General features: G+C 55.2%; 13 protein-coding genes across 13 annotated transcripts; 7 read left to right on the forward strand and 6 right to left on the reverse strand.

Moving 5' to 3' along the window:
- Positions 1-476: 476 nt before the first annotated feature.
- On the reverse strand, positions 477-8,122 carry NCLIV_056130 (conserved hypothetical protein; the record flags this gene model as incomplete). Its single annotated transcript, XM_003885168.1, has 13 exons — positions 477-581; positions 963-1,057; positions 1,544-1,859; positions 2,402-2,653; positions 3,182-3,236; positions 3,743-3,863; positions 4,518-4,611; positions 4,874-4,957; positions 5,494-5,573; positions 5,670-5,773; positions 6,328-6,776; positions 7,025-7,134; positions 7,711-8,122. 13 exons carry the CDS (start codon positions 8,120-8,122, stop codon positions 477-479), a joined length of 2,277 nt encoding a protein of 758 aa, XP_003885217.1.
- Positions 8,123-11,298: 3,176 nt separating this feature from the next.
- NCLIV_056140 (conserved hypothetical protein) lies at positions 11,299-27,927 on the reverse strand (the record flags this gene model as incomplete). Its single annotated transcript, XM_003885169.1, has 20 exons — positions 11,299-11,453; positions 11,767-11,897; positions 12,070-12,274; positions 12,765-12,849; positions 13,225-13,556; positions 13,884-14,168; positions 14,572-14,677; positions 14,858-15,403; positions 15,942-16,431; positions 17,044-18,091; positions 18,284-18,491; positions 18,688-18,845; positions 19,248-20,031; positions 20,621-22,000; positions 22,475-22,804; positions 22,938-23,306; positions 23,822-25,085; positions 25,603-25,749; positions 26,374-26,506; positions 27,912-27,927. The coding sequence occupies 20 exons, from the start codon at positions 27,925-27,927 to the stop codon at positions 11,299-11,301; spliced, it is 8,172 nt and encodes a 2,723-aa protein (XP_003885218.1).
- Positions 27,928-36,754: 8,827 nt separating this feature from the next.
- NCLIV_056150 (conserved hypothetical protein) lies at positions 36,755-38,742 on the forward strand (the record flags this gene model as incomplete). Its single annotated transcript, XM_003885170.1, has 3 exons — positions 36,755-36,846; positions 37,593-37,958; positions 38,322-38,742. The coding sequence occupies 3 exons, from the start codon at positions 36,755-36,757 to the stop codon at positions 38,740-38,742; spliced, it is 879 nt and encodes a 292-aa protein (XP_003885219.1).
- A 2,279-nt stretch (positions 38,743-41,021) lies between these two features.
- On the reverse strand, positions 41,022-54,555 carry NCLIV_056160 (conserved hypothetical protein; the record flags this gene model as incomplete). Its single annotated transcript, XM_003885171.1, has 14 exons — positions 41,022-41,090; positions 41,467-41,588; positions 42,071-42,197; positions 42,807-42,873; positions 43,653-44,068; positions 44,191-45,119; positions 45,773-46,100; positions 46,571-47,186; positions 47,621-49,273; positions 49,870-50,509; positions 51,072-51,135; positions 52,611-52,994; positions 53,534-53,928; positions 54,459-54,555. The coding sequence occupies 14 exons, from the start codon at positions 54,553-54,555 to the stop codon at positions 41,022-41,024; spliced, it is 5,907 nt and encodes a 1,968-aa protein (XP_003885220.1).
- A 2,801-nt stretch (positions 54,556-57,356) lies between these two features.
- On the forward strand, positions 57,357-60,823 carry NCLIV_056170 (conserved hypothetical protein; the record flags this gene model as incomplete). Its single annotated transcript, XM_003885172.1, has 5 exons — positions 57,357-57,532; positions 57,862-58,021; positions 58,505-59,187; positions 59,717-59,833; positions 60,145-60,823. 5 exons carry the CDS (start codon positions 57,357-57,359, stop codon positions 60,821-60,823), a joined length of 1,815 nt encoding a protein of 604 aa, XP_003885221.1.
- Positions 60,824-62,677: 1,854 nt separating this feature from the next.
- Positions 62,678-65,161, reverse strand: NCLIV_056180 (conserved hypothetical protein; the record flags this gene model as incomplete). The annotated part of the gene is made up of 4 exons (XM_003885173.1): positions 62,678-62,979; positions 63,527-63,749; positions 63,869-64,183; positions 64,886-65,161. The coding sequence occupies 4 exons, from the start codon at positions 65,159-65,161 to the stop codon at positions 62,678-62,680; spliced, it is 1,116 nt and encodes a 371-aa protein (XP_003885222.1).
- A 3,746-nt stretch (positions 65,162-68,907) lies between these two features.
- On the forward strand, positions 68,908-70,586 carry NCLIV_056190 (conserved hypothetical protein; the record flags this gene model as incomplete). The annotated part of the gene is made up of 4 exons (XM_003885174.1): positions 68,908-68,946; positions 69,647-69,749; positions 70,093-70,157; positions 70,500-70,586. The coding sequence occupies 4 exons, from the start codon at positions 68,908-68,910 to the stop codon at positions 70,584-70,586; spliced, it is 294 nt and encodes a 97-aa protein (XP_003885223.1).
- Positions 70,587-73,922: 3,336 nt separating this feature from the next.
- On the reverse strand, positions 73,923-74,492 carry NCLIV_056200 (hypothetical protein; the record flags this gene model as incomplete). The annotated part of the gene is made up of 1 exon (XM_003885175.1): positions 73,923-74,492. The coding sequence occupies one exon, from the start codon at positions 74,490-74,492 to the stop codon at positions 73,923-73,925; it is 570 nt and encodes a 189-aa protein (XP_003885224.1).
- A 3,503-nt stretch (positions 74,493-77,995) lies between these two features.
- NCLIV_056210 (conserved hypothetical protein) lies at positions 77,996-90,342 on the forward strand (the record flags this gene model as incomplete). Its single annotated transcript, XM_003885176.1, has 7 exons — positions 77,996-82,759; positions 83,264-83,599; positions 84,121-84,516; positions 85,149-87,715; positions 88,187-88,705; positions 89,519-89,878; positions 90,171-90,342. The coding sequence occupies 7 exons, from the start codon at positions 77,996-77,998 to the stop codon at positions 90,340-90,342; spliced, it is 9,114 nt and encodes a 3,037-aa protein (XP_003885225.1).
- Positions 90,343-92,030: 1,688 nt separating this feature from the next.
- On the reverse strand, positions 92,031-97,209 carry NCLIV_056220 (conserved hypothetical protein; the record flags this gene model as incomplete). Its single annotated transcript, XM_003885177.1, has 7 exons — positions 92,031-92,052; positions 92,773-93,020; positions 93,383-94,602; positions 94,937-95,091; positions 95,318-95,373; positions 95,976-96,053; positions 97,135-97,209. The coding sequence occupies 7 exons, from the start codon at positions 97,207-97,209 to the stop codon at positions 92,031-92,033; spliced, it is 1,854 nt and encodes a 617-aa protein (XP_003885226.1).
- A 2,158-nt stretch (positions 97,210-99,367) lies between these two features.
- Positions 99,368-102,619, forward strand: NCLIV_056230 (conserved hypothetical protein; the record flags this gene model as incomplete). Its single annotated transcript, XM_003885178.1, has 1 exon — positions 99,368-102,619. One exon carries the CDS (start codon positions 99,368-99,370, stop codon positions 102,617-102,619), a length of 3,252 nt encoding a protein of 1,083 aa, XP_003885227.1.
- Positions 102,620-106,881: 4,262 nt separating this feature from the next.
- NCLIV_056240 (conserved hypothetical protein) lies at positions 106,882-114,400 on the forward strand (the record flags this gene model as incomplete). Its single annotated transcript, XM_003885179.1, has 8 exons — positions 106,882-109,020; positions 109,567-109,768; positions 110,481-110,586; positions 111,257-111,349; positions 111,921-112,290; positions 112,991-113,153; positions 113,720-113,775; positions 114,323-114,400. 8 exons carry the CDS (start codon positions 106,882-106,884, stop codon positions 114,398-114,400), a joined length of 3,207 nt encoding a protein of 1,068 aa, XP_003885228.1.
- Positions 114,401-118,241: 3,841 nt separating this feature from the next.
- On the forward strand, positions 118,242-123,215 carry NCLIV_056250 (hypothetical protein; the record flags this gene model as incomplete). Its single annotated transcript, XM_003885180.1, has 8 exons — positions 118,242-118,372; positions 118,855-118,993; positions 119,416-119,749; positions 119,927-120,118; positions 120,769-120,926; positions 121,317-121,492; positions 122,041-122,148; positions 122,954-123,215. Coding segments are annotated over 8 exons (1,500 nt in total), but the record flags the coding sequence as incomplete, so codon positions are not given.
- Between the last annotated feature and the right edge of the window lie 1,654 nt (positions 123,216-124,869).

Below are 124,869 nucleotides of genomic sequence, written 5' to 3' on the forward strand. Positions count from 1 at the left end.
GCGAACTTCAAACTTCCTTTTCTCCTCTTTTGAGCATTCGACAGGCTCAGCGCTTAGAGAAAGGTGTACTTTTTCAAAGGTCGAAGCATGGAGGCTCATTCTCCCGTGGACGCACGCACCGCGACGCTTTCACGCAGGGCTGATGTGGGGAACGCATCCGCCTACATACTGGCATGCATTTCTATTCAAAAGTAGACGTGTGGAAATGTCTGTGGACATACAACTCGATAAAAATTTATATTCATGATAGGCTTTGTATCTGTTTTTGTGGATCTCTCTGTACAGGACGGCAGGGAGATGTTTCTGAAGAAGGCTTTCCTGAGTCCAAAAGGCCGGTCCCTGTGTCCTACGGGTGCACTAGGAGAAACTCTTTCTCCGATCTTCCGTTTTGTGCACATGCGAGACTATCACGCGGCCCGCGGGGACATATAGAAGGCTAGCTACACCTTTCTGTCCCCTTTAAAAAAGTCTTCCTCTCAAACACCGTTCGACGCCTGCCGAGAGGGCGGGGCGTACTGAGGCACTGCGGAGTAGAGCACAGCCGCCGGAGCGGCAGTCGGCGAAGCCAACGAACCCTGCATCTGCGAAAAGCACAACAGTCGCAAAGAAAACTCAAAAGACGTGTTTCAGATGGCCGTGCCGCGATCCCCCAAACAAGATGTATGGCGAGGGAAAGGCCCATTCTCATCGAGTCACGCAAAAAATCTCCAAACCGATCCTGCGCCTTCCAGAGATGTCTCCACACAAGGAACCCGGAGCACACAATATCTTGTAAAAAGTGCATGAACGACAAAATTCAGACAGCCACGCCATGCATACACGCGGATAGAATCGCACATCCATAACCCATCAAAATAGGCGCATATATATATATATATATATATAGGTGTTGAGAGAACCGCATGTGACGGAGGAAGATCACGTCTTTTCGAGGAACGTCCGATTTTTGGATTTGGCCCTACCCCTCCAGCGTTGCGAGCGAGGGGGGTCATGCGGAACTCGACGGTCGGTTGCGGCTTCACCTCCCAGGCAACGCGCCCCGTCACGCGACTTGCATCTGCACGAGGAAACAAAATCTCACGAGGCACAGAACAAGTCTCAGCGGAGACACCGGAAGGAAACACTGGAAGTACACCGCAAGATAAAAGTCTCCTTCGCCTGGCCCCTACCGCTTTCATATATATATATATATATATATATATATGCATATCAAGGTATCCACCCTGTAGGTGAAAATACGAGTGCCTATTTCCCAAGTCCACACCTGTACGAAAAAGGATTTGCAGCTACCCACATACATACACATGTGTATATTATGTATATACGTATACGCATGCATATCTACGGCGTTGTGGAATGTGTTCCTGAGTATTCACTACGAAAGAGGAGAGCCCTTGAGCCGCGGCGTTTGACGCGCGATCTGCTCTGTCTGGGGCTTGGAAAACATCATAAAGGTTGTGTACGCCGAGCCGGAAATCCCTCCACACCCGCTCCCCGACTTTGCGGCGGATTTGGCTGAGCTTTCGGCCCGCCGTCAGCGCACCTGAGGGAGTCCGAGAAACCCCGGCCGGACTCGCCACGACGCCGGCAGATCCTGGAAAGGGCGACCTGGAGCTGGACGCTGTCGGTCTGTGAGAGTCCGTCAGGGACACGCGGTGCACGCGTCTCTCTTCTTCTTTTTCGCCGCGTCTCTCAGTCGCGACAGACTTCCCCAGAGTGGTAGCGGCCAGCGTCGAATTCTCGCTGTTCTGACGCCCCGCAGCTGCCAAGTGGCGAGAAAAAGGCGACGGTCCCAGGCTCTCCGCGCGCGCACGCTCGAAAGTATGCTCACGGCGCGTCCTAGAATCCCACGTCAGACTCTAAAAAGAGAGAGAAGGAGAAGTGAGATGAAAAGAGAAAGATGCGAAAGAGGAAGGAGGAGAGCACGCCAGAGAGAAACTAGAGAGAGGGAGACAGGTCTGTGTTCTCGATCCGAAAGCGAAGTGCGAGGAACACGCGAGCAGTCGCAATGCGCGTCGCGTCACCGAAACGAGCTAATTCATATAGAGATGTCAACATATATATATATACATATATACACAGAGATGCTTTGATGAAATTCACCCACTGAGAGATCACTATATTTACAACCTCTTCTTCCATGCGAGCAAAAAGCAAACACAAAACAGACATGGTATATATATATATATATATATATATATATGAGTATAGATATATATTACGAGTAGATCTATATAGGTAGAAGTAGAAGTAGATGTGTGTAAAAGAAGGCGTGGACGCCTGTTTTCTGTTCACATGTAAGCATACATGTATGCACGTATGTCTCCAGATAGAAATGTGCAGTTGACTGTTCTATTTTCTCGAGGGGGGTGGACGCGCAGTGGAAGAGCCATTTTTTTACCTCCGAATTGCGGTTGAAGTGGAGGTTGTGCGGTAGAGTGTAGGCGCCCACGCCTGCGGAGCTGAGAGTGAGTTCGCCGTAAGAGTCGTTAAGCGCCGTGTCGGACGCGGTAGATCGGGTACGGCGAAAGCGTTGATAGAGAGGTCGGAACCTCTTGCGGCCGACTGTTCGTCCAAGCATCGAGAAGGGGAAAAGCCCCATCGCCAGTGTCACCTGCTTCGCCAGCTGTTGCTCCTGCAGCTCTTGCGTCGGCTGCCGAACGCGCAAAAAGTCGACACAACAGGGAAATCGAGTCCGCCTCGCCCCACAGAGACAAACTCAAAAACAGAGCTACATCAAACTACAGACATATATATATATATATAGAGAGAGAGAGAGAGAGAGAGTTGAATGAAGCACAACATGTGTAGACGACAGTTATCGCTATTTGTACGGGTCTACATCTATAATCATATATATATATATATACGCATATATATATATATATATATGTATATATGTTTGCGTGTGCGTGTTTGGATGTGTGTTTCTATGTTGCCGTATGTATATGCCGGCTGTCCAGCAGAGAGTCGTAGAGACGACTGGGAGGGCGAGCTGGGCATGATTCAGTTGGGAGAGATGGAGAGGTTGCTTGGGAGAGATGGAGAGGTTGCTTGGGAGAGGCCCGCCTCCTCAGTCAAACGAGAGGCAGACACGAGATATACCGCAAACCTTTAAAATAAGGTTTCCTACGGAAACGTTTTCAAATTGTCAAATAAAAAATTTCGAGAATGTCCTCACCAGGTCAAGTTCTGCCTCCGGTAAGTCGGGGACGCGTTCATCGACGTAGCGTCGCCTGAAAAGAAAACGACACGGAGCAGAGACGAAAGGTGGGAAGCATGTGAGATGATCAACGCCGATCTCTGTCTATTTTTAAACATTAAGAAAATGTATAAAGTGAAAAGTTTCGATGATTGAAGAACGAATTAAAGAAAGTATTGTCGTCCGCACGGGGTTGGTCCCCATGGTTAAAGATGAGAAGCCGCGCCTCTGTGGAGAGGGAAAGAACCGATTGCTCGCAATCGCGAGAGAGAAGACTGCGAGAAAACAGAAACTCGAGAGAAAAACAGAGGTGCGATGCTCGTGTTCTCGCCTTTCCCGTGCTCGACCAGAGCTCACTGCGGCACCAAAAAGAGTTCCAGTCGCGATGCTCCGTTGAGCGAACGCCAAAGTGTGCATCCACCTGAACCCCTTCGAGCTTCCGCGAGAAGTCAGAGGGACGCGGACGAAATCGGAATCTTGACGGGCGTCTCTGTCGTCCTCTCTCGCTCCCGTTCTTCCCCTTCCCTCAGGTGTACGTACAGAACGGTCATTTCCTGCACAGCGAGGATCGCGATGCAGAGAATCGTCAGACCGAAACCGAGGCCAAAGAGGGTGATGGCGCCCACGCTAAAACCTTGGATCTCGTGGAATTTGGCGAAACCTGAAAAGACAAAACGGAATTTCTCACCGAAACTGAAAGGGTCAAAATCCCCTGCGGCTTTCCGTGCGCCTCACAGGCCGCGCGTCTCAACGAGAAGAAACAAACACCGAAGACACCGCAACGCTCCCACAGTCGTTTCTCCATTTCCACGCAGGGAAGCAAAACCACAAGAAATGCATACATATATACAGTGTCTATATCTACACATGTGTACATTTTCACACAGATGCATATGGGAACACAGTCACAGAACTACGTGTTCACCTCGTACAAGATTGAAATGTATAGACACCAGCGAGAGGAGATGCTGTAAACAGGACTCTAATGATGTATGTGAGGTTCGGCAAGTCTCCCGTGTCTGAAACGGAGAAGGAAAAGAAAAGACGATGCTGCACTTGGCAGAGTTCCTGCCTTATTTTGGAGCCGCCGTGGACAGAGGGATAGGGACGTGCATCAAACATCCGGGTCTATCTACACCTACATGCATGAGCACCTAGACAAGTGTATAGTTTAGATGTAACACATATGCGTACCACAAGAGACGCAGGTGTATGTGCATGTGGATCAGAGGATCCGCGTCCCATGGGGATAGGAAAAAGCACGGCAGGCCACAGTTTTTTGAAATTTCTCTCGCAGAAAGAGAAGATGCCTCACCGCCCAGGGTACCGAAGAACGTCCAGCTGACGTAGTACGTCGGAACAACGAGTGTCGCTTCGCCGCGGGCCAGGCCGAGATTGAGGAAGTGGATCTGAGGACAGAAAAGGAATGGAAAAGCTTCGAGTTTTCATGCATCTTCGTGATTCGCTAATCCCACTTTTTTTGCGACAGAAGCTGCCACGTAGCAACCTCACAGATGTATTTATATATATATATATATATTTATGCATATACCTGTATATATTCGGATGTGTATGTACGTGTGTATGTGCATGTATGTGCATGTTGAAAATTATTTTTACAATGATATCCTTAGATGCTAGCAGATGCGCGCACCCCAGGCATGGACCTACTTGAGTCCACACGGAGGCCACGAGGAAGACGATGACGAGGTACGGCTGCGGATGGTGCCATATCGCAGGATCGTCCATGCCGCTCTGCACGCAAAAAAATGTCGAGATTCTGAAGCCATGAGACCGTGTTTCGCCGCAAAGGATATCAATCCCTCCACAGTCACTCGGAAAATCTCCATCTATAAGGCGGCACACGAAGAACTACAAATCTTGTGATGTACAGGGATCGGTGACAAACTTATATGCCTACCTATGCGGGCATATATACATATGTATATATACCTATATATATATATATATATATTTGTATACATGTGTAGGTATACGTGGAGGTCGGGGTGTAGAAGGATTTCTGCGTGGCCGAAGAGTCACTCTCCCTTAGAGCCGCAGCTGAACAGTGTAAGCAGGCCTCGTAGAGAAGGGCTGGCCTCTCTCCGGTGTTCGGCTGCAGCCGAGCAAAAGAAGTTCTTGCCTAGTCCCATCTTTGCACAAGCACACTTGCATATCATGCAGAAAAGCTCACGTTCAGCTGTCCACATACAGCGGTTGTGCACGAGAGAGAACGAGAAAGGATCATAATGGATCAAGTTCGTCGCGATTCTTCTCCCACATGAGCTTACGTGGACGCATGCAGCGAGTTCCTTCAGCTCCAGGACGCATTGGGCGCCAGTCAGCCCCGCGAGAAAGCCGTAGCACAGGCCTGTCAGAGAAGGGAAAACACGACAGCGACGTCCTTCACAGAGGGAAGGGGAGTGCCTTCGAAAGTGACGGACTCTTTGAAAAAGGTTTCACTCACCGATACACCGCGAATAGGGGACGGTTTTCTTTCCCGGGGATTGCTGCTGGGTGCCCTCGTCAAGCAGAGCGCAGTGCGAGTCGTCTCCGCCTCCCTGAATGTCTCTGTGAAGACACGCCGCAGGACAGTAGCGAAATTCAATGCAAACCCTTGGCCCAGTGCGCATACACCTCAGTCGACCTTGCTCACATACGCATATATCATTATAAACAGGAAGCAGTCGTTTTCTGACACAGAGAGAGAGCACGGGCGCCCCGCCGGTGCTTTTCCTGAGCTTCTCGAAATGCATGGTGTTCACAAAGATGGAGATTTCAAGTGGGCGAAAAAACGTGCAACCCAACACCCAGACCCCGCTGCCTTCGCTTCACAGCGGCGTCCACACGAGCTAGAAGACGCCGCTGTGTTTTTAGTTCCCCGCACGCACTCCTTTTTGTCTGGGCGACTTCCCTCCTCCGTCGGAGAAGACAAAGAGACGCTTTCCCTCTCACGGAAAGTACGCAAAAGTATCCACGAGAGGCTGATTCCGAGCAGGTCCACGAAAATCGCGAACGAAGAGGCGGCGCCAAAAAAGACACAAATTACGGCCCCTTCCTGTTCCGCCTTGTGCTGCCCCTAGCCTCGCGCCCCATCTGCACATACACCCGGCCGCCCGACGCACCTGAGAATTTTGGATTTCAGCGTTGCCTGAGTGGCGCCGCCTGGGTTTTCTGAGTTGCTCAAAGCGGCGAGATTTACGACGTTTCCGTCCACACCAGCCCCGGAGCTTGCCTGCGAGGCACTCAGGCGGGCGAGTTCGATGCGCTTCATGTTGGCCCGAGGCGAAGCCATCATGTAGCGTTCTTGCTCCTCGAGCGCCGCACTCTCTTCTGAATTCACGTAGATGAGTGTGCCGAAGCCTGGCACGACGCAGCAGGCGAGGTAGGCCAGATACCACGGGTCTCGCCAGCTGTACAGAGCCAAGTCTTTCTCCGACATCACTGTGTCGCTGCCCATGTTCACGAACTGGTCGTGGGGAAGCAGTGTCGCGCAGGCGCACAGAGTCACTCCCAAAGCCGTCCCCCCGGTGAAAAGGAACTCCTGGAAACCAAACGGTTCCTTCAGAACAGTCTGGGGTGAGAAGACAGCGCACCACACAAAAACGCGCTCTGCAGATGCAACAGGATGCAAACGCAAGCCTCGGGCCGGACATACACCCGCAGATGGAGTCCACTATTTCCTCCAGGTGAGCCTTTCCAGGCACAAATCGACGTCTGCAGCGGTAAGCAAACACGTGAATACATACATGCATATATATATATCTATATATATATATAGAGAGGTATTTGAATGTGTACATGGCATGAGAAAGGACTTACAGCTGCGGTGATGGCATTGGCAATGAGTCCGATGGAGTTCATGGGCGCCAGGACACTCGCGGGTGCGAAGGCGAGGGCCACGACGTGCATCAGAGCACCAAAGGTGTACGCTGTGAAAACAGTCCAGGTGCGCAGAGAGAGGCAGTGTCCGAAAAGCACACATGGGAATGCAGACTGCACAGCGGTTTGGCGAAGAAAAGTGTTTTGCAGTGGAAACAATGGAGCAGGACGATAATGTTCTGTTACAGCCAGGGTGAACGCAACGGTCCTCGACTCCTTTTCTTCGCTCTGGCCGAACAAACGCCAGACGTCGCGCAGTCTCAAAAGAGCCGCCCGCCTGTCGCCTCTTTTGGTGATTAAGCCGGTGCGGAGGTACCTCCGAGGACGCAAAGACCGATCCGTGTTCCCACGCCCACTCAAACGCACGAGGCGCTTGGGAACTGCCCCAGCGGCGCCTCAGACGCATTCAAGTGAGAAGCGAAATGTCGAGCCCCACCTAACCCCCCCCCCCTCCCGTCGAACAGGACACCACTGAACACCTGAACCCCTAGATCGGGCGAGAGTAATCGTCCTATTAGCGCGGCCGGGCGGTGCGTGTGTGTCTGTGTGTGTTCTAACCGAGACAGCAGTCAGTGCATATCCCAAACTGTTACAACCCCAGAGCGCCCCAAAGACTGGAGCCTCACCCGCAAAGCCCGAGAGCCACATGGGTTCACACATGAGCGACGTGGCGTTTTTGGTTCCCTCCGAGTCCAAGTGCAGGCCGACTTTCATCATGGTACTGCCTCCCGCCATCATGACGCTGCCGGTGAGAGTAAGCAAGATGCCGATGAAGAGGCTCATCCCGCCGCTGACTTGGAGGAATTCCTCCAGCGCCTGCGGCAGCTCGCCGCCCGGCGACAAGCGCCGAGGCGGCGAAGGCGCACCGACAGTAATCCCAGCAGGGGCCACCGCCGAGGTGCGTTCTGGCGTGGCGAGAAAAAGAGCGGCGCAGGCGAGCAACGTCGAGACACCCAGGTGTACAGACACCCGAGCCCAGACGCGAGACGTCCGGCCGGCGCCTGGCGCTTCCGGCGACCCGGAAGCCTTCCGAGTCATCTGCAGACGCGAGATGGCGCAGCGAGAGGAGTCGGTGATTGAAGAAGCTGCGGGCCTTCCTACCGAGAGGGAAAGGGGTGCTGGAGACGAATCTCGAGACTGGCGAGCAGCGACATGCGACGGCGCAGCCGAGGCGGGTTCCTGCGAGCGTTGCGGCCCACCGCTTGCCCGACGCGCGGGCGGAAGTCTGGGAGGATTCATGTCGCTGGTACGCTGGATTTCGTTTTGTGAGCGCGAGATGGGACGATGAAAAGAGAGTCTGCCGCGCTGCGGGTTTGTCCGTACACTCGGTGGAAAGGCGCGCAGAGCGCCAGGGCGAGGTCTTTGGAACTTAAAAGAGGGCTGTCCTTGTGATCGCTTCATGAAAAATGTTGAGCAACGAAAAAGGCGATCTGCGCTGAAGGAAATAGCCAACTCAAGGCCCCGTCGGGCTGCCGGACGGACGCGCCGGCGCAGTCCAGGGGGCTGCAAGACAAGGAGGCCTGTGCCGGCGAGTTGTCCGGTCGTGAAAGAAGAATTACCGGAAGGCACACAATTTTGAGAAGCAAACGCGAGTTCCTTCGAGACAGCTAGTTGAACGCGTAGACAAAAGGTTTGAGCCAGGTGTGACAGAATCGACCGGAGGGCTCCCGGGATTTCTCAGCAAAGCGAACGATGCCCGGGCACGAACCAAATGCGGGCGAGGAGGAGAACGCGCTCAGAGCCAGTCACAAGCACTTCGCGCGAACGCCTTGCAATAAAAACCAACAGACCTGAATCTCCTTTTTCCTCTGATTGAAGCTCCACCGTTTCTTTCGCAGCAGGCCGCGGCTCCTCCGAGCATGCGCGCGACGCCCGGCCTACACAGCCGACAAAGCGAACGCCCCTGCAAACAGTGTGCGAAAGTGCGGGTACGCTCGCCCACCACCAAGGCGTTGCAGAGACACGGAAATGCTGTCAAAGGGCGAGTATTTTTTAGCCGGAGAACAAAGACAACCTTCCACCGCCGCATCCCTGCTGTTTGTGCACTGTGACAGCTTGGCGAGCGACGAGCGAAGAAACACACGCCCGCGAGCGTCGACAGCGATCTGGATCACCTGCGCTTTTTGTTGGACGGCAAACCTGCCTACGGCAGCCGGAGTTTGCTTCTTATCCAGAGCCGCTTTGGACAGCAAGAGACGGGTGAGTGTCTGACTGGTGGAAAGGACTGCGCTTGGAGTGTTTCACGGAACGGATTCACGCCGACACACCGTAGAACGCGGAAAGCTCGTTTCCTCGCGTGGCAGTACTCCTGGTTTGTTTCTCTCAATGCACCATTGAAGACTTCCTGCAAATGTCTTCCGGGGCTGCTGGAGAGAGGGTTCAGGCTGCAGCGACTGGCTTAGGACGCACGCCCGTGGCACGTGGCCTCGGTCTGTTCGGGAACGCGCCAAACCCGACTTCACATGCACCGTCTATGCCAGTCTGACAGACGGCGTGTCTTGACCCAAGGAAACGGCTTGACGCGACCCTCCGCCCGCCTCACCCCAAAGATACTCTTTTTACAGACTTAGGAAACACGCGCGGCTTGGTTGTAAGCGAGTTGTGCCGATGTACGCATGGCCAGAGCACGGTACGGGGAACCATCGGCGGGCGAAGATCTTCAGCGTGGCGGGTCGATCGGACTGCTCACTCTGACGCACGAAGGAACCGAACGCCAGGGAGACGGAAAAGTTTCCAAGGGCGCCTCTCTGTCTGTCACGATTTCCTGAGCCTCGTCAGGATCCGCTTTTTCAGCACGCGGCGCCGGGAACGTGTGCGTCATTTCCGAGCCTTTTCCGCTACTTCTCAGAGTTTGGATGGAGACTGAGATGACATGCTATTAGGGTGCCGAGACACCTCAGGACCAACTCAGTCACTCACGAATGGTAAAGAAAAGCGTCGAAAGTTACGCAAAAGCGTAAATCTGACGGCGCCGTCGGAAAAGTGTGTACCACACTCCTGCGTATCTGTAGGTGGCGAGACGCGACGCTCATCTGCAAAGTTCCCGATCAGTGCTCAACCACACTGCGCCATGCGGTGACGTGCAAGTGACGCTCTGATGCCTGGTGTCGCCCAAAGCCGTGAACGCTTGGTTAAAAGAGTTTTAACGAGGCTTGTCTCTCGCAAACGTCTCGGAATGGTAAGAAATGTAACATGCGTGTACAGGCAATTGACATCTTCGGAGACCTATACGCATCCTGGTTCGATGGAACTGAGCAGTGGCATCCTAGAAAAGTGAAGTCGACATATGCTGGCCATTCACCGGCAAGCGGCGCTCCTTGGGGCGTGGAAAGTTCGGATGGATCAACCACCGCCAAAAAACGGATAGGCGTTAACACATGTGTAGACACCCTATCCATGTACAAATGTGTAGAGTCAGAGACATAAATGCCTGTTTCCACTGTCTAAATCGGTTCCCTTTTTCTTAAATCCATATCGGCCTTCACGGATATATACATATATATATATATATATAGGCAGCTGTAGAATCTAGTGTTTATGCACGCCATGCATCAAAATGCTGGCGGAAGAGACAGGGCCTTGGAACAACAGAAGTCTATCGTTTCCAGTTCCTTTTCACAAAAGAAAGCACTTTCCTTTTCCACAGCATGGACAACTTTTCCTCATCTGAGGAGGTTGTACCTTCTCAGGGAAGAAGTCCAAAAATACGCAAGAATCGCCAACCCACGCACACAGGTATGTCTCTAACCGTACGATTTCCTTTTCCTCCCTCCAGCGACTGACACCACCACTTGGGCACTCGATGCAGACTGGCGCCTGTCCTGGAGGAGAAAAAAATAGCGAGACTCCTTTTCAACGGGGCATCAACTTTCCACCCCGTCACATGTCAGCCACGAAAGACGGCAGACGTGCTCCGTGGTCGAGCCGCATGCACATCCCCCTCCACCTCGATCCTCGCATATACGCCGCATCCAGATACCCGCATTTACAGAGTGACAAAGCAGTCTACACAAACGCACATCTCTCTTTCTCCCTATGCACGCACCTACACTTGGAGGCATTTTCTTCGTTCCTTAGTCTTAAAGACACAGGCACACACGACTGCACTCGAGACACTTGAGGGCTGCACTCCGCATTCCTACACACACTTCTCATGGGAGCAACCGCGAGAAAGACACCTTTCTCGTGGATTTGGAGCGAAAAAAGTTCCGACCTCAAAAGTTGTACGTTGCAGCGTCGCGCCACTGCACCATCATCTCCACGAAGGAGTCGCGCTCCTTCTGCGTCTTGGCCTTCATCGGCAACTCAACACCATTGGGGAAGTCATCATTCGGCGGCCCAAACAAGCACAACGTGAACTTGGGGGTAACTGCAAAACAAAAACAAACATAACCGCATCTCCTCTCCATTCTCTGGATCTACACGCAATCCTATATATATATATATATATATCTATATATATATATATATATGCGTCCATGTGCTTGAGGACAAGAGGCGTAGAAGCTGGTCAGCAAGGAGACGAAGCCTGCATATACGTCCTGTCCCACGGGTTTGTCGTTGTGTTTCGATTCTCCCTGCAACTCTCAACCTGGCTGCGCGCGCCTGTTTCCATGTACTACGTGCACGTGTCCCTTGATTTCCCTGTCTGGATCTCTCCCTGCTCATGGAGAAAACCTCACTTTTTCTGGGCTCTTTCTTCGCGGCAGCCTGGAGGGCCGGATGGACGAGGCCCTTTGCGACGTTGCGAATGCGCACGATAGGGATGCGGTTGTTGAAGTCTGTATCGTTCCCCATGCACCATTCGAAGACGCTGAGAAGACAGCACAGAGCGGAAAATCGCCTAAGTGTGGCAGCTACCGATAGCTCAAAACCAAAAACGGAAACGTAGGACGGGCACGTTTTCGGCGCACGAGAGCGTCTCTGTCTCTCCCCTTTTCGTGAGTCGCGTCGCTCTCCTCTTCCCTCTCTTCCTCAGTGCTCACTTGAGGTCCTGAGAACTGCGCCACTTGATTTCTTCGCTCTCTTTTCCGGGCAAGAACACCTTCATTTTGCCTCCCTTTCGAAGAGCCTCCTTCACATTCGAAGGCAAGTCGTGGACGCCGTTCGGGTAAGGATCCACGTTCCACTCGGTGAACTTGAAGTCAAGCTCGGTCACTGTCTTGCTGAAGGCGTCGAAGGGATCTGCGCCTGAAGACGCACGCAGCGAAAGGCGCGAAGGGCGCGAAAAAGAGGGATGAAAAACGGGGGATGAAAACCAACGAATCGAAAAGCAGGCGCGGAAACAGCGCCACAGACACCTCCCAGGCAAGCGAAAAAGACAAAACGGAGCAACTTCAAAACCACACAAAAAGAAGAAGACCGATTCGTCTGTCTCTCGATCAAGGGCACCGGAGACACAGGAAACAGAGAAGGTCCCTGAGAGGACACGACGCTTTTTCACTTGCCTTTAAAAAATCCGAATCTTTCCCCTCCAAACAAGCAGGGTCGGAGACGGCGATGACATAGGCACATACAACACTACCAAGTCACGTCGATTTCGGATACACACTCTACCATGAAAACCGACGCATGCACTGTTTGATCAAAATATATTTACCTACATGTCTAATACATACATAGGAACGAATGTGCGTTTGTGTATGTGGACCTACGTGCATGCGCATGCACTCGGACGTACCGGAAGTGGCGGCTTCAAGGGTCATGGCGCACGATTCTTTGAGGGCCTTCTCCTCGGCCTTCTTTGTGGCCATTTTGCCTACGCTCTGCAGAGAGAACAAAAACGTATCTTCAAATTTGTCTCTGTGCTCACAGGTTCAGCTTCCAGATGGAAGCGGCATACGCACGGCACTTCGCCGCCTTATACCGTTTTTCCATCACCGCCGACAAAATACTCTCGTCTCCGTTTCTCCCCGATCCCTCTTCTGGGGACCGACCGACGCGAAGACTGAGACACCCCATCCACAAATGCCTACACCTAGATACATACACGTGCACATCCATACAGATTTCCAAAAATACTAACACGTAGATACATATATATATATATATATATATATATATATTTCTTTGTATATGCATCTATATATATATGTATGCACAAATATTTGAATTTCCGCATGACTGTGTGATGTCCCTACGGATTTGAGAGCAGCGAGGAGTTCAGGAGTTTTGATTTCGTCGAACATGTCTCCGCTAGTCATGGCAATGGAGTTGATGATGACGCAGCTGAGCTGCATCGTCGTCGCTTCTCCCGCGAAGTTGGTCATGATTTGCGTGAGGACTTGTTCAATGCCGCTACCAACGAGACTGCTGGTGCCCATTTGCTCAGAGGCAAAGTAAGCCGCCAAGCCGAGGCACACGCGCTGAAGCCGCAGCTGCTTTGCATGCGTCTCCACAGTTGCGCACGCGCAAACGGCCTGGAGAATGGCGTCAATCATCACTTCGTCCATGCCCATCTGGTACCATCCACCTGAAAATCGAAGCGCACACCACAGAGGAGATTCCCATGCATATACATTTATATCCCTGTCTTTTGAGTTTCTGGTTTATAGTATGCAGGCACTTCTCCAGAGAATGTACCGGAGAGACAAAAACCACAAATGCATGAATATATATATCTATATATATATATATATGCATATACATATATACATATACATACATATACATACATATGGATACATTTATATACATAAATATATATATATATATATACATGTATATATTTGTGTCATGGTGTTCGCTGTCCGCATGCGAAGGAGCGTGTCTTTTGCACGCATTTCAAGAGCTTGCGTACCGTAGGCGGCGTTAGCAAGCTCATCAGGGTCGGGTTCGGGGACTTCCATTTCCTCGGGCGGCGGCTCGGCGACCGCTCCTGCCTCGTAGTCGGCCTGGGCCTGTGCATGCATCTCCTGAGCGCGCTGCTGGCACTCCGCATGCAGCGCCTCGACAGCTGCTTGGCGCTCGGCCTGGCTGCGAGTCGTGTAGAACAGAAGGCCGAGGAGGACGCGGCAGGCCTCCAACATCACCATCGGCTGGTTAATCGACTTGCAAATCACATTCGCAATCGTTGCAATGCCTCCTGAAACACAAAACATGCAGGTCCACATCCACACACAACCTCACATATATACATACCTTTTGAACACATACGTATAGATCATGGACGTACCTATATCTCTGTGTGAATATATATATATATATATATCGATATAGATATCGACAGGTAGGTAACTCTATATGCTGCATCTGCATCGTGTTTCTTTCAAGTCCAAGTATATATATATATATCCTTTGCGGCACAAAATGTAGGTTTTCTCTGGCTGGGCGAGCGCCGTCGACACAAAGAGACATTTGCGTCTGTTGTGTAAAAGTAAAGGAACTTCGCACTTGCATGCGCAAGACCGGAGAGGCGCCGAAGCGTGTTCGCCGGAAATCGAGGTCGATGGACCTTGGTAGGTTTCCTGTTTCAGGCGATCCCTTACCGGCGTTGCAGTATTCGAATGCGAGCTCTTCGCTGCGCACAATACGTCTCGTGCATCGAAGGCCGCCAACGACGAGATCGGTCACTTCATTTCCTTCCGCGTCGACCTGAGGAAACATCGAGAGGCGAGAGACCGTTCGTTTTTGCATCAACTTCGAAGAACGAAAGGGTACCTTGTCCCTTTTCCCCCACGTTTAGATTGGGTGAAACCCTCTCCGTCTCACTGTTTCACTCACTGGAGATCGGAATGCAAAGTATGCAAGGTCGTCACCCTCTCTTTCGCCTACCTCGACGCATCCGACCAGGATGGAGAAGACGTCGGCGTCCAGCATCTTTTGGATCGAGTTTTTCACGCTGCTCTGGATGCCGAGAAGGTGAATACCGAGGGTGAGGAGACCGACGTCGTAGTCGAACTGGTGAATCAGGCGAATGGTGGTTTCAATGCCTCCGTTATCCGCGAACGTCGCGGCGTTTTCCGGTAGACGGCACAGGCTCGCCTCGATGTCGAGGAGAAGAATCAGTGCCTTGGTGTCGGTACGGCCTTGCTTGGCAACAGCCATGCACGGCAACAAACAGACACCAAATTTCCTCATGTTGTTCTCTTCGTTCTCCATGACCAAGTTCGCGAGCGTGCGGCAACCCGTCTCCAGCTGGGCGTCCGGGAAAGTCTCGCTTAAGTTGCTCAGCCACGTGCTGTACGCGTTCTCGATTCCTGCGTCGAGGAAAGGCCGAATGTTTGGCGTGTACAGAGACAAGTTGCTGATGGCCTTGAAAACAGACTCCAAGCAACGGATGGCCGTCTTGTCCTCCGAACCGTCGTAGTTCGACAAACCCTGGAAACATGTGGCCCACACAGGCACATTTTCTCGCATGCTCTTGTCTCTCTCCACAGAGCCAGAAAGACACACGCCGACGCGAAGTGTGGAGGTTCATGCGGAAGCCAAGCCAATCACGTCGCCTCTCCCCTTGGATGCACCGGCAGTCGAAAAGGAAAACATGGATCGAGAGAGAAGAAACCTTTCCCCCGGAAAGGTCTTCTGCGCGTGTGTCGCTCTCTCCTTCTGCAGACGCCGACTCCTAACCCGCAGCTGCCTGTCTTTCCCTTGTTGTTCACGCGAAGCCAGAACCGAAAAATCCGGTTTTTTTAACCGCGCAGGCATCTCCATACGCACGCATGCATCTTTGTTTGTCCAAGTATATTCCCACGACATGCGTGGGAGCGCTCGTTCTTCCGGGGGTTTCCGCTTGGTGCCTTCCCTCGTTTTTGAGTCGCGCTTCTTCTTGTGGCGATCGACGAGCCTCTCTTCCTCCGCATGCAAGTGAGAGCGGGAAAATCCCCGGGAAAAGGTCGACAGCCGGCATCTTTCTTACCTTGACCAGAGCGGCAGGCGCGCCGTTCGTGCCGAGCAGCTTCTTCATGCTCTCGTTCTTGTAAAGCAAGTTGCAAAGCAAGACACTGGCGGCGTTGCAAACGTCGTACTCGTGGCCGCGGTCGTTGAGGACCTTCACGTTGAGGGCGGGGCCGCCGAGTTTCGAGAAGATCTCGGTGTTCTTCTTGTGTCCAATGCAAATGTTCGCAAACGCCAGGCAGACGTTGGTGACCACGGGTGCCGTGTTCGGCTTCGGCAACGACCGGTTCAGCAAGTCCGTGCACGCGGCAATGCCGTTCAACTCGCCAATCTTGGTCTTGATCTCGGGGACAACCGCCAAACTTCCGAGCAAGAAAAGCACATCGGGCAGCAGCGCAACGTCTGCATTCACGTCCGAGACGATGCCAATCAAACGCTGCAGCACGTTCGCCTTCAACAGCTCCTCGACGTGCGCGTCCGACACCACGCGACGCATGGCGCGGAAAATGTGTCTGCGAAAAAAAGAGAGACAAACGGGGACGCGCTGGGAAAACGCGAAGAACCTGCAAAAGGCCACGACGGGAAGCCACGAAACGGAAAAAACGAGACCGAGACACCAGGAAGAACGGAGACGACGAACCGTCGCAGACGCACCGGTGAAAAACGTAGGCAGAGAAGAGAAAGAGAGACGGAAACAGAGAAGGGGTTCCAAATCTGGAGTGCGCGAGACGCCACGGAAAGCCTCAATAAACGCGAGAGGGGGTGCGATTGCTGCGTGGAAAGAAGAGGCGAGACGGCCCAAACGACAGTCCCAATCCCCGTGGACAGCGTCGCTGAGTTTGCGTTCAACACACGATCGCTGCGACACCCTTTTTTTCAAACTATACGCGACGCTCCCCGCCTTTCTCTCTTTTCCTCAGCATTTCCAGAGCGGAACCTCGACAGCTGTTTTCCCCCTTCCACAAGGGACCGCGCGCGCAATCCCTCATCCGCGTCTCGCGGCAATCTATGCCCGATCGATCCCCCGTCGGCCTCTTTCCACGCACGCAGTTTGCGCAAAACGTCCGAGACAAATGTGTGGGAACGGCCACACAGTTTTCGCGGGTGGAACGTGGGCGGAGTACCTGAGGACAGTGGTGGTGTACATGCCTTTGTCGTAGTCGTTCCAGGACGAGATCAGTTCGGTCATGATGGGCGTTTTGTTGTACAAGTTTCGGTTGATGGCCGTGCGTTCGACGAGGAAGTATCGCGCGCAGAGGTGTTCCTCTTTGCGGTCGTTTGCGAGAGATCCGTTCTTGTTGATCTTCGCGCAGGCTTCAGTGACGAGGGCGGGACAGCCTTGGATGCGCGCAGTGTCCTGGGCCGCGGGCGGGAACTTGCAGAACGCGGCGAGGGCCTTCACCGCATACAGGACGATTTCTTCGTCCTTCTGGCCCTTGATGAGCGCAAACTCCATCTTGGAGAATTCGTTCGCTTGGAGGAGTTTGACGTTTGCGGGAGTCGAGGCGAGGAGCTCGAAGGCCATGTTGCCGTACTGGTGATCTGCGCCCATCGCCGTCTGGTGGTTGAGCTGCTCCTGGTTGTACATGCCCATCTGCGAGAAGAGGTATTCAACTTCTCCCTGCAGAATCGCTACTTCGCTGATCGCCACCGACAGTCCCTGCGCCACGCGCGCGTTGAGCAACTCGTAGACGTCCTTACACGTCTTCTCGCGCGGCTGATCGTCCTCCATCGCCTGGCGAATCATCGCAACCTTCTCGGACAACTGCGTGCCGAAGTCTTCGCCGTAGTACGCCGCCAAGTTCTCCAAACCCTGCAGCGTCTCCTCCATGCCGTAGACTTCCAGCAGCTGCCTGCCATTCCCCTCCTGCGAGACGAGCTGGAGCATCAAGTCGCAGAAAGTGTCTGCGCACTCCGGGTCCGTCTGAATCGCCGTCGTCGCCTCCGTGCAGAGCTTCGGGATCGCCTCCTTCACCGTGCGCGCCGTCATGTTCGCGTCAGCCACCGACAGACCTTGGAGCGCGCGGTTCACTTCCTTAATCACCGACGGGTTCTCGCCAAACTCCTCAATCGCTTGCAACACTACTTCGAAACAGTTGAATTTCTCCAGCTCGCCCGTCAAACCCGCCCCTCCAGCAGCCAACAGGACGCACGCCATCGCGGAATATAGGCCTGGAAAAAGGAAGCGAACAGACAGGTGAAACGCGTGTGGGGAGGGGAAGCAGGAAGGGACCGCACGCCACAGCCAAAAAGACAGAGGCGTCGCGCTAACGCAAACAAGAGAGTGCAAGCACGAGGGTGTCGGGAAGTGCGCCGGGAGAGCGGCGGAAACCTCGCGCGGCTCCTGGCGCGCTCTGAGTTTACCTGCTCTCTCGTCGTCAGAAAGACGTTTCTTGTCGTCTTCAGCCTTGAGGTTCATTACAAGTTTCTTCAGCTCTTGCTCCTTCACCAATGCGTCGTTGTACGACTTGCTGAGGAGCATCTTCTCAATCATGTGCATGTGTGCGAGCTGCCGCGCAGACGAAGAATTCGAGCCCACGAGGGCGTCGCAGTCGCGCAAGACCGATCCGTCCTACAAACAAGAACAAAAAAGGGTTGTGCTGCAGTCCCCGTGGTGCAGCCCCAAGCAACGGAGAGAAGAGCGATGCGGAAAGAAAAGGACGGGAAACGACGGCGACGCAGCCCGCGAGACGACGTCCACAGAGAGAGACAAGATGGCGGTGAGGCGACAGGCACTTTTACGCATCAAGGTGACATGCACGACCTACCGCAAGTTTGGGAAGAGGCTCATAGCCCGCCTGAGAGAGAGTGTACGCGAGGGCGCCGAGAAGTTCCATGCCAGCGCAAACCACCTGATCGTTGTTTTGGTGCTGTTGCATGAGCAAGACGGTGAGGGCAACCATGTCTCCGCTGGAGCCGCTCATGTCTGAACATCAACGAAAAAACACAACGGCTCGGTTGTCGCGGTTCTGTGCAGAAGCGTCACTTTCCCGAAGAAGGCGATCGCTAGACCTTCTCTCTTTCACGCTTCCTTTGGTGGGTGCGACTCCCGAAACCCCTCCCTTTTCCCGCTGCCTCTCCACTCTCCTTTCCACTTCCACGCACAACCGAGGAACACACACGAACAACTACAAAAACACGTACATACATGCACATGCACATGCCCATATACATATATATATATATATATATATATATATGTGTATAGGTATATGCATTTTTAACACTGTCCAATTCTCCCTCAATCTCTGTCTACCTCTGTGTGGGGGTGCATCTCCGTTCTGTGTTTCGCCTGGGTGTTTACCGCGTTTTTAAAAAGGTGTCTTACTTTGCATGATGAGGCCGCATGCGGTGGCGTCCTCGGCGAAGTACCGGAGGAATTCGAGGATGCGGCTGACAGTCTCGGCGTCGTTCTTGTGCATTTCCAAGAGGGCGTAGGTTTGCGGCAGGAAGGTCGGGGCGACTTCCACCATGGTGGGCATGCAGTACGGGTTCACGCAGCACGCAGTGAGAGTGCGGTAGGCGGAGCCGAGGAACTTTTTGTTGTTGGCGACTGTCTCGCCCGCAATCATGTTTGCAAACTGCGAGAGCATTCCCGAGGAAGCCACGGCCCAGGCGCCATACGGATCGTTTGCGTCGTCGAAGCAGCGGTCGCAGAGGCGACGCGTGACGAGGGCGATGTTACTCTCCAGGCGCTCGTTCCCAGGGTACGCCTGGAGGGTGGCGACCAGGCTCCCTAGGCATTTCTCGGTGTGCTGCAGCGCGTCCTTCGGGTCCTCGAGCGGCGCGGCCAGGAACATGGCCAGGCGCGCACACAAGATGTCGACCCGCTGCGCCGTGTCTTCTGCGCCGCTTTCCACGGCCTCGATGATCTGGAGCATGAGCGACTTGATCTGCTCGTCGGCGCCCATCTTGGCGAACAGCTCGCCTCCCAGACGCGTCACAGCCTCGCTCTCGCTGTTCACGCGCATTGCATCCGCCACTTGTTCCATCACACCCAACTCCCGCAACACCGCGCGATCCTCGACAGTCACCAGCTTGTTCAGCACATCCAAAATGTGGACCACCGCAGGCTCGTTGTTCTTCTGCTTCGCCAGAGCCGCCGTCAACACCTAGCAAGAACACAAGGAACAGAAGAGGCAGATGGAGCGCAAGAGAAAAAGAACAGACGGAGACACACCACACGAAGGGACGCGACACATAGAGACACTCGGCGAGAGGAGAGCAACACCTCCGGCCGAAACGAGAGGAACCTGAGCAACTGTGGGCAAAAAGCCAAGAAAACCAACCCCAAACAGTCACACACGAACGCTACCAAACTCCATGTTGCAATCAAACTATATATAGTATGAATACACACATGCATATATATATATATAAATATATATATAGCTCTATCTAGTCTACATATGGATCGATGTAGAAAGTGTCAACACGAGATCTACAGCCTCTCCCACACAGATAAAGTCTCCTAGACCACACACGAGAAGGCCCCCTGATCGCCCGTTCAAGGCCACAGACGCACCATCACCCCCTCGGCCATATGCCAATATATATATATATATATGTATACATATGTATAACTAGATAGAGAAGATTTCTTAAATGGATATAAATCCACTCGCTTCGCTCCACACACACATCCACAGGTAGACAGCTGCATTCATCTCTCCCTGTGTTGAGTGGGAAGGTGGTTTGTACCTGAGCGGGGAAACGAACGTCGTTGTCGTAGAAGCGTCGCAGGTCTTCGAAGGCTCCGAGGAGGGCGAGGACCGCCGCAGCTTGGACGGAGAGTTGGTCATCGTCGCCGTATTCGTCGATCATGCGGAAGAGCGCAGTGACGGCACCGGCCTCGGCGATTTTGTTCGCCATGGTGGCGTCGTTGGTGATTTCCAGGAGTTCCTGGAGGGCGCGCATGGCGACCATCTTGTTTTCTCGGCTCGGGTCGTTTTGGATGACGAAAACGAGTTTCTGGAGCAGCAACTCGAAGGCCGGCTGCGATGTGAGCATCTGGACGCGCTCGGGCGTTGTCGCCATCGCTGCGAGGCAGCCGCAAGTCGCTCCCAAGACCGGCGCGCTGTGAGGGAAGTTGTCGATTCCCACGCACAACGTGCTGACAAAGTTGCGTTCGAAGGCGAGCTCCGCAGATCGCTTGTCGCTCTTGAGAAGCAGGCGCAGCGCCTCCAGGCAGTGTATGGCCGCCTCCTCGGAGTACTGGCTCTGAGGACCTTTCAGCGACTCGTACAGGTTGATCAACGTCGCGACATTTCCGGCCTTGATCAGGGCTGTGCGTCCCGAGCGCACCGTCGCGACTTGCTCCATGGCGTGCGCGCACTCGCTGACCGTCGCGTCGAACAGGTCCTTGCCTAAAATGTCGTAGTCCGTCACCGCCAAGGCATCCGCCTCGTGACTCACAATGTACTCCTGGAACTTGCACATGTGCTGACCAATGTTGGCGCGCGCGGCGATCTTGGCGCCCTCAGACGAGATCAGCAACTCGTTCAAGGCTGCGAGGTTTTCGTGGAGCTGGCTGAAGTTGTTCTTGTCGCACGCTGCCGAGCACTCGGCGAGGAGTTCCGTGATCTCCGCCTCGAGTGCGTCCGTGGGCATCAGAAGCGCCACGAGCGGCGCAATCGTTCGCTTCAACTCCTTCGACTTGGCGTGCGTGCGCATCGCCACCTTGAGGGCCTGCAGGCAGTTGCACTTGCGCAGCGTCTCGCCGATGCTCGGATCGATCTTGGCGCACGTCGCCAGGACCGTGAAGCCTGCAATCTGAGAGTCGAGATACATTGGCGCTCGAGTCAAGTACTGGACGACCGCGTTTAGGCCACCCGTGCGCGAGAGGATGGCGACGCCGGCGCCGCCATCGCACTGCGCAAGGTAGTTCAGAGTCTCCAAGCAGTGGAGCTGTGCGCGACGACTGTCCGGGTACTTGCGCATCACCTTCAACACTCCCTCGATGCACCGCTCCACGTTCTCGGCTCCAACGATGCGCATCGTCGCCGCAAGCTCGCGAATCGCCTCCGTGTTCGACACCAAAATGTTGTTGTCCGGTTCTTCCAACTCCACCACACGCTTCACCTGAACAGGATGTGCAAAAGAAACAAGAGAAACAAGGGAGCGCCAGGAATCGGGAAACGAACAGAGAGTAACAGACAAATCGCGCCAAAGGCCCGCCACAAAAAGGGAGGTGCACAGGGGAGTGTACGTGCAGTCGGATAGGTCTGCTCTGCTGATCTGGGAAACGCTTGGCCTCTGAGAGATCGCCAGGTCCAGTGGGGATGTCCCTGAGTGGCGACGTCAGAGCAGAAAGCTATGCAGAGAAAAAGAACGATACACGTATGTACACATTCAAAGAAATATGTATAGCGATCAAAGTTTTTCCTGTCTTTGATAGATAAGTAGCTGCGGATTTCCACAAGCATCTGCAGATACATATATACGTGTGTGTGTGTGTGTGGGTGTGAACCTGAAAAGGAAAGCAGGTAGGGTTTCGCCGGCAACTGTTTCGTCCGACGTCCATGTGCGGGATTCTCGAGAAACCTTGTTGCTTACTTGAGGTAGGCACGCGACCTCGCACATGGCAACGAAGCAAGACGTCAAATCGCCATCTCCGCTGATTTTCATGTTCTTCACCGTCTTCAACGCAGCCTTGATGATGCGGCTCTGGCCCTCGAATCGAGTGCACTCGATCCAGCTGGAAATACCGGCCAAAATGGTGTCGGCTGTGAAAAAGGGAACCGCGCATGCCTCTTTGTGCGACAGATGAAGGTCAGTGGATGCAAGAGGACAGGGGACAAGGACGCGAGCGAACGCCCCCCGAAACAGAATAAAAATACGCGTGCGTTTCAAAAACCGCCTTTCCACGGCACCCGGAACATGCAGCTGTCGAAACCCGGAAACCGAAACCACCCGCATTCGAGACCCACCGAGCTTCTGAACACGCACACGATCTGTGCATGCGTCCAAAACATAAAGATACACGCGTCTCTCCCCTGTTTTCTGTGTCACTTTCTACCTCTATAATTCTATGTATCGGTGCATGTCTGGCCATGCTGCATCCCTGGCAGATTTGGAGAAGCAACCCTTTTCTGATCTGTTTCTTGCCTGCTTGTTTCTGTTCGAAGATTTGCCGGAGACTCGGGACGCGGGACAGGCCGGAAATGGCGGCAAGAACTCTGTACACGCCATCGGGGTTTCCCCTCGCTGTTTGAATTGCCGAGTCGAGGACGTTCAGGTGACGGGAGCAGTCCTCTTCCGTCGCAATGCGCCCGAGGCAGTGGATGCCCGCGCTGATCAACAAGTCGTTGCCTTCGTGCTCCAGCATCGCCGCCAAAACAGCGTCCACGCATGACCCGTCGTTCATGTACGACTTGGCGTCAGCAACCTGAGCAAAGGATCCGAAATGCACGCATGCGCCGGAAGCAACGCTCGAATCGGGAAAGGGAAGGCCTCGAGAGACACTTGTGACACGAAGTTTACAGAGACGTGACGCCTCCTCAGGCACATATCTCGATGCTCCGCGATGGGAAGACATGCTGGAGCGAGATGCGCCCCACAAGAGAGAGGCCGCACCTGCCACGACGGTCAGTTATTGCGTGCACGTGCAAAACTTCAAAGCAGCAGCAAATGTGCAAGGACGCCTTTCCGATCTGCACGAACATGTATAGCTTCGTATCAGTGGACAAGCCTGTATCTGCGTACGTTGGCATGTGCATATGTCTGTAAAAACATAAAAGGACTCCAAGTGGGGTGGTACATTCGGATCTCTGCGGTGTCTGTGTCTTTGTCTTCACTCGCCCCGTGGAGATTCCCGTGTGTGACTGTCCCCGTGGCCAAAACTGGATCTGCCTGTTGTGAATCGAGGTCTTTTTCTCGTTCTCCGCTCATATCGCGGCGCACCTCGGAGAAGTTGTCCAGGAGCTGGACGGCGAGGAGGGCGACTTGCTCGTTGTTCACGTTGGCGGTGAGGGAGGCGACGACGCCTTGGATGCCACCGTATTCGCTGACGCCGTGCAAGGTGGTAAGCCGGGGGACCAGGCGGTTGAGTGCGGAGATCGCGTGTTGCTGGTAGGTGACGTCGGCAGTGTGGTACTGGCAGCAGAGTGAGCAGATCTCTGCGGCTTGGTTCTGGAGCATGTGTTCCTGGATTTCTTCGTGTTGCGACCCGGTGGCGACGAGTTCCATGGCGAGGGAGGCGACCTCCGGGTTCTCGACGTTCTGGTACAGAATCGGCAACACGGTCGCGAAGGTCTGGTACTGGACAATTTCGTGGGCGAGACTTTCGCGCGAGGCCAGCGGGACGAGGGCCATGCACAGCGCGCCGAGTGCCTCCATGCTCTCCGTGCAGTAGGACACGGCCGTGCAGAGCGTCGCGACGCCTCCAGCCTGCACGATGGCGTCCACGTTCAAGGGGTTCGAGGCGATGCGCGCCAACATTTTTGCTGCGCCGCTGATCATCGAGGCAATCTTGTCGGGGTTCGACTCCATCTGCGGCAGCCCCGAGTTGATCAGTTCAATGAGGAGTGGGACACCGCCCGCGCGCACGATCTCGTCCGTGAAGGAGCTAATGTACGACATACTGCCGAGCGTCACGAGAGCCTCGTCGTACTCGGGCGTTCCCGCCTCCGCAGACTTTAGTGTGTTCAGACACTTTTGCAGTTGTTCTGGTCCCACCATCGCGGCAAGCGCCGAGCTACCTTTCGCCGACGCGCTCTTCCTGCCGCGATACTTGTCCATCAGCGTGATGCACTGCGGCAGCGTCGTGGCGTCCGTACACTGGTTCACGGCCATGTGGCGCACCGTGTCGAAAGCGCCCTCCACCATTTCGACGCCGGCATCCGACAGATCGCCCTGATCCAGGCAGTAAGTCAGCAGCACACTCGTCCCTCCAGCGTTGTAGAGCGCCGTCGAACCCTCCGCAGTCTCCGCGGCAATCGCCAGCGCCGCTGTCACGCGCTTCGCCGTCTTCATCCCGAGAGCCGCCTTGGAGAAAATCGACAACATTCCGCCCGCAATCGAGGCCCCGTCAATGGGTGCGCCTGCGCGGTTCATGTTGTCAACGAAATTCATCGTGTCTTCGATCGTCTGCGGGTCCGTCGGCGAACTGTTCACGATCGCCACAATCACGGGACTCCCCTCCGAGTGCAGACGCGAGATGTGGGCGCTGCACAGAACAGAGAGTGGCGACGCGAAAGCACGAAAAACATCCAAAAGAGAAAGGTCGAGACAACCCTCTGGAAAAGGAGAAAAACGTCGCAAAGACAGCGGCACAGGCCGTGGCAAAAAACCGTGCTCGCCTCGCTCTCAAAAAAAAAGCGAAATCCCAAAAACCGAATAAACGAGGCACTATACGTATACATACATATATATGTGTGCATATATATATGTAGAGAAAGATGGGGGGACAGACACACATGCATCAATGGAATTATAGATATACGTATAAACAGATATGCATATATAAATATGTATACAGATAAAGATATACTTTTTAAAATACAGCAAATATATATATATATATATATATGGGTTTGTGTGAATACAACGACGACCGGCGCACGACAGTTATATAGCCAGCGAGGGAAGGTTGAGTGACTTGCGTGTTTGCGCGTCGCTCGAAGTGGCGCAGTCATTCTGGGTGAGAAAAAAAACGTGGAGAGGCCCCCAGAAGAGAAACTCACGAGTCCATTTCTTCCTTAACGGCAACACTCATCGCCCAAAGGACGCGGGCGGCGCAGAGCATCAAATCGTCGTCGTCGCTGAAAGTGGTGACGGCAGTTTGAATGGCCACCAGCACTCCGCGTTCCATCGCATCCAAGGCATTTTCCCTGAAAAAAGCAAAGGTTTTGCGCAGGGTTTCCCCATACTGTTCTGCATTCCCCCGGATCCGACACCGAAAAGGTAGACGGGAAACCTCACACAGACGCCGAGAAACGGAATTAGATGCACGCCGTCACCCGCATCAGTGGATGTATTCACAAGCGCCAATCTCAGGCGTCTATACACTCGACAGGCACAAGCGGCACGCGCGATTCTCTGCATGCATTGTGGATTGACCTCGCCAGAATAAAAAAAAAGATCACACTGGCGTTCGCTCAGGTTATCGGCGTTTCCAAAGAAAGACCATCCGAAAGAACCGCACCTACTCTCGGCACGCCTGGCTAGGTGCGAATGAGTTTTCTTCGCATCTCGGGACTTCGTACCAAGGTAGAGAGATTTCCATGCACGGCTGATTCGGATGTAGGTAGACGTAGATATACTGTTACATAGATTCTAACAGACACTAGTGTATATCTGCACGGAGACAGCTGTGCGGCGAAAGATATGCAGACATGCTTGCGGCTCTAGAAGCACGTGCATGCAGAACAAGAGTGAAGTACCAGAGGTGTGTAGAGGTCTGTATATCCGGAACAGACGTAGGGTGAGCATTTTTGACCGGCAGAGGATCTTACTGGTAAAGTTGGTTGGAAGGGCTGCAAAAGTCCGAGAGCGAGCGCAGTCCGAAAAGCAACATGCGCTTGAAAGTCTGGTGCTGGATGACAGACTGCACCGCAGTGGCGACCCCGGCGTCGGGGTTACGCTTAACTGAATAGAAAAAACAGAAATCGTGGAAGGCAGAAAACGTTTGACGCGACGGTCTCAAAAAACGGACCTCCTGTGCACAGAAAGAATCAACAGCGCAGCGCATTCCAAAACACTCAAAGGCAACGGACACCTCGCACGCTCAATTGTCCCCCAGCCGTGCGTAGGAGAGCCGGGTCTGCGACCGCATTTTGGACGTGAGTGTCAGCATGCAGTGTACAAAGAGTTGAAGAAATCGGGGGGAAGCGCGGCAGGTACACCCAACCGGAAGGCCATCACAAATCACGTGTAAGGAACAACGAAGTTCAACGGCGCCAGAGATCACTCTGAGAAGAGCTGTCCATTTTGCGTAGAGAGACGGGGGAAGGCAGGAAGCCAAGCCACGACTTCAGGCTCGGCAACGCGGTGCGATAAAAAAGCAGACGCTACTTCTAGAGAAAGGAGCAAAGGGACCAAGAAAGGAGCACACAGGTGAGAGGTGAGCAGCGAAAATCGGAAGGAGCGGGCAGGAGACAGGAAACGCGAGAGAACGAAAAAATACAGAAAGGCAGAGGGTGCCCCAAATCCGATTTTTGCGGACCTAAAAGGTCAACAGAGCGTGGAAAAAAGACGCACGAAGAGAACAGGGTAAGCAGAGCGACAAAGAGATATGGAAGGCGAGAGCAGGAGATCGGACGAAAGAGATTGACGAGAGTTGCTCCTTCTTCACGAAACACGGGATGTGGAATTTCTAAAGGCTACAGAGTACTTCGCTTTTGCGACTGTTGATACACGCAGAGAAGACCAGACGCCACAGAAAACAGAGAGTGCTGCCTCCTGATAACGGAAGCGAACGCGTTCCGCGACACCAGAGACTGATGGCATTTTCGTCCCGTCTAGGTTGAACTGAGAGAAGTCAAGAGGCACGCCTTGACGACTCCTTCACGTCACTCCAGACAACGGTTTTCGCGTTAACAGAGAGACAACTAGGCGTGACCCGCTCGATGTGATTACATCTATCCATGTACCTCTACCACGGTGACACGCATGTGCCGGAGCAGAGGAAACAGAAAGAACCAGGAAGTGGGACGCCGTGTAAAAAAGAAATTCAGAGTGAGGACACACTTTTAAACGTGCCCGAGTCGATGGATCACCTGCTCGACGGCAAGGCGCCTCTCTACATATACAGGTAGCTGTGTGTCACTGCATTGAGGATAAGAGATACACTATCTACACGCTACGCGGTTGGATACAGAGACAGAAAGAAGAATAAGAGGGCAGAGGAAGTCCGGCATGCGTTCTGTCGGGAGAAGGCGTAAGAGAAATGAGAAATCTTTTCACTTTTACACGCATAGCGCAGATTTGGATAGGGCGTAGTAAGACCCGAGTTGGAAGCGGGAAGTCGCGCACACTGTGGAGAGGAAAGTACCTTTTCCAATCGCCATGATGCCGAACACGCCGTGCCAGAGAGAGAAGACGAACGAACGAAACGGATGAACGAAGATGCACTTCCGCGGACGGGAAAAAAACGTCCAGCTGTTGTAGATTAAAGTTTAATCTTGGCTGGATCAAAGGTAGCGCGGCATTTGTGACGAGCCCTTGGTACGACGCGAACGAAAAATGGCGGAGTCTTGTCCGGTGGAAAGTCCGAGAGGAACGCGAGATAAACTGTGGAATAACAGATGTTTGCCTCAAGAATCGCTAAATTTTTGCGACTAGACCAACAAGAGCTACGAGAAAATCACGGCGAAGACAGTACCCCGCCTGGCGAGGTACGGAAAAACAGACGAGGACAGCGTTTTCTTCTGACGAGGGAGGGAAATTCGAGACGTCCAGCGTTCGTTTTCGCCAGAGAGCACCCCCCCAAAAAGGTCCCAATAGGGTTTGGTTACTTGGTTTTCGATTGCGTACGAATCACGGGGTACGGTTACACGGGATGTAGTATCTGCCGTCGGGCAGGACGCTGAGGGATTCCGGGAGCTCGCAGTGCACGGCGAACAACTCTGCTGGAAGGGTATCAGGAAAACAAAGCCCTGTACCTTGATAAAGATCATCGGTTTTTTCACGCGCAGTGCATAGGAGTGCGATACCACACGTTTACACGGAGAAAAAGGGTCAGAGCGGGTGGCTTTAAAACAGGGGGCGAACGGCGCGTGTGCCCTCAATTCGGAAGCGAAAATCGGAAGCTGGCCCAGGCTGTCCAGCCCTGCGCAGATATCTCGCATTGAGTAAATAGCTCGACAGCCCCTTCCCCCCTTTCCTCACTAGCATGTGAGCCGCGGGCATTCGCCGTCGGTCCTTTGGGATGAACGCGCGCGCGCGCGCGCCTCGCCGCAGGGGAACCACCACACCCGGGAATGTGCGCTTTCGGTCGACAGCTGACAGCGAAACCCGGCCGTCTCTCTCGACAGTCAGAAGCAAGCGGCAACGATCTGTTCCACGCCGTTGTAATCTGGCTTTGACGGGGCACTTGTAATCTGGAAAGGAACCGAGCGCCACCTCTCCGAATAATGTCGCGCCAAGAACGCGTCTCTTCACGCCAAGGGGTGTACGTGTAATGAGGCGATTCGTGTCGATTCGACCGCTGGAACCGGAAGACACGCGTGTGTATGTCGTCGGAGGAAACAGGGACACAGGACGGCGGTTTGGTATGAGCTGCCTGCCCTGACAGGTTGCTGGTCAGGTCCCCGCTATTTCCAATCATACATCTGAGGTTTGTGCGGACTCAAGTTCACCGGAGAGTCTGGGATGCTCGAGTGGCGGGGGGGAGGGCAGATATTTCCACTCTTTGAGACCAAGCAAGGGCTCAGGGGAACCGCATCTCCCGCCGGTATCCAGCAATGATATACCGCCCGGATTCGTAGGAACGAATCCGGGGGTTCTAGCATAGATTCGCAGTGTGTGGTCTGTTGCACGATCCGATATTCAACGTACCTGTTTCTGCGGGAACACAGCGATCAGCGTGTACGTAGCTGGGGCACTCAAAGGGCAGGTTAGCGTGCAACTAAGATTCTACAGCGCATCCGTCGGGAGTCAAGACAGTGATTCGTGATTGTGTGTTAGCCTACGAGACTACACACAGCGTTTTGCACGAAAATAGGGATTCCCTGATGCATTCGGTCGAAGAGGCGTCAGCCAGTTTTCCGGGCGCCTGACACCGAGCAGTCAGGACCAGCACATACTGTGCTTAATGCTACCATAGCACCAGACGTCAATTTGTCAGGGCATCGGATTTCGTCCGGTGGGGAGTCGACTAGGTTTACGGGGATTCCTGCGGAACCGTTGTCCGCATTTCTCTTCCCAGCGAATGACGTCGCCAGTGCAATCGGGTTCTCCGAGAGGAACGGTGTCAGTCCGAAGTGAAACATTTTGTCATGTGCCATCGGGCGCTAATGACTTCAGTTCAGGAAGCACGTTTCCGGTCCCAACGAAGAGACATTGATGTAGTCTCGAGGCTAGTTAGGTAAGCAGCCGCGGTGGATCTCGTACAGGAATGCACACATGATTGGCGAAATAAATGATGTGCTGGGCCCTCGTCGGAACTGAGCTCTGGCAGGACACAGGAAGAAGCTGCCCAAACGTGTCGACGCTCGTCAGGCCAAAATAAGGAATCATCGGTGACAGGTCAGCTTTTAGGGGCTTTTCAAGGATGAAGGCACAGACCCCGTGCATGGGTTGCCTGGTTATTTTACAATGACACCGCAGCAGGGCAGTGCCAGTCAACAGCAGATCATTACTCGGCAGCACCTCAAGAAGAAGTTTTGTGAGCACCTGATAGGTCAATCACTAGTCTGCTACAGGTTATCCCACATTCTAAGGCGTCACCTATTGAGTCAGTCTGCTGAAATGCCTTTTTCGGCAGTTCAGCCAAAATTCTGCTTCATCTGGCATGTCCGCTGCCCTTTCTTACCAACTCTGCAAATTGACGTGCTTTAGCCCAATGCTGCTGCAATAGTGATGCATGGCTGTCAGCAAAAGAGACCCTCCTGTCTTGCCATCTCGCCTCACGAGTGTTTCCATAAGCGATCTTAACCCCGTGTGATGGCGCAGGAAATCTTCTTGTTTCGGTCGGTACAGATACGAACTAGAACCTTTCGACTTTTTTACACCGAGGACACCAGACCAAAAGGTCTGGGATGAACAGCGAGGGTACACTTTACAATAACAATGGAAGTCCCCAAAGCTTGACGGCAGTGTGCTGTCATAATTCTTGACTCGAAGCCAGCGCCTGGCACAACAGAGCCGCGCATGCAGCTGCTCTTGTGTATGCCCCTCAAAGGTCCCACAGTTGCGTGTCAGCAGTCTGCTAATTCTGTAAAAGGCCTAACGGGAAAGTTGAGGTGTTGTCTTAGCTGGTTTTCGTCTCCAGGACTGCCACGATCCTGGCTAGCCTGACAAAATGCTTTGAATCTCGATTCCTGAGATCGGCTGCAATACAGTTTCTGTCGCTTGTCCTGTTCAGGGGCACGCTTACTTCACGAGATCCTTGTTCTATTCGGCGAGGTAATATATATCTCGTCAACCGATGTATCGGTGGACAAATCTAACAGTCTCTGAAACCGGATATGCTTGAGTCTCTGTTAACTCAGCTTGCTCTGCATGAGGATTACTTCACTAACACACACACATACACAAACGGCATGTGCCATGGCAGGCACTTTTCTCCTGGAAAAACTGTCGCGAACGAAAGCCAAACATCGTGTTGTAGTAAAGTCCTCAATGGGAAGGACCCCCCACCGGTCAGCTATGTTGTGAACCGGTATGGTCTATGCCGTCTTGTGGCTGAAAGCTGCCGAGACGATAGAAGCCAACAACATTATGGATGGACACGTGTTTCAGGGGATGACGAGTTTGTGAAGTTTCCCTGAGCAATGGTGATCTATTTCTTCCCAGTCAAATGCGTAGCAACAAACGCAACACCACAAAAGACAGAGAGAGCCGTCGCTTGGGGGTTGATGTTTGTCAGTTCCGCTTGACATCGTCACTGCTTCCTGTTTCTTCAGTTGTGCCCACTAGAGTACCTTTCCAGCACCAAGGTACACGTTAAATTAGCTTCTTTGTTGGCTGCCTTGGGCTGCAACCAGGGCACCCAAAAGGATGAACCTGACTCTCGTTTGGCAGTCGAAAGAGCTCTGTGACGGCTGGTACGACCGGTGAAGCGTCCGTGTAACTGAGAATGAAGAATGGGAACCGCGAACTCTAAAAAGCAAAACGGCTTTTCCCAACGGATGCCAGAAGTTCCAGAGTTCCGTCTCAAAGCGATTCTCCTCGGAAGCCCCTTCAGCGGCCGTTCATGCGTGTTCGAACGGTAGGCCACACAATACAACAGGAGCACGTTCTTCACTGACGCGTTCGTCCAACAGGTCGAGTGACGTGAACACAGGAAACTGTGGAGGAAAATAGACGGAATGCCAAACTACCTCGCTCTGTCGCTCTCATCTCCCGCTTTGCCATCCGCTTGCGGTTTTAATGAACCTTACTGCACAAGTAAATGCTCCAGCCTTACAACCTAGAGTCACGTGTCAAGATACGTTAAATGTTGATACGAGACACACTGGACCGGCCCTCAAAGGAAGGCAGTGTTGGAGAATCTTCTCTTCGAGAGGCCGATGTGCGTTATCCGTCCGGTGACATGTGGGGTCCGACGCTCCGTTTGTGATTATCACCTCGGGGGTCTTTTGGTCAAGAAATCTCCCACGCTAAAGACCATAGTCAGTTTCATATGTTCTTAGCGCGTTCTACATTCCTTTTCAGGTACATCAATAATAGGTTCGACTACCAGAGCGCAACCAGTCCGTACAGCCTTCGGCTCGGTACCAAGGTCTGGCTTCTATCGGACCCTACAGCAGGCATCGCTTTCCTCAATCTGTGGGACACCCCGCGCGAGGTCAGGCAACGATAGACTTTCGTGACGGCTGCCTGCAGATGAATGCACTTTCTTCGAAGACCACTAATCGATCTGCACTGAGAGCGAGATTCGCACGGGGATCATCGCCCCGATCTTCTCCCCTGCCCCCCCAAACCTCTCAAATCTCACATATGTACATGCACGAATTCATTCGCCTCCTCAGAAGGGTGGACTTTTCGTTAGAGGGCTTTTAGACGCCCTCGCTTTGAATGCTCAGCCGAGTAACTGTGCAAGTGCGCCGGTCATAATTTTCCCGTATCACAGGACTGCAGGATTCTTTAGATGGGGAATTGCCATTCCAGCTCTCTCGGGACTTGGTATCTTCACGTTAACTTTGTTTCCGCCTCATGGATCCTGCATACAGTTTACCGTAACAGGCGCTGACCACATTGGACATTGTTTTTGTGTCTTCTACGGACACGAACGAATGCCAAACTGCACTGTGATTCACGGTGTGAGCCAACTGCATATACCGAAGCGAGACGCTTCATTTCTGATGCCATTTCACCACTCGCACGAACCGAAGAGGACCGTGAAAGAAACTTGGCCATCTCATCTATTTCTTGGTACGCACATGTTCTTGAGCCTGTTCTGCTTTGAATTTTCCTCCCCGACACGCAAAACTCATGCGATACGACGTCCGTGCGCAATTCGCATAGAGCCCTTATCAGAAAAAGGTACCTTCGCTACTTGGAGGATACTACGTATCTGATGCAACATTAAAACGATTCTTTGTATTGCATTTTATATTTACTTTCAGAGGTTGTATTATAATAGTTTTACATATCTTCTACTTACATTTAAATGGTTCTAGTAACCCTGCAGGTATTGTGGCCATGCGCTCCTTACGCGTGTAATTCTTATCAGATCACTCCAGAGACAGGCGGACCGGGATTCTGGGCTGGCACCAAGGTGGTCTTCATATGTGTGAGCGGCAAAGAGGTGATGAATGTGGAGAATGAAGTGGTCAAGTGGACGACTTCGTCTTTTGTACGCCGCGCTTACGAAACTGATAAAGCCATTGTGTGCATCCTTATCACAAAGGCGGACGCGTTACAAGATACGCAGCAACTGACAATCAAGGAGACCATGAACCGGCTCGTCCACACGCCCGGCCTCGCTGTGGACACATGGACGTTCTGTTCTGCAAAAGACACTAAAGGTACGTCTTTCGAGAAGAGCCGCAGAGGTGGCCGCTCAGTGGCGTTAGAGACTTTGCATGTGGTGCTCAGTAACAACGCGTCCAGGGCGCATTGTGGGAGCATTACTTGTTCAGCACGGCTAGTAGGAATGACAGATAGAGAGAGAGGAGCAACACTGATCCCTTCCGTATGGTGCAGGAGTACGCCCCGGAGTTACACGTGGGCATGCTTTGGTTGCTTACCGACATATTAACTACAAGAACCGGCACAAGAACACTTGATAGCCGTTGGACATTACCTTTTCCCCTGCTGCTCTATGAGCTACCTCAGCAATGGACATGCGAGCCTACTCTGTGCGCGTGTCCCGCTTTCCCCGGCGTCTGTAGGGCTTCAGGGGGCGAAAGATGTGATTAAACTGCTTTTCTACCAACATGTGAAGGACGAAGCGAGAAGGAAGAGACGAGAACGCAGAAACTCGCGAACTCCCAGGTCATTTCTTGGCACATCTGAGACGATCCGCCAGTCGATTGTGAGCCTGGCAACACGGACCTACGAAGCGTCTCTCAGGGAGATGGAGAGGGCTGAAAATAAGGATCGGGAGAGGAGCCACCAGGTCTTCATGCAATGATCGAAACTCGGTGGCTTGTATAAGCTCTGACTCGCGTCGAAACGGCGCTAAAGACCCCCGTGTTGCCGGCCTACTCGAAGAACGAGGGAAGCTCGGGGGGCATACCAGATACCAGCCAGACGCACACTTTGCTCCGGATATCTAACTGTTTCATAACACAACACATTGGGGAATCGTCAGACACCACAGAGCGTTGGCCAATTAGTAACCAGGTGATAAGGAACTTCACCGTGCTGGTACGATCGACAACTACAAACAGAAATGGAAGAGAACGCAGGAGAACACATGTGGATGATCTCAGGGTGTTCCTGTATCAAGTAACACAAAACTCGTCAAACGACATTTCAGATATGCTCCGGACCGGGAGACTGTGGCGCTTAAGGGTATCCCCCCTTGCCTCACAGATTGTCTCAGGAAGTCGAGTCGTTTTGAGAAACGAGACGCCATTTAGCAGCTGTAGACGCCACCGTGACACCGGTCCCCCGTTTCCTTCGAATCACTTTTTCGAGGTCGCCAGAATGGATCGAAAGCCATGCTTTCCGGCCACACTGTCGGTAGCGCTACTCCAGTACACAGTTCGAGGCCCCGTCAAAAGCCCTCAGAACAACGTTCCTCTGTAGTCGACACTCACTCCAGACGGTTCCCATAGGAGAGGTACATCGAACACGAAATTTACCAAGCTCAGGAGTTCGTGCACGTTAGCACAGTCGAAAGCGTGTAAGAACCCTCGGCTACCTGGGCTAACAGCTGGGCTCTGCCACGAACTCGACTGTACATATTTCCTTTTTTTCGGATTCGTGCGCGTGCAGAAAACTGTCTACCTGTGAATAGGGTTCCCCTCTTTTGTTTCGCTGAGTTGTGCTGCATTAGTAAAGAGCCAGGTGGGGAAAAAAGTCGCCAGGAGAGGTCGCTTCTCCGGCATTCGGTGCTCTAAAAGGAAAAAAAAATAACAATTATTCCCTTAGTAGTGGCGAACGAGACCGAATATTTCTTAAAGACAGTGTTCAAGTCGTTACACCTTTCGTGCGGGTCGGAACATTTAAAAACAAAATTTGGAGTTTTAGGATTTAAATTTTGGGTCTACCACGAGTGAAGTACACAAACAACTAGATACCATTGAAAGGGCTCACACCGATTTCGCTGGCAGTCTCACGCTTCGAGGAACCAGAGGAAAGTGAGACAGATAGGGTCTTTCTCTTCTTGAAAGACTCTGCTCTTTTTGTGGCACGAAGCATCGCAAACATGGAGGGCACTTACTCTTCAGAGGAGCCAGACCAGCTGTTGGCTTTGTGAGACGGGTACCTCAGCGATATTTGCTAGTCTCAAAGAGGCAAGGATAGATGACAACAATGCCCTTTGTTTCTGAAAATCTTTGCTTTCTTCCTTCAATCGACGGAACGTCGCAGATGACAGCTGATTCGCCTCGCAAAAAACAAAGCAGAATCGGCTGGCGCGGCGTGTGTGTACACTGCGTGCGTCGAGCAGCCGCGAAGTTTCTGCTGTTATTGCCGAGTGCGTTCTTTCGATTTGGATATCATCTGCGACTTTCCTTTCGTTTTCGCCTTCTGGTTCATCTAGAAGATCTCCAGAATTCTGGAGGCACACACAATCAACGAAAAAAGGAAGCTAGAAAACACTTGGATCAAGAGCGGGCGCGAGCAGCGCGAGTTTCTGTGCTTGCTCGCTAGTGCCCTAGCAATTTTCTTCCTCAACCGAGCGGAAGTGAAGTCAGTGCTTTTGCAAACGTGCGCATGCATCTATGTTTTTCGGCGCTGGTCCTGGGAGATCTACACCTTTTCCCTCTCATGCTTCCCCTTTTTCAAAAGTCTTCTTCGTCGCAAAAATCTTTTACAGACCTGTCTCTCTTGTCGGGGGGCCGCCTTTTCTGCTGGAGCACACAAGGCTTCTGCATCGGTAATGGCGGCGCTGGGTGACCCACACATACTTACTTTTTTGTATGTAGGGATGTAAATGTAAATATCTTCCGGCACACTCTGTACAGTGGAAGAGGATCACTGCGTTTCGTCGTCCTGTTTCGCGTGTGTGTCCCCGTGGTTTCTCTGACCCTTTTCAAAGAGACGACAGCGACAAACAACACAAGTCGACCTGTGGAATTCAGGAATGTTCTCCAGGTCCAAACAGACATCCGAAGACAAGACATTAATCGCCCACATATCCAATTACCTACACACATAAGTACATTTATGCATGTCTCTATTTACGTCGAAGGACTGGAAGTGGATGCCAGCCAAGGGGCGGAACAAGGTCGCGGAGGCTCGGCGACAGCAGGTTCCCACCGAGGCGCAGTAGGAAGAGGTCGGTTACGGTCTGCGCAAAAGTGAACGGATTTACTTTGAGTGGCAGAAACAGCGAAGGAACGAAATAAGATTTCTCGACGCTCAAGACGAGGAACTGGGACGGAGTTCGAGTGGGAAGTTTCCACACAAGCAACATGGTCCCCTAATCAGGTGTACAGACACCTGTTTGTCGTCTACGAAGGTGCTGTTCCATCCCTATATATTCACGCACGCAACAATGCATGTGTACACAGCAAATTAATGCAAATAAAGTCAACATTTTGTGCCAGCCTTGAAATGGAAGAGGCACTTCAGGAGGTAGCCCAGTCGCGGCTGCCCAAGGCAGACCAGATCCAGGCACTCAACCTTCTCATCAAAATTGTGACCAAGTAAGAGAAAGTTCCGTTGTTTTTCTTGTTCGAAGACGCGAAACATGTTTTTTCCTGTCAGATGAACTACCGTCAGTGACCACTGAAAACGAAGACCAATGCAGCAGAGCCACATGTTATTTTCGTCTTGAATTTGTCTTCCTTTCACCTTCCTTCGTGGCCGATTTGTCTCTCTTCCTCATCCCCAGTCTTTGTGTTTCTTTGGAGTGTACGTACCCCCCCCAATCTTTGCAGCGAAACACGCCCCAGCTGTGCTTAGCTAGCTCCCAGTTTGCAGTGCCCCCACGAAGCTTTGCTTTGCTTGAGGACACCCTTTCAGTCTGTCCTCTCCGCTTTTCTTCTTGCATCCCGAAATGGTGGTTGCAGCCACGCTTTTTCCCCCTTCCGAAGTCCATTTTCTCCTCCCTATTAGCTCTTCTACAGTCAGTCTATCTGCTGCGCGTCGCGACAGCCTACACCACCCCTCGTTTTTTCCTTTCTTCTTGCCAAAACACATCAAAGAAAAGAAGTTGTTTCTTTTCCAATGCATGCTTTCCGTCTTCCCTACCGCACGTTTTTGTTTTGTTTCTGTTCTCTGTCTTGGTTTCTCGCGTGCCGGGCCTATTTTGATTTTCCGCTCTTGCCCGCTGCCCGTGCAAATTTTTTCTTTTATCTCCTCGGAGAGAAAGACGTGCTCTGTCTCTGTCCACCCTTTGCTTGATCTTGGGCTCTATCCTGCCTTTTGTTTTTCGTTTCTGGAACTGCAGCATCCTTTCGCCGCCGCCCGCGGCGACTCCCGAAGAAGTGGAGCGTTTCCGCTGTATCAACAGCGGCAGCACGGCACTCCAGCAACGGCTGCTGCGCCACGGTCCGGTTTACGAGAACTTGCTTCTTGCTTTAGGTTTCTATCGGACGGCTGATCCGCCGCTCTCTTGCCCTTTGACGCAGGCTAACCAGGAGTACTTTTTCCTCCCCGACCATGCAGACGGGGGGCGGCTGCTTGCCGACCTCGAGCTCCTCAGAGCTACCGTGGCGAGTTTGGAGGCCGAAGGCGGAAACGCCATCGAAAGCTCGCCGACGGCGGAAAGGCTAAATAGCGCGGGGAGCCAGGGGGCTCAGCGAAAAGTTACCACGTAAGCATGCAGAAAACAGCAAGAGAGACAAGACCCGACGGCGGACAGGAACTGGCAAGAGGGGAACTAGCAAGAGGGAGAGTGGCGGGAGCAGTCATAAGAAAGACACGCAGAAAAACGCGGAGATGGGAGTGGACGAGCGCTGCAGGAGCTTTAAGGAAACGGACTCTGGGACATACAGGGTACGTATACGCGAGAGAGGAGGCAGACGTATCACACGTATACGGAGATTGGATGCAAAAGCAGAGAAACAGACAAGCAGAACCAGAAGCGAAAGGAAATATAGAGGGGAGAGGCGTTTTCGTGTCTGTTTTCCATCCCAATTCCGTGCTTCCCCGGTTCTTCACTTGTTGTCTTTGTCAGGACCTCCCGTGCGATCCGCGACTCGTCGGCCTCGATGCATGCACGCAACCAGGAGGAACTGCGGCGGCTCCGCGAGGAACAGAGACTCCGCTTTGAGCAGAGGAGTGAAAGCGAACCAGCTGGAGGCATAGCCGGCTGGTTTTCTTCCTCTCTGGCGCCTACCGCTTCGCTTCCTTCTGCGCAGCCTGCTGGGCCAAGTGGATCTTCAGGCGGACATACATCCGGTGCGAGCCGGCGAGACGGGCCGAGCGGCGGAAATGCAGCTTCTCGATTTTTTAAGAGCCTATTTGGCAGCAGAAGCGGCAGCAGAAGTGAGGAGGGACGCGAACGCGACGGCACGAGCCAGAGAGGAGGGGACTCTCGCGGGCCTCGAATGAAAACAATCAAAGATTTGCCGCCTGCGCCTAGACGGCGAGGCTGAGGTTAGCTTGCCTGCTTCTGCCACGAACCACACCCACGACTGAGGGTGAAAGAGCACGCCAAGAGTTGAAGGAATGAACTCTCATCTCTCTCGACTTGCTTCTGTCACTGAGCTGGCTGTCTCCCGACGACAGCAGAACAAGACAGGAACATGAGGAAAGAAGAGATGCTGATGGTAGAGACCGGAGAAGATCAAGGGGAAATGAGCCAGCATAAGACAGCTGCGAGAAAGAGGAAGAAGCCAGCGAACAGGAAAGCGCACTTCACACATCTCGAGAGGGAGAACAGACACAAGCTGCAGAGATCCGTCTATCACTTCATGCCACTTTGGGGTGTATATACACTTCGGCAGCCGGCGGCGCAGCGGAATTTCGACTGTCCGGGTTTCATGTTCTCAGGTGTTCATACACCTGAGAACATCGGACGCCTCTCGCTCTCTTGTGAAGTCCTGGTTCTGCTGCTTTTTCCATCTTGTGGTGTGCGTAAACCTCATGCCGTTGCTTCTTCTGTTGTTTCCGTTTCCGCTGTTTTTGCCCGTGGATCGACACTTCCTCTTTCTGTTGGCTCTTCTCTCGCGCGGCGACTTGTCGAGCGAGCTCAGTGCAGAAGCAGCGCGTCCTGTATTTTTCATAGGGACAGCTTTCAGTTTTTTTGCTCTGCTGCACAGCGCGGGACGAGACTGCGCCAAAGCCTGCCTACAGGAGGCGCCTTCTCTGATATGCTGAGCAATTGAGTGAGATATCGCATTTTTTTTGAAACGAAACCCCGTGTATGACTCAAATTAGAGAGTGAGGCGGCAAGACCGCAGACGAAAGAGAAAAGCTGTACGTTTCGCTCGATTGTGCCTCTCTTCCCGGCAAGTTTATGCTCGAAAGGATCTAAACCCCATTTTGCAATCGACTTCCCGCCGTTGTTTTTCTTCTCCGGCGCGCGAAACTCAGTACTTTCCTCAGTCTCTCATTCAAGTGACGGGAAAACACTCCGTCCGGCTGTTTCCTCAAGCGTACAATATCGATCTCCTCTCCCGTTCTGCTTCTTTTCCTTTGATGCGCCCCTTACTGGGCGAATCCGTGGAGGAGAGCCTATCTGCATGTGCAGAAATTTAATTTCTGATCCATTCGCCGAAGAACTTCGACAGTGATGCTGCGGGAGTGTACGTACACCTTAGTCTCGACATCGTCCCCTCTCCCTCTCTCATGTTCCTTCGTTCCGTTCGTTTTCGCGCGCCTGCCGTCCTCAGCAAACATGCCTCACCGTGTCTTCTGTTTCCCCTCTCAGTGTAGGATCCATCTGAGGTTTTTTTTTTGCGGTGTATCCTCTATCCCGCGAAGTCTGCCGTTTTGCTTCCTGGAGATTGGACTCTCTCTGCCTCCAGATGCAAAGACGCTCTCCAGCTCTCTTCCAGAAGCAGTTTGCACTCTTCGCGCGTGCAGGCACCCGACAGAGCACAAAGGGATGTACTTACGCCGATGCGTATATCTATATATTTATCTGATATGCAAGAAATCTTTCGAGAGCACTACTCCATGTTCTGCGCACTTTCAACTGCTCACGTCTTTATGGGAATGTGTACCTATCTCCCTCTATTAATGCATCACATATATATATATATATATATATATGCAAATATGTCGTTCATTCACTCTAGCCTCCAGAAATATATATATATATATATATATATATATGTACAGCATAAATATATATGCATAGATACTCCTCTATCCGCACATGAACGTACATATACATGCATGTATATACGAGGATATCTATAAAATTAATGTAGATGCAGGTGCATGGATACTTCCGTGTTCTTTCCCCGTCGAGAGCGACTGCTACTTTCCTTTTTCAGCGGGAAATTTTCAACGAAAGCATGCCTGAGGTGGGCAAACGCATCGACCGGTGAATCTGTCTTTCTAGCGAATTTTTGGTGAATAATCACGACTTCTGCGAGCCTGCCGCAGCACGCGATGTGTGCCGAGTTTTTTGTTTCTGTGCGCGACTTCCGGAAAGAAACTTGACAAAAAGGTTTTTCTGCATTTAGGTTCTCTTGTCTTTCAAAAGAAACATCAGTCCCCTGACTGCCCCGTGGAAAGGAACACACCTCTCTCTTTGTTCTCTTCTGTGAGTTTTTCGCAGCCTCCCTGAGTCTGTTCCACATTTCCTCTCTCTCTCTCTCTTTTCCCTTCTTCCTCTCTGCGGCTCTCGCGCTTTTCTGCGCTCTTTTTTCACGCCTCGTGTGTCTCGGTGCTTTCTTCCTCGCCACTCGCTCTTCTGAGTTCTTCACTCCTGGGGGGATAAAGCATCCACGCTCTGCAGTTTGCGAGCAAGCAACTGGCAAAGATGGACCACCTGCAAAAAAAAGCAAAAGAAAGATTTCTTCAGCGCCAATCAGCCCGGCAAAACACCTCCAATGTGCAGAATCATGCTTGTTGCAGTCTGTCTGTCAATATCTAGTGACTCCCGTTCCCATAGCAGAAACAGAAATGCTTAATCTCTCACATGCACACCCTATACTGGACACTATACTGTACACACACGAACAACCCAAGGACGGACCATCGAGACACAACTCGATGTGCGTGACCGCTGTGCGTGCTCGTATACGTCTATTTCAACAAATCTTCCCCACTATTGCATGTTACTAGCTACATGTGGTCCGACGGGACGAAAAGACTGTGAATGAAAGTGGCAAGACCGAAAAAAGGGGTGTTCCTAGAAAGCGCACCTCCGGTGGTGGTTCCCTCGGCGCGTCGCAGAACGAAGAAGATTCTTCGATGAAACGCTCGATGAGCATGCGCAGCCGTCGGCTGTCGGGTTCCTTCGTAGCTCTCTGTAGCCACTGACCCTCTGAACAAAACGGACATTCACCTTTTTCTTTCCACTGAAAACTCGTCACTGTCGTCAAAGAACATATGAGTAAAATTCGACGCTCAGAAGAGCAGCAGACCCTCTTTTTACCGAGTCTTACAAACGGCAAAATAACACGGAGAAAAAAAGATACCGGTAACACCCGCACGTGCACGTCATAAAGAAAACAATACACTGATATGTGTAGAGACACCGTGGAGAGGCTGTGCACACAAAAATGTCGATAAACACTTGGGCTTAGCGATTTTGCTTTCCGTGTACAGTCGCCAAAATAAAGGTTTCTGTGTAGTTAGCTTCTAGAGAGTTCTTGCGTGGACCGGCGAGAGGCGTGTTTTGGCCTGGCGCTCTTCTCTCTTTCGTGTTTCTTTTTCCGGCGCTTCTAAACAGCAGACAGGGACGAGACTGCAGTTCCGACACACGTGCGAAGCGTCTCTTGCCGCAGCCTTTACGAAAAAACTCACGGGTGTGAATTGTTTGAACAAGGAGTTGCAGGACAGGGAGACAGAAGGAGGACGAGAACGGCGGCCCGCAGTGCCTGAGGAGTTCCGAGAGGAAAAACCGCCAGAGAGAACGGTCGAGCCGCTCGTGCTGCAAAGAAACGCGCCACCGAAAAGGAGCGTTCAAGAGGCATCGTAGCAGCTGAGACAAGGAGCGAAAAACACTGCGCATTTGCATAACGGTTCAATTTGTGCCTACGTGTGGGGTCTCTGGCAAGTCCCGCGACTCACAGCTCCTTCAATCGATCCAGGGAGATCTCAAATAACGGACCGATTCTTTTCAGGAACTTCACCCTGTCTATTCACATGCATATATACACATATATACAGATATAGATGTATATTTATACAACTATACCCCGATAGATATAACCGTATACCTATATATATATATATATATATATATATAAATACGTAGATAAGTACATCGGTACACAAACGTGTATCTGTTGGAGGGGCGAATGCATTTTCTTGCTGATTCTTGGCGTTCTTTTTTCGGCAAAGAACCTACGAGGCGCCGGAAGAGGGAAAGGACAGCAATGACTTCGTTTTCGAATTTGCAGGTGTAGAGCAGGAAACGGACGACAGCGGTGCGTCTCTGAAGAGTAAACAGGAAGAGACAGAAAGGGTGTGTTTTGCGTCTCTTCGCTCTCCCCTCAGAACCTCTTTTCTCGTTCCATACAAGGCCGCTGTGCCTCACCTCCATGTGCTGCTCAGCGAGCGCGAGAGACTTCTGTTCCTGCCGTGCACCAGCGATCAACGCGCGGCTGCAAGGAAAAGAGGGAAAGACAGAAAGGGAGATAAAGAAAGCGAGACAAAGAGGCAAAGAAAGAGGGAGAAAGAGAGGGAGAGAAAAGAGAGAAAGGAAGGAAAAGTAGAAAGCAGGGAGGAGAAAGAGAGACAATGAGCAAGAGAGTGAGAAAAAGAAAAAGATTTAGAGAGAACGAGAGAACACGAGCGAAATACTACATCCCAAGACGCGGGAGAACGTGTCGCGCATGCGCGCCGGAAGCGTTTTTCCTCGACGGAGATGAATTTCCATCTTCGGGAAACCGACCTCTCTGAAACCGAAACGGAACAGCATCTTGTCTCTCTTCCACCCTTGCTACCCTATGCTTTTACATGCAAATGCATACAATATCCCGCTACTCCCATTTCTACATCCAAGCACAAATAAGTATATACTGAAATAGATATATACACAACTACATACACAAACATATATATATATATATATATATATATATGTTTGTGTATACATATGTAGGTTAGAGGTTCCAGCGGGAGAGCGCTGGGCGTGCCGAAAAGTCGCGAGAGGAAAAAGGTCGTCTCTGAGTTAAATTTTCCACGGGGATGTCATGCATCGGCCCTCAAGATTTCGCTTCGCACATGCACCTGTACTGTATACCTCTCCCGCCGAAACCCTCGTCCACCGTTTACACCAGCCTGCGTGTACGTATACATACGTGTCTCCATATCTGCTGCGGAGAGTGTACGGGGAGCTCTTTCAGTTTTTTTCCCTAAAATGCTGTGTAGTCGTTTTTACCCTAGGAGGTCGATGGTGGGGATGCGTTTCACGGCATGCCTGTCGACGACGACTTTGAGGAGAAGGAGGAGTCCGTCAGAGACGAGGAGCAGAGGATCAGCTACGTTTTGCCGCGTCTCTTCCGCGTGTTCTGCCTCCTCGAAGACGAACGCGTCGCGCCGTTCGAGGTCGCCCGCCCGCGGCGTGCGTCGATCTGCGAGGGCGAGGCCGTCGGAAGCAAAGGGCGAGAGGCGCGAGACGGAGAAGGGAGACAGGAGACAGGGGTTCCCCAGCGCGCTCGCGGCCTGGCCCGGAAAAAGCGAGAGGTTGAGGAACTTGAGAACTGCCGACGCGGCGAGGTTCGTGCTGACCAACGACAAAAAACGGAAAACCTTGAAGTCGAAGGAAACCTTCGGATCCCTACAAATGCGGTAGATCTGCAGAGAGAAATCGGAGAGGAAAAGGATGAAAAGAAAGAGTTGAAATCTCCACAAAAACGCCTGCCGTGTGTCAGTTTTTTGCCTCTGGACTTCAACGGTTCCCTCGCGTCTCCTCTGACCTGGACGAGTTCGTTGCGGGCGATGGATTTGTAGCGTTCGACACTCGATCGAAATTCTTCGAATTTCGCCTGAATCAACTCGGCAGAGAGAAGACTCAAGTGCCTGCCTCTTCCCAGCTTGCTGCGGGTGTGAACGTTTCTGTAAATTTTGCTTGTCACCGTGCTCTTGATTTCACTGCCCGAGTCGACGGTCTCCGCCCACGTGCATCCGTCGCCTTTGCCGGCTCCGACGCCCAGACCGCCCTGTCCAGCTGTCTCTTCGCGGCGCCTCTTTCGTACCGAGACGCGCGAGCTCGCGTCGGCCGTCAGCGCCTTCTTCACCGCGGAGGACGCGCGAGAGACTCTGCTGCATGCGCTGCCTTTCTTGGGCCTCACCCCTTTTGGAGACGCAGCAGACGCAGTCGGCGGACTAGCCTCTGGGCCCGACTCGCCAGATCCCCTCTCGGCTGGTCCGTCTCCGCCTCTCGCTTCACCTCGCGCAGGAACGGAAGAAGGAGAGGAAGGCTCAGAAGACGAAGCAGAGGAAGAGGAAGAAGACGAAGAAGAGGAAAGAGGGAAAGGAGATGTGTGTCGAGGATCGTGAGAAAACTGTTTCGCTGAGAGATGTCCGGGGGCGGGAGGCGCCACAGAGACAGCAGTCGGGTGCGAAAGCGCATCTAAAGTTCCTGCCGGCGACTCTGTGGGGAGAGACACGTTCGTGTCACTCCGTTCTCGCCCTACCCCGCCGCGTGCGGTCTGGCCAGCTGCCCGTTCTTCTCGGTCTCTCTCTCGCTCCCTCGCAGGAGAGAGAGACACTGTCGAAGAAGAAAGAGAAGAAGGACGCGAAGAAAGAGACGAAGAAGAGGGGTGCGGAGGCGAGAGGGAAGAGCCGCCAACGCTGCTGGCAAGGCTGCTGCCGGTCGAGTCGCTGCTCTCACTCTCATTGTCATCTGAAAAGAAACAGACGGTAATTTTTGCCCAGAAGCAGAGATTCATCGACGGAGACGCAGAAAGAGAGAGAAAGAGGAAGAGAGAGAAAGAGCAAAAAGACAAACGGGAGACAAAACACTTGGGCGTGTTTGTGCGCTGTTCACCGAAGCACGTACCACTGGATTCCTCTGAGGGTGTGTTTCTTTGGGAAGAGACACTTGCGAGGAAGTCTTTTCCGGCGCCTTTCCCTCGCCCTCGAGCAAAGTGCTGCACATCTTTTCCTCTGCCCCGGTCGGGAGCGTGTGGAAATCCCTGGAAAGGCTGTGTTTGCGTCGCCTGGAAAAAAGGCGAGAGCAGAGGCGGCGACGAGTGAGGCTCCGGCGTCCTGTGCGCCAGGGTTGGCGCACAAAGCTCCTCGACATTCCGGTGTCGATACAGCGCAGCCGGGGTGCGGAACGACGTCCCTGCGCGAATAACAGAAAAGCAAACCCGTTCTTCCCTCGACGGCTCGGCAGTCTCCGCGAGTGTCTCGTTGCACAAGCAACCTTCGAAGGAGACAGGCGAAAACAAGAGGCGCCTGCGCTGTCAGTCCCACGTAAGGAACCCGCTTGAGCATTTCCCCCCACAGTGAGAGGGAACAGAAAAACGGCAGAGACCCCGCCCCAACGCTTACCTGGTGGATGGTGCTCTGGTTCTTCAAAGAGATCTTCCATGCCCCACCGCGCTGAGGCTTCCTGTCGTTCTTCCCTTTCTGGTTTCTGCACGCTCTCGATCGGCCCACGCTCTGCAGGCAAGGAATGCTCTCCCTGCGCCTCCGCCTGCCGCTTCTTTCTGAGTTTTTCTCGCGGAGACGCCCATCCTGCCTCGCCGAGCTGCCGACCAGGCGCCGACACGCCAGCTGTACGTACACCCCAGAGCAGCTCGTCACTGGGGGCTGCGGGCCCCGCCTGATGGGACGGAGAAAACGACTCGACTTCGGATTGGCTTTCCACGCGAAGATGCTGAAGCGCCGCAACACAGAGAAGAAAGGCAAAGACAAAATTAACGTGAGAGAAGAAAGGCAAGAGACAAAATTTGACGTGAGAGAAGGGAGGCAAAAGAGGAAAGATTTTCGCGGGAGAAAAGGGCAAAAAAGCGAGACAGCGTCCCACGCCTCACGGCGCTCCCACGACGGGCACGTTGAAGTCGCCGTTGATACCTACACGAGAACTGGACTGGCATGAGAATTTTAGGTTTTCCATGCGGCTTTCTTCTGCAGTCTTGAGAAGAGCTCTTCTTGCAAACCTCTTTCTTGCGGCAGATGGCGAGTTTCCTGCCCTAGGTTTTCAGCCTCGGCGGGCGCACCTTCTTCCTGCCGTCTCAGTCGCTGACATGAACTGAACAAATCTTTACGTACGCCTAGTCTCTCCTCCTCCCCACGCCGTCCCGCCTGGCCTCTGTCTCCTGAGAGAGAAATCGACGTTACCCCTACCTGTTGCGCGTCTTCTTCTTCCTCTTCATCCTCTTCTTCATCCTCTTCCTCTTCATCCTCTTCCTCTTCTTCCTCTTCATCCTCTTCCTCTTCTTCCTCTCCATCCTCTTCGTCTTCCTCCTCTTCTTCCTCCCCTTCGTCGTCATCTGCCTCCTCGGCGCCGCCTTCTTCTTCCTCGTCGTCGTAGAATTGCCACGCATCTCGAGTCAGCCCGTCTTCTCCCGGTGCATGTACACCTCGGTTGGCCGCTTCCCTCCGGCGGCGCTTCGCCTCCTTCCTCTCCTCCCACCAGCGGTGCGTCAGCTCGTACGCGCAGAGCACGCAGAGCATCACGAGAAGGTTCACGTATTTCAGATACCGCGGTCCGGCGCTCGCATGCGCAGGAAGACCCGACGCGGAGGGACTGAGGGCCCTCTGCGCCGAGTCTTCCTGGCCGTCTTTTTCGCGCGACTCTTCGCGTCCGTCCTCCGAAAAATCGAAAGAAAGCGATGAATACGCCGGAAACGCCCCTCCGCTCGTCTCCAGCGACACCTGAGCGTTGACGAAATCCTCGAGCAAACTGTCGATCAACGCTGTCTCGCGAAGAGCCTCCAGAGGGGGAGCTGCCGGCGATTTCCTGCAGGAAAAACACACGAGGGAAGAAAATAAAAACCCCACAAATAACCTTCGCCCGCCAAAAAACGCAGGCACACCCAGGGGCACATATATGTATATACATAGATATATATGCGTGTGCAGGGATACATTCATCTGTATATCTGTATCTACCTAAATGTATATAACGTGCTGGCAGGTACAGATGTACACTACGGGTGTCTGAGCGTGTACACTGTACTATTTTGTATATTCCAGAGATTTGAAAACAAAGAGGAAAACTATGTTGACATCTGCGTAGGTAAGAGAACACACACACAGCGGGCTACCACGACCATTCGCGCGTCCGGCGCATGCACGACGGACATTTGCATGGTTAGAGAAACTCGCTCGAGGCCATGCAAGCGCCTTTTCCGCATTTGTTTGTCACGACTTGGAGAGCCGCCCTATGCTCACCGGAGGCGCTGGTACTCAAAGTCTCTGGCGCGGCAGGTTCCGTACTGCGACGCGGAGGGAAGATCGAGGACGTCTGCTCGTCTGACGGCCCGCTCGTCTTCGACCCGAGCTTCTCCGAGTTCGACGTAGCCCCTCGCGACGTGCTTGCCGTGGCCATAGAGTCGATTGTCGCGGTCTTGCTCCGTTTCGCGCGCCTCGGCACCCATCGCGCCTTCGAAAGCCTTGCCTTTTCCTCTCCCGAAAACGGGGTCAGACCCGCAGACGCTGCCTTCCGCTGCGCCGAAGGCCTCGCTTTCGACGTGGGACGCGTCCATCTCGGAGTCGGCCTCGGCGCCGTCGCTGAAAGCCGAGTCCGCTGGAAACGCGCCGCCGCTGTCTCCCACGTCTTCCCTCGGCCTGAGCGCCTCGTTCCGGGCCGTCGGGTGTACAGACACCTGGCTGGTGTCTTCCACGTTTTCACGGATGCCCCAGGCCGGCGCCGCTCGCCGCACCTCGCCGGCTTCATGCCGGGGAAAACCCTGTGGCGGCACGGCCCCAAAAACCTTCCCTTTTCCCACACCCGCGCCGAAACCTGGGTGGGATCCCCACGGCGTCTGCGCACTCTGCCTGTTCGCAGAAGACGCAGAAGAGAGAGAAGACGATAGAACGCTCGAAACGCCGCTCGCAGACCCGACGCCCGACGCGCTCCCGTCGGATGCCATGGAGCTGCTCGCGCTGCTGACCTCGCTCTCTCCGTCGCTTCCTCCCTCCGCTCTCTGCGCGTCTGCGTCCTCCCCGCGAGGCTCAAAAACGTCTCCACGCTGCCCAGAAGACTCTGCGCCGTGCCCGCGGAAGCCAGACTGCGGAGTGGAACTTTTCCCCAACCCCCCCGAGACGGGGCGGCGGGGCGAGGCAGGCAGAATAAACGACGAGCCCAGAACCGCGTGCGGGTGTCTGCGTCGCTCTGGTTCGCCGCCACGGAACGCGAACGGCTGGGCCGAAGAGAGAGAAGAAGAGAGAGAAGAAGAGAGAGAAGAGAGGGAAGAAACCGACGAGGACAGAGACGACGCGGCGGACGAAGCGGACGAAACGGAGGACGAGAAAGAAGACACTTCGCTGGCATTCGCATCCGAGTGGCGAGAAGAGACAGCCGACGGAGAACTCACGGAGGACCTCGAGAGCGAAGAGGTGAGCGACTGGACTTCTGCCTCCAAGTCTTCCGGTCCGTGTTCAAACGCCGCGGGACACAGAGATTTTCCTTTGCCATCGCCTACGCCCTGTCTTCCAGAAAGCTCTCCACCGAACTCTGGAATGCCTTGCGAACTTCCCGTCTCTGCTGCCTGCTCGGCCCCCCCACGTCTCTTTTTCTTCTGTCGGCCTTCGCGGCTCATCTCCCTTTCCCACGCGAGTGCGCCCGCTTCGCACGGCACGTCTTCAAGACTCTGCGACGCGTCGAAGAAGTCCCTCTCTCGCTCGAAGTTGTCCGTGAAGAAGGCCGAGAGCGCCGTCTCGTCTCTCCGCTCGTACAGCAGCGTCTTCATCGACTCGAACGGCCGCATGCAACGGTGCAACAAATCGCACAACTCGCATGCGTCGTACGGCGACAGCCGAACGTCTGAGCCCACAAAGATAGAACGCGTCACACTCCGAAAGAGTTCGTCGAGCTGCGGGTACCTGCACAGGAGAACAGGCAAAAGGCGGAGCAAAGCAAGCAGACGGTGCGCGTTGGCGACCTTTCATAATCTCGAAAAAACGCGAGGAGGCGATGCGCGCCGCACCCCACGCGCCTCTGCGCAGCTCTTTCAGAAGAGAGGTGAGCCGTCTGCGGCGACGCGGTGAGCGCCCTCAAGAGGAGACGGCAGATCGAAAAGAGAGACTGACGGGGGGACGGTCTGGACTTGCCGCCTTGTCACTCTGGGGCGAGTCTTGATCTGGCGGCATACTCTCCCGCACCAAGGCGTCCGTCGAAAAAACACAAACGGACGCTTCACATCTTCCCTGCTGAGGACCCGGAATTCCCTCGTGCACCCCTTCTCGCTGTCTCCTTTCTTCTCTCCTTTCAACTCTCTCTGTACTAATCTCTCCATATCTCTCTCTCCCTCCTCCTCTCTCTCCCTCCTTCTCTCTCTCCATTGCTGTCTCCCTTTCTTTCTCTCCCTTCTCTCTGACCGGGTTTTCTCTTCCTCTTTGCTACTTTATTCTCGCCCTCTCTAGATCTCTTTCTCTCTCTAGATCTCTCTCTGTTCCTCTCCTTTCTTCTTCTCTCTCACTGGTTTAAGTTTGTCATGAGCAGATACAGCTGAGCGGCGGACACCTCGCGCTGTCTCTGCACGCCGCCAGAAGCCGCTGCATTGAAGGCGTTTCCGGCGGAATCTTGGAGACCTTCCAGAGCATCGACTGAGAACGTCGTCTCCAGCTCCTCTGTCTCCTTCACGACCTTGAGGAGTTGCTGTTCAGCCTCTGCTTGTTGCTGAGAAATCTTTTTCATCTTCGCCGAGGGTTCCATCTCCACGTCCCTCCCCGCCCCTTTCTCCGTGGACATCGAAGCCGCCGCAGAGGCCGAGAACGAAGCACAGGAAGACGCACAAGAAGACATGGAGGCGTGCTGCTCGGCTTGTTGCTGGAGTTGCTGAAGAAGAATTTGCAGTCCCTGTTTCTCTTCCTTCAACTCCTGAAGTCTCTCGAGCCGTTGCTGGCCACGCAGGGTGCGCTTCTTTTCGCCCGCCTCCGCTTGCTCTCCCGGCAACGCCTCCTTCGACGCCTCGGCCCTCAGGTGAGAAGGCGAAGGCAGTCGCGGCTCCGTCATCACTGCGCGCGTGAGGAACTGCGCGAGGCGACGACATCCGCGGAGATCCGGCCGCCATGACGCGATGAACACCAGCAATGCGAGCGCGTAGAAAAAGGCATTCTCTGCAAAAGGCACACGGACAGTCATGACAAAAAAACTCCACTCACAAACAACGACTGAAATACCCCTACACAAAGATACAAATACATACATACATACAAATACATACATATATATACGTATATATATATATATATATATATATATATATATATATGTTTATAATAGTGTACATACACTTCCATTCGTATTTCGCGTAGCAGCGAGCGTGTTTGCAGAGTTCTCGCGGGAATGCCGAAGCGCACTTTAAACGTTCCCTTTCTCTTGGCTGAAACACTTTTTGCACAGAAGCCTATCCATATCATTCGATACATCTATGTGAATAACTTAAATATATACGTGTATGAATAATACATGTATATAAAGAAATGTACAGAGACATTTATATATAGTTTTCTGTATGAGGATCTCTCGTGTATGGGTCGCGATGCAGCTTTAAATCCTCCGGGTGACGCTCGCCCAATTCTGCCAGCGTGTCCCGTTCTCGAGGCTCCTTGTGCCGGAGTGCGTGTCCCTGCACTGTGGGAAAGATTTCTCCAAATATACGCCGATCAACTGGCTTACCGGCGTGGAGAAAGAGCGCGAAGGTGTGAGAGAGACTGGCTGAGTAAAGCTCCTCGCTTTCGTCCTGCGAAGAACAGAGGCCGAATGAAGAGGTCGGATGGGGAGACGGCGGTCAGCAGAGAAGAAATAAGACACGATTCAGAGGCTACGGTTTAGGGTTGTCTTCATGGAGAGAAGAGGGAAACGTGCAAATCTCGAATCCTGTCGTCGCATGCAGAGCACGGAGGGGGAGGCGACGAAAAACCAAGCGCGAGCAAGTCGAGAAAATCGAACGACGTTCACCAGACTCACCCAGAGAAGAAAGCGGCGGATTTCTTCACTCATTCGCAGTGTATAAACACTGAAGTTGCTGGTCAGCTTGGACAGTTGCTGCAGGGAACCAGACTCGTCGCCAAAGAAACAATTTGACAGTTTCAGGAGCGGAAGAAGCAGCTGCAAACTGGGCACAGAAACCAGTCGCGCTCGACGGCAAACACGGCGCGAGAAAAACTTCGTCTCAGCCTCCATTTAGAAAGGAAAAAGTGTCCAGACACACGCGCCTTAATATCTACCTGTTCGTGTACCTACACGCCGACACCTTAAGACATGTAAACAACCGAGAAAGGCAGAGAGAGAGAAGCTGAGTAGCCAACTAGAGATGACACAAATGTAGAGACAAATACGAATAGCTATGTATATATTTATATATATATATATATATAGTTTCATATGTGATAGACACATAATGGGAAGTAGACACATACATATGTATACAACTATATATATATATATATATATGCACAGGGAACGGAGCCGTTCTGTGGAGTGTAGGAACATCCGTGCAGTATATTTCTTCTGGTTAATTTGCATGTGTGTTTATCTGCAGGTCAGACTGGATCTGTTCGAGTTTCTTGCCTGTTGCGTGTGGAGATGCTCGTCGAGGAGCGAGAGAGAACAGTCCACGTCGGGGCCGAGCAGCAGCATTTCCTTCGCACTTTTCGCCTTGTCGCCGCAAGAAACAACCGAAAAGAGGAGTCCTGTCCGCGTCGAAGACACCCGGCGATAGTGCTGCGTGTAGTCCTGGAACCAACAGGCGAGGAATTCGTCTTGGGGCCTTTCTTGGTAGAGTTTCAGCAAACACGAAATGATTGACGGATGCTGAGACAGAGAAAACAGAAACCGCGGGCAACCCCGTCGACTCCCAGGCCTGACACTCCACCCACACACGTTTTCATACAAATCCGGCAAAACCTACATCCGCGCATATATGTATATATATATATACATACATATACATGCACGTGTACGCATGCATCCATCCCGACATAGATCTACATGGGCGGAGGGACAGAAGTGCTGACGGGGTTGCTCTGAATCCCGAGGGGGGACCGCGTCTGAGGGCCCCCATCCTTTTCCATTTTTTTTGACTCAAATCTGTGCTTGCTAGACAAAAGGATGCGACTCTGCACGACACATCCACGTCTCTCTTCCTCCAACGACCTCGCTCAGAATTAAGATTCGCAACAGAGGCTGCATCTGCATGCGCGCGGCTCGGCCCACTTTGAAGAGTTGCCAGTAGAACGCCGGGGGATTCCAGCTGCCGTGCGTGGATCTGTCGTCCAGGAGGTTCTTCCGCGTGACCGTCGAATCGTACTTCATCGTTAAGAAGTCACACAGCGCATGCAGGAGAACGGAGACACCTGCACCATCGCCTGCAGGCACAGACGAAGACTGCGCGGCCTCGCCGTTCTCGGCGCCTTCGCCGCGGCACTCAGCATGCGCGATAGAAGAAGGGAGAGAAGCAGCCGAGGCCAACGCGCCGGCATGGCCGCCTCGGCCGGGGCTCGGGTGTACAGACACTTCAAGAGTCTCTGCCAGCTTCGCCGCAACCTGGCACATCCACGCGTAGCCTTCGTAGCTGTTTGCTAGCAAATTGCAGGCTTCCTGAGTTGCGCAGAGAAAGCAGCCGACAAAGGAAGATGAAGCTGTCTCCGCAAACGATTCAGAGAGAAAATGCAGATAACGCGACACAGAGACCCTTCCCTCGAGAGAGGAGGAAAGGACCGACACTCGAAACGACGAGAAACGCGAACCGTCCTTCCGCGCTTCCTCTTCCCACTGCGTCTCGCGTCTCGTCCTGATTGGTTCGTCCCTCCTCGTGTCGTCTCGCTGTATCGGAGTGCCCTTCTCGCTCGTCCCCCTCCTCGCTCGCTTCGGGTCTTTTTTCTGGTTTCCACCTGTCCGTCTTTTCCCGTTTGGCAGAGAGATGCTACAGGCGCGGCCGCAACCCGTCGCCCTCCAAGTCCACCGTCTTGTATGTTTGTTCTCTTTCTTTCGCTCCCGTTTTCGCCTTCTCGTGGCCCCGGTCCCTTTCTCAGGCGCGTCGCCTCTCGTGTCTGCGTCTCCTCCGCAACGTCGCTCTTCTCGTCTCTCTCTCTTCCTTTCTTTCTCCCTCTCTGCCCCTCGTTTGTTTTTCTTCCTACGTGATTGATCTTGCGTATGCAGCCGAAATCTTCGGGCGTGGAAATATCTAGGACGACGCTCTGTCTCTGTGGGGTCTGGCGGCCCGCCTGGGCAGCTGTCACCTCGCCCCTCACCCCACACAGAGACTGTCCCCTCTGTCCCCAGTCTCTCGGTTGTGGAGTCCCGCCGACGTCGTTGCTATCTCCCGACAGTGCGGAAGAGCGTTCTGAGGAAGGCGACGACGAAGGCGCGAAAGAGGGCATAGGCACGGAAGCCGCATGGCTGAGAAGCGACCGCTGATGAAGTTCTTGATGCTTCTTGTGACTGAGATATTTATACGCACTGTAGCGTTTCAATTCATCGAAGATGCCTTCGTCCATAATAGCGTCGGTGGTCTTGATCGCCGCCAGAGCTTCTGAGCAAAAGCAAACAACGGAGACACCTCCAGACTCCGTCTCCACCGAGGGGTGAGCCTTGGCTCCTCAAGGACCTCGAGCTCCACCTTCCTCGCTGCACATGCACGTTCGCCATTCGATTCCTCTCCTCACCCAGAGTTACATTTGGACACAGAAGAACAAATTTACGTATATACATGGCTACCAGTGAGCAGATGCTTCACTAATCGCTGCGACTGACGACTCAAGGCTGTGCACGTTTCCCTCGAAGGTTCGGGGGCATCCTGCGGAGTTAACACTTCTCCGTATCCACCGCCGCCTCGATTCACGAAAAACATGCACCGACGTGTGAAGTGAGATCCGAACTTCCTCGACGCATCTGCTTCATCCTCTTTTTCTAGAAACGTTACGCGTCCGAGGTCGAAGCGGGGCTGCTCTCCACGCGTGTGGGTGGTTCACCCTGGCTTTGAAGTGTTTGTTTCCTCTCTGTGCGCTGCGATGGATGCTCGAAAAAGCGAGAAACGAGATGAAACGCGAGAAGAGGCAATACCTTGGAAGTCTTGCTCCGTGCAGCTCGGCAGCTGCAGCTGGTCCACCGGGCTCAGTGCGCCCGCCATCTTGAAGGCCTCTGTCGCCGGGGCGTACATACACCCAAACCAGGAAACGAAGGAGAAAGAGCCGCTGCGAAGACGGTGAGAAACTGCTACATAGTGCCGACCTCCCTATGCTCTCTTCAAGTCCCACCCAGTCCCGGGGCCGTCAAACACTAGTCAGGGCGCAGTTTGAGGAGACAGAGAAGATGATAACACGAGAAGGCGAAGCTATCGGTGAGGACGATGGAGAGGCAGGACGAAAAGGGACAGGCCTAGGAAAGCGAAGGAGACGAAGAGGGCAGAGACACAGGAAGAGAACGACAGCGTTGTCGGTACGGATGCAAAGAGACAGTGTCGAGTCAAATCGACGCTCGCGCAGTGGACGAAGCCAGCTCGGGAGTGTGCTAAAAACCTCCAGATTCTATCCCCGAGAAACAGGACACCACAGAGATCCACTTTGGAAAGTCCTCTAGTTGTCCCCTTTCTGCGAGTCCAGGAGATGGAAACACTCCTTCAGAGGAGAGAAGGATGCCGGCACTTTCGTCGCGTTGTTCGCGCCAAAAAGCCGCAGCACCGCAGCCGCTCCGCTAGAACCACGCGGTGTACGCACAGCTCAAACCACCGAGTAGGGGACTCGGTCATGCAGAGGTCAATTCGAAAGCAAATAGGGGGAAACTGAGGCTTTCGGCTGCCGACTCTCTCCTCTGAGCACTATTAAGATCTGCTCGTCTTCTCCGGCCCCGAAGAAGGCACACCCAACGGAGACCCGCGAAGAACCTGTTCGCTTCGCTGCATAGGCAACCGTATCGACCGAGAGAGCGAGAACGGGGAGGCGAGAAACTGGAGCGGGAAGACGAAGAAGCGAGAACGGAAAGCTAGTTGCTAGAAGTGAGCGAGTCAGCGAACAGAGAGTCCGCACAGATGCTTTCGGTGTGTGTCGCCTGGAAGAGGCTGAAAATCGAGATGCAGCGCGGGGTCATCTTGACAAACTCTTGCTTTCGAGAAGACGAACCTGCGACCAGCCTCCGTTGTGGTTTCATGTCTTGCCGTTCTCGTCCTGAAAAGGACAGTCATTTCGGCCCTGGAGAAAAAGTGCATGCTCTCTCCTTTCCTTTCGGCTAATCTGCGATTTTCACGAAACCGACCGACTAGCCGACCACAGCACACCCCCCGCGGTTTCCCTGTGGCCCCAGCGCGGGCGATGCCTTCTCTTCTCTCGGCTGTCTACGCCCATCCTCGGCCGCTTTTCCCTTGTCTTTTCCTTTTTCTTGTCTTCTCTCTCGCTGTTTCTGCCTGTGACTTTCTCTGCCTCTTTCCTTCCGCACCGCACGAGGATTTCCAGGAGTTTCCGCCGCTGCGGTCTCTCAGGGAATGGTAAGAAGAAAACGCGGTGTCGGTGATGCGCTTTTCGCGCGCTTGCTCTGCTGTGGCATCGGCCCGTCCCGCCGCCTTTTTCTCTCAGACACGGGGTTGTTTTCTCTTCGTGTCCTCGTTTTTCGACTTGCTTCGTCTTCCCCGGAAACTTTGCTTATTTTCCCCGGCGTCTGGTGCCCGACGCCCTTCGTACAAGTCGGACGATCCGCGAGTGCGGCAGAGTGAGCGCGGAAAGCCCCAGGTCACCTACCATCTTCTCGCTTCGATTTTCAGACACACGTCCAGAGACAGAATGAGAGAGAAGCGCGACAAGAGAGAAGGCACAGATCTCACTCTCGCGTTGACTCTGCTTTGTGCGCACCCGCGTGTGCTCGTCTGTAACCGCTACTCGTGGCCAAACACCAGACAGAAGACGCGGCTCATACACAGGGAGAAGGCTGCGCAAGGACGCGTCTTCTCTTCAGTGGGGTCTTTCTTCTCTCTCCGCGTCGAGCAAAAGAAGAGACGGAGGAGAGATACGGCTCGGAGCTCTTGTCCCGGGTCTGAGTGCGTTTGTCCCGCCGCGCTGGCCGTTCCGTTTCGCTCTCGGGGGTCGGCGTCTTCTTTGGCGGCAAGTTCGGCTTTTTCCCATGTGGCACTCTCCTCGCGAGACGCACCCCATCTTTTTTTTCTCTCCACAGATCGCACGGGTCTTGTCGTGCACTAGGCGAAGCCGGATTCCTCGTTCCTCCGTGTGTGCATGCGCCCCGTACGGGCGCGCAAGGTGGTTCTTCAAGACCAGAGGGCGAAAAGATCGGCACGCGTCCCTCGATGGGTTTCAATAAAAAGAGCGTCTTTGCGGATTCCAAGGAGCAGACGATCCTGCGCTAGACAACTTGGTCCTCCAGTTCAGCCCGGATAAGATTTCCTGCTCGTAACGGAAGGGAAATCGTTTCTTCGTCGTCTGCATGTCCAGCGCTCTTCAGAGAGAAAATAGGAAAACGTGGAAACCAATCGGTGCCCGCCTTTCTTTCTGAGATGGTCACAGCAACTTGGCCTCTCTGCGCCCTCTTTTGCCTTCTTTTGGAGTTGGTCTTTGCCCGCTCCCGAAACAGAATCCAAACGGATTACTAGGCGGCTGCTTTGTGCCTCTCAGTGCGCATTTCCGAGTGTCTGTACACCCGATCTGTCCTGGTGCACGTACACTGGAGATTCCCTGTGCCGGGAGCATGGAGCACTGATCCTCCCAAAGACGCAACTTCTCGATTTGCAAGGCCATTTTTGCTTCTTCAGTTTCCCCTGTTCCTTTTCTTTTGCACCTCTCTCTCGGCCTTCGCTTCTGCATTTCCTGCGTCCTGTATCTCCAGCCCACTGCGTTTCTCGTCTGATGCCCACTGTGCTCCTCGTCTCTCCTGTTTTTCATGTCTTTCTCCGACTCCCTTCTCTGGTCCGCGAGGTGCGTTCGCTAAACAAACTGGGGCTGAACAGGAGATAAATCAAAAATGACGAACGCGTACTTCACGGGGGGAGGCGAGGGGCGACGACGGCGGAGCGCGGAAGAGGCCGACGCTAACAGAGGAGAAACAGGAAAGGGAGAATGCTACCTCGACAGTTTCTCTCTCCAAGGCGCCTTCCGAGACTTCCAGAGCCGTGTTCCTCTCAAGAAACTTGTCAGCACGTAAGATCGCCACACGCATATCTATACGCGTACATGTTTTTACACATGCAAGTATGATACACATGTACGGGCATGTTTCCGTTGATGTATGTGTGTAGGCATGCATATATACAGATATATATATATATATATATATATGCATATGAATGTAGAGACAAGGGTCTCATCTTGTTTTTCTAGCCTACAGGAGGTGTGCAGTATGTACGTAGGTTAGTAGGCATATATATATGTATATATAGGTGTATATATATATATATATGTATATGTATATATATACACATGTATATGTGTGCTGTGAGAGAGTCGCTTTTATCCCTTATGCTTTGCAGGCAACGTGCGCATCACATCTGGCAATGGTACGAGCTCTGTGGGACGGAGACAGATTTCGAGGGCTCCTCTTTGATTTATTCGTCCCCGGTCGTTTTTCTCCATGGCGTTAATGGGACTGCGGCCATCTACTTTCAGCAGCTGGAGGGGCTGGCGGAGAAGGTGAGAACGAGGCTTTCTTTCGCCTGTTCGTTTTTCGCCTTCGGGTCTCAGAGCCTAGGTGAAAGCGGCGAGGCTCTTGGGGTTGCCCCGTCCGACTCGCGCAGTGTTTTCTTGCTCTTGTGCAGCTGAGAAACTCTCGCTGTTCTCTCTCTCCTCTGGCGTTACTCGCGTGCGTGTCTATATAGTTTAAATACCTCTTTTATATCTGCCTAATGTATTTCTATATGTCTTCCCTTGCACAGAAAATAGAGAGATGCCATCGAGACCGAAGCGAGCAGTCTTTTCAGTCCAGGCGCCGGGGCTCTTCGGGAAACGTTTTTGTATATCCGTGTTTGGGATCGTCTGTGAGACGGTTTCTTTGTGGACTTCCTCTCCCTTACGCGTTGCCGGCAACTCCACAACAGCGGCTTTTCTCGGGGAGTCGGGAGTTGCGGCCGTAGCTGGAGCCTCTGGACTGTGCCGATTGCCTGGTTTCCTTTTCAGGGCTATCGGGTCCTCTCGGTTCAGTGGCCCGCGCTGTCGTCTCTCGCGTCCTTCCTGTCTTCCTTTGACGAGTTCCTGACGCATGTGCTTTCGTCGGCCCCCGCGAGGGCTGCGCGCCCTGCGCGCCCAGCGCACCGGTCTGCCTCCTCGCCGGTCGCCAGCGCCGCGGCGCTCGCTCGAGGAGACAGCGAGGACCGCGGAGAGACGCGCACGCAGCGGCGCGGCGTGCACTTGTTTGGCGCTGGCCTCGGCGGCGTCCTGTGTCTCTACTTTGCGCAACGAAGGCCGGAGATGGTCGCCAGCGTGGCTCTTTGCAACGCGTTCTTGAACTCGGCCTTTCTCCTCGGAGCTCTCGCGCCGCTCCAAGGCGTGCTGGCGCCCATGTACCATCTTCTCCCGCATGCAGCGCTGAGGAAAATCATCGTCGACACTTACTTGACTCCAAAGGCGACACCCGAGGCCGTCTTCGTGCCGCCGCAAGATGAGTGCACACCTGGGAGTCGCCGAACCAGAGAGCGAGAAGACTCCCCAGAGAGCGTCTGGGCGACCGCGTCCGACGGCGATGGCAAGTCAGCTGGCGTCTGGGTCGTTCCGCAAGAAGATTTGCAGATTCGTAACAGCAAAGAATTCCTCGTTTCCCACATCGACGCACTCAGCGCCAAAGATCTCGCTGCGAGGCTCGCGTAAGGAAAAAAAAAACCAAATTTGGGGACGGAAAGCCGTTTCCTGTCAAGCGCACTGTACCCTGTTACGCGCGCCGCTCTGCGCTCTCTCGTGCGAGAAAAAGTCGAGACAGAACGCACTGCGGAGACTCTCAGGCGGATTGAGAACTTAAAGAGTCACGGGGTGGACACCACAACAGCACCTGGATATCTTTATCCCCGTGTATCTCCATGTATCTGTACGTGTATTTATATTTATATATTTATTTATATGTATGTTTCTATGCATGTATATGTATATTTATTTATATTTATTCATATTCATTTGCGTATATATGTTTGTATGTATTGATCTAGTGTCGTTCCTCCTTTGGTATTCGTGTCAATGGTTAGCTTTCTTTGAGGGATTTTTGTGTGTCTTCCTGGTCTTCCTGCTGCCGCCTTCGTGGGGGTGCCGAGCCTCTTTGTGAGCGGCGTGAGGCCGTCGACTCTGTTTTGGAGATCGGGGCTTCCTGGATGTTCTGTGTTTCCGTTTGCCCGCTTCCTGCAGCTTGCAGATGGCGATCGGCGCCGCGCCGCCCTTACAGAAGGCGCCGGAGAAAATGCTCATTCTGCAGTCCCTGGACGCCGACGTGCCGCCCGATGTCGCAGACGACCTTCGGAACTTGTACGTGAAACTCAGGTGTACATACATCTCGAACGCCACACTACCACGTCACAGCGACATCCACGCATGCATATGTATATCTTGTGTATACGTGTATATATATATATATATATGTCATGTATACATCTTTGTGTACGAGTGTATGTGGAGTTCTGTCGACAGGGGCGTCGCTTGGTGTTTTTTGTGGCTGCCGACAAGGCTGTTGCCGGCGAGAGTGTTTCGGTTCTCTGTGCGGCACTCGAGTTCCCGTCACGTGTGGGGTGGTGGCCTCTTTAAAACCCGTTGTCCCTTCTCAGTTTTGTCTTTTTCAGTTTCCCCCACGCGAAAGTGGCGGAGCTGCGAGACGGCGGCCAGTTTCCCTTCCTCTCGCGCCCCGAGGAGGTGACGCTGTACATGCAAGTGCATCTGCGAAGTTGCGGCCTCTTCCCAGATCTTCACTTGATAAAGCGACAAGTCTCTGACGAAGAAACAACCTGTTCTCTGCAGAATGCCTTCTCTGCGTCTCGCCTCAGTAACGTGTCTTCTCTCTCAGAACAGCCACACATCTACCATCCGTCTTCTCCGTCAACATGCCTCGACACTGTCTCCCGCTCCGCTTACCCCCAATCCTCGCTCTACACTTCTTACAACAGATCCTCGTCGTCTTCGTATAACACATCTTCTTCGTGTGACCGGTCTTCTTCATACAATTCCTCTTTTGACCCTTCGTCGTCAGCGGCTCTTGCTGGCGGTCGGCGAGTCTCTGGGGGGTTTGAGGCGAGAGGAACTTCTGCACAGAGCCAGCGGACTCAGGGGAACTCGAGCGACGGGACTGCATGCGGACGGGGAAGCTCGGATATCGGCAGCCGAGACGTCTCTCATGCCAGCAGCTGCGGAAAAGGACGCGCTGACGCGAGCAAAGTCGAGGGAAGATTCGCCGACGAAGATCTCATTGCTCAGGAAAGGTGGAACCGAAAAAACTGGAAAAACCCCTTCAAAGAATTTCAGTAGAGACTGTGCGACTGGCAGAAAGCCTTATCTAAAGATCCGCAAATGCTCTGTATATCTGTAGGCGCACCGACACGGGAACACCCCCTCCACATAGTCCTACATATATTCATAAATGTAAGTATCTGTGTATTCACAGGTATGTTTCTGTACTGCAAAGGTGTATGTGTGGGGTTTGAAGGACTTGTCCATATGAAAAGGTGGCGGTGGATGGGCACAGGAAAGAGAGAGGGGATTTAAGGCAGTCGCATGGGGCCGCTCAATTTGAAGAGGAGGCAGCTGACTGGAAGAGGGACGTTGGTGAACCGGGGCTGTCTCTGGCGAAGAAGCGGGGAAAAAAACCGGAGAGGAGAGAAACAGAGAAGGTTCAATTTGCGGGTCTAGAAAAGCGTCGTGTGCCGGCCTCCAGAGAGGAAGGCCTTTGGAGTTGTGCCAAAACAGTCAGGTTTTTCGGAGCGTTCTCTTCCGCTGGTGAGCTTGCTTCTTCGTCTTCTGTCGCGCGTCGGCTGTATCAATTCTGAACTCTTGTTTTTTTAGCCGCAACCTATGTGCGTCGCCTCCCGGTGTATGCGTACACCTGAGGCCGCGAGGCTCCCCACGTGGACCAGGTGTGCCTTCTGCTTCGTGACGGTTCCACCTCTTTAGCTGTTCTCTCCGTTCCACTCTACGCACGCCTCTTTTAGCCAAAAGGCGTCTCCGCTCTGTTCACACAGGGGGGGGGGGGGGGAGTCAGGATCTCCGAGAGCTTTTTTTTGCACCTTCGCTTATTCTCTTAGGACCGCATTTTCCCCAAAGATTTTCAATTCAGTCTGATGCGAAACATTCACATATATATATATATAAGGGAACGGAAGCTCGAAAGAAAAAATATATATATAGGCGTGCGTCTATTTAGATGAATGCAGATGTCGCGCATGTACACTGTTGTCTTCAAAGCGGCGCATTATGTCTGAAATGCTTTGTTGCGTCGAGAGACCCTAGGATCGGTTTTTCGCGAGCACCTTAGTCACATCAAACACGAGATCTCCACGCATTTCCTCTGGATATCTATGTAGTAGGGATATACGTAAATATATGTCATACTGGAAAACTCGGCTCCTACGTACAGATATATATATATATATATATATATATATATATGTCTGTGTATATACATATGTGTGGATGTCTGGAAACCCGGTGCTTATCTGCATCTCTACGTATTCATACCTATATGTATAAACATTTTATACTAGAGACCTGTGCGCATGCATTCATCTCTCTGGAGAGCTCTGGATCTCGACAAATTCGCCAGTGCGGCAGCAGCTGCCGTTTGCCTTTGACGCAGGATTTGTTTTCTTTAAAAAGAGAAAGGGTAGCTGAGAGGCTTGAAAACACATGGACTTACACCTATGCGCCTTCTGAGAGTCCCCTTGTTTGCACTCCCTCTTCCCGACGAAATGCCCGTTGTCAAGTCTACATTCTCGACAGATTCGTTCTGCAAGCGGCACTCTCACCAAGCTGAGCGTTCAATATGCCCGAAGCACGGGCCGAGACTTTGGAAGGCGAGAAAAAATAGAAAACCAAACTCGAACACCCTCGCGGGGTGCACCCGAGAAGCGAGCGAGGCGGAGATCCCAGGGAAACAGGTACAGCGGACAAGAAGAGATGGGGTTGCCATCTGCATTTAAACACACATCTATCTGCATCTGTACATTCACATATCTGTACATCTCCCAAAACGATAGGGAGAATATCGATACAGGAATATACAGATTGCGTACGGTGTATCGCTTCTTCTTGTTTTCCCCGAGTGTTTCTCTGCGTGTCGCCTCTTCCTCCCAGTTCCTTTGTCCTTCTCTCGGTTCGCTCTGTGTTTTAGGACCGATGGCTCTTGTCGTTTCCACTTCCACGGTCGCGGCGTTCAGCCCCCTTCGTGGGTTTCCCCTCTCCGTGTTTTGCCTGTTTACTTTTTTCGTCGTTCTCGCGCTCTTCTGTAGCTCGCTCTCTGGGGCCGACGGCCTGCGACTGGCGACGGCGTTTTGACGGGGAGACTTCCTCGGTTAGGGAGGAGGTGAGAGACGAGATGGACGCGCGAAGGCCAACGAAGTCTTCGTGCATGCACTGAAGAAGAGACGAGAGATCGAGAAGCGAAGACTGCAAAAGAATGTACTCTTGTCCTGAAAGGAAAAACAAAGTCGAGACAAAGCGAGACGCGACTCGGCCGAGGCACCCTCCCTGGTCTCTCGCGCTGGTCTTCTTTGGGGTATGGGCTCTCGCCGGCACGCGGTTTCTGCATTTCTCTAACCAGGAAATAAAAACAGTTCCAGAAAAACACTCGAGTTCAGACGCTCTGAGAAATCTCCTTTTTCTACGCTTACCCACACCCGTAAATATGCACGAACACGTACATATATATATATATATATATATATATATATATATATATATGCATGCGGAAATATGCATACATAGATACAAGCATTTTGTATGTATATATGTGTATATGTATTTACGTATACAAACATATATACATATGTAAAGCTAGATATATGTGAATCGATGTGTAGATACCACGTATCTATATGTGTGTATGCATGTGTTCATATCTGTATTGATGCGACTTCAGGGGCAGACTGCACGGTGATTAAGCGAGAGATCAGGCGCGCTGTTGTCTCTGCCGTTCTTTTTGACGCTCTTGAATTCAGTTCTCCGCAACAAAAGCACCTGTGAGGCGCGTCGCGCGGTCGAGAGCGGCGCTGCATTCCGTCAGCTGGTTCACAGGCATGCCGGCGAACAACGCAGCCGAAAGAAGCGGAGGCGGAGGCGATAAAGAAAAGGAAGATGAGGGAGCAGAAGAGGGGAGAGGCAGGAGAGAAGAGACGTCGGAGGAAGAGAGAGACGAGTTGAAGGGAAGTTCCTGCAATTTGCTCCGCGCGTGGGCGATGCCCTGAGGAGAGAATCGGCATCGGAGACACACAAAAGCACGGGAAGCACAAAGCTTCTCTCGCGGCGCAGAGAGAGACCGGTCGTCTCCTTTGTTCCTCTCCTCTCTCGTCGACTGCCTACCTTGGTAACACTCGGCATCCTGAGAAGGCACTTGAGCGCAGGGAGGGAGAGCGCGCGACAGGCCGCGACGGCGCTGCGAGACGGCTCTGCATGCAGAGACAAAGTCGCCGACGTGCCTCGCGTGCACCGCGAAGGATGCAAAAGACTCGAGAGCAGCGGGTGGATTTCGTGGAGCGGCGAAGGAAGTGCGAGGCCCCCGGGCGGGACAAAGGCGAACAAGTGCCGCACCGCTTCGTGAGTGTAAAAGCCGCGCTCGGCGAAAATGCAGCAACACCGCAAAACCTTCTCCGTGAGGAGTGGCGGAAACTGCGGAAGCTGAAGGAAAAAAAGGAAAGAAAAAGACAGAAAGTGGAGAGAAAAAGAACAGGAAAAGAAGCGCATGCGCAAACACAAACAAGGTCGATGCGGTCTCCACGTGCCCCGACAGAGACTCACCACAGACAGGGGTCAGGAAACAGAAAAAGACGATTCATGGAGAGACAGAGACAGAGAGAAAGAGAGACAGAGAGAAAGAGGAACTGAGGTGTCGGGAAGTGGATACGTACATAGACGAGCCTCCACATCCATCGCACGTACTCCATATCCCGAGAAATGCATGCACACAGGGATCGAGTGCGAGCTCCACACACTGGCCTGCACATATGCCTACGTGTCCAGCGAGGGAACTTTGTGTATGAACCGAGGGAAACTCAGGCAGTCTCGCGGGCTCCAAATCGTGATCCCGACACGTCGAGAGGCGAAGGGAGACTCCCGAAACGACCAGAGACGGACGTGCACGTTTTTTCTACTGCGCGCGGCGGCAGCGCGGGGCGAACAGGGGCATTTGGACGACCGTCCCCTTTTCCCGCAAAATCCCTAGAAAGCAAAGGTTTCCCGTGCGTCACTGTGGACGGTGTCGCTCCGCAGGAACAGCGTGTACGGCCTCCTGTGTGAACAGTGGATCTCTGTGTTCGTAAGTTGAACGCGACATGTCCAGCAGCGAGGCGAGTCGCCCCGCGTTTGTTTTCTGCGGCCTACAGTCTTCATGAAAGGGACGAGAAAGGCGTAGAATCCGATGTCCCCGAAGCGCCTGCTTCCCTGGGGAGGCAGGCGAGCCGCGTTGCCGTGCTCGAGCGCGGGCGGCGGTAGAGGAGACGGCGCGGCTACAGGCTGATGCAGGAGGTGGTGAAAAAGGTAGAAAATCGCCAGGCGAGACACCGCAGGCACGCTCGGCCTCTGCATCTCCTCCGCAAAGATGTGCACGAGCCGCTCCGATTCAGGGCCCGCAAAGGGCAAAAGAAAATTCGCCAGCATTTCAATCGCTACCTAAACAAAACGACAGCGCCGCTGCGATTCAGAGAAACCTGGATGCGAAAAGCGAAAATGTGGCAACACGCATACCACTGACGCGCACACGCGCGGAGAAAGGCACGTACACACACGCAGTTACATGGAAAGACACAATTCCTGAAGTGATCGGAAAATACCTAGGTTTGTTCATTGCACAGACACATTTATGTGTGTTCATCGATGCACGCAAAAACATATCTACATACAGATACAGACTAAAACACACCTGTGCATATACGCACGTGTGATGCAAATATACGTAAATACAAAATACACAAATACATAAACACAAATATATGCATATATATATATATATACATATATCCATTCACGTACATATATGTAGCAGTTGGTGGAGACCGTGTGTCTCGGGAGGGGTTACCTGTCGGTTGTCGAGACGCCTTAACTGCTGGCGGATAGACTTTTCTGGGAAAGCTTCTTCTGCGTCGAGGTGCGTAGCGGCTTCGACGGGTCCTCTTTCGCTGACACTTCCTCGCTTTTCTTGAGTTTTCTGCCGACCAAATTGTTCGCGAAGAGACGCCAAACAACTCCCCACGCTCGCCGCGTCGAAGGCCCCGTCTGCTCCGGCAGCAGAGGAACGAGGAGGAAGAGGAGAAAGGGAAGACAGTGACGACTGAGGAGACGAGGGGAGACCAGAGAGAGAAGAGAGAGAAGGAAGAGAAGAGCCGAGAGACGCAGTTGTGTCGACTCGTCTGTCAGTGTTTGCAGCGTGTACGAGAGGGGAGACTCCAGTAAGCAGACTGTTGCCCTTTGCCGCGTAGGACGGGGGAGACGAGAAGGAAGAGAGAGAAGAGAAAGAGGACGAGGAGACTCCAGGAGCAGTCTGGGCGTCTAGAAAGGCTGGAGGCCGGTTCAGAAGCGCGGAAGACGCTTGCCACGGAGGGGCGGAGAGAGACGGCGAGAAGGAGAGGGACTCGGGCGCCCCATTGCGGTTTGTATGGGGTGTATATACGCTCGAAAAAGTAGAGAGAGCCGGATCCACGACAGGAGGCAGAACGGGCGCGAGAAAACCAGCTCCGGAAGGAAACGAAAGCGTTCCTGACGGGTCCGAAGAACCAAAAGAAGGCGAAGAAGAACCGGGGTCTCCGTCGTCCGAAATCGGACTAAAGTCCGCATACGACGCCTCGCCAGCACCTCCCGGTGGAGGTACACCCAAACCAAGATTCGCTGCCATCATTCAAACAATATATCCACGTATACACATATACATATGCGAAGCCAGAATGAAGTATATTTGCTTCACAGACGGAAACAAGTTGGATTCATGTCGACAGATGTGAGAATGTCTGCTTGTTACGAGACAGACTTTTTCGCCGCGCGTGCTGGGGCAGAGAGAGACTCTGCCGGCATGTGGCGAAAAACGACTCCACAGCCACGAGCGGGAAGACCACTCTCGCTCGTCACACAGCGACACTCCGCACTGTGTGGAGAAAAGGGGAGACGGGGAACTGAGGATGTTGGGCGTGAGAGAATCCCGCGTCGGTCTCGGAAGCAGAACGGATCTTCAGACACACACCGGGGGTTGCCGAAGAAGGAAGGGAGAGCAGGCGGAGAGAGTCGAGTGTGTCTGGAACAGAATTGACCTGCGTGAATGCAGAGGAGCCGCTGTGCGGGGAGAGGCCTGTGAAGCTCTGGAACGGAGCCTCTGCCGGGGTTTGGAATCTTGCTTTGAAAGGCAAACCGAGGACTGCTTTCTACCAAAAACCCCTGCCGGGTGGTTGCGCGCCGAGACCGAGTTTTGAGACGACCGTGGAATGCAGCCTTCCCGACAGCCTCAGGAGGAACGATGTCAGCTGCAGTCTCTCGGGGGATTTGGAGAAAGGGACACAGAACGAGAAAGAGGCCAAGAGAGACAGCGGGAGAAGACAGGCAAAAAGATGAAATAGAAAGAGGAAGAAAGAAGGAACTGGCGAGAAAGACGGATGGAGCAGTCGCGGGGTATGCTGTTTGCGAGAGCTTGGGGCGCGTTTTGTTTCGGAGATTCGCAAGCACGTTTCCTCTCTGGAAAAATGCCAGTCGGTCACACCCCACAGAGATACTTGGGGCCTCGGCTGTCTCCGTCACGGCCGGTCTCTGTCTCCTGCTGGGACGCTCAAAACACTCCGTCGTCACACGCCATTCTTGGCACAGAACCTTCCCCAAGAGAAAACATGCGGACGCCGCGTCCGAACGCGGTACAGTCCGGCGCGCAACGTCTGCCTGGGGCGAGAGTGTCTGCCGGCTTCGCTGCAGAGAAAATCTTTTTCCATGTTTCTCGTTTTCTCTCCAGACTTCGCGGCTGCCTCGGAGAGAGGGTTCGCACCCTCGAGCTTTTCTCCCGTTCTCTGAGATGCTCAAACGTGACGGCCGCCAGCACTCTTCCAGGGAAGGACGGAGAAGAAAGCACACACCAAGAGAGAGCGTCTCTGTGGGGAGGTTGTTCTAGGAATGCCAAAGACGCGAACCCGATTCATGAAAAGGAACCAGAAGGAAACACGACGAGAGGGGCCAGAACACCCCTGCGTGAAGTGCATGCGCATGTGTCCACAAAACTCGCTTTCCTCTTCCGGTATCTCTCCAGCATTCCCTTCTTGCGCCTTTCTCCTCTTCACGCTGGCTCTGTCTTTGCTGCACAGACTTCCCTCGAGGAGAAATAGAGGACTCGTTTCTTTCTTCATTCTTTGTGAAAGACTACGCGGCACTCTCTCGCGACGGTCGCGGGTGGATGCCTGACCTTTTCTCCGCTGGTGAAATTCTCCGCCGCCCGCTGCCATCTCTTCCCTCGCACGCTCTTTCTCTCCTTCGGAGGGTGATTTCTTTCTCTCTCTGCGTCGTTCGCGGAAAAGCTGTGTCTTTGCGTCGCGCTGAGAAGGGATGCCTCTCGGAGCTTCGAGGGACAGAGGAGACGCCCTCGGGGTGCCGGTCCGTGCATGCACACGCCTGTCGCTTTTTATCTGCTCTCTCCTCCGCTTTTCTTCTCGGCACTGCGGAAAGGTTCTTTCCTCTCTGGAGATGCCCACATTTTTCGCGCAGTGCAGACGTCAGTTCCCTGTGCTGGGCGCGCTTCGTCCTCTGCCCTATACTGTCGCTTCTTCTCGGTTCATCCGGTCCCGTTTATTCTCAGTTTCTTCTCCTTTTCTGTATCGTCTTTGTCTTCGCTTCTTCTCCTTGATCGAGCAGTGTCCTGCCTTCGGAGCGCCTCCCCCCTTTCTCGCCTCTTGGGTGAAGACGCGAATATTCTCTCCACTTCTCGTGTTTGTGTTTCACCTCCTTTCTCGGGCTTCCCATTTCTTCCCCCTGCGTTTTGCGCACCCACAGTCGCACGTAACGACCCTGAGAAACGCTGTGCAGTGATGTTTCTTTGTGCGTATCAGTCTTCCTATATACATCTACAGGAGACGACCGAAAGTGGTGCGTTTCTCTCAGTGCAGGAACTGTTCTCTCTCAGAACTTCGCTGCAGAGACCGTTCTCTCGCTCTCTCTCTTTCTGCCACATCCACGTTCTCGTTTGTCCTGAGACGCGCGTTTCCCACCCTCTCTTTTGCTAGGAGGACAACGCTGCGAGTGTCCCTTCCTTCGAAGCCTCGTTGCGAGGCTCCTCCGTCGGCGACTCGTCCAGCGCCTGTTTCCCGATCAACAGGACACGAACCTGAAGACGGCGGACAAGGCACGAGAGAAAAAGCCCCGCGCATGCACCCGCGAGAGTCACCATGCCCTTCCTCGCTCTCTCGGCGCCTCGGCTGGCGAAGGTGAGGCAGAGATACACCGGGGAAAGGCAAAACGTGTGAAAACCGCAGGAACAAAAAAAAAACCAGAAATTGGTTTCCGAGTTTTGCTCACACAGGTAGAAACGCACCTCACCGAAAGGGTAGTCGACGAAAAATCAAAAGGCGGAGATTGGCGCCTGTCTTTTCTTGCGAGACGAGTGTCGACACTTAGGAGAGAAGACGCAATTGCATGTCGGAGACCAAAGAAGCCCTCTCTGTTTTCCGCACTTAGTTTGCTAGAGTGTCCCTCTTCGTGTGGCTGCATATCTCCCTATGCACAGACCCACTGGAGAGCGCCTTTTACATTTTACACGAGAGTGATGCAAAGTATCAAACACACGCGCACGCATATTCTTGTACTCCACATGCAGAAAGCAGACTCTGTCTCTTCTTGCACCGCCTTCACACGTGTATGCACCGTACATCCTCATTTATGTCGGTTATATACATATATATACATATATATACATATATACATATATATACATATATATACATATATACATATATATACATATATATATACATATATATATATATATATATATACATATATATATACACATATATATATATATACATATATATATATATATATGAAAATGTCGATTTGTGTGTGTATTTATGAATTTTTATGTGTGTGCATGGTTTTGTGCATTTCCCTTGCAATGCGACTTTCTAGGTGGGACCGTCGAAGGGTCGTGGACCACTGCTGGCGAAATTTGCTCCTGTCGGTTTCAAGAAGGGGTTCGGCGCAGTCGGGCTCGGCCGCCACACAAAGAAAGGTGGGCGGCGACGGTTGCCTGTCCACAAAGGAAGAGTCGTTCCGCTGCATACACGTGCGTTTCTTGTCGCCGGAGAGCTTTCCTAGTCTTCTTGCGTGACGGCGGTTTCTTCGATGTCTCGAATGGAGTCAGTGGATTCTTGTGTATAGAATGGTATATACACGCGCTCGGGCTTCTCGGTCTCTTGCGCAAGGAAAAGTTCGAGGAAAAAAAGACCGGAGGCGTCGACGGAGGGGAGTAGGGCCGTTTGCCTTTAGGCCGTTGCGGGGCGGCGAACCGTTGTCTCCATTTCCCCCGAGAAGACGTTTCGCCAGGAGCGTGTGTGCTGTTATGTTCGATTCAGGATTTTTCATCATCAACACCATGCTTGTTCCCATGTTCAAGGTCCCCGACCTCTCCAACTGCAAAGTAGGCGTGACGAAGCCCGTTCGTTCCGTACAAACGCGTAGCGCTGGAGTTTTGTGTCAATGCGACTCAAAAAGCGTTTTGCGAAATCTCGATCTAGACAACCTTTCAAACAAGCGGTGACGGGTGAACTTGCAGATTCAAACGCGCAAGCTGTCTCGCGTACGTGGAGGGACGTGCATCGCTTCAGAACGGAATTTCGAGACACGCTCTAGGCAGATCGCTAGACAGCTCAGAGCCTTTTGGTGTGCGTCTTCACGAATCGACAGGAATGTGACCCGGCGAAAAAAGCGTCTGGCTGATCTTCCCGTCTTCCGTGTGGACGATTTTCTGGTGGTGATGCAGCTCCAGTGCTACGTTGCCCCTGACACGTATCGAATCGTTCAGCAGAGCTTCCGAAAACGGGAGCTGGACGACGGAGAAGATTTCTGAGGTCCTGACTTTCTCGCGAGACGACGTGTCAAAACGTTGTGCCTTGACTCGCAGCCGCGTTTGGTGAGAAATTTCTACGCAGGCAGCCAGGAAACGGAACGACGGAACAAAAGCTCCGATTCTACTGTTATAAGCCGAGGTCGCGCGTCCGCCGTTCCCCCAGCTTTTAGACGCGAGTTCTCTGATATAAAATCGAAGCTCTGTGCTAAGCGCAGAGAAGCGATCGGTTTTACTGAATGGGAGTTTACTGAGTACGCCTGTTTGTAGTTAGAGGGGAAAAGGGGATGCGCGAGGCACATTCCGTTGCGGGTTCTGTGCACTGCGAGACAGCCGGTGTCTCCGCTCGGTGGAAAAGACGCGCCGGCTCTGTCGCGACATGGCCGTTTTTGGTACGCTAGCGGATATCTTTCGTCGAATGCAGAGGTTGAGTCTGTCCCCAAAGCGGCTCTCAGACGAAGGGAAGGGTGGGGGGAGGGGCAGAGGGCCAGAGGCGAATTGCTACCTTCTTCCCGAGCACACACGTGTGCCTGATGAGCAAACAGGGAAAATTCAGCGAAAAGCTGCTTTCTTGACTGAGTGCCAGCATTGGAGTAGAGAAACTTGTGTATCCACGCCATGCCATTTCCCTGACTCCGCTGCCGCCGTTGCACCCAGTGAACCCTAGGCTGTAAACCAACCCCCGACACTATTTTCTTGTTCAGAATGGAGGAGCCTCTCAAAGTCTAGTCAATAAGACCCAGCCACGAGCGAACCGACGCGCGTCCACGCTACAAGAGCTACAGATATTTACACTTTTTCACGTCTCGTGGGGGTACGGTTCGGCGGTGACTTGGTGAAGGTTGCTACCATCGCAACACTTGCTGCGTGTGTGCCTCGACTGGTACCGAGTACGCTCCCGTTAGTTCTGATTCCAGGTTGCCAATGACGAAGTGTTGCGTTACCTGAGAGCCCACGTCATGTCCCCCCCCCCCCCCCCCCATATACACGAACTAGTTCTCGCCAGGCTGCTGGAGTCAGAAAACCTACACGGGCGAAAACAGCGCCCTTCGCCAACTCGCAAGGCACGCGTATCTCTGCCCGATAGCAGCGCAGATCTTTTTCCGTTCTCTGTGGTTTGTTCCGCATAACTCCTCGAGAAAGCCCTTGGCTCCTGGACACATTTTTCCTCCGATGTGGCAGATATTCACGGGATTCCTTCTGCGAATCCATTCGATTTGGAGATGCAGAGTATACTGGCACTCGGGAATTGGACGGCCGAATTGGGTCGGAGGGGAGCCATTGAGCATCTCTCAATGAGCTTGGAGCCCCCGGTGTAAGGCGTGTGCGGCGGTGTGGAAGTCGAAAAGGCTAAGAAAGCAGTGCCTGGACAGAGGTGGATAGCTGTAGGTCCTCATGGTTACCTTGCTGAGCCGTAGAGTTGCCAGGCTATATATCGGGAACAGGTGCGCCACGTAGCCCGTCCAGCACAGACCGCAGCAGCGGGTTGCCGCTGAGAACGGAGCTAGAGAAACCAGGAAAAATAACAGCTACCAGAAGGGTGCAATTCAACGCGAGGACCTTCTGCATCCTGTCAGAGACGTGTCTGTGCGACGAAATTGCCCCCCTCGTCATGAAAAGAGGGTGACCACACAATGCAGGCTGCGGGGAGTCACGCGTGACATCAAAACGAGACCCGTACCTTACCACCGGTGCACTCACCGGTACTTTTTTACAGGAGAAATGCGTGTGAAGGGATGTTGCTTTCCTCAGTTCTCAGGCAAACACGGAATCGACAACTGGCTCCGCAAAGTGCATGGACGTCTTTTGGTTGTTGTACTAGGAGCACATTGCCTGGCGGAGTGTCTTTTAACGACGGGGCGCACGGTCAACCGTCGAGGGCGATGGCGCCTCCTCTGATCGACTCGCCTGCTGTCAAGCACGTCGCTTCGACTCTGAACAGGTGGGTCTCATGTTTACAGCAGATGCTTGGCACAGAACAGTCAGGCGGCACCTACATTGGGACCGACAGTGTTGCTGGGAACTGGCCTGAACTTTTTTCCTTGTAAATGTATGTCTTTCAGTGGGGACATGCATTTGCATTAAGTTGGCTGCACATGGGAAGAAGTACGTATAGAAAGCACTCGCCAGGACAAAAAATAGCAATCCCGTGGCTTCTCACTGAGTAGAGAACCTGGTTGTCTGTATCGCATTTTACTGGAGTCATGCTCAGTATCCTAGGTACTAGGTCGATACCGCCGTTGATCAGAATGCTTAGCCAGGGTATGATTCTAACATCTGCTCAGACGCATGTATCCACGAGGCACCTTCCTTACACGGACGAACCACTGGGACTTGAGTCAGCGAAACGAGGTGAGACAAGTTAGTGGAAGTTACGGCCCCGCACTGTGTTTCTCCGTATTCCACATGGAGTTCAGAAACGGCTTAGTGAAGAAGCCGTACATTCGACTTGCGCGACTGTTCCTACAAAAACTGTTACAAACTAGTCCTATACGGACAACTGCGCTTCAGCTGTGTACCAATAGCGTCATTTGCAGTGTGATTCAACCTGATAGTTTGCGGAAAGAGGCTTCGACACGCGCGCCTAAACACGCATGCTCTCAGAGTGGGGAACCAAATTACGCAACATGTATGAAGTTCAAGGCCTGTAGGGACGCGGTTTTTCCCAAAATCGACATTTGCTTGACCTTGTAAAACGCGTGCAGCTGCCTTTTCAAATGGTGCCACTTTTTCTAAGGAAGCAACAACATACACGGGTGTTCATCTGCAGGTCCAGGGGCCAACTCCAGTCAGCCCGCCTCTTCATGACCCACTAAACTGGGACACAGATTGACTGTTAACGCCTACTCAGCCCCATTAAACGCAGTGTGGTGAGGAAGTTCCAAAAAAAAACTGACAACATGGAATACCTCTCCAGGTTGAGTCGATAAAACACCCGTTCTCCGTCAAATCTCTGTAGATTCCATCAGATTACCGGTTCGGCGTACATACTGCACGTGTGCTTTGAAACACACCCGTACAGCTCCGCAGCTGCGACTCACCAGCGGAATCAATTTGTGCACATGCTCAGCCCGTATTCGGGACAACGTCATTCTGTCGCAGAATGTTCAAACTCTTTATCGCGTCACGCACCACGCACCCATGCAGCATATAGTGATCGTAATGGTCCGGCAACGCGCTACACATTCTTTTCCTCTGCGTCGAACAGTCCCACCCAGAAACCCATCTCCATATCGCGGTCCCTCACCAGCATACTTTTTGCCTTCTGACGGAATTCTAAGGTCGAGTTCTGCATCTCGAGGGATGCGAATGGAATTCCGTCTTGAGTTCGTAGCCGTATCACTGGAGGGGCGGACTCGCCAACCCGTCACCCCTGTTTGAAAGGAAGTACAAGGCAGCCACAGCTGCGGCGGCAGCGAGGGCGCCGAGGGCCATCATTCCTTTGTTCTTAGCTGCGAAGGCGACGCGCGTGGGAAGAGCACCCCTAGACGGGGCACTGGACTTGTCGGAGCTACCACCGGAGAACAGCAACGCAGACAGAGTGATGAGAGCCAAGGCAGCAGCGACACCGCCGCCGATGGCAGCGGGTTTGTTCTTTCGTACGAAGGACCGGGCCTGCTTGACCAGCGGTTGGATGTGGTAGAGCGCGCCCCGGTCCGCACCCATTATCTTGACTGATTCCCCTTCTGCAGCGTCTTCTTTTCCCTCCAACTCCGCCAATGCTTCGTCACCCTCCACAGCGTCATCCTGAGGAGCCGCGGGTGCGTACTCTTCCTTGGCACGCGACATCGCTTCGGCGTCCTCCTCGACCGCGACGCCTGCGCTGTCGCTGGGGGCAGCGCCGAAGCACACCGGGACAATGAGGCTCGCAAAGAAGAGAGCGAGGATAACGCGAGAGGAAAGCGCCATCGTGTTTAAGAGAACGCAGGGGCGAAGACAGGAGTCAGAGAGGGCCCGTTACCGCGACTCGACGCCGCCGGAATTTGCCGAAGCACGCCGTGACACAAACAAAATTGAGGAAGCCGCCGGAGGCACAGCCCGGATGTTGGCCACGCTGCACGAGGGGGGACGGGCGAGGGGGGGAGGCGACGTCACAAATTCCGAAAAAGATTGACGAACAGGCAAAAAAGCGACAGCCTCGAGGGACTCAGAAATCTCCTCACGTGTGTCAAAACAGAGCCGTGGAGCCCAGTGGGGAAAAACGCCTGCAAGAGACGCCCGTGTTGGTGGCGCACGGATCCCGTCCGAAGCAAGGATCCTGCCGGATACGTCTCCGTAGTGCACAACGGCCGAATCAGTTGGGGTATGCGAGAGGCTGAACTTTTCTCAACAACAAAAGTAAGACAACAGAGACCGCGTCCACTGGCGAAACGGTAAAACCGGCTTCTCGGTGTGTGCACCACCCGAAAACATGAACCACCGAGGTGGGGTACGATTGATCGTCGCCGGGGGGTGTATGCCCGCTCGCTGCGTCCCGTCGCTCCCCCCACTCGTTGTCCTCTCTGGGCTGTGCGCCGGATGAGGCAAAACGGAAAGCTTGCGCAGTCGGGCGCGCCGGGAGGTGCGGGGGGGAGAGCCGGTCCGAGAAGACCGCTCCGTTTTGGAAGCCGGAAAACGGTCGCTCTCCGCGTGACCAGGGCCGAGTGGAGTTGCGCTGCCGTTCTCCAGCCGCTCGCCGCGTGCGCTTTGCCCAACTGAAAGCCGGCGGGAGAGGCGCGGCGCCCGTACCCGGAAAAAGGCCCCGGCGCCTGTGCGGCAGCACGGCGCGGCGCTGCCGGCACGTTCTCTCTGTCTGAGGTGTGAAGAAAAAGAAAGCCTGCTTTCAACATCTCCTCAGGAGAACAGAACACTAATAGAACGGGTACTGGGGCCATCAGCCGCTCCGCCGATGGACGTACAGCGGAACGTGGCGCCAGAGAGAGGACTGAGGACCACGGGCGAACGCGAACGCGAACGCGTCCCACGAATGGCAGGCGTTCCCTGCGATGGTGATGCACGGAGGCTTCGAGTTTTACGAGAAACGGAGAGACCGTACGGGGAGTTACGCCTGCGTACACATCCCTGTGTGTGCTCGCAAGTCCCGGCTGCTTCTCGGCTGCTGCGCTCACCTCGACTCCGGCTTGCCCGACGGCAGAATGCGCGCGGGCTCGAGAGATCGGGAGTCAAGGGGAAGTAGCAAAGAGGCACAGTTTGGTGAGAGCTCTCGACTGCCGACCCCTCGCTTTTTGAGGCGAACCAGAGGAGACTGGCGGGAAAAACAAAACTCGAGAGCTGTCTGACCACCCCACTCGAGCACAGAGGCAATTTGAATAGTCCCGTGGCCTTGGATGCCGCTCCGCGGCGGATCATCGAGCAAGGAAAAGGGGCGGCTTTCGGTTTGATGGAACTTTCACACCCAGGTAACTCCATACGAGTCAACCGGTTCGTCTGGGAAACGATTCCCGACAGTGGATCGAGGAGAGAGAAGTTGACGGGTTTCTTTACTACGGCTGGGAGCAGCCGCCCTTCAGAACAGGCAATCCTGGTGAACCACGTGCGAAACCTTCTAACGGACAGTTTGCTCCGAAGCGGGGGAAGTATCCACAGCTCTTAGCTGCCTTACTCAGTTCAGGGGGGGGGGGGCTGATGTACAGCAATCACAAAGGGCGTGCGTGGCTGAATCTCACAACTGGAATTATAGAGACAATCTCATTTTCCAGGAAGGCGTACGGCGCTGAACGTTTTGGGCTGTTCCGGGAGTTTGAGACGCGAAAGACGCCAACAAAGACTGAAGAAACATGAGTGCATGAGTTGAAAGACAAAGCATAACCAAACTCGAGAGGAGAAGTGAGGGGACCGAACCACCTTCTCACGCCCGCTGGCCTCATCCGCGTACGTCCTTCACACATCGCACACCCCGTGGAAAAACGCGAAAGTCCCTTCTACCGTCTCCTCTACTTTCCTGCACACACAGATATCTGTCTCATGAACTGCGGAGAACTCTGCACGTGAAACATGGCGGCGCTTCTGCCTCCGGATGGGTACCTGCCAAACGAGACAGTGGATTCGTTCGGCAAGATCGCGTGATTCTCTTGCACTCGTTAGCTACATGCGACGACACTGCACTTTTTGGGGCAAAGGTTTTGACAAGGCTGTGGAGTCGTACGGAGAAAGTTGATTCCCTGCAGCAGCGACGCGGGGAATCCGTGTCCTGACTCGTTTCGTCAAGAGTCCTTCCGCCCGTCCACACCGTCTTCGGGGCCGTCCCCGCGGTGTCCCAGGAGTGCCTTTCGGAATCAGAAGAAATTTAGAGTGGCCTCCACTCTTTTGAGCTTCCCGCAAGCGCGTCCAACACCCGGTATTTTCATCCGGCAAGTTAAGACGGGGGCTCTTCGGCAGCCGACTCTGCGGGGCCTACCGCCGAGAGCCGCGGGGTCCACGAGAGCCTGGCTAAATCTGGATCTGCGTATCGGGCTTTTGCTAATCGACACACATTGCAAGTTCGTGCAGCTTGCCCCTGGTTGTGTCGCGGCTGGAGTGTGCACAGAACTGGATGAGAATCTTCCTTCTTCATGCGGCTCCAGTCCGTGTCGGCGGCGCGTGCACAGCGTACTTGAAAACGCGTATGCGAGGGTACCGTTTGAAGCTGAACCATCCACGTACTCACTGACCGGGGTTATTGACTTGCTAACAGGGAATGAAGACAATTCGTCGCGTGTACCTTCACAGTCTTCTTTTTACGCAGAGGCTGGCGATGGACCACTGTAGTGGATCTGCCACGGAAAACGCGTCAAGAGAACCGCCGGAGGGGTGGGCGTCCTCCCGTTGGAAACACAGTTTCCCAGGATAGTAGAAGCACTAGAGAACTCCTCCTAAAAGTACGAATGCCGCCAGCTCGCACACTAGAGGCCCGTGTTCGAATCTTTCAGCTTTCTGTTCGAGGACCTAGCTCTCGAAATGTGCTTCTCGCGTTTGGCGGTTGCGTCACACTGCCGAGCGTCGGTCCACCTTTGCGGGCCTGTTTTCGCTGCATGTCTTGTGGCGTCGTCGCCTAACCGAACGAACCGCGCTTTACTTCGGAGGCAAGCTGCTTCATCTCTCTTTTCCTCCGCATTGCGCCTTACGTGACGGCTTCCTTCCGTTTTTTTATCGGGCCTTTTTCCCGAGCCTAAAATGCGTTCTTTCCCGCCGCCATCGGCGCGGCACGCGCTCACCCTCCTGCATCTGTGTCTCTCGCATCGGTTCGCATTTTCGTAATCGGATGTTTCTGGTGTCGTCTGGCGGCGTCTTCACTTCTTGTCGAGGGTCTGAGGCAGCCCGTTGCGGTCCCGCGAGTTGATGGCGGGGCCCACGAGTTGACGCCCTCGTCAACGAGAGTGGCGCGACGCGGTTCGTTCCTTTGTTTTAAACGACTTCGCCCTCGTTTTGCCAAGATGCATGCGCGCGTCGTCTCTCTCTTCTTCGCTCCACTCAGGGCGTGTTTCGCCTCGTGCACCAAATGGGTTCTCGCTCCCGGCTGCCGGCTGCTCAAACCGGCCGTCGCGGCGAGCACCCGCTTCGCTGCGGCGAACGCGTTTCCTCTGGCGCTCTGCTTCGGCCTCTTTGCGGTCTTTCTTGTGTTCCTGTTCCTCTTCTCGTTCTTCTGTTCACTGGTCATCGGCGGAATCTTCGCCTTCCTCTTTGCCCTCGTCGTCCTCTACAACCTCACGACGGCCCTTCTCTTCCCCGGCAGCAGCGCCTTCTTCAGACGCCAGCTGGAGCTCCAGTTCTGCACGGCAGCCATCATCCCCTTCAAAGGCCACCTCGGCGTTCTGGAGCTCCTCCTCTCCTTTCTGCTCTACCGAGCCTACCTGCGGGACGCGGCTGGCTGCACGAGCGAGGGGTCTAACTGGAACGGCGACTGGCGGGCCGACCGCCCCCAAGTCCACCCCGAGGATTTGCCTCTCGCCGACTCTTCTGACGATGTCTCTTCTCTCGCTTCTCTTGCCGGTCGGCCGCAGCGTCGACCGCGGCCGTCCACCCGCGACTACGAGGAGGCAGACTCCCGTCCCCGCAGATTCATCTTTCCTCGCTGGCCGTCGGTCGCGTCTCTGCCGCCCTCTCCCGCGTCCTTCGCTGCGGGATCCCCTGCGTCCTCCCCGTCTGCCGCGCCTTCCGAGCCGTCGCGCGCGGCACCTGACGCCGCTGCTCCGATCTCTCCGTCGCTAGTCCCTTTCCCGCCGCCGCTCCTCCTCGCTCCAGAGCGCTCGCCCGCTGTCCCTTCATCCTTGCCGTCGTCACCCTGGCTCCTGTCCAACTGCCTCTCCTCCCCCGAGGCGCTTGTCGCGGACGTGACGATGAACGAGGTCCGGGAGAGTACCTTGGCGCTCTCCTCGCTCCTCCGCACCATGGCGCATGCACGGCGGAAGATCGGCGGGGCCTGCGCGGCCCTCTCGCCTACCTGCTCACGACGCTCCCTGTCCCCGTCCTCTTCTCGCCTCGCGCGCGACCGAGGGGAGGAACAGAGCGCGGGAAAGTCTTCCCTTGAGGCACACTCGACAGACTCGTTCGAGGAAATCGAACTCAGTGCGGGGGCGCCTGGCCCCTCGAACGCGGCGCGCGAACCGAAGACGCCTGTTTCTCCCGCGCGCGAGCGAGAGACAGAAGAGGGACAGCGCGAGACAGACGCGAGACCGGAGGACGAGAAGCAGCCGGCTGTCGAGTTGGGGTGGGAGAGACAAGATGCCCCGCAGCTGGCGAGAAACCAACGCGGGCAACTGACCTGGCAACAAGAGGACGTGTTCTACCACGGCTCGCAGCTTCTGTTCCACCTTGTGCATTTGTCGATCGACGTGGTGAGACCCCAGACTCCGCGCTGCGCGGACAAAAGCCGCCACGGCTCGCTGCCCCAGGGGACCGGACCTTCTTCTTGGTCCTTCCTCGCCCTCTTCGGTCTGGCGAAACCGTGCTGTGCGGCCGCCGCGGGTCGGCGCGGTGCACATGTGGACGCGTCTCCGAGTCCCCACGGAGACAGACACCCGCGCTCGCCTGAGACGCCGAGCCCCGAGCCCGAGCTCCTCTCTGACCCGTCGCTGTGCTCGTCCGCGCCGGTGTCGTCCGCGCCGTCTCCTCTGCCGCCGTTGCGGGCCTCAGTGAGCGAGCTCGCGCTGTCGAGCTCCGCGTCCGCTCGCAAAGAGACCGCCGGGCGCCCGTGGTGCGCCGCGGGAGGAGGCGCGATTCGCTGGCCGGTTTTCCACTGCGCCGCGGCGCTCTTCCATCTTCGTCAGCTGCTGCTCTTTCTCTCTCCGCACCTGCCGAGCCCAGAGCCTTCGCGCTGGCGTCGTCGGTCCAGTCTCTCCGCGTCCGGCTCCGGCGGCATTCTCGAAGTGCCCGCGCTCGCTGCGCTTCCTCGCTCGCTTCTCCGCATGTTGATCTCTCCACCGCTCTCTTCGCTTCTGCTCCTCGCAGGCGAGCTGGAAGAGACTCATGGTGGCACCGAGCTCTGGATTCCTGTCTCCGAGGCTCACACACTCCGACTCCTGCTCTCAGCCTGTGCGCTGCCTGTTGTCCTGGCGAAACGGGCGCTCCGCGGTTGGCTGCGTGGCCGCCGCCGGGGCACGTCCGACGTGGAGAGCGAGGCCCAGAGAGCCTGCAGGTCGGAACCGCGTCTCGACCAGACGAGTCGAGGCGCGAAGAAGAGAGAAAAGGCCGAACGAACCGCGGCTGTGGCGGACACGCACGGCCTCAAACCCCAGAGACAGGAAGCCGGCGCGCCTCAGCCGGCTCCAGGAACGGATCAGCAAGGGGGTGCTCGGGCGCGTATCCCTTCCGCTGAATTCGCGCAAGCGTCCGTTTCCCTCGCCTGCGGCAGCGCTTCGTCCCCTGAAGGTTCTTCCCCTGCAGGTTCTGCCTCTTCTGTCTCGGCGCGTCTGTGCTGCCGCCTCGGTGCCTGGCTCGAACCGGAGAGCCGGCTGTATCTCCACGCGGTTTTCTTCCCTGCTCCCAACACACACTGGCTGCTCCCATCCACTGCGTTTTCGTCGCCTCCCGTCTTCCGTCCGCTCTCGAACGCGTCTGCCGCGCAGCTCCCCTGGAACGGGGGCGAGGACGCCTGCAGCGCCGCGGCGCGCAGGGCGTTCCCCCACTCAGGTGATTGCCTGTTGTCCTTTGTCCCGCCGTCCGTCGGCGCATGCGAATGTTGCCACTCGCGCTCGCGTCTCGCATCCGCGGAGAACGGCCCCTTCAACACGATGCCGGCCTCGCCGCGAGCGCGGTTGACCTACCGCCTATTTCTTCTTTTCACACAGCTGCAGCGCCAGGAACAAGTTGAGGTGTATGTACACTCGGCCGCCGACGATACCGACGACGACACCGCGTCGTCCCGCGACTTCCGGCTCGTGCGCGGCAGCAGAGATCGAGGTGACTCGAGGACGCTCCCGAGGCGCCGCAGCGACACGTCAGAACTCGCGTGGCCCCGCGGAGACTCGCGCCTTTTTGCGCCGGACGAGGCGAGGACCGCGAAGCGCATCAACGGCAAAACGGCCGTTTTCGTCTCAGTCGCGGGGGCCGTGACTGTGGCTCTGGCGTCTGGAGCCTGGTGCAGAATCGCGCGTTTCTTCCGCTCGCTCGCCAGCCTCGTCTCCGCACTCTGGTGCACCCTATGCAGGCGCGCGGAAAGTTCACGCGTCCAACGCTCGTCGAAAGCGCCCGACGGCGAATCGCTCCCAAAGCGGAACCGCCTGCCGGCTCGACGCGCCAAGCTCGCGCCGCGCTTCGTTTTCCGCTGCGCATGCACCGCGACGCACCACGAGGAACCCTGCCTGGCGCTGGACGCCGGACGTAGCCTGGGCGGCGCGGCATGCCTCCCCGACGGGGAGGTTGGCCAGGAGGCACGGAAAAGCCAGGAAGCTCCAGGCCGCCATGGAGGCGCCGCCGCTCCAAGCCTCGGCGGAAACGTCCTCATTTTCTTCAATCCCAATGCAGGGTATCTGGAAACTGCGGCAGTCATTGGCGACGGAGAGCTCGACTTTTACCGGAGCCGCGGAGTCAGCGTTCTTCTCTTCAACTACCGCGGCTTTGGACGCTCCGCTGGCAAGTCCAGTCCGGCGTCTCTGCTCTCCGACGCAGCGGCCATCTACCGCTTTGTCGCGTCCTGGCCGGGTGTACAGACAGTCGGCGTCCACGGCCGCTCCATTGGCGGGATGCCGGCGATCTTCGTGGCGCTGCGCCAGCGACACATTCGTCGCTCGCTTCTCGCGTCGGTTCCAAGCAGCGCGGCTCTCGCGTTGCCTTCTCGGCCTCGCAGGGCGGCGGGTGTCCGCGCCGCCTCTTCGCCTCGCCTCCCGTCCGTCTCCTTTCTCTGCGCAGACCGCACCTTCTCGTCTTTGCCAGACGCGGCGGGTGGCCTCCTCGGCTCCTGGGCGTACTGGGGTGTACGAGGAGCGGCGCTGACTGCGCACGTCGGGTTTTCTCTGTCACGCGTTTTCTCGACGCGAAGGGCGGAAACACGCCTCGGCGAAGACGCGGGAGAGCGCGGCAGCCTACCCGGAGAGAAGGGCAGTTTTTTCCGAGAAAAAAAGCAGCCAGGCGAGTCCACGGCCGCGTCTGCAGAGACACCGCGGGCGGCCGGGTTTGCGGGAGAGAGCGAGCCATGGGAAACAGAGGACATGGCAACAGATGTCCGTCCGCTTGAAGAAGACGTGGAAGAGGCCGCGCGAAGCTGTCGCCTCGGCGCGAGGAGCGTGCATGCGTTTCTCGCGTGCACAAACGTCCACAAAGTCGTCATCGCCGACCCGGAGGACGAGGTGGTGAGGGAGGCGGCGTCCCTGAAGGCAGGCGTCGCCCGCGCACTCCTCAGGCGTCGCCAAGAGGCCGTCCGACAAACCCTGGTGCATGCGTTCATGGCTGAGAGACGCCGAACCTCGCCAGGCTTCGCCGGCTCGAAGAGAGAAGAACGGACCGACAGCGATCCGTCTCTCGCTTCGGCGCCGCTCCTGGGCGAGGCGACTGCCGTTGAGACCGAAGGCGCGGGCGCAGGAAAACTCGCCGGGAAGCGCGCGGGAAACAGGCCAGGTTTCGGCAGAGCTCTGCAGGCCTGCGGAGAGGCACGGAGACAGACGAAAATGGCGGTCGTGGGCAGCGCGAGGTCGAGGCGATACAGCAACTCGAGCAGCGAGGACGAAGACACTCCCGCGCTCTGCAGAAGGCGGGCCACGCGAGTAAGGCAGAAGGGCCGACAAAAAGCCCCTCGAGCAAGGCTTCGACGAGTTTTCGCGACACCGCACGCATCCGCTGTGTCGCGCAGACGGAAGAGACAAAGACACGAGCAAGAAAAGTGTGGAACAAAGACGATCTTACTAGGGACACGGAGACAGCACTTGAGAGGAAAACGGCGACTCGCTTCCTTCCCTCGCGAAGAACGGTGCTGCGCTCGCGCGCCTGGTGTGGACAGAAATTCGCCACTCGCCAAAAAAGGTCTATCCTCGAGTTGTCTTGTGTTCGTTTCTGCGTGGTTTCTCCGCACCTCGGACCGGAACGCCTTTCTGTCTCCGTCCGTTCCGCCAGCGCGCCCGTAGAAACGCCGCTTTCGCCGTTTGACTGCCACGGCGCATGCGAACAGATTGCCAAGTGCTTGGCCTTGCGCACGTTTTGAGTCTCGCTGCTCGACTTCTGCTCGTGTTTCTCCTGTGTTCGTGTTCTCTTGGCGCCTCCGCGATTTTCAGGCTGTTCGATCGCTCCACTGTTTCCTTTCGTCGTCGTCCCTGCCGACTGCGGCGACGCCCGCGAGGACTCCGGCCAGCGGCGGCACGCCTCGCTCGCTGGTTCGCGCCTCGGGGAGTTTCGCCTCTTCGCGGGTCTGCAAGAGGCCGTCGAAGTGGTTCTCGGATTGGACGCGAAACAGCCGACCTGAGAGCGCAGGCTCCTGGCGAGAAAGCGGCGACGCGCGACCGCACGCAGTCCTCGACGGCGGGAAGGCCGAAGAGCGCGAGAAGGCTCTGCGGAGTCTGTGCGAGGAAGAGGCCTCCGTGCTGCTTCACGAGCAAGAGAGGCAGCGAAAGGTGAGAGGACGACAGCGCCTGAGAAATTTCGAGAAACCGAGAGAGCGAGAGGGCCAGTTCGTCCACGTTTCCGGCGGGAGGGGTTGCTCTTTGCGGAGGTTGTGGTTCGTGCGTGGTTGGGACAAAAACCGCGTTTTTTAACGCACAGGCGTCGTTGTCTGCCCATCGCGAGGACAACCGGATCGATATCTGGCTCTTCCAATGTATCGTTTCCAACTCTGCAACGTGCCTGGGTCTCTGGCCTTTTCTCTTTTTGGCGACGCTTTCGTCGCGCCAGCGGCCGAGTTCTCGCCGCGTCTTTCCGGAGCAGCCCGTGGAAACCAAACCTGTCGGAGGCGCATTTTGTCTCCTGCCGTCAAGCAAAAGCCATTGTCCTATGGCGTGTAGAAGAACGCGGTGAAACGTTTCATCCGCAATCGGTCACGATACGCCGTCCACACAAGCAATAGGGATTCCCTGTCCTTCAACAGCCCCGCCACTCTCCTCCGACGTCGGGCTTCTTTGCTTGTCTTTCTTTTCAGAGGGCCCTACGCAGGGTGCCTGCCGCCTGGTTGCTCCTCGGCGAGGTTGTTCACTGTGCGCGGCTGTTGTCGCTTTCCCCGTCGGAAGGCGACAAAAGGAAACGCGGGAAGCGCACAGCCTCTGAGAAGTTTAGAGGACACGCGTTTCTCCGCTCCCTCTCGGCGTCCTCGAACTCCTCAGACGCCACAGAGGCCGCAGGAGCCGCAGGGGCCAGCGCAGAAGAGGCGAGCAGCGACGAGGGAGGGGAGAACCGGATCGCGTCCAGGCGAGAGTCGCGACGGCGCCTGGGCCAGTCGCTGACCCTCCGATCTCGAGACAGAAGAAGTCTCTCGCGAACGAGGCGAGAGGACTCGCGACTCGAAGCTCACGCTGAACAGTTCCCTGTGTTACGAGAGGTCCGTTCGCCTGCTTGAAGAGACAGGGAAAGAGAGACTGGGGAAGACACACGCCCGCCGACCCTGCCGCTCTGACCAGCGGAGATGTGGCGAGTTTCGAGACGCCCTGAGACCACACGTCGACAGCCACGATATCCCTTGATCTATCGAAGTGTGCACCTGCCTACCTGCCAGTGGAGCCGTCTCTATCGAGAGAGCTACCGGTGGATCCTTATCTACACATCTGTCGATGCCTACATATAGCTACACATTTGCTCGTCAATCAATCTACACATATATGTATATATATAAGTATATATATAAGTATATGTATAAGTATATGTATATATATGTATATAGATACTGTCTGTTTTGATGAGGGAGGGGAAAGAAAGCAGGGCACCTCTCTCTATGTGGAAATCCTTAACTTTCCGCATGCCCGTCCCTTCACGTTTTGTGAGTCAAAGTACCGACGACGTCTCCGTATTTTTCTGTCTGTGTCTTCCTCGCTTGCCTTCTCTCGTTTCCTTTCCCTTTCCCCCCCACTTTTTCTCTGCAGTGCTTTATTCCCATGACCTCGTCCTTTTTGCTTGTCCTGTGCCGGAGTGTCTGCACTCGTGCACCACGAATTGCGTTTCTCTTTTCTCTCTCAGGCGCTGAGAACGTGTGCTCGTCGCGTGAACGCGCGTCTGCGGCAGCTGGAAGAGCGTCGGTTCTTCTTGGACGAGAGCGATAGACGCTTCACGCCTCCCTCGCCCTTTTTTTCGCCTGTTCCCCAGTCGGCCGCGGAGCCCCCGGCCGCTGTCAGGAAGCGGCAGCGAAAGGCCTTCTCGCCTGAGAACGGCGCAGAGGGTCGTAGACACTTGGGAGGCTCTGGGCCTTCGCGACCTCGGACGCGGCGGTCGAACGCCTCCGTGTACACCGCAGTGCACAGCAGCGACGACGACAGCCAGGCCGGGTCAGACTGCGAGGACGCAGAGGCGAGCGACGCTTCGGAGAGACAGGCGCAGGGGAGGCCCCAGAGACAGCCTCGAGGGGAGCTGTGGAGACATTTCCCGCTCATCCAGATTTCCGTGCAAGTTCTCGGGATCCACGAAGACGCCGGCGAGGACCGTTCAGGGTCGAGGACGCCCAGAGGCCCCGCCCATCCGTCGCCGGGGGAAACGCCACTGGAACTCACGCCTCCATCCTCTGCATGCCCGTCCGTACAGTCGACTCCCCGCCTCCCTCGGCCTCCGTCGCTGCGTCGTCCGTTGGAGTCCCCGTCTCGGGCGGGGCACGGAGTTCCCGACCCCCTGCGGAATATCTCGGCGCTCTCTTCTTTCTCGGAACTGTCTGTGGCGGTGAAGTCGGAGCCGTCGCTCGCGCGACGGTCTCCACGCGGCGACGGGCGTGCGTGGGGTTCTGCGGTGTCTCAGGCGTCTCTGAAACTCGTGTTTCTCTCGCAGCAGAGCGCATTCTTTCCGCGACATCAGGCCTCGCCTCGCGAGTCTCACGAGGCTCTCCGAGAGACACACCTGGCCGCCTGGCTCGCGCCCGAAGTCTCCACTTTGCTGGCGGCCGTCGGCGGGGCCTTGGCCGGCATCGACGCCGGCGGTCTGCCGCTCGGCTCTGTTCTCGCGCAAGTCGCCGAGAAGAGCGGGAAACGCGACCGCGCGGCTCTCGCGCAGTTCTCGGACGTCCTCGCCGCCTGGGGCTCGTCGCTCACGGTGTGGACGGGGCGACAACAGCGGTGGGAGGACGAGCTGGAAACGCGACACCGCAAGCTCCTCGACGCTCTCCGAGGAGACAGACAGGAGACAAGCGAGACGGACCACGGCCGCGACACGCCAGAAGCAAGAGACCACAGAGAAAACAACGGGGAAGACAACACGAGGAGAGACAACTCCAGGGAACGCAACTCCAGGGAGGAACACTTCAGAGACAACTTCAGAGAAGAGAGCAGAGAGGAGAGCAGAGAGGAGAGAGACTATGAACGGGCTTGGACGTTTGCCACCTGCGCGTTTTCTTCCCGACGTGAGTACGCTGTGCTGCTCCGTTTGGGCCGCAATCTCCCGACGTTCTGCGAATCGGGAACTCACGTAGAGAGCGAAGCGTTTGGGTCGGACACTTCGCGCTTTTTCCTTCCACACCCGACCGCGCCACGTCCTCGCTTGTCTCCACGAACTCTTTTGTCACCACGTCCTCGCGAGCGGCGAGGGACGCAGGAGGCGCTTTCGGGGCCTGTCTCTTTTGCTGCAGTCGCTGAGGCTCGCCGCGTCTTTGCGGCCGCAGAGACCGAAGTGGGGGCGTGGGAGCGAGAGCGCGCCTCTGACTGGCCCACGGGGTGTGGAGCGAAAGGGCAGAAGGAGAGGAAACTTCTCTCTGCTCTTCGCGACATTGTTGACGAGGAGGGCGGAGCTTTGTTCCGCTCAGACGTCCTGGACGACGTCCTCACTCTCCTGCGCCTTGCGATTTCAGTGGATCAGCCGAGCGCCGGGCGTCACGACGGCAGGGAGGCTTCCGACTGGGGAAAGAACCGAGACGGGAACTCTTCAGTGAGGGCGGAAGACCGCGGCTTCAGTTCGTTTGCATCGAACAACGCGGGCGTGTCCAAACATCTCGCGTGGTGTGCGAAGGCACTCAGAGTCTCGCGCACTTCGTCTGCAGACTCAGCGCGGCGCAACGAACCACAAACCGCAGCAGGCAAACCAGGAGACAACGAGGGAGACACAAAACTCGACACAGAACCCGCAACAAACCTCCTGAGAGACTCCCAGGGAGAAACCTGCATTCCGACCTCGCACTTCCGGTCTATCCACGAGGCGATCTTCCAGCTCTTGAGAGCTGTCCTTCGACAGGGGCGAAGCAGAGATGAACTCGACGCTTGGGCATGCGGAGGCCCAGCGCGCGAAGAGTCGCGCCGGAAACGGCCTGATCCGAAACGTGATCGCTCCTCGCTCCTTCTTCCCTTTGCTCGCGAGCTCGGGTTTCCCTCCGTTCCTCTGCTTTTTCGCCACATCCAGCAGGCGGCAGAGCGCGCGGCGACAGCGAACCGCGAGGGAGCAGAGAAGGAAAACGGTGAAGACGCAGACGCTCAAGTCGAGAACCTGCCTGGTCTCCCCGCCACGCGCGCTGACTCGGAGCCCCGGGAGAGGCGAGAACAGAGACGGGAGAGACAGGACTTCCTCCACGTTGTTGAAAGCAGTAGCTGGGCTGACGGCCTCGCTGCCTTCATGCGGTAAGGCTGTCGCGATCTCAAACGTTGAGGGGATAAACAGATCTGTTTCTTTGGCGCACACGTTCTGGTCGGGATCGCAACGCGCACGTGTGCAACCTTAGCGCCTATTTAGGGCCTGTCTGCGAGGACATGTTAGAAATGAGGCATTTGACGGCGAGAAGGACAGTGCGTTTCAAAGAAGAAAAACATTTACATGGTATGCAGCGTCATCGGAGACAAACTGTAGATTTAGATCCTTTGTGCTTGCACGCGTGCGTGTGTCTTCCCGTCGTTTCGTTTTGCAGATCTGTATCCGTTCTCCGTTTGGCCGCGATGCGCGGACGGCTCTTTTTTGCCGCGTTTTGTGTTTCTCCGAGGGGGGTTTCGTGGAAGCCACATCTCTGCGGCGGCATTCGGCTGTTGAGAGTCGCCGGCGTTGTCAGGATTCTTTGAGCGACGTGATGCGCCCTCCCCTTTGTGGACTCCCTGCAGCCTTCAGGCCATCGTCAGTGTGTACCGCGTCCGTACAACTCTTCGTCGCCACGCCGCGCTCTTCCTCCTTCTCTACCGAAACGCCCTGTACCCCCCCCCGCTGTTGGCCTCTTCGCCGCCCTCTTCTCTCTTTTGTCTTTCTGCTTCGAGGCGCTTTCAGCCGGCGCCTTCGAGCGAGAACGCTCCCCGCCGAGACGAGGGTTCGCCTTCTTTCCGCGCTCGAAGCGGCGACGGGTTCGGAACACTTCGCAGGGGTACGGTGGAAAGTGCATTCGAAGACATCTCCCTGGACGGCTCCGAGAGCGTTCCTCGGCAGACGCCGTCGTCCACTTCGCGAGGGTCCTCGGCTGACATTCCAGTGTTTGAGGGACAGAGAGAGACGAGCGGAGACGTGGAAGGGATGGAAACTCTCGAAGCTTTCGCCCGGTCAAGAGCACTCTGGATGCTGCGGCAGGAACTGTTGCTTTTCATCGGCGAACGCATTTCAAGACTCCTCGACTTTGTCAACACTCTGTGGAGGTGAGAAAAGGGGAAACGAGGCGCGACGAACAACGCACGCTCTCAGCGCCATCTTCTACTCTACGTTTATCTATGCGTGTGCAAAGATATATGAATGAAACTATGCTGATATATATATATATATATATATACCAGTATACGTATGTATATATGTGTCTAATTGTCCCTAAGTATTATATATATATTTGTATATAGACCTGCATTTCTTACGGTTTCATGCCTCCGGTGTCTTCTCAGCGGCATGGACACGACGCTGGAGTTGAAGGGAGACGTTCTGTTTCCTCTTGTTGCTTGCTTGCTGTTTCATTCGGCTAGAACTCGTTTTATATCGAGGCGGTTTTTGATTCGTGTGCCTCGCCCGTTTATCGCTCCGACGAATGCCGCTTTCGTTTACGCGAGGGAGATAAAAGCCTTGCCGAGGCGTTCTGCATGTCTCGGAGCTTACCAGGGAAATGGGCGTGGAGGAAGCGAGGGAAAAAACTGCAGCGAAGGGAAAAACTGCAGCGAAGGGAAAAACTGCAGCGAAGGAAACAGAAAGAAAACAGAGAAGTTGAGACAGAGGAAAAGAGGAAGAGACGGCAGCATACGTGCTCTCTCGCAGAAAAGGAGCGACACTTGACGCGATCTGTGGGGCGCGTGAGAGACCGCGGTTCGTTCCCTTGAGTGTCGAACGAGGGAGCGTTGTTTTCAAATGTCTTTTTCGTAATCGCATGCACGCGTCTGTTTGCGTGGAAGATCTTGGCGAAAGACGCAGGCCGTTCATGCCTCTTTTTCCTGCTCTCCTTGATCTCTTTTTCGCGTCTCTCTCTGCAGCGCCTACTTGGAACTTCCTCTCCTCACCCAGGCCCCGGTTTCAGGCTCGGCCTCTGCATTGGGATCGCGCGCAGAGAGCCGCGAGAAGGGACTGTCCGTTCCCCTCAGCGGAGACACTACGCCAGCGCCCGTTTCGCCCCGCACGGGCACGGTGAGAGGAGAGCTCGTCTCCTCGTCGCTCCTGGCGGGAGACGACAGCAGAGGAGCGACGGCGACGGAGGCGCCTGGCTTCGGCGAAGGCGACAGCGTTCAGCTCTTTTCCGTGGCCGAGCGACAGGAGCTGCGCAAGGAGCGACAGGGGAGTAAACGTGAAGGTGAACACGTGGCAAGAGGCGGAGAGGCCAAGGACGAAGACCCATGGTGCGAAAGCGACGAGCGAAAAGAAAAAGTGACACAGAGAAGCGACGACGAACAAACACACACAAATGCGCGTTTCCCAACACAACGACGCCGATTCTATGCATGTGCGTCCATATACATATACATATATATACATATATATACGCATGTCCATATATATATATATATATATATATATATGTACTTGCATATACACGCTTCGCCTGAATCTGTTCCGGAGCCCCATTTGTGGACTCTCCGAGTTCCTTTTTCAGTGGCTCTGTACGGGCGCGTTGCCTTTGACTTTTTTCAGGTCTTGTCCCTTGTGCCTCTCGCCTTCTGCCTTGACACCGAGCTGCGTGCGAGGCCACTTGCTGCCTTCCAAGGCGGGACACAACGGACCCCTGGGCGACGACGAGTTCCTTCTCCTTCACCTCCATTTGCTCGCCGCGAACTTTATAGACCCTGAGAAGTTCGGGGTGTAACTCGATAGAGAGCGGCGTCGGGGGCTACAAAGTTGCCATCCTGTCTCACTCTCGCCCCGCTCAGAGCTCTTTAGAAAGCAGGATTGTGGCGCCCCGCGCTCTCCCCCACGCCATGACCACGCCGCCTCCTTGCGCGGTCGGCACGCCGCACCTCCACCTGGCAGGAAACCACCGGCTTCCGTCATGTGGGAACTCGCGTCTGTGTCTCCGGACAGCTGCACAGCGGGTAGAGCAGACGCGGGGGGAGGGGGGGTGTCGAGAGAGAACGAGAACAGAATGGTGATTTGAGGCGACTCGGCCTCTCTGCCTTGTCTGTGAGGCGGCAAAGCCTAGACACTGCGCAGGCTATCCGAGGTCCGAAAGGAGACGCGCGCCGTCGAGCAGCGACAGAAACGGAATTCCCGAAAATGCTTTTTCGTTATTGGGACTCGTTAGGACGCTGTAGCTACACCGCGGTGGGGTGACGCCCAAGCACGTCGCGGTCGTGGCGGGAGAAAGAATCGTTTGTTCTCTCGACCAAACTGACCCTGAGAGTCGTCTCTTGGGTTTTGTGGGAATGCGTTCTTGGCTTTTAACGATATCTGGCGTTTCTTTTTTTCTGTCTTTCTGCATAAAACTTCAAATACCAGGTACTTCAAGCAGACAATCCATGCGTGAGTGTCTCCAAGCTGCTCATCCGCCAGCGCTCTCTCAGGCTGCTGTCCACTATGTAGCGTCGACGGCGTTTTCGCGGACCATTCACACAAACGACAGAACTCAAAGCGAAAGAGACGTGAACTCAGCTTTGTCAGGCATCAGAAAGGAGCTTCGTTCCAAAACGTGAAAATGGGGAATTCTGCTAAGAAATGTCTTTATCGTTTTCTCCTCTAAAACGCCTTGCTGCTCACTGTCGCCTCTGTGGTCGGAGAGCTGGAACCCGCACAACGCCCGCGAGTTTGAATGGGAGAAGGGAGACGCGGACCAGAGAGACTTTCTTTGGTTTCTACAAATCAAATTGCACTCGCAAGTCGCTCCAACATCCAACAAACGGGAGTTACATGCATGCAGGCGTACGCGTAGAACCGCAGTAAATGGAGGTTTCGCTAGCCGATGTAGAGTCTATCGCTATCGAAGCTACCTATCTATAGATGCAGATGCATTTGAGGGCGTAGTTGTCTTGTCCCAACATAAGAAGCGCACGTTTGTGAGTGCTGGAGGAATCCGCGGGTGTTTTGGACAGCTGTGCAGAGCACGAGAGACACGAGCGTCTTCGTGGTTTCTCTCGCACACGCTGTCGCCGATGTTCACCGCTGTGCGTCTCGTCTCTGCGGCTTCTGGCCGAGTTTATTCTCTCGGGGATGGTCAAGAGATCAAGTTGTCATGTTTCAGAACAGATTCATTGGACAGCCTGGAGACATATATCACAACGAAGGGAGACGAGCTCCTCACACACGACTCCGGCGCCGAGGATACGAAACCAAATCCATTCTGCCTCCCCCTCCACACATACACCTGATGCTCCACCCCCCCTCTGAAGCAGAAAAGGGGACACTCGAAGGAGACAAGGAGAGCAAGCGAAACCCTTGTTCTTTCGATTTTGTTGCCTCCTCTTTCAAAGCTGGACAGAACACAGAGGCTTCCTTTCTTCGGCTAGCTCTTCATGGAATCTCTGTCGCGTTCCGCCTCGCTTTCGGTTTAGGGGCGTGGTCCTACTTCCTTTGGAAAAACGCCCTGAAAACGCACAGAGGAAAGTGAAACAGGCAGACGCAATTGGAGACGGTACTCCCACACAACCGCATGCGGCGCCTCAGACACACGCGACAGCTTCGCGCAAATCCCACGTCGAGGACTGGCTCTAAGAAGTTATCCAGCTTCTCTCTGAGTTGCAAGTCAAGTGCCCACGTCGACTTGCACGGAGAGACTGGCAACGCGAGACACGGTTTCCGATTTCCACAACACGATGAGCAGACGCAAACAGGGGAGCTGTGCCGTTACCGCCACAGACGCCAGCAAGCACAGAGAACAAAGGAGTCGCATTGGTCCAGGCTCCTGGACATCTACGCGACCTCCAACTATCTATTTATCTATAATGCGTATCGATATATGCCTCTCAAGTTCTTTGCACAAACACGGATGTCTGCCCTCGAAACGCCAAGGAAGGAGGAGAGACGACACTCGCCGTGACGCCTTTTGGAGGTGACGGGACCAAGAGACTTGCAGCCACCAAAGCAGTGTGCTTTGCCGCAGCGGGCCAGACACGCACATGCCGACAATCTTAGAGGGGCGTTATACTTCCCCTTCCTTTTGTTGGATGCGCATCGTCGCCTGTTCTAAACTTTCCACAGGAGAATCTCGGCAGCTTCGTTTCTCCGCTTGGACTCTGGTTCTTTACTTGGGGTGTCTCCTTTTTGGGCCTCGCTGTGGAGAGACACACTCGGTCTCGATACTTACATGAGGCTTCCTTGTTTCTTCTTCGGCCCGCCCGCGCCGAAGCCGCGCTTTCCTGTCTTGGAAGAATCGCTCGCCTCGCTCCCCGATGCCCCTCTCGAAGCTCTCGACGAGCCGGAGGAGACTCCCCCCGACTCTCGGGGCGCGCTGCTCGGCCGCAGTGTACGTACAGTGACTTCCTTGTCCTTCACCACGTCCTCGTCCTGCAGCACGAGGTAGTCTCCCTCGCGATATGTTCGCGTTTCCACCGCCTGCGAATAGAAGAAAAAAGAGGAAAGACAGCGAGACGCGCGTGGGTTGTCGGGCGGTCTCGCCGAGAAAGAAGACGTGCACATGAGAGAAAACCGTGCGCGGAAAGGATTCGCATTTCTGGCAGTTCTTTCGCCTCCGCGGCAAACAAGTCCAACGCCTGTCTAGCTACAATGAGAACCGCTAGCGGAGAAGACACTCCACAAACAGGACCGGAAGCAGGTTTTGTAAGAAGCGCGAACGAGAAAAACGTAGCCAAGCGCCAGCTGCGCGAGGCACTGTGAGGGAGCGTGAGAAAGCGTAGAAGTGCAAGAGACCGTTGCGAAGAAGGAAATGCGAGGACTGCGCCGCCTCTGTTCCCTACCTTCTCTTTGAGGACGATGGTCTTTTCTTCACATTCCATCTGGACGCCAAGAGGCTTCGCCGCCTTGTTTCCTCGTCCCCGAAAATTCGCCCTCTCTTCCTCTCCGTGGCCACCCCACCCTAGGACCCCGCCTCGCTGGGCGCCTTCCGAGTTGCTCTCGTCCTCCGGCTGCGCATCGCCTGCAGGACTGTATTCTCTCTCCCTGTCTTCTTCCCCTTCTCCGTCGGCAAACAGACCTCCGGCCGAGGCGTCGCAGGCCTTTACTCCGTCCTCAGACTGCGTCCCCCGCTGCATGCGTCCCTCTTCATCTGACACCTGCTTCGCCTTCTTCGCCGGCCGCGCTCGGTAGTTCTCGTCCTCCGCCCTCGCCGCCGCCCGTGTCTCCGGGCCTTCGCCCTCATCCAAAGGTCTCTTTCTCTGTCTATCCCACGAGCGCGCGTCCATTTCCTCCTCTCGCGCCTCGCCAGTCGCGCTCTCTCCCGTTTCCCGTCTCTGCTCAGTCTTCGTCGCTGCCGCGAGCTCGCCAGCCGAGGTCTCCGCGCGCGGAGACGGCGTCTCCGACTGCGTCTTCTTCTGGTGGGTGCCGAATCCGAATCGCGCAAGCAGACTGTTGGGTGACTGCGTCTTCTTGCCGCCATGCTCTCTCGCTGCCTTGTTCTCGCGCTCTCCCGTTGGTCTGTCCCCTGCCGACTGCGCCGCGGAGGCTTTCGGGGCCTGGAACGGCTCGACTGGCTCTTCTCGGCTCTTGCGTTTGCTCGCAGCCTCGGGGGTTCCTTTCTCCGCCGCTCCGCCAAGCACTGGCGCAGGAGAGACGGAAGGATTTCCAGCTGCCTTCAGAGAAGAGAGCGTTTTGCTGCTTGAAGGCGCCGCGCTCGGAGTCTGTGGCTGACGAGCCGGTACAGGCGCGGAGACCCCAGCGGGGCTGGGCACACCTGAACAGCGATGCTTGCGGCCCACCAGGCGCGACTGCCGAATCGCCGCAAAAGGGGGGATGTACAGCGCCGCCTGCTCAGTTGAAGGATCCACCGAGGAGACAGCCTCTGAACCGGAGCTGGCCGCCGCGGAACCACACGCGAAGTGAGGAAGGAGACTGCGAACTTCTTCCTGCCACTGGGCGTGTGTCGAGGAGGGCGGAGGCAAGCCGTCGGCGGAGGCAGGCGGAAGACGCACGACGCTGTACAGACACCACGGCTCCGGAGGGCACTTGGCCGAGAAAGGCTCTGAAGACGCAGCACAAAAAAGGAAGCACAGCACGCAAGGACAGAGTAGCCGCGCGAAGTCTCTCTCCTCACGATCCGTCGGTTCTTCCCACAGCATGGCCCGGATCAGTCCCTGTCCGACGGCGAGGTTAACCTTGTTGTCGGCGCACTCCGCATCTGCAGGTCTAGGGAGAGAGAGTGTGTGTAAAAAGATCGGTGGATTCGCAAAATGAGGATGTCTGCGCGTGGCCATGCTCGCAAGGCCTGTGCGCGGGTGAATGTCGGGTTGAACTGTTGCCCCGTCCCCACGCCTCCCCACGTCGCTGATCTCCTGGCGCGAGTGAAAAAGCTTTACCGTCAGCGAGGTCACACAGCACTGCAGACGCCGATCCCTTCTTCGCAGGACGGTCGCCGAGGGCGGCGGCGAATTTCAGCAACAGCCGCACGCGTTTCTCCGATGCAGCTGCTTTCCTCTGCTTCACTTTGTCGCGGATGTACAGCCGCAGGAGCCTAGAAAAAACAGACGAAAGAGGACGCATCCGCACGCTCAAACGGGCACACACCGCTGTTTATACAGCGAGCTCATCGTCTCTGAGCGGACAGCGGACGGCCGCGTCTCCAACACATCGCGCCGACGCAGTGCTGAGCCCCCGAAACAGCAGAGAAGGAAAACTGCACTCAACCCGATGGTGAGCTGGCTTTCGTCTCCCACTCCCAGTCCTCCACTCGACCTTACTTCGAGGCCAGGGCTGCGCCAATGTTGAACTCCAAACTGAGCCTCGGGGCGGTGAGCTATACGCAGCAGAGAAGCAAAGACAGTTTCGACGCTTTTCGGGTCGCACCTCGCTCACCGGCGCGTGGAACGCGTACGGCCACGTGGGGAAACGTGGCGGTTCCATCAGCCGATGAACACACAAATGGACTCTGGGGTGCTGCGGGTTCAAGGGTTCCGTTCGGCGTGAAGCGAAAACGTATTTCACGATCTGGTCTCGGAGGCAGTGAGTGCATGTCTCGCTGAAGATTTCTCCACTGGACTGATGATGTCCACCTCCGACTCTTGTGCGTTCCTTCATGCGGCGAGATCTGGGTTTCCCGCTGCCGTTATTTTGGGTGTCTTCCTACAGCCCTTCCGCGGAGGCCATCGAGCGCTCGTATTTTGTTTTTCGTGTCTTGACCGGATTACCTAGAACAGCTGGAATCCCCCTTGGCGTCAACTTTCTTTCGCATCTCCCCCAGAATTTCGACGGTCCTCAGTGAAGGAGCGCACCCCAGCAGTGCACGCTTCTACGTTCCGTGTTCGTTTCGCAGCATGAATTCCTACCCGCCGTCGTGCTGTGCCCGCCGCGCTTAACTCTTCTGTTTAGAACGGGAAAGTTTGACGGAACTCAACGTACCTCGGCGCCATAGTCGAGTAGCATGGCGTCCATCACGCCGAAGAAGTCGTCGAGTTCTGCTCCCATCTTGGTCACTTCCTGCCAACGGTTACCAGAAGGGGAAACAGACGCAAATATCAATGCGCGCTGCCCGAAGAAAGGAGCGGAAACGTGGCACTCGTGGAGGCAATGCTGCGAACTGGTGCTGTACATACAGCGGGCGCGATTTCTTCGCGGTTTCTTGCGGGGCTGCACGCCGTCAGTGGACCTGCTCAGAAGGTAAAGTCGTCTTTTGTCCACGGCGACGTCTCGCGCACTCGTTCACGGACCATGCGTGTCTTGTCGCTCACATCCGTTCACACAAGCGGAAAAGATAAATCGCAGAGTAAAACGCTCCTGTCCTCCCGGTGTACATCGATCATCGTCTGGGGACGCTCATCGACGACAGTGAAGAACCAAAAGCGGAACGGTGTGCAATGGGATAAAACACGGCAGTTTCACGATCTGCTGGAGGTGCGTAGGAACTCTGAGATCGCGGGGGACACTGACGCACCCACGACGCCCGAGCAGCGGCAGTACCTACGACAACGCTGGGCAGTCGCCCAGAAAAAACACTGTTCAAGCAGTTCCACGACAAAAGAAAAAAGAGCAGCGCAGCCCAGGAAAGGTGACAGGCGGTTGCTAGCTAGTCGATTGTGCATGCATGCGCCGCACACAAGGGTGCACGAGGCCGAAGCTTTTTGTGTTTGAGTGGATCGTCGCCCCAAGTTTGCGAGGGCGCCTGAGAGCTGCTACATACGCCTGTTCTCTGGCTGTCTTTAATCACATGCACAGACGCCTGTCTCGTCGACAACGGTCACCTAAAACGCGAGGTCTACAGTGGACCGCGCCGATGCTTCTTGCGGAAGTGGTTGTAGAGAGAAACGGAAAAATCGTTGTCCTGACAGTTCGTGTAGAAGGGTTTTCGCATTTTAAAAAAGACAAGGCCAGTCATACGCCCGACAGCTTTCCACACCGTTCAACCTGCCTATGAAAATACCACGCAGACACCTGGCGCCCGTTCACACGCCACACGCAAGTCTCCGCCAACCCGTCTCAGTCGAGGCGTGTTTCCGTTTCCTCTTCTGTGGCAATAGCCGCTTGCCATGTGGAACGGTGCCTCCAACCACTGCACGCTTACGGCTGAGAAGAGAGCCGAAAAGGCGCTAAAAAGGCGAATCGTCACGGCGGCGGAGCCCGCCCACTCGTTGGGCATACGATCGAGGGCGGAGATCAGGATTAAGCCGTGGTGGGATAGTCGTCTCTGCCGCGCGTCCCGATCCTTAATCACCAAGGCAGTCACTGCATTCTGTGAGCTTTGCTGCTGGGACTTCACAGCTTCGGGGGAAAGTCGCTGCAAATCGCCGGGGTAACGTCGGAGAGTTTGCGAGCCCGAAACGTCCACGTAACGAGAAAACGCCTCCCGCGGCTGCGGCACTTTGCAACATTTCGGGTTCTCCAAGTCTCATGTGCGAAGCTGTGCACGCCCGTTTTCTGCACGGAGAGATCCCTCGTAGGGAGGTCGGCGACTCGCCGAGGTACGCCAAAGTTGTCCATACGGTTTCTTTCGCCGAGCCGTGTCACTACCTAAAACACCCATGCTGACAGCATCTGGAAAAGCAGAGACACAAAAGAACCAGTGATAGCAGAGATACACAGGCCCTAGGTGAGGCTGTAGTAGGCAGCAGGGGGGGGGGGGACCGTCTCGATCTTTTTGGGTGTGCAGCGAGAGATCTGCTCCGCCGGCGGACGATTCGTGGAGCCTGAAGAAAAGGAGAAGAAAGATGTCGGCGCAGCCACAAGTGCTGATAGGTGTCCGTGCGTGTTCCAACGCCTCTAGAGAAGACACACGCGTGATGCGATAGGCCCGCGAGGCATGAATAAGTCTCCTGAGTGGCGGTTGTCAGAGACACTTTCAAGCGAATTCACATGCTGGCTTCGTTTGGGAAGAAGCCTGCGAGTGCCATCGGAGGCGCAACAAAAGTCGCTACCAGCCAGAGGGAAACGCACTGGTTTACGGCTGCAGAAAGATCGATTTCGAGTCTTAAAAGATTTTCCCCCGAGTGGTAGCGGCCGCCCAGATGGTAGCGGCAGTGAAAGGAGAACCGTTGAACGCACCACGATATTCCAAATATGCCTCGCGTCCAAGAGGCGTCGATGAAACCGCCGCTTCCTCGCATTTGGCTTAATGTAAGAACTGACATGACGTTTCCGCTTTGTGTGATCGGCAGCCGATTTTCCGACGTTCGCATACCAAGTCAACGATCTGATTACTCGAGCAAGGTCTCTTTGGTGGTTTCCCTTGTTTCGTCATTCACTAGCAGCGACATTGCCTCGGCACTCCGAGTGTGTAGGCAACATAAATCTCTGTGGAGATTCCTTGACTGCGCGGAATTCATATTCAGTTACTTACGCTGCGCCCTACTCACACAAGAATCTCCCTGCCGCAACGCTGGCAGTGCTGCCTGTTTCCACCCTTTTGTTAGAACGAAGACAATGGATACAATGCGGGTTCCATGCACAAACACCGAATTCCTTGGAGCTCCTGTGGCTCCCGATGCAGCCACTGCACTTTTCATCCTTCCAGGAAGACACCTGGCGGCCAGGACGGCCCATACTTCCGCTCGCCTCGTGACTTGTATCGGGCTTCCATGTGTTCCAAGTCGTACGCAGTGTCGCATGATTGGGAAGAAACGCCTTTGCCTGCAAGTGAATCGACTTCCTATGCTGTTGAGTTTGACAACAGCTGACCCCAAGCGCAGTTTTTTTGCTGAATTTCTTTCCGGTTGCGTCGCGGTTGATGGGACCGGGGTTACACAGTGTTTGTGAGCACTCTTTTGAGTTTTTTCATTCCGTACCGGCGAGTTTATGTGGCCGCCGGCGCCTTACCGATATCGTTAGCTGGGGGCTGTGACAGCCGACCAGCTGAATTCGCGCCGTCGCCACAGCGCGAAAAGATCGGAGATGCCCGCGTTCAAACATCTGGCCGAGCACAGTTCCGAAAAGCGTTTGCAGCGAACCGCAGCCAAACAGCGAGCGAACCTTTGCCTTGATCGCGAGTCCTCGTCGACGGTTGCATGCAGTTGACTAGGTGCCTTCTTCCGAGAGGAGACGCTGTCCCTGAAGCCTCTAGAAAAACGTACGATTTCTTGTTCCGCCGGACGTTCAGTCCCTTGTGTCCACGTGCGTGTCAGCGTCAATTTTTCATGGAATGAGTAATCCGTTCTCCCCTTTTGCGAAGATTGACCTCAAAATGACGGTGTGCATGCAGCCCGCGGACGATTGAGTAGCTAACGAGGCGGCCGGGTGTCGACGCGACTTTTTCGGCGCTTTCTTTTCGTTTCCTCCCCCGGTTGCAACGCGGAAATTCCCCTATGGCGCAAGCCTCTCCGGCACCGATTCGGAAGGACGATAATGTCGCCTGGACGCCCACCGCCGCCCCAGGCATTTTTGCTCTGGCCCCGTTCCCGCTGTTTTTCTCCCGACTCGACGCGACGCTGTGTGCCTGCCATGCCCCTCTGGGGTGTGCGAGGAAAGAAGCAAGTCCTTGGGCCGAACGGTCTACTCCTCGCGCCTCTGCGAGGCGTCGAGCACCGCATCTCGCGGCGGAGCAGCCTGCAGACTCAGAGTGCCAAGCTAACGGGTCGTCCCCTGTCGCTTCTCCATCTGTCGCGTCTCCCTTGTTCCCTGAGACCTCCTCATGGCGTCGCCGAGGTTTGCTGGCTGCCTTCAGGTGTACATACGCCTCAGACAAGCCAGACGGCGGCACCGAAAGACCAGCGTTGCCAGTACGTGCCCACAACTCGAGGGGCGGGCACGAAGATGCAGGGTGCGAGGCTGAGGGCCCCGAGGGGAGGCCAGGGTCGGCGAACTGCATTCCTCTCTTCTGCTGCACAAGATGGAAACACTTTACTCCTCACAGAGTGCCGACAGCAGACAGCCGAGTCGACGGCGCTGACGACAGTGCCCGGGCTCACGCAGATGGAGAGGCAGCCGAGCCGGAGACGAGGCGGAACAGCCCGGCGGGCAGCCGCGTCGTGTGTGGGCTGCTGATCTTTGATGGATGCGAGTTCTTCGAAGGCCGCCTGCTGTACAGACACCTCAACCCGCATCTTTGCTGGAACACTGAAACATGGAATCGACTCTTCTATGCTCTCACGAATCCGTCGGGCGCGGCTGCGTCCAGCCTCCCCACATCGTCGTCTCCTCTGTCTCCTGTCTCGGTTTCGCGGCCGCGCAGATCGAATTCCCCCCCCGCAACTGCTTCCTCCGCTCTCGCGTCGCCGTCAGCTGCCTGGCCAGGCCGCTCCGAGGCGCCGGTGCTCGCCGTCCCGCTTTGCGCGGATCGGTCGAGTGTCTCGCGTGTCCGCCTGCTTGTGCACCGCCTGGAGCCGACGGCATCTGACGAAGAAGACTCCAGCCTGTCTGCGAAGAGCGGGCTGGGAGACAGAAGGGGAGAGCTGGGCGAAGAAGCGCAGCCCTCGCCGAGGTCCTCTTCTCTCCAGCAGTGGGATTTGCCTACGGGCACTGCCCCATCGCTCCAGAGTCCGACACGTCTTCCCTCTGCGACTTTGTCCGCGACGGCCTCGCCGACTGTGTTGTCCCTGTCCTCTCTCACTGGCCTGCCGCATGCAGCCGGTTTCAAAAGCAAGCTTGCTTCTTCTGCTTCCACTCCGCAGTCTTCCACGCATCGGGGCGCGCGCAAGATTGCATCGGGCACACCGAAGAAAACGTACGCCCTCTCGCTTGTCATGGGCCTCGGAAACGAGGCTTCTGAGCTGTCCGTACACCTGACTGCCCCTATCCGCCTGCAGGCGTTGAGCGCCTCGGCAGGAACCACGAAGCTGTTCACTGCGTCTCTGCTGCTCCAGCAGCTTCAGCTCCAGGAACAAAGGCGGCTTTTCGAGTACGCGCAGAAATGTGCGTCTTCGCTTGAAACGTGCACCGCCGAGTTGGCGACGGCTGCGGTGACCCGTGAACGCCAGGAGCGCCGTCTGTTGCGGGGCATGTGTCTTCTTCTGAATTCGAAGAAAAAGAAGTTACGCGAACTCGAGCGCGAGCTCGAGGACCACCGGAAGAAGCTGGCGGCCTCTGGACACGGTGCGGCCTCTGAGGCGTCGTCGGGGCTGCTCGCGGCCTCAGAGGAAGCGAGGCGAGGAGCGGGCTCGAAGGAAGGGCGGGGAAGTGCAGAGAGACACGCGAGACACGCGACGGCAGAAGAGCCCGAGAAAGAGGGACAAGCTACGTCCTCGTTCGTCGCGACTCCACCAAGCTTAACCGGCCGCGGCAGCTGTAGGCGAGTGTCTTTCAGTGGCAAGGGAGCGGCCAGGGAAGAGCCGGGGCTGCACATGCGCGACTCGTCCCAGGTGGACAGGAGCGCTGAAGACGGCGAGACATCGCCAGGCAGCAATCAAACCGAACAGGAGGTCGGTGACAAGGAACGAGGTGGACAACCTCCACAGCGGTTTCCTTCGCTCTCACGGGACACACGTTCTCGCCTGATTCCCCAAGCGGGGAGCGGTGGGAAACGGCCTGCGACAGAGGAGGATTCCGGCGAAGCAGAGAAGGACGACAGCGGAGCCGAGAGTTCTGGAGAAGAAGATGAGTGTCTCCGGTGGGCAGCGGCGGAACAAGGCCGGGTCGCGAAGAAGCGGAAAGTCGTGGAGGGCGAGGCGCACACGCCCAGGCGTGCACAGAGCAGCCGGGAAGCGCTGGAGCTCGTCTCGTCGAACGTGGCCGAGTCAGATGCGACGGCCGTTCAGAACGCGCATAGCGACAGTGACACGAGGAAGACTGGAAAGCCGGCGACAGGGGTCGGCCTCCAAAGCAGACGCCGACACAACGCTGCCTCCGCTTCCGCTTCGCGTCAGCTTTCCTCTTCTTCGTCTCGGCCGCCGTCTGCGCCTTCTTGTGCGGGTTTGGCCGCTCCGAATAATCCGCAACTGGCGGGCATGTTGGAGGTGACGGACAGCGACAAGTTTGCGGCAGCTTTTGCGTTGATTGCGGTGAAGAAGGAGCCGGAGAGCGCGAGCGAGGAGACGCAGTTGCCCCACGCTGGAGAGGAGCGAGACCCAAGAGGGAACAGCACACTGCGACTTTCGCCTGGAGAAGAAGAGCCGTTAAAGAGACGGTTGCGTCCGCGCCGGAGAGAGGGACGCGTTGAGGAGACTCAGGAATCTCCCTCTTCGTTGGAGAGGGAGAACGACGTGGGATCTGCGGAGGCAGAGACGTCCCCGCAGAGTGGGGCGAAGGGGAGGAATCGGGGGAGTCGGCGCACGCGCGCGTCGAAAGGGCCGAGGAAGCAGGCTTCAGATTCGTCCGGCCTGTTGCCTTTTTCGGAAAAGGAGAGTGGAGGCAGAGAAGTCGCGTCGCGTGCGAAGGCGCGAGAGGAGCGGCGAGGCGAGGCAGAGCTGGAAGAAGCAGGAGACGGAGAGAACGAGCAAGCGGAGAGGAAAGAAGAAAGCGACAGTTTAGAGGAAACACAGTGCCTTGGAGGAGAGACTCTGGAGTGGAGCTTGCCAGATTCCGATATTCACGAGTCTCCCGGGGGAGGAGCGAAGAAAGCTGGAAGAAGGCTCCGCCGGCGAAGGGCGTATAGCGGGTCAGGCAGAGACGCTCGCCCTTGAGGACATGCACACGCGGGGGGGAAGACGCAAGAGAGGCGAGCCCAGGAGACGGCGATAGAAACAGAGAAGGCGAGTTTCGAGAAGGGGTGAACGGCAGGCTGACGGGAACGGGAATTCAGTAGAGAAGGCAACACAGCGAGAGAGCGCTGTCACTTTTCCGTAGGTGCGACGCGCCAATGAAGAAGTCGACGGAAAACGCTCTTTCGGCACAGGGATAGGGTGGCCCAGGTTTTGTAGAGGGGAGAAGCGACGGAACAGCCTGAACGGAGAAGCCACGCGTGTGGTGGCGGTGTGGACCTCGTAGAAAAGGGAGTTGAAGGCGACTCGCCGCGCCTTCCCATGTATAGGAAGAGATTTTGATGCGCAGTTTTGAGGCTAGCCTTCTCGTCGAGAGGCAACCCGAGAGTTGAAAAGAAGTAGCCACATGGAACCTGTTCCTTTTTGCGGGAAAACTGAGCGCCGGGGCAGGCAGCAAAACAGTCCATAATTTTTTCCGGGGACGAAACCGCAGATGCGATTGGTGATTTGGGTCAGCGACCGCCATCCTGTGGTCCTTCAACTTGTGTGTGCCGGCGTCGCCGAGCTTTCTTCGTTTTTGTCAGAGGAAATGACTTCCGACCCCACGCGGGTTCTGACCGACGGCGCGGTTGAACGGCCTCTGTCCGTCGTTCCAACGTGATTCCTCTTCGGCAGCCGCTTACTCGTTTGTACGGTGTGACCAGAAATAGGGCTCCGGTTCCCCCACAGGCAAACGAAGGCACGACGGCAGACGCCGGCAAAACTGCATTCCTCCCGTCACCCTACCGCCGTTTTCTCGATTTGCCGTCGCACATGTCAAAACTTGGGGTGGTGGGGCTTCTCAACTGCATTCAGCCTTTCCCTGTGTCGCAGGATTGCGTTCGAAGCGGCACATACAGTGCGTACGTGGCAATTCTGTTTCTCCACCTCGCCCGAGTGACCAGTTGGGCTACGTGCTATTACTCAGTCCTTTTTCTCGGGAATCAGACGGCCCACGAGTTACCTTCTGTGCACCTGCGTTCATGCCGTAGACCAGAGCGCCAAATCTCTCCAACTGCAGGATTCGACTGCCCTCGGCCGCGGTTACACAATTCGGCATGCACTTGTTGCAACTCGCAAATGCCGGGGAGAGCATTCGGAGCACCGCCGGATGTCCCGAGCAAAAGCGGCGTGACAGGCGGAGAGTGAAAACAGAGGCAAACGCCCCACACAATTTTCGTACCGCCTTTCCTCCGCACACATCAGAAACGCGCTGAGAACACATTCAGCGCCGGGCTGTGTGCACCCCACGCCGATATCGATCCGCAAATCGATGCATTCTCGCGTTTTGACTCGACGATACGGTTCTGAATGTAAACTCCAGACTGGTTTCCTGAGTTGTGTCTCCTGCTACTCTGGCAAGGCATCTGCGTGTCTCAGCTTAACCGGGGTTTTTTGAAATCGGGTACGAGCGATATGCACGTCGAGCTCGCCGAAAAATGCTTAGACAACACCTGCTGCGTCGAACGTCTCTTGATCCTGATGTGTTAAGCCGCCCCAACAACGTGCGTCGAGGTGACTGTGAGTGCACAGATCGCTGAGGGTGTCTCGCGACACACGCTCGCGTTACGGGTTTGGTTTTCTAGCGGGGATCGTGTGTAAGCATGGAGACGCGATTTCCACGGTTTCCTAGACGTCAGAGCCTGGAATTCGCCCCGCTGGGTCGGGGGCGGAACCTCGAGAGTGGACAAACACTGTCGCGGACGATGACTGCTTGGCGGGCATCCTGCGGGTTCAAACACACGGACGCCTGTCGCACGCCAGGTGGAAGAAGGATCCCAGATTACCCTGAGATTGTCTTTGTTATGTTCGTACATGGTGTTCAATGCGCCGCCTAGCAGCCGGGCCCTCCTTGGCAGGCCGAGAGCCATGGGTAGGAGGAAAGACACACTCGCGAAACGCGAACCAGCGGCAGAGACTCCGAGAGAGCGAGAGCCGAAAACGGGTAAAAAGCGTCGGCGCGAACCGACCGTGTGAGAGAACCCGCATGCACGCGCGCGTGGTCTCGTCGATTTTTCGCGAGAAAAGACAGGACTTCCCGAAATTGAGCAGCTGGAGGCAAAGACACATCCCGGCCGCCTTTGCTCTAACGTGAGCACACACTCCTTCCAGGGCGGGAAATTCTGGAAGGACGCGCGGTTCTCTCGTTTCCCACGAGACTTTGCCTGTCAAACCCCATTTCTGTCTGCCTGCCGATTTTCCCTCGGTCTTGCGAGCGGAGCGTCCGCACCGCTCGCAAGGGCCAAGCGCCGCCACAACTCTGAGCAAGTCCAGAGGGGAAAATGAGCCGTTTCTTCGTAAACTCTGCTCGTCGCTTTCGTTTCCATAATAGGCCTCCCTTCTCTGCGCCTCGCTTGACACAGCAAGAGGGAGTCGGCGACTGCATCGGGCAAGAGGCAAGCAGCAAGACTGACAACGAGTCGCCCCGGACGAGCTTCCTCCAGTTCCGCACTGCGAAACGTGGCGAGCTGAGAGAGACGAAAGAGGGAGAAATTGCGCTTCTGTTTCGGTTGTCTTTTCCCGGAACTGCCCCCGAATCTGGGCCGCCAGGCGGCTTCTGCGCTTTTCGCCTCAAAGCTGGCAACGCGCGTCCTTGGCGAGTGGAAAAGCTGCGACTGACATACACGGCCGTCTTGTGTTTCTTCTCGTCTCTACCTTCTCCGTCTCTCTCCCTTCTCCGCCTCTCTACCTTCTCCGCCTCTCTACCTTCTCCGCCTCTCTACCTTCTCCGCCTCTCTCCTGTCTCTTCCTCTCCCTCTCTCGTCTTTCTCTCTCTCGCGTCTTTCTCTCTCTCGCGTCTTTCTCCCTCCCGCCCGCACGCTTCGGTCCTCGCGGCGTTTTTGATGGCCTTTCCGGAAGTGTGGAGGAGGAGCGCGTGGCTTTTTGTCACAAACGATGTTGGCCGCTCGAGGGACTGCCTAGGTGGCCAGGCTCTTGGGGACAAGGAGAGGTCCCAGAAATCCCCTTCTGTTGAACGGGGAGAGACAGCTGGAACGGAGCGTGTCTCTCCGGTCCCTCGTCTCTGTCCCCATCTCTTCCCCTCTTTCTTCCCTGTCTCTTGAGGTTGTCGTCTTTCCCCGTTTTCCTGACTCTTCCTGACTGGCCTTTGGGCCCTCTTTTTCCTCTTCCTCTGCCTTGCTCTGCCCGTCTCTCTCGCATGTCTCAGCCCGCGTGATTCGTCTCATTGTCTCTTTCCTTCCTCGCGCTTCCTTCAACGTCTTTTTAGCTCCGGCGCAACATCCCATGAAGACACATGCACCACGGAAGTTGACAGAGCTTAGGATACTGCGACACCAAGGACAAGACCTCCAATTAAGGCACAATGCGCAGAAGATCCGCCGCACCCTTACCGACCACGAGTAGTCTCGCTCGACGACGGTTTTTGCTCCATCAGATTGTCCCTCTCTTCTGTCTTTCTGTCGAGCACAGTATCGCCTGGTCCGTCGGTCTTTACTGCTTTCTGTTCTTGCATCTTCTCCGTCCCCCGATTTCTCTTTCCGTTCCTCCCCATCTTCTCTTCTCTGCTCTCCGTCCTCTTTTCCTCTTCCGCCTTGCTTTGTCTATGCTTCGCCTCAATAAAAGACTCAGCAGCCTGCTCGTCGCGTCTCGCTTCTCGGCATCCTCCGTCTTTTTTTCGCGTGCTTCCGGGAGTTCGCCCAGCGTAAACTTCCGTTGCCTCTCGGACACGCCCTGGCGTCTGTCGAGAGAGCGTCACTGACTCCTCGTGGCTGGCCGTGTCCTCTCGCTTTTCTCTCTTCTCTCTGCGCTCCTCACGTCCTCGTCTCTTCGCCTTTTCCTCTCGGACCTTCTGTCCAACAGGTAAACCCGAAACAGTCCCCCGGCGCCCTCACTTCCTCCTGCGTGGCTTCGGTCCACTTTCTCTCCCTCCGCAGCTTGTGGGGTAGGGAGGTTTCTTCCCACAAACTGCCTCTGGCCGCAGGCCAGGAGACGCCCGTAGCGGCCCCGCCGTCTGGTCAAAGATACACCACAAGTCCTTCCACCTGTCCGTTGCTTTTCTCGCTGCATCCGTGAATGGCATGAATCGAGGACGCTCCCAACAGATCCAAGGAACAAGAGCCGTGGCTTTCTCAGCTCCCCCACTAGCGCGAGTTCGCACTCTCGCCGCTCTCAGTGGATCTTCTCTCTGCTCGACGTTGCCTGTCTCCGTTGACCCGAACCGCGGGAAGAGAGGACATTTTCACTGGATGGCGACAGCCCCACCGACTCTGCATTCTGGACAGCTGCCGCCGTGCGGCGTTCGCGGGCGAGGGGAGGGTGAAGAAACGAGCTCCGACGAGAATCGCCTTCGGGACACCTGCTTTGAACCTCCTGGTCCCTGTACACCTGACCACGCGGCTTTGCCTTCCTCGCCTTCTTTTCGCTGCGAAGCTGCGATTTTCCCTTCGCTGCCAGCAACCCCGAGCTTGGCTGCTCCCGAGACTTCTCCAGATAGCGTCTCCTTGGAGACGGACCCAGGGATTGAGTCCCCGTCGCGATCGCAGTCTCGGCCCTCTCTCGCCTCGTTCGATCCGACGTCTCTCTTCCTCAAAACTCCCCCCATCTCTTCTCTCTCTGGTTTCTCCCGCTCTTCTTCCTCTTCCTCTTCTTCCTCTTCCTCTTCCTCTTCTTCTTCCTCTTCTTCCTCTTCCTCGTCTTCTCTCCGTTCGTCTGGGCAGTCGTTAGGTTCTCGCTCGGCGCTTTCTGGCCCTTCCTCACTGGCCGGACACCCGCGACAGAGCGGCGCGAAGTCCACGATGCCTCGCGAGCGTCGGCCGTCTCCTTCGGCTTCTTTGTTGACGCGCAATGCGAGCACGGAAGAGACGAAGCCTCGCGGGAAAGCGAGCGGAGACACATCTTCAGCGCGTCGCCGTCTTCCGCCTTTGCCTCCACAGTCGAAACCTGGCACGCAGCAGAGAGCCGTCGCTGGAGGATCGCAGCCAAGCTCGCCTGCCTCCTCGAAAAACGGCCGCTCAAAGCCCGTCCAGAAGAAACGTACCCTTGCTCGCGACGGCTCGTCAGATAAGGAAGAGGGAAAGCGAGACTCAGAATCCGTCTCAGCTTCCAACTCTGTCGCCAGCGCGGCTTCCAAGGCCGCTTCCAAGTCGGCCCTGAAGGCCAATTCGCAGGCAGGCGTGAGTCGCAAGGGGGGAGGCGCTACGGAGGTGCTGCCTTTGCGTTCGAGAGACAGCGGCCTCGGCCGTTGCGTGGAGGCGAACGGCGCGAAGTGCAGCGATGGGCCGGAGAGAGACCGCACCGATCTTTGTCGCTCTCTCGAAGCCCCGGCCAGTCCGAGGCCGCGCTCGATGCGGGGACTCCCCTCGTCTCGGCCGCACTTACTTCTTCCAGCCGTCCTCGGCGACCCGATCTTCAGCGTGGACCTGGATGCATGTGTCGGCGTTGTCGCGGGCAGTTTGCTCGGCCGGGTGTCCGCGCACCTGTTTGATCGCGAAGGCTGGCCGCCTGCGGGGAAGCGCGAAGACGCGGGAGGGGTTCCGCCCTCGTCGCCTGGCGACTCGACCTCGCTGTCGCTTTTGTTTGCGTCTCCCTCGAAGGCGAGGCGTGCCTCGTTCTCCAGACAGCGCGCGAAGACGTTCCTGGCTGCTCTCCCGGGCGCAGAGGCCGTCGGCAGAGTGAAGACGACCGTCGCGAGAATGAAACGCGCGGCTTCGAGCGCGGTCAGAAACACTCTCTACCCGACAGCCGTCACGCATCCGCCGCCTCTCCATCCGCACTGCTACTGCGGGGAGGCAGACAGCGAAGGAGAGAAGAAGCTCGCGTGGGCGAAGCGCGGAGGGCGAGGAGACGCGGAGACGCACGGGGGACAAGGGAAACGAGACCACCCCGAGGAGCAGGGGGAACTGGAGACGAACGGGAATGGCGACGCTCATGAGAAAGGGGGCGAGCGGAATCTCCACGACGACGGCGAGAGGCCGGCCGCGAAACGAGAGGCAGGGAGCGGCGCGCCGAGGCAACATGCCACGACGCGCGACACAGTCGAAGGCGAGGAAAGCGAAGAAACTGGGAGAGAGGAGCGTGAAGTCGAGAGGCGCGAATCGCGAGACACGAGAAAGAAGGTTGAATCCGACGAGTGCTTGGAAACCAAGAGGCAAAGAAAGGTCGGAGCGCGGACTCGCGGCTGGCACGGGTCGCACCTGCTCGCCGCTCCGCTCCTCCCTCTGCGTGTCTTCCGAGCGCGAAAAAACAGAGGAACAGACAAGGATACGTGCCACATGTGCACATCACTCAAGGGGCTCTTTGTACTCTTTGCTGCCTACGGCGATGACGCGTGCTCCAGTGTCAGCATCAGTCCGTCGTGCGTCTACTCGATCTTCGGGATGAGCGAGGTACTGTTCTTCAATTCCAGATTATTCCCTCTTCGATTCCCGAGGCCGTCTCGCGCCTCCTCCGCTCCTCTTTCTCGGCACACGTTTCACCTTTCGTTCATGCTTTTCCTCGAGTGCATTCCCTCTTTTTCGTCATCTTTAGCGACTCTTCCACTTGCGCGCTTTTCTCGCACGCCTCTTTGCCGCCCTTCCTCCCCCCTGGCGAAGAATTCTTAAACCGTCTGCGTGTTCTCTTCCTCTCGCTTCTCTCCTTCTCCGTGTGTCGCTCGTTCCCTTCCCTTCTTCTGCCTGTCACCTCTTCCGCTGCTCGTGCAGAAAGCAGATCGTTCACGGACGAGCACGGACTCCTCTCCTTTCTTCGTCATTGCTGTCAAATGCGCCCATGTCTCTTTCTGCGTGGCGAAGGGGAGCGGCGTCTTCCCCGATACTGCGCAGCGAAAAAAGGAGCGACTAGAGTCCTTTCGTTCTTGTGTCTACTCTTATCGTTCATCCGGGTTTTCGCGTTGCTCTCTGTCTTGTGGAGTTCTTATCTGTCGTGCGGCGCAGATTGTACGGTGGGAAAGCATATCGCTGAAGTGTCTCGGAGGCGAGCGCGTCTCGCCCTCGCAGTTTGCGCCCCACAGGTCCGCCCACAGCACAACCACGTTCTTCGTTAGTCGCCATCCGATTCGCTCTTCGCGTCGAGCACTCACCGAGCGAGGACGCATCTTTGCAGGAGGCGGCGGCGTCGGCCTCGTCATTTCTCTAGGTAAGAAGACACAACAACGCGAGAGGAAGAGAGGGAGATGGAGAGAGAGGAGGAGAGAGAGAGAAGGAGAGAGGAGAGAGGGAGAGAGGGAGAAGAAGAGAGGTTGAAGGAGAAGACAAAGCAAGGACAGAGGAAGAGAGGGAGAAGGAGAGAAGCAGAAGACAGGGAGAAGAAGAGAGGGGACAGAATACGGGCTGACGAGGCCAAAGGGAAGAAAGGGAGACGAAAAAGAAGTCAAATCAAAGAGTAGACAGGGATAGGGAGAAGAGAACAGGGAGAAGGCCAAGAGAAGAGAACAATCGAGGAGACAAAAGAAGCGAGAAATAGGGAGGAACCGGTCGGCCTGCGTGTGTGGGAGAAACTATCAAAGGATCACAGAAATGGAAGGGTACGCAGGGGGGGGGCGTTTTCTGTGAGCTCGTGTTTGGCGTTTTCTCTTTTTTTGTCCGAGAGACCGTGTCTCGCGCTGTGGACCACCCCGAGAAAGAAGAGGGGAGGCGAGAGGGGAACTCGCGGGGGAGCGGCGCTCGCAGTCGTTTTCGGCACGAGGCGAGAGGAAGGGACAGTCCAGTGTGCACGCAGAAACCAAAGGAGAGAGCGAAAAGGACGACTTTCTGGGGGGGGCGTGCAGAAGAGACATGTTCGCGACAGAGCCCACAAAAACCGAATGAAAGCACGTGTTATGTGAACGGAAAATCGGTTTCCTCTTCAGGCTGCGACGCCTACGACGATTTGCAAAAATTCTTTTGCATTCCCCTTTGGCGGAGCTTGGAGGCAAACTCCATGGTTGTCGTTGACTGCGACGGCATCTTCCTTCTGTAGGTGGCGAAGACGCGAAAAATCGAGGAAGGAAAAAACGACAGAAAACACAAAACGAGACGCGAAACGGAAGGAGATGGGAGAGGGGAGGAGACGCGAAACGGAAGGAGCCGGGAGAGGGGAGGAGACGCGAAACGGAAGGAGTCGGGAGAGGGGAGGAGACGCGAAACGGAAGGAGACGGGAGAGGGGAGGAGGCGCGAAACGGAAGGAGCCGGGAGAGGGGAGGAGATGCGAAACGGAAGGAGAGAGGGGCCGACAAAAGAGCGAAAAATGGATATGCAAGCGACCAGGAGGGCGAAGCGGCAAGAGACCGCGAGATGCGAGAGGAAAGCGACTACATGGCGGAGGGTTCCTTCGTTTGTCGCGGGAGACGCTCGACAGAGGAAACAAAGGCAGACGGAGAGAAGAAGTGGAGGTGAAGGAAGTTCTGGCGAAGGAGACCGGACGGAGAGATCCAAAGCCGAATGTGAGAGATTCATGCCAAAGGATCTCGTTGGCGAGGTGACTCCTCAGAACTGCCCTCCATCCGACGGCCATAGCGAGGGAAGACACAAAACGCGCTCGCCGCGCCTGAGACGGTTCCTGAGAGTCTCAGAAAACAGCCGTGTTCAGGCGCGTCGAAGCGGTGTTGGATATTACGATTCAAAAGAGTGCATTTTCGCGTTCAGGTGCGTGATGAGCGACTGCATCTCGGGTTCGCGCTACTTCTACCTCGTCGACATGCGTGGTTCGTGCAGCCGAGAATTCAAGGAGAACTACAGGTTCGTTTCCGTTTTCTACGTGGGACAGTCACTGTCTTCGTTTTCGCGCGGACCCGCAAAGACTAAAGCGTTGGGGGTCAGCAGTTTCAGAGGCGTGGAAGTCGCGAGAAACGCGTTCGCCAGCCGCCTTGAGGGTGAAGGGCGCCCGGTGCATGCACATGGAGTCAGCCGCACACGCAAGCAGGTGTATGTCTCCTTTGGCCTGAATCGAGGCTGTCGTTTCTAACAAGACTCGGTTCGTCTGGAGGTGTTTTCTCGCTTTCTGGAAACACGGCCTTCTCAGGGTCGCCATACAGCACAAAATCCCTCCACTCGAAAACGTTCATGTTTTCGAAACGTCGTTTCCCTTCGCAGAGGCCACGTCCCGAGCGAGAAGGCATCAATTCCTCGGGCCCTCTTGTCTCTTTCATCCCTCGTGTCTCCGTCGGCGTCTGACACGAGCCAAAGCGGGGTGTTTGGTGCTTCGCCTGCGGCTGTTTGGTTGCACGTTTTTGTGGCGAGAGATGATCCCGCGGGATGTTCTTCCCCAGTCAAAGGGAGGCGTTCGTTTTTTGCGGGTTGCCTGCCTCAGCTGGTCGACGACGCGGAAGAGTTTCATGCATAAGTTCGTGGCCTACCGGCGCGAGGCGCCCAAGCACTTCTCGCTGGCGAAGATTTTCCGGAATTCCTTCTTACTGGTGTGCGAAGGCAGCCACGCGAACCGCATTGTCGTCTACGACGCCTCCGCGGCGATCGTTCAGCACACCGAAGAGCGAAAGAGGCAGGCGATGGAAATGCGGCGGAGACGCCAAGAGGGACCAGCCGAGGCCGAGACTCTCGAGGACTTGCCTTGGAACGAGGACGCGCTCTGCGACTTGGAAGGGGACTGCGGCCTCTGGGAGGTGGAGAGCTTCGAGCGATCCAAGGCTCCCACCGTTCCACTGGATCGAGCAACGCCCGTGGTGAGAGGCTGCGCGCGAGTGCAAACGGTCTCGTTGACAAAGACGAGGCAACCTCCGAGAGTGTGCGCAGACAACGCAGCGCTTGCGACGGCGAACACGCCGAGAACGCACCACAGCGCACAGAAGAGCCGAGCGCGCACACGCGGAAGCACCTGACAGCGAATTCTCAGAAGAACTCAGATGAGAGCTTGCATCCGGGGACAGTTCCGCAGTGCTGCAAGAAAAATCAAATGACGTTCTGTCCATCCTGTCCACATCTCTCCTGTTCTAGGAACCAACAGATATACATAGGCACAGATATATATATATATATATATATATATATACGTATATCAGTATAGATGAATATCGATCTGTGCGTAGATTCAAGTGGAGACCCGTTAAACTGAAACAAAGTACTGGAGCGACGAGGATTTGGAGACACACACAACAGGTGTTTGCGTGTGATATATATATATATATATATATATATATATATGAAGCATGTCTGCACAGATATACGTGCCTCTCCTCTGTATCTAAATACAGTCAGATGGATATGCTTATGCGTGTATATATATATATATATATATATATTATATTGATGTACTTGTAGGAGATTAGGGCTGCGTGCTGACTGACGGCATGTACGGCGTTTTTGCCAGGTCGAATTGTTTTTGTGAAGCCTGTTCGTATCTGTCGCTTTCCCGCTTGTACTCAGCACACCTTTGTTGGGCATTTGACGACTATCGTCGCCTTGGATGCGAATCGCGAGGACGATCTGATTTTCTCGCTCGGCTCCGACGCGAAACTTTTTCTCTGGCGCTGGCGGTTCACAGCGCCGCTCATGGTCTTCGACTGCTCGCCCGCCACCTTCAACCTCGGTGAGCAAAGGCGCGCGTGAAAATGGGGTTTCGGTGTACAGACACACGCGCTGTGTTTCGACTCCGAGCTGAACACCGCAAACAGACCTCAGTTTGAAATCCGACTCGGGAGTAGTAGCCGCTTTGCCGCTTTCTGTGCATGCACACTTTCAGCAAAGACTTCTGCTCGGTGGAAATGATCGGAAATGCAGATGGCATGATGCAGGGTCAAGGCCGGTCATCATCGACATACACAACGCGTGTCAAGCTCTAATACACATCTGCATATATATATATATATATATACGTTATGGTGGTTCGCTGTGTCGGACACTATATATATATATATATATATGGTGACATGCATGTACTTATATATGAACATGTGGATAGCTGCACATGCGTATATAGAAAAGTGATACAAGCGTTGGTTTTGAGGCCTGCGGCGCACAGCTGCGTCTGACTACATCCATGTTTAATTTCGGCGTCGCAGTCTCTGTAAGGGTGATCATTTTTGGTTCCATTTCTCCGGCTTTTTCGTTTCTTCACATGCAGTTCTTGTTTGTCTCTCCGCGTCTGCTCCTTAGGCTGGCCTTGGGTTCTCGTGAGTGACGAGGACATTGTCGCCTTTTCCTGTGATCACGTAAGCGGCGCTAACGTCCACTTTTGGGCTTTGATGAGCTTCTGCGAACTGGAACAACCGAGGGGAAGGCTGGAGCGCTTCATCGGGAAAACCGGAAAATCAGGAGACCTCCATCGCTCACTTTGCTTCTGTGGGTGTGTGAACAAGGGTTGGGGGTTCATCGGTAAAACAAGCTGCTCAATTGTACGGGAAGTCTGTCTCGCTCCCGGCTCCGACGTTGTAAACTGGTTCTCCAGGAGCATCCCAGTCTCGCGTGTATATACACATATATTCATTGCACGTGGTGATCGGAGATACGTACAGGCTGTTAGCCGCACCGACACAACGCAGGGACATATTCACCACATCCATATTATATATATATATATATATATATATATATATATATATGGACAGCTGTTTGCGAGTAGGCTTTACGGGAATCTCTTGCTTTGGGTAAAGCGTACCAAAAAAACTGTACAGCGTTGTTTTTCACTGAAATGCACCGTCCGTCGTCCTTGTTTCCTCGACTTGCGGTTCCCCCAGGGTGTTTACGCCATGCCGCTAGCGCGGCACTCCCAGAGGAGGCTGTTGGTGCCGCTGTCTCGCCCAGGGAAGAAGTCTTGTTCGAACGGTGAAGACCTAAAGCGAGAAACGGGGACTATGTCACCTAGCGGGAGACAGCAGTGAACGGTAAACGCGTTCTTCTTCTTTCCTCGTGCCTCGTGGCCAGCAGAGACCGCTGACGACAACGGCGGTAAAACGCGATGCAGAGCCCGTACACAGCAACTGAAGCACGAAGCGAACCAAAGCCCTCGCCCACGAGAGAGAAGGAAACGGAGACGACACCGTGGAAACTGAAAACAGTTCGACGACCCAAAGGGATCGCCTTCAAAAGGAAAGGCCACAAATTCCCAGGCTGTCGCAGCGTCGTTAATAGCCTGGAGGCTGTCCGCTGGCAGCTCTTGGATGTTGTGTAAACTGTGTAGACAGGAGGACCACAAGCGATTCGATACACCTATTTTACGGAACTAGTCAGCAAAGAGGTGTGTAGATTTGAAGTGGTTTGCGTTCGAATGCGCATAGTGACACTGAGGCGGACAGATGCAGAGAGAAAGGTATGGTTCAACGATCGATGCGCGTGGACTTGTGTCCTCGCGTCCTGCCATGAAAAAGCGAGTTTGAGCCCGTCCGTTGCGTCCACGCGACAGTCCCCGCGGTGACGAGAAACCTACGAAGCCCCGTCATTCCCGAGGGGATAGGGGACGTAAACATTTCGCCATGCAGAAGTGCTGCCAGCGCGAGAGGTTGCTTCCACCGTCTCAGAGTCTCGAGTTGGTTTCGAAGACCCAGTGAGACTCTCTGCCGTCTACACGGTGAGGTGCCTGGAGGCACTTGTGTGATGCACAGCGAGACGTTCCTGCAAAGGACATTTGCATGCAGTTTTTAATTTCGTGTCCCGGCGCGAATTTAGAGAACCGTTTTTCATTTTTGCTTGTGCTTGTGCGGGCGCGAAAAGCCAGCGGGTGTCATCAGCCCGGGGCTATTGTCGAATGCGGAGACGAACCTTCTTAGGCACTTTCGAGTTTCGCGGGGAGTTGTAACGCGTGCCACACCGAGGCGTGTCTGGGGGGACTGAAGGCTTGTTACTGCGAGAGGAAGTCGAGTATAGACAGACCAACGTCGAACGTGAATGACGGGGACTACCTGAGTTCCATGACTGCCTCATGTCGAGAGTTGGTGGGGTGATTTTATGTGTGGTCTCCGTGAAACTGTCTTCAAAGGGAGACAGAACGTTGGCGAAGACAAAAGGAGGATCCTGGCCTGCGATGTGGCGGTCCCAGGAACCGTAACGTTTTTTACGGAAGAGGGAATGCTCTATTGAAAAGAGAATGGCCTCTCAGCTATCTTTCCCCAGTCGGTGCGAGTCGTGGCAGCTGGGGAGCGCCACACGGGCCGTTCCGTTTCACGTTATCGTCAATGCGTTTTGTACTCACAAGATATTGGCAACGGATCCCCGTTTTATATTCACCATCTAAGCATCTCTTGTTTGTTTTTCAGTCGTGCAAAACAACGTAGGCTGCCCCGTGGCGGCTATATGCAGAGTAGCGTGGCTCAGATTCGAGACCTGGCTACTTTGAAGGCCGGGTATATATCTGTTGTATGCTTATCACCGCATTTGAGCGTCGAGGCAGATTCACGAAACTACAACATGTGTAGTCTCGTAGATAGCCTGTACAACGCCTTTTGAAAAGGGGAAGAGGCGCTTGGAATCTGGGTTCGTAGGGACGTCTGAAGTCCCCGTGTCACCAATGCAACTGAATCTCACATAGGAACGATGTGACAATTACACCCATGATGCTGAGATCCAACATTTCCAGCGGCCATAAAACGAGAAGTTGCCTGTGTCGACACCGGAAGCGGCCGAGGTTGAGGCACAGTCGCTTGCACCTAGGCAGCTTAGCGTTCCGCTACAAAACGTGTGCGTTCCCAAAGCTATCCGTAAGTCTGCGGCACATCTGGCCCCAGCGGCGAGCGTCTGCGGTAAATATACTCATATAAATACGTGCGTAGATTCCACCTCGGGATGATGAAGTATGTCAGTGTTTACGTCGAGTTAAGAGCAGATGACATCCTCTCTTTCTGTTTTGATAATCGTGCAGGCAGCATGCACGTGCTTTCTGCTTGGCGAGGGTGATGCGAACGGACGGACCGTTCGTTCTCATGCGCCCGAAGTATCTACAGGAGACTTTGGAGGAGCCTCTCTGTCGCGGTCGACCGACACACAAGTGCAAGAAAGGAGACAGCGCACTTGCGAGGGTCTAACATGGACACGACCCGACGCGTCGGGGGCAACCACATGGGATTGCCCTAATGTTGATGCATCAGCAGTTGGTGACTCAAATTGAGGCCAGTAGATAAGTCATTTTTTCGTTATCGAGGCAGATCGACTGAAGCCTAGCGGCAAAACGGCAGACCGGCGTGGGCGAACGGGGCGAAAATGACGAGGCAAGCGGCCGAGGAAAAATGCCAATCGCCAAACAGATAAGGACATTAAGCGATCCTTATGGTCAGGGAGTGACAGAGATGCCGGCCATGGCGAGGAAACGGGAAGAAGCAGCACGATTTGTGGATTGAGTCGGGAGTTCACCGTGATCGGCACACTTTGGCGACACTTTGGGGGGGGGGGGGCGGTGGCAATACACTCGAAGCCCAGTGAATGGACACCTGGTTTTTGCACGACTTCTCCAAGCAAATCCTCATATAATTGAGGATTACCGCAAAAGCCTTTCATTTTTCTCATCGCAAGATTCACCTCATGCTCCTACCCACAGGCAACTCCTCTGCAGTGTCCTTCCCGGCCGCCTTCCCGACGGTGTTCCGCGCGTCATGCCGCTTGTCTGCGACACATCTCCGGTGCCGGCATTCGCTTGACTGATCCCTCGGGAAAACTGCACTTCCTTGCCTTCACCGCGGACATCGAAGTTCTTTCTGTCCTCTGTCGCCTTTTCCTCCCCTTATCCCGTTTCTGAAAATTGGATTCGCGGCTGCAGCTGTTCGTGCCTCCAGTGGAGTTTCGCTGCGCTGACAGTTTACACAGAGGGGCAAGCGCTCCTCATAATCTTGTGTTTGTCGCGTTTTTTCGTCATTCTCGAACGTGACTGGCCACATCGGTATGCTTTGTCGGTCCTTTGAGTGGAAAAACGGGTTGGGCCCACTTTCTTTTCCTCAGAGAGGACGCTCAAAAGTAACTGGAGCTGCGGCAACGCACATCCTTTGAGTTCCGATTGAAGCTCAGTTCCGCTTTTCCCGCGGCCGGCTCCAGGAATTCTATCAAAGTTGACACGCTCCTCGCCTGTTCTTCCGCCTCACCATCTCTTGAAACATTCGAGAGGACGGAACTACTCTCAACGGGGCTGACTTCCATCGCCATCCGCGAGGCAGTTGCACATCTCGTGCTCCCCAGTTTCAGCCGACCTCATCTGTGTGTGCTCTCCCGCGTTTTTCCCCTCTCGGGGATCTCTACACGGAACGTATGTCTCCAGAAAAGTCTACTGAAACGGCTGCGTACAGTTGTCTTCGTTTCTTCCACCCGTTGTTTCTGTCCCGGTCAGCACGACGCCGTCTCCGGATTCCTGCATATATGGCGATTTTTAGACGAGGTGCGTAGGTAGGGATCCACTGAGGGATCGGCAAGATTCTTCAGAGGTGTCTGTCTTGTTCACACTGCTTTCCAGATGCCGGGTTGTCCTCTAGCGATGCCGCCGAAATTTCCTCGTCCCGGCCTGCTATCTCTGATCCCACGGAGAAGAGACAGGCGCCAGGGGATCCAAAGTTTGTTTTCCCCATCCCCGTCTACCTCTGCTTCGCGTTTCCTTCCGTTTTCTCTGCCCCGCCATTCCTGTTCTCTCCGACACCTCTTGCTCGGCTGTCTCTCCCTCCTCGCGCTTCTTCTTTGGGAGAATGGGCAACTCGCTGCCGCCCAGCTTCGCATCCAGTCTCCAAAGCATCTTATTGAGGAACTGAAGGGTGCAGGCGCCTTCGAGGAACAAGCAGGAGAGACGATAATCGGCTCTACAGCGTCCTTCGGGACTCCTGCGTACGGAACTGTCCTCCGGTAAGGCCCGCGAAGAAGGACAGGGAAGAAAAGAGACATGCAGTGGAAGAGAGATCAGGCGCGGGAGAGAACATCCCGCTGAAGGCCTCGCGTGTAGGAGCATAAGGCGGGTCCATACGGCGAAGAAAAGGCAGGCGGTAGGAAGTGAGAAAAGGAGCGAGGGACGAGGAAGGGGAGAAGAAAAAAGAAACAAAGGCGAAAGGCCCTTGCAAGAGGCGAACCCGCAGGAGATGTGGAGTTTTGCCGCAGCGCCGCCGCGCGTTTGTCATTAAACGTTTATGCGTTTGTGCCTCTGTGGTGGTGTTGAATGCGCGCGAGGGAAAGAGATAGGCGGGGCCAGTAAGAGCCGCAGAGACGACGTCTCGCGCATTCCAACTGTGGGCACAGCTTGCTCTCTGGATCTCTCCTCCCTCTCACTTTGACGTCTTTCCTTTTTGAGCGTCTCGCCTGCCTGGGGCTCCTGTCTGCTTTCCCGTCTTCAGAGGAAAGGCCTTCTACGTGCCCGACCCCGCAACCGAGCGTGTGGATAGCGGCAGCCACTGTACACCCGCGTACTGCGAGAAAATAAAGAATGACGTTGACCAGTGGAAGAAGTCCGAGGCGACAGGAGGACCGAGCAAGGTACGACCAACAAGACAAACAGGAACGCGCTTCTCTTGCCTGCCTCGTGCTGCCTTCTTGCCATCTATCCATCCTCCTTTATCCACCTTTCTTCATCTCCGTCTTTCTTCATCTCCGTTTTTCTGTATCTAAATGTGCAAGTATCTCTCCATCTAGATCTCTGGCGGCGTGCAGTCTTCCGACTTTTTCTTCCGTTCGTCGTAGATCCGCTGAGCACTGATGCCTTTGCGTGTCTGTTTTCGCGGTTTTCGCTTCCACGTTGTCTTCTTTCCCGTGGCGAGCTCGACTCCTCTCAGCGGTGTTCCCTCCCGCTCCCCCGACCCGAATGCCCGTCTCAGGTCCTGCGTTCTCCGGGGCTCGAGAGATTCTTTTTCCATTCTTCCCGTCGCCCGTGCGGATCCCGTGTCTCCGTTCGCCCTCAGGTGATCTTCTTCCTTGACCGCGGCATCTGCACCTTTGCGGCGAAGGTCCGCATCGCCCAGAGCTGCGGGGCGGACGCCGCGGTAGTGGTGGACCGAGGCGTGTCGGGCTGGAGCCGGTCTTATATTCGGTTCAACGTGATCATGAGCGACGACGGCACTGGGCAGGACATCACCATTCCAAGCGTCCTCATCTCCCGCACGGATGGTCAGCTGATTCTGGACGCCGTCTTGGGCGGCGGCGCGGTCGAGCCTGTTCTCGTCGAAATGGAATGGAACATCCCCAACCGATGGCCAGTCGCCGTAGACTTCTGGACAGATCCAGGCGAACGACAAAGTAAGGCGTTAATACGTATCTATCTATCTATCTATCTATCTATCTATCTATCTATCTATCTATATGTGAATTTGTACTGCATTTTTCTATGTACAGTGATTCGTGAGTCGACGGGCGTATGTGTTTCCGCCCCACCCGAGTCGAGAGTCTCCAGACTTGGCGTGTATTTTTTTCCAGGCAGCGCCTTTTTGCAGCAGATCGCGCCGCATATGTTGGACCTCGGCCCCCACGTTCGGTTCAAGACGCTCTACTCGATTTTTGAAGTCGAAGGCGGCAGTGGAGAGATGTGCCTCACGAAGGGGATCTACAAGCAGTTTCCGCAAGCGTACTGCGCATTCGATCCTGCGGCCCAGTCATTGGCGCACACAGGTGAGGACGAGAAAAGAGAAGGAAGAGGCGGTTGACTTCTTCGGGGAACAGAGGGACAGGAAGAGACCGCGCGGCTGAAGGAGGTCTAGCGAGGAGAAGGCGTGAGGCGGTCGGAGAAAACTTTTAGGCCGTTTGGCTCGGGGGGTGCATGCGTTAGACCAGGCGACCCGAAGGGCGTTCGGGAGGAAGGCGAGCAAGGCGAAGCAGGAGGCGAGGTGTCCGCGTGGCGCATGCGTAGATGGGCAAAACCGATGGATGGCGGGCCGCGAAAAAGAAAGAAGACGGCGATGAGGAAACAGATCCAGTTGACGAGCTGGCCACGGGATTGCGAGCGTGGATTTTATAGACTGCTTGTTGTAAACAACGAACGTTTTTATAACTCTTCGTGGAGAACCTCAAGTCTCTCAAGTTTTTCCGTTTCTCACTGGGTGTCCTTCTACTCGTCTCTTTTTTCCCTTGTGTCGCGACCGTGTGTTTGCTGCCTCCGTTTTTGCGTCTTCCTGCAACGATTTCGACAGGGTCTTTTTGCCACTGTCACGGTATATTTGAGCCTGCCCTCTCGGTCTCTGTTCTGGTTCTTTGAAATCCGTTTTCCTGCTGCCGCAATCTGGATGCCTCTGCATATGTTGGACCTTCTCTCTCCGCCGCAGGCAGCGAGGTCGTGGAAGAAGCGCTGAGGGAGGCGTGCCTGTACCAAACGACAGCCACGTCGTCCAAAGATTTGCCCGACTCGGAGTTTTCCAAGGAATTCTGGCAGTACCACAAGCTGATGGCGGATCCTCAGAAAGGCTGCTTTTTCAACGCAGAAGTGAGCAGAGAAAGAGAAACCACGCGGCTTTTTACATATACACGCAGGCGGGGGCTGGCCGTGGCAGGAGCAAGGTTGGGAAAAACCTCACCAGGAAGCGTGAAAGAGCCCGGTTCGCGCGTCCGAAACCTCCCCGCGCAAATGGCCTCTCGACACCCAGAGAAAGACCGCACCCTTTCGGTCTTCCCTGCACTTCTTCGGATCGCCGGGAAGAGGGAAACACACAGCTGTGTTTCCGCAGTTCTGGTGGTCTCGGTCGGTGGTGCCGCGCGAGGCTTTCCTAACGATTCTGTGCGGGAAATCTTTGAACGCACCTGCGCGAGTTGGGAAAAGAAGTCGCGGCGGCGCGCCAGCGGGGTGGCTGTCTCGGTCCCATGGCTGTGTTTTTAGGGGCGAAACGAATGGAGCGAGACGTGCTCGATGCGCCTGATGAGCGAGATTCTGTCCTCGGGCCAAATGAAAATTCTGAAAGAGTGCATCGAGGGCCCTCAAGGCCGCCAGCTGCTCGATGTCTCAAAATCCAATCGGACGTGGGGCCCTATCGCGCTTCGCATCAACGGCGCAAGGTCCGTCCTTCAAGAAAACAAGCCGCTTGCTGGTTTCCTCGCTGCCTTTTTTCTGTTGTTCTCTGTTTCCTCCGGACTCCCCCGTGGTCGCGGGCTTTCGGGCTTCTCTCCCCTGGGTCTTCTCCCGCCGTGCTCCTTCCGTTCTTTTCTGCACTGTGTCCTTCTTCTCGGGTGCCGCGTTTTTCGTGCACTTCTCTCCGCTTCGATTCTCCTCCTCGCTCTCTGCCCGCTCGGCCTGGCCTTGCCGCAGTGCTTTCCGTCTTTTCTTGTTTCTCGTCTTCGCCGTTCTACTTCCCCCGTCTCCGTCCCTCCTCCTCGAATCTTTGTCCGGTCTCCAGATACACGTGCGCACGACTCTGTAGGCACGCGTCTCAGCCCGGCACAGCTCTTCTCTCTCGCCGCGTTGCTCTGCGGCGAGCGTCGCAGAGCGCCGTCGACACTGCGCGTCTTACACTGGCGGCTTGGCCGCATGCAATCTGGGAAAACGATGTCCGATCTTTTTGCCCCCCTCCGTACGCTCTGTGCCTTTCGTGTTTGCTGGCCCTCAGGTTCAGCGGCAACCTGGACGTCGAAACAGCGATGCGCGTGATTTGCGCCTCAACGAAGGATCCCTCCACTGACCGCTACCGAGCGCCAGAGTGCGACAGACTGATGATGTAAGAGGAGACTCTCGAGAGAACAAGCGCGCCGACGGACGCTTGTGTATCTCTGCATGCAAACCCGTGGAACTTCCGAACGAACTGCGCCTATTATAATAAGAGCCATACGTCACCAGGCTCACGTCGAAAACGATCTTTTTCTGTCTCCACCTCCTCGAAAGCGACCTCTGTGGCTGTCGCTGGATAGAAAAGAGACGTGTGCACACAGCGAAGGAAGATGTAGATTCGTGTGTCGTTCATTTCTTCATGGCCCTCAACTGCCCCGTCTCGCTGGCCTCCAGCTTCCCGCTCTTTGTCGCGCGCGACATGGCTTCTGTCCCCCACAGCGCGCTGCGCCTCTCCCACTCCTTGTTTCATCTTCAAACTCCAAATGCCCCGCTCTCTGTGTGGCGGCTGTCGCGTTGTGTTCTGTTTTCCTGCGTTCCTGCGGGCGTCGCGGTTGCTCGGCGACTGCGAGCCTCCCAGCGGAAGCGGCCCCCACCGCCGTCCGCGCCGCATCTGTCCTAGCTGAGTGTCTCTGCCAAATACCCGGGACTGCGGGGACAGGGCCCGAAGGCGAGCATGTCGATCTTATATTTTTGCGTGCTTCTATATATACGTATATATACATATATACATATATATGTATATACATACAGACAGATATACATATAAAGCATCGCGTAGATAAGCCGTGCAGAGGAATGGAGATTGTTTGCCTTTTCCAGCGGGGGATAAAGTGACACATTGCCTGAGGCGTCTCACTGCGCGCGTGTCTCCTGTTTCTTCCGCATCGGGTGCGCATGTCTGGTTTCTTGTGCAGAGAAGTGCACAAAGAGGAGGCGCCTTGGCTCCGAGACGCGCCTGACTGGCAGAATTTTTTCTTAGTTCTGCTCTTTCTGGGAATCATCGCTGCATGCGCGGTCGCGCTTTACTACCGGATTGCAAAGCAGCGGCTGCTGCAAGAAGTCCGGCAGGAAGTCAGTGCGGAGATTCAGCAACAGATCCAGCAATATTACGAAATGAACGAGGAGCGGGCGCCGCCGGCCAGATCCGGCCTCGAGAGACAGCCGCTCGTCCCCTAGATGCCGCCGCGTCTCGCCTAGGCTTCTCGCCGAGCTATGCGGGCCACTCAGGATCTGTATACCGGTCTGCAAACGTATACAGGTGAATCGGTGTGGGCTGCAGATTTACCTCCGTCATTTTTTCCGAGGTTCCAACCGCGTTGCACGCGGACTCCGTCGCCGGCGCATGTACACATACCACGCCTATCGAGCTGCATATACACATGCCACCCGCGCGACCTCCACGAGGTTCAAGCCTCTGTCCGTGCATGCGCAAACGCAACCACGGTCCGTGCAGTCGCGGGCCGGCGTGCTCTGACACACTGTTTGAAGATGGCATGACAAGAGGCGGAAAGCACTTGCACACGGAGATGCTGAGGGAAGTAAAGCCGAGTGCGGCAGACGGGCGAGGGGGGGGAGCATCGGCCGCAGTCTGGCCTTCGATCCGACAGCGCAGCGTGGCGAGGAGACAGGCAAGAGACACATGCGCCTGTCGCAAGGCGGTGCGAACCCCCAAGAGGCGGGCGAAAGGCCTTTTGGATCCACGCGAACGCTCTGTGGACGGAGAAGCGGGAAGCGCGTGGAGAACGACGGACGTACCGGCTGCGCAGGAGGGAAAGCAAGAGACAGCGGAGCGGATCAGCGTTTGGGCGCAACGGTCCCCGTGTCTCTGGGTCGGGCGTCGTTCTCCTTTTGTTGGCAGCCTCGCCTTCTGCGCGGCCCCGGAGAGAATCAAACGCGAACAGACACGCAGCGGCGTCTTCGGCCCGGGCATGAGGTGCGGGTCCCCCCTGCGGCTCTCTCTGCGCTTCTGGTGGCTGCACGCGCGCGTCGCGAGTCTCGTTCGCGACGTGGCAACGAATGGCGGAAGGAGCATTTACGTATGCGATTCAGCGTCCTCGGCGGAGGGTATCCACCATTGGTTCTGCAGCGTCGTTCCGCCCGTCTGCGGAGGCGCGCCTCACGCTCGGCGGGTTCCCTTCAACGCAGACACACCACGGAGGCTTCTGGGAGCTCGGAATCGAAGAGAAGGCAAGGCCCCGGCTTTCGGTTGTGGAAGTCGATCACCCCGCAACGCGGTGTGACGATTCACAAGGCGATTCGCGGCTGACCATGCCAAGGGTGAACGGCCCACACGGTCGTCTGTTCGATGTCGTCTGCAAATTCGCAACCGTCTCGTGTATGTTTCGATGTCTAGTGACCGTCCACAGTCTCTATGCAGATATCTATATCTATCTGTAAATGTCTACGAGCATATGTGTATGGGTCTATCGATACAGATGCACGCATCGCAGTTTCCTGTGCTACCCACATGCGTAGACGTTTACTGGCGCATGTTCACACGCCTCGTCCCTCCGTGAAGTTGCGGCCGGTCGTTCATTGTTTGTAGATCGGCAAACTCACCGATTTTGTTGTCATGAGGCCTGCCTCAGAAGTCGTTTTCCTTTCGGCGGCCCCAACTCGGAGCCTCACAGCCTGCATGCATTGCCATGCGAGCAGTCAGAGCCATGAAATTCCCGTGATTCGCTGCTTTTTGCTTCTTCCCCAACACCTTGTCGCGAGGGCGGCGTGTTGCCCTCGATAAGGTTGGCGGGAACGTGGCGGTCCTGGCTTGTCATGGGGATCCGTTGACAAAAACGAATTTTATCAACGGGGAAGCGGCGGAGAATCCGCG

Source organism: Neospora caninum, chromosome XI (genome assembly GCF_000208865.1).
Source record: "Neospora caninum Liverpool complete genome, chromosome XI".
Classification (NCBI taxonomy): Eukaryota; Apicomplexa; class Conoidasida; order Eucoccidiorida; family Sarcocystidae; genus Neospora; species Neospora caninum.